Source organism: Polyodon spathula, chromosome 5 (genome assembly GCF_017654505.1).
Source record: "Polyodon spathula isolate WHYD16114869_AA chromosome 5, ASM1765450v1, whole genome shotgun sequence".
Lineage (NCBI taxonomy): Eukaryota > Metazoa > Chordata > Actinopteri > Acipenseriformes > Polyodontidae > Polyodon > Polyodon spathula.
In genome coordinates, this window is record NC_054538.1 from 8431718 (window position 1) to 8561983 (window position 130266).

The following is a 130266-nucleotide window of genomic DNA, read 5'->3' on the forward strand; positions in this document are numbered from 1 at the left end:
AAAGTATACTTGATGTCAATCTACAAAGGTAGGGCCAAAATAATAATAATAATAATAATAATAATAATAATAATAAATAAAAAACATATCATGCCATATTAAGTGCATACAACTATCACCCCCACGATGCGATGGATTTCATTTGGTACATGTGTCTTTGTTGAAGTTGAATAATCCAGTTTCTCTCAGTCAGCCAAACTGTGTCCTGGATACCCGGCTGTAAATAAAATGTATAGCAATATGTGGAACACACTATGGTTTAATAAGATTAATATACTGTTACCATGTGTTATTGTGGATCACCAAACCTGTATGAAACAGTACATCACTGGCTGAGAACAGAAATATTAGTTTTAAAAAACAAGCGTTTCAAGTTTGATTATCATAACGTAGTTAAACTATCGGATGTTTCATCATATTTTATGTTTTTGATATTCTCGTGATGTTAACATCCCGGCAAGGGATGGCAGGTGTTTCATACTTGCATTTTAAATTAAAACGATATTTATTTGCGTAAATGTACAGCTGTTTATAATTTTCAAAGTTTGTATAAAAAATGAGTATAAAAAAAGTGCTAGCATACAAGGAAACAGCATCAACTTTGCCATTCAAATAACTAAACTTGCCAAATAAGTATAAAATACAATCAGATAACCAAGGGATATTCAACAGGGGGCAGTGATAATATTTATAGCGATAATAAGTGACAAGAAAATTGATTTTTATGTCTTGATTAGCACACCTTTTAGTACATATGGCTAAACCCTAACCACGTATAATAACAGCACTGTGCACATTTATTTGTTTGTTTTGTGTGGTTTTTTTTTTTGTTTTTTTTTTTTTTGTTTCTTTTTTTACAAAATAATATCATAAAGGTATTGTATTGTGGGGACAAGGGCTTTATTGCAATATGCTCCAAAATAAATCCAAAATAAAGTGCGATTCCCCAAAAAGTACCAAGGGGATTACGCTAGCTATGCTTCTGTAGGGTTAATGAAGGTTCAAGAAATATTATGAAGCACACTTTGATGAGCACAGCTGTAAGGTATGTTTTTAGCAAGAGAGATGTTCTTCTCAAAACAAGGGCCTGAGTGGGATGTGGGAAGTTGATCGACCTTGGTTGGAACACTGCTGACACAAAGAGAAACTAAGCTGCATGCAACAAGGTTTAGCTTCACACCCACATATAGGTAAGATATAAGACAGGCATTTGAGAAGCATTTCAAGATCCTCCATGAACATATGTCAGAGACATGTTCGATGCCACCCAGAGATTAGGTAACTAAATACTGATTCATTTCTGCTAATAACTAGGGGCCTGTGGCAGGCTGGCGAGTGGATAGAGGTCCAGAGACAGTCTGTAGTTCAAAAAAAATAACTATTTTATTATAAATAAACACAAAAATGAAAGGGGACAAAGGCCAAAATAAAGGGATTTAAACACAAATAAAGCAAGACAAAAAGCAAAAATAACAATTTCCAGGCTGGGCAATGCCGTCTCTGGACTCAAACTTTCAACCATACAAACAAACCACCAACCTGCTTCTTCAGCTCCCTCTTCTTTAATGGGAAGCAGAGGCCTCCTTTTATGTCAGGTGGCTGGGTGCTGATTGATCGTTAATTATACTAATCATCTAATCAACCCCAGCCACCTGAACACAATGAACCCAGGCAGGTAGAGGAATTTAACCCCATCCCTGCCAATTTCTAAAGAGCAGAGCTGTGCTCTGCCACAGGGCCTTATTATTGTGACCAATGATTATGATTATGCTGTAAAAGCGTGACTTTTGATGATTGGAATCAATAAAGGAAACGTGTTAAATTCTGCTTAAAATCTTTGCTGCATGTTTGCTCCTTCACACAGGAACACATGCATAGTGTAGTTTCCTTACACTTTCTTGTGGCTATTATTCCACACCCTGGTGGCTGCAGCCCACTATGCTATCGTCCCCTTAAATAAAATGTATTTTATATACATGAACTTAAAATATATAATAGGTAACTTTGTCCTACCAGCATCACACAAGATCATTTTAAACTAGAGCATGTAATTATTTGTTTTCCTTGCGGATTATATATAAATATTTTCCAACAGGCAGAGATTTATTCCTGGGACAGATCAGAATTGCTTCAGGAGAACTAGTGGACATAACATGCTTAAAGTCTGTGCCTTAATGAACACATTCACTAATAAATCATAACTAAAAATAACATTGCATTGTACTATTTTTATTTGAAAAAGAAAATAGAGGCTTTTGTAACAGAAATGTCCATTGGCGTTGGTACTAAAATGACTTTATTAGGTGGATTTGAGTGGAGCTGCAAATAAAACTTCATGATCCAAGCCCTGTTGATGAAGATGGGTAAGCCTGGTCTTGGGTTGAAAGTATGGTTTTGTGGGCATTAAAATGGTCAAAAGACAGATGAACTGAAATAATCTGTTTTGCAATCAAAAAATATGACAACCAAGTGGTTGGAACCGACGGTCGGTTTGAAATTATTTTCTACACGTTTTGCAGACAGCACTGCCTCCAAATTTGGAAAATGGCATTGCATTTCAAAACTTGCTAGACAGAATTTAATCTTACAATTGCAAGAAAATTACTAATAAGTTTCCATGCACAAAATAAACATCAGTCCTGAACCATCCCCTACTGAAAAAAAAACATCCTAACAAAAGCCAAGTATGTTTTAGATAGGCTTGACATAATTTCTTGCTTTAAATGCTTGCTTTTTTTCAAAACTATTTGCTTGTAAAATGCTCAGTAATATACAATGTTTCTTGTTTTCACAGGGCCTTGTTCAGTAATCTGCGAGTACTCGCCATGAGCAGCCAGTTTCCCTCAGCAGTTTGTTAGCAGTGCAGTCCTGCTACGGCAAGCACTTTCTATGTTATTTATTTTAAGACACAGGTTCCTGGCGAGGGCAAGAAGGGTAACCACATAAAGTGGCTCTTATTAATTTAACATGATTATTAGATTTATTTTAAAAAGACAGATAGAAGGGAATTATAGAACAGAATGTAAAGAGAACGTAACACTGTTGTAATGATATTATATTAATATTAATCAGTGTGACCTGCTGGCTAAATCATTTTAGGGAAAGGTCAATTACCTAGCAGTATGCGTCTCTGTGTGTTGGTACTGTATCGCATCAGGAATAACACTCGAGTGCTGATTCTCACTTGAGCTTTCTCAACAAAAAATAAACATTAACTTGGCACTTAAGTGCACAGTGACACTCATGTCGTTTTTGAATATGGTTTGTGACAATCACTGCACCAACATTCCAAGATTTACTGACCTTTTACTACTGGAATAATAGCAGTTCTACTCAGAACACGATTAGCTAACACTAACTAATGTTTAGTATGTTAAAAAGAGACAGCAGAACTAAGGGTCAGCTCAGTTGTGAGGATGTAGGTGAAAGGAAAGGAAATAAATACCAGGTTTACTCATTTTAATCTGTTGTTTTAATCAGCACTGCCAAGAAACACACGCACACGCACGCACACTGACAAACGATTCTGGAGTACAAATGAAACATTTAGACAAAAAGGTACAAATACCCCTTAAAACAGCTATATGTTATAAATAAAGCATTATTAACCTGAAGTACAAAATAGTGATTAATGCATCAAAGTGTTGACAAAGTGACAATTTCGGAGCACACCACCACCACAACCAAAAATAAAATTTCACTTGTTAAAAAACAAACAAAAACAACAAAGAAATGGCATAGTTAAAAATATTTAAAAAAAATGAAAACAGTAAACCAGCAGGCAGGTGAATCCAGGGAAGGCAAATTTGGTAAGTCTCCATTGTGAAGTTTTTAAACATGTAAACCTGGAAACAAATAACTGCTACCAACCCCTCAGGGCATTTTCAAAGTCACTGCAGGAGCACATCTCTTAATATTCACTGTCACTGATCAATATATCAGTATCCTTTAATCATTAATGACAACCCCCTAGCCATTAAATAAGGTGTACATTTTTATAAGGGTTGGATCAAACAATATATTGACATTTTTTGTTATACAGCACAGCAGAAACAATGACAGCTGTCAATCAGATTATTTTCTGATTGCATCAACACACACTGAACTAATGAGTAGAATACTCTGCAAACATTAAGCACTTTATGTGACATATGTTCTCACTGTGTACCTTTCATTGGTGCAATAAAGTGAGCTTCTGTGAGAATGAAGGAAGGCTGCGTGTGTCTCTGCTTTTAACTGCATCTGGTAAGTTACAGGTCACAGCAGATACTTGTCACAAATTCAAAATTAAATCATGTTTAACATTTCAAGATACCGGTTAAGATCAATCCGCAGGCAAGGACCACAGTATCCTCAATTACTTGGACTTTATTATTACCTGCTAAAAGCAATCATTGTTCAGTTCTCTTTTTATTCTTGTCTTAAATTTGAAAATGTGTGCAGTAAATACAACTAAATAAACGCCTTCGCCTCCATGTTGGTCTGTAGGTATTAGACACTGGCAGAGCTCCATGTGCTGCACCGTTTCCTTTAAAAAGCACATGTTAATTGAAGATGTAGCTAGAAAGTAATGTGTAGAAAACGTGTACAAATTGAATATGAAGAGCTCCACTGCGCACTGATAATGAGGAGCATTTAAAATGGTAATAATAAAAAGAGTATGAAATAGGAAACCCCTCTAAAACTGACTACACATGGCAAACCTGGGGGTTGGGGGGACTATAGAGACCACATTACTGATAAGACCCCTAAGTCAAGTCTAACCATTTGAGCCAAGGGCTTCAAAAACAGAGTATAAGGCAGTTGAAACACGGCCGGTAATATTGAAATTACATACATACATACATATATATATATATATATATATATATATATATATATATATATATATATATATATATATATATATATATATATATATATATATATTCAGCATTATTAGAAAGGGCAAAGCATAATGTAAACTGCTGGTTATTAGGCTACTACCCACAATACCCAAGATTTCCAGCAATATGCTGCAACCATATTATTCTCTATGACTTTACTGAAGCATTTTTGTTGAACCCAAATGGTGTTGTGTATATTAGTTAGGACTTGGTCTTGGAGGTCTATTGTAGTGTAACAGGGAACAACCAATGAAACACGACATATAGATACAATAGTGGCAATTTTCTGGGAGAACGAGAGTTGCATTGAAGTACTACAATATTGAGCTTGGTGATCAGATTTTGAAACTGGGTGTAAACATGCAGCAAATCTTCTGTACCTTATGATGCTGTGAAGCCTCTACGCTGGAAACAGATGGACGGACAGAAAAATCCCTTTTAACAGACAGAGCCCACACGGTATGGCTTTGTAACAAATGATACAGAACAAATACATGAAATGGCAGGATAGTCAAATTGAGAAACACAAGACATCCAACCAGTAAAGCTCACAAATTTACATGTATTATTTTTTGGCAAAACAAAAAAAAAAAAACAATTTTAAACTTGGGGGACGTTGTTTTTGGAATAAGAAAAAAACAACATTCGTTGTTATACTGTAAACCATATTCCCTTTTTTTTTTGTTTTGTACTTATGCCTATATAAATTGTAATAATATATATATATATATTATTATATATATAATATATATATATATATATATATATATATATATTATATTCCGTAAGGTTTCTCATGTCCTTGCACCACTTGGCTAGCAAGTCTATTAACACTGCGTAATATTATTTTACCGAATGTGCAAAAAACTAAGTAAATTGTAATTGAAAATCTATTTCATTAGGTGTTAAAAAAATAGTTTTCTTCTTTGCTGATATTTTTTACTATTAGGTCAGTAAATAAATTATATATTTTTCTCTCAGCTTAGTTTCTTTTCTTTAAACTGGACACACCCTGATTAGACACTTAGTTTGGCACTTTTTACTGAAGGAACTTGCATTGATAAGCTCTTATATCTTGAAGCTGTAACTTGGACATTATCACAACAAACTGCATCTCACATTGGGCCTGCTAAGGTAAGGTCATTATCACCTAGCAACAGCACAGGGAATCTTGGAACCAGTCTAGATGTTCTGAAGCACTACTACTCACTTGCTATACAGATGGTAATTTTTTTTTTTTAAATAATACACAGAAAAAGAAAACAAAAAGTATTTTCAATCGATATTTCAGTACAGCTAAGTAGTAAGGATAACAGTGGACCATCAGAATATTTTACTTGGAAATAAAATGTAATGGTTGTTTCACTCTTTATATTAAGAGGGCCTCAGAAACATTTTTGACCCGTGAGAGGTAAGTTGCCATGTAATATAATTTTCTTAAACAGTGACGCAAATTGCTTGCTTGGGCAACAGTTGAGACCCTCTCACTACTCTACTGGGTAGCTGCCAGTCAACCAAGTCAAAAAGCTTGATTGGAATAAACATGTATTTGTATTTTTTTTTAATTATAAGTGGTTTCTAATAGAGAGATAAAGTATAAATGTTGCTTAGTCTACATTTTCATAGCTGTATGTTTTAATGTATTTCCACCACCCCATCACATCTGATTGAGTCAATTCAGAACATTTAGAACTTTGTGTTACATTAGAAACATATTCCTTCTGTATATGAGCTTAGATGCCAAAAAACGCTTGGACAAATCATTTGCACCAGTGTTCTTAAGGGTTTATTACAGTATCATTTTATCTATCTGGGGAGTATTTGAAGAAAATGATTACTGAAGGTCTCTCATTATAGATATCTGCATTCATTATAGGAATCAGCACGGCTCTGGAACTGCTAGCTGGCACTGTGCCTCATTCAAAAGGAGTATTTGCAGCAGGTCTATTTGCAAATCTCCACTTATCTGGAATAGCACCAACTCTCCATCCCTTAACAGATTTTGTTTCACCATAAAAAAGCATGCAAGTGTTTTTAAAAATGCAAATAAAACCAGCAGTTTATCCTATTTGCAATATAATGTCTCCCTTTTTTGTGGATATTAAAAAAAAAAGAACACCACACTTTTTATGTAACATAAAAACAAACACAAAACAAGTTCATGAAATTGATTGCAGGTTAGTTCAGGAAATGCAATTTCCAATTAGTCTTTGTTTACTCTTCTAGTAAAGAGTGCACAGGGCCACAGATGTTATGAGGGTTATTATTCACTTTGTTTTTATTATAATTACTGTATGTATTTTTAGTAATCACTTAAAGTATATATCAGCATACATTAAATATATTTTTGTTTTTTTCCAAAAACACTGCTTGCCACACAGCTCCAAAAAAAGATAGTGTTTACTGTGTTTTGGATACCTATTCACTGGGAACTGGGTCGAAACAGTCTCAAGTAATTACGGATGATGTAGGACATGTACAAATTAGACTGTAACTGACCTTGTTACCTTGACCCCACTCCCCACTGTATGACACTGAACAACCTATCAAACTGCAACCTCGTTCCCCTGACACGCAACCTTGGGTCAGTCAGCACCTAATCTCATTCGGTCTGAACATTTCAGGAAAGCTACAATGGGAGGAGAAGGCTGCCTTTTGATAGGGTCATGATGGGTTGGTCATGATAAACTCCATTTGCTCCAACGCGTCAGCTAAAATTGTTACAACCAAGGCTTCCGACCGTGAAGAAACCTGCAATGAACTTTAAAACTGAATCTGGGAATAAATGATTACTATATAGATTTAAAAAAAGAATAATGAGCCCTTAAAATGTATGAGCGGAAGGGCTGGCATGAAAACTATACAGTATACTCCTGTGTTTCACACCCATATTTCTAATAACATCCATTTTTGAGGAAACGGAAAAAAAAGAGAAAGACAGACACTACCTATGCTTTAGAACAGAACACGGAGTTAAATCAAAATGGCACGTACATTTGCTAAGACTAAAAATAGGTTTTTTTTTTTTTTGTTTGTTTTTTTTTTTTTTACTGGAGAGGTTTTACTGTATTTTTACACAGACAAAAACCCTCTAAATACTGTTATCTTCCGGAGACGGCTTCCTTTCAGAAAAGACTGCTGCTTGTCTATCTACCTAAAGAGTTCTGCTACTATCGCCATCAAAGGAACCTTATGACACTGTAAATGAATGTCAATCTGTGAACCGGTTAAGTAGATAGAGGGTTTAAGGCGACTGTAAAACATTTTGCATACTGGCTCTTTTGATTAGACCACATTACTATTATTTATTTAATCATTTTATTTATTTATTATTTTAAGTTTGCATTGTTCCACATTGCTCTTTTTTCAGTTATCTGTGTCAGCTTCACTCTGCTATTTGATTTTAAATCATCAAGCAATTACTTTCCCTCTCCATAGTGCTACTTACTGGAAGGGTTTATTACTATAATTTTTTTTTTCTTCTAAATTTCTTTAAAAAAAAACAAATGATTTTCTGCACTTGTCCAGTGTTCTCGTCCCCTGTCGAAAGGGTCCATATCCTCATGTTGCATTCCGTTTCCGGTTGCTGTTGTTATCCATGGCAAAATGGCTATGGTTTGCAACTAGTCCTCCCTGCAGATGCTCCTGGTGCAGGCTGTTCTCTGTCGGTTTGTCTCGTATTTGTCTCGGCTTCAATGATAAAATCGTTATCACCAAGAAACAAATGATGTGCAGGCAGAAGTAACATGACCTGGAATAGAAAATGCACAGTCAAGGGTGTATGTTTTCACATTCCTACCACAAAGCATTCATATTTCAAATGATCCACACCAAATAAATGGATTGCAAGTTTTTCAAATAGTCCAGCATATTATATTAGAATATCCATTAAGCTTGAAGTTTGATGCACAAGAACATTTGAAATGCTAATTTCTTATAAAAGAACCGGAGAATATGCAACACAAAATAATTCAATTGAAACAGCATTTTGGAGGCAAAGGGCAGCTGTCATTGAGGTAGCACTGCAACTGTAAAGAGCGGGAGAGATTCGTCAATCTGCCAAGCGATTTGACAGCAACTGGTCACTAGCTAGGTTAATTTCTGAAGCAAGGTCATTTCTGTTTTGTCCACTCCAGGTGGATCTTTGATGCCAATGATCCCTGTCCTATGTGTCTCTGTTTCTCCATGATCCTGCTGCTGCAGGTTAGTCTGACCACGACAAGAACTGTTACTGACCCACCTGGTATTCAGTGCTGTTTAATGATTCATCCATGGTATCAAAGCACTCAAGCATGCATGCTTAGGAATCAAATTCTCTAGATGAAATAAAGCGATGTACTTACTTGTAGAACTTCAGAGAAGGTGGCACAGAGAGCAGTACAAAGGGTACCACTGTGTAGCTTATAGCAATTTGAGTCCCTGCCCCCGTTATGACATCATAGATTAATTTGTGTGTAGAAGAGCAGAGGAAGTACTGCCTCACGTTGTGTCTTATCTGGAACGGCAAGAGAAAACAACAACTTATTATACGTTTGTAAAAGCACTTACTGTGTTCATTCATACAGCTACAAAAAGAAAAGTTTCAATGATGTACTGTTTTGTTGACTTTAAACTTATCATACACTCTAAACAATTGTGGAAGGGATTTCTGTTTTCTTCTCATTTGGATCGCATCCAGGAAAGAAGAGATTAAAGGCATTTTATATCTAGTGGCTGCATAGGGCAATGTGAAACACTGGAGTGTCACAAAAATACTGAATGGCATGGAGAGTGAACTACCCGATCCCACCCTTAAGCTACGCTTCCAATGTTTCTCAGCTTTCCAAAAGAAGTTTATGATTTTGACCCCTGATGTATTTTCCTGCCATGGCTGCTTACTCAACCTGCCCCAGAATGCTACTGCCTCTAAGAAGTAAATGAACCTGCTGGCAGAGGGATGAGAGGCAATGATTAGAACAGTGTGCTTATCGAGAGTGCGGTTCAGAACGGGCTTCATGGCAGTGAAAACATTAGAAGTAATCCCTTATACTGTCAGGGCAGTGTGGCAAGCTCGGTCCAAACAATAACTCTACAACTGCCCTTTCTGTGCCCGCTCGGTGGCTAAACTGTGCTTTCATTCTTTTACAGTAAAACAGCTGGGCTTTACTCCCTTAACTTTACTCCCTTTTTAAATATGATACAAAAAATCACATGCTAGAGGTGTAGTTTGGAACAAGCCAAATCCAAATTCAAAAAGCAACTCCTTAAAGATGTCCCACTTGTACCCATAAAGGGAATGTATCAGTGGTGCTCTGGTATTTTGTAGGGTGTCAATAACCCTTTTGGATAGACCCAGACGGCTCAAATGCAACGTCTGACTGAGCAGGTCGCATTGGCAGTCTCCACAGTCGGCTGCTCAGGAGCTGCATCAGGGTTGTAAACCAGAGTCTCCTGGGTCAATATGGGGCTATTTGGCCCAGTCCTGCCTGATTTTCTCCAGACACAGCAGGATCAGGGCAAGCGGTGGGAAGGCATATATCAGATACCTCGGCAACTGGTGTGCCAAGACATATATTCCCAGTGGTTCCCCATCTCCCATTATGGAAAACCAGAGGGGACAGTGGGTTGATTCCAGGAAGGCAAAGAGGTCTAGCTCTGCTCTCCCAAACCTCTCACACCTCAGGCCGAAGCCTCTGGGAACTCCCCTTGTGAGGAGGTCCGCCGCCCTGTTTGTCACCCCAAGCAGAAGCATGCAGTGGGAGGAGGTTTGCAAGAGCCCACAGCAAAAGCTTGTAGACCACACAATGGAGTGGTTGTTGTAAGCCACCACTGTTGTGTTGTCTGTATGGACAAGCACATGTCTCCCTCAAACCTCCGGCAAAAAATTCTGCAAGATCAGGTAAATTGCCTGCAGCTCTAAAACACTGATGTGGAGACCCTACCAAGGGTGGTTCCACACACCTTGCACACCCCGGCCATTCCACACAGCACCCCAGCCCAGGCTGGATGTGTCCGTGGTGATGACCTCCCTTCTGGTGACACTGCCCAAAGCTACGTCTAGGCGTAGGTGGGCCAGCTGTTTCCACCAAGAGAGTGTCTTTAGATAGCGGTGGGACACTGTCAATAGGAGGTTACGGTTCAACATGGGCTCAAAAACCCTGCTGTTGAACCAGGCCTGCAGAGGGCGCATGCGCAGCAGATCCAATGCAAAGGTCTGAGAAGCACTGTGTTATGTTCTACTTTTTTTAAAAGCCCTGTTACTTTTTACATATGTTTCATAACACAATATACTGTCTTTATATTACTATTATATAAACTGCAATCCTTTATGTTGCATTGGATTAAGGCATCAGGCAAATACATTAATAATGATAATAAAAAATAACATGCACTAATGTCAGTGTTGATTAATCAATACATTAATGATTGTTGTATGGAAAAGTATTTCAAATGCAGTTGGAATATTTAGTCAAGCGTGTCCATTTGTATTTAGTTTTGGTAGTGGAAGTATTTGGATTTGCATTTAGTTTTTCAATAAAAAGCAAATACAGATTTGAATGTTAATCTATTAAACAATTTTAATGTTAATTTCTTAAACAATTTGTTAATTAGTTTCAGCAGAAATAGAATAATTCAAACTGATTTTCCAGTCATTTTTCTTTTTCTTAAGGGTTTTGAATGAATCTTATGGGTTTGAAAAGTAAAATATACAGGTGACCATCAAAACGAGTATGGTAACCTCGGTCCTGGTTGAGTGACATTACCACCGGGTCATAACCGCGGTCGGTTCTGTACCGGTTTGGTGACTTTAGCACTAGGTCGGTACAGGGACGCCAGTTTTAGCACCAGGTCGGGATCAGAGTGGGTCCGCCTGTTCGAGGTCACTGTGGGCGGCAACGTACAGGGATGCACACCTGTAAAAGCCACTGGCAAAACCATTCAGTTAGTACCCACTTGAGACTGAGGGAAGCCTGCATGTTAGAATGGACTAACTGCCTTCGCAATGGTGATGCTAAAAAGCTGTTATCTAAACGGCATCAAGATGCTGTGGCTGAAATTGCAAGCAACAACGACAACCGAAGAGATTATCTCGGTCCGGCTCAGTGCTGCTGAGCCCAGCAGCTGCTCTTCTGCACATGTGCTTCAGCACCACATTACAGACAGGCCTGCACATGACATCTGTTAAAAAAAACAGAAAAAACACAAAGAGAAAATACTTTCTCAACAAAAAACAGAGCTATGCAGCTAGCTAGCCCTAGCAGATGTGCCCCAAAATCTCTACGGTTTACTTACTGCCCGTGCTGTTTTCGTCATTACGATCCCTGTTAAGAACGTCAGGTAATATCCGGGATACACTCCGTGCCAGATCGCTGACAGCAAGAAGGTTGCTGCTGTTGGGTTGTACGGACATCTCTCATAACAGACTCTGTACGGACAAGAAAGCAATGGTTACACTGCGTGACCTACAGGACTCTTCATCTCATCACTAAACAATGACAGAGATGGATATTGGCGCTTTGTTCACTCTAAAGCACTACTTCAGTTTGCACAGAATTTACAGATTGAAACCCTAAGAAAAAACACAGATTGACATTTGTCACAATTTTATGTGGACATTTACTAATAAGATCAGTAAGTTAAAATCTACCTAACTATTTAACCCCCAACTCATGAAGGATGGCTGTACACAATTGCCAAACTTGAGGGTAAAAGGTCATGAATGACCTTATTTGGAGTCTAGATCTGGTTGTTCAAGTACAGTTTTACTGGCAATTAACTGCATGGGAGCATAGACACCACCAAGGGGCATCAACCTTTAGATGCATTTGATTGTCAGTGTATAAGTGAAACCAACATTGAAGGAATAGATTTCCCAGAGGAACCATTTACAGCAGATAGTAAAAAGGAAAAGATTGTTGTTCAAAGCTTCTCTTGAACAAACTGAATGATTCTTCAACTTGCAGTAGGTTGTCCTAGCTTGTAAAGAGATAAAACGCTGGATTATTTCACAACCACAATTCTCTAGAGAAACCCTAACTGAGTATTCGGTCATATTTTATCAGGACAACCAACATAAAAGACATCAGGAATACTTTTAGGGCTAAACGCAAGTGCTATATGAAATTATTACAGCAGCTATATAAATAAAGCTTGTCAATTTTAAAGTTTTTTTTTTTTTTTTTTTTTTTTTAATTTTGTTTATTCCATACCTTTTAAGCCAGAGTGCTGTCTGTATATTCCAGTTATCAAGGAACATCTTAAAACTTGTGGCAAACTGTAAAAAATAATAAAAAGGTTATTTTTATTGACTTGGCTCTGCAAGTCAGAAGAGATACAAAAGCATGGTAAACACTGTGCACGCCTGTCCAAACCTCAATGTTTGTTATTCTGATGTTTGAAACCAGGTCCCAGCGAGGCGTCCCGTCCTTGTTGTAGCCATTAAAGCCAAATCCTGCTGCATTGTTGATAGCATCCGCTACCAAAAACAAAGACAGACGGCAATGAATCATTGATGGGAATCGATTAAGCACTGAATATTCTGATTAGAAAAATCTTCAGAACATAATGAGACAGTTATATCAGTAAGACACTACACAATCAAGATATCATCACTGGAGACTAACTATGTATTGGGTGCCTAAGAAAAAGGTTGCAAAATACTGCTGATTAATATTCTCTGTCAGAACAAGCAATCATTAAGATCTAAAGCACATTTACTCAGCAATAGGCATATATAGTAATAGACCCATCTGGTAATTGCGGTATGTAATTCAATGGAATCTGTTGTGGAATGTTTATACCCAAATACACATAATTCATTCTTAATTTCCAATTCATCTTAATTGAAATAAAAGCTGTTTGCAAATCCTTTTCTAACCACATGGGGGGACTGTAATGCAGCACTAAATCATTGTTAATATTATTTTTATTTTCTTAACAGACGACCTTATCCAGGATGACTTACAGTTGTTACAAAATATCATTACCAATAAGAGCAGTTATAAAATACAATACAATCAGTAGAACATGAGAAAATTCAAATAAGGGCAAAAGACAGTACAGTAAGTAATTCAGTTTAAGAGCAAATTCGATTAAGAGCAGTTAAACTTGTAGTAAAGGTGTTTGCTTATGAGAGTAAATTCCATAAAGAGCAAATAGTAAGTGCAATAAATGGATAAGAACTATTTTAATTACAAGCAATTACAAAACATGAGAATATGGTTACCATTAAGAGTAAAATCAAGTAGAGCAGTAAAGTCACTGATACAACTGGGTGCCACATAGTCCAGTACAGTCGAGAGTTGTGAGGTTTACAGATGCTATCTGAATGCTATCTACCCACACCACTGCAGAACAGGTAAATCATGCTGTACACAACACCACTGTCTTCTCAGTACAACTACGGCCAAATGTTTTGCATCATCCTATAGAATTAACTAATTTTGCTTCCTACTGAATTAAAAAAAATTAAACAATTCAAAATCTAACATTAAATACTGTACTACTATGGCTTCCGGTAGACTTTTGCAATTTCATTTTGTACTTTCTTTGATTATATGATGTTAAATAAAATAGCTAAATTATGTTCATATAGTTTTTTTTTTTTGTTTTGTTTTTTTTGTTTTTTTAATTAATGTTGCAATCCTACAATTGCAGCAAAACCTTTGGCCATAGCTGTAGTAGTTATTCAGTTACTTACCATGTCAGTCGGGCTTTAAGTTTCTTATGTATATTTTTGCGATACATTAATGCATATTATTATTATTACATAAAAACTGAACTCTACCACAAGGCTGTCATAACAATGTCAAATAAAAAGAGTGTTTGCCTGACGCCATAAATCACACCATGTGCACTCACAAGTGATTAAACTGTGTAACTGGGTAGTAAGTGTTATTTCCTAATTGCTTATGCCTCAAAAGTATAGAACATGGCTATTATTCCCCACAAACTTTGCTTTTGTGACCAGGACAGTGATATTTAAAAATATCACTATTTCCAATCGGAAAATGGGCAAATGTGTGTCTTTTCGTTCACATAAAGTCAGAAAAAAACAACATATGAATCCAAATTAACATGTATTTATACTAAAGTAATACAAAGATGACTACAAAAGATTTAGAAGCGAGTAGTTTTTCGAGATTTACAATTATACTGTAAATAATGGCTATACCATTACCAAGGACACATGCTATTACTGGAACCAGGATTCTAGCAGCCTACTGTAAACACCCTATCCTGCACAGTCACTGGAAGGGGCTGTTTTAAACTGTCTCTTCATAATTGTTTCACTAGGGAATTTCAAATTCCATTGGCACATGCTGAGGTTACAGTGGTACCAAAGTGCTAAATGCAATGGCTTTTACTTCCCTTGTGTTTGGAACAGATTCCCTTGCTGTGACTCGGCTCGCTGGGTAACGCTTTTACAACCCAACTCCACCTAATATAAGCACGACTTTTTGATTTTTGTTAATCCCAAAACCAAATGCTGTAACCCTGGAACAGTCACTTACCTAGTGTCCATGCAAAATAGTACTTGGGTCTGGTGGTCAGCATGGACAAGTACAGGTAGATGACCCGGGTGTAAAACGGCGTTGATGCAATGAAGGCGTCGTCAACATTGCGTTCCACAGAAAAGCTTTTCGAGACAGTCAGGTAAACTAGCAGAGATATCACACAGACGGACAGCTTGTGAATCACCTCCACCTGAAACAGGAAAAATTCTCCATTACAGACTGCCAAGCCAAAACTGTGCCTTGGGATTAACAGAATACAATTTTAACTAACAGAGAAAGCTGATTTCCAGGACAGACATTGATAAGCAAACAGATACAAAGTTAGCAGATGCTTCGGTATCCAATTACGAGTTACAGTTTCAAGTCAAAACGGTGTGACTCTATTGGACATTATGTATATTTATAAACAAAAAACAACAACAAAAAAACCCACACCGAACTATACTGTAGACTTCCACCCCCAAACAGGTAATTAAGTATGAATAGACATGTGGGCCTATACACTATTTACATATACACAGGTTTTGTCCATCCCCTGCATGTTAATTTGAAAGCAAAACAGTCAGCACTCACATATCCAACTATAAACTTTTGAATTCAGTTACGGTTAAACGAGAGCGATGCATATTTGATCATTTCATTTTGGCCCGTTCCAACCCTTGTCTGTTTTTTCAGGGAACACAAAAAGATGTGTATACAATGTGAAAAATACACAGCTGAAAGGACTGTGCTTTAAAAGAAGTAGGCTTCCATTTAGATGTATTGTAGTTGGTTTTGTTGGTACAGTACTATGTTTTCAACAAAACAGTACTTTAATTCTGAACAATATGATCCTGAAAATATAATTTGCCAAAAGAGACGACTGTGCACATGTGGACTGTAATACAGTACATACTTGTTAATCCGGTACGTATTGTAGCAGTATGTAAAAGTCCCCCAACAGCAAAATTAAATCAAAATGTTATCCATGCACATAACTGCATAAAACGTAGAAGGCAATGCAATTTAGCAAAAGATTAAAAAAAACAACACCAGGTTTCCAGAATTAAAACAGTATCCAAAGTCAGTATTCAAAATTGCAGAATATAGTGCTCGATAAGGCCCAAATGTCACAGCTCACTTGCAAATGAAAATGAACAAAAGCACAGAATCTTTTAAAAATGCATCGCAGTATCTAAAACGGTTTAATGATTAACTTTTACATTACCGTAGCTTGTCTAGTTTGCTTTGATTTTGCTGCATTTTTGTCAGGTGAAATTGGAGGAAGCGCTGTGCAACTGCACAATAAAACAGACTGATTTGGCATGCGAGAAAAAAAAACGCAGACTGTGACGGATTAACAAATACATTGTACCACTGAAGAGATGGGCTTTGTATCAGAAAAAAAGAGAAAATGGGAGGCATGCAGCGATTGGATAGAGCGTGGCGCCCAGCTGATCACAGTGAGGAGTTGGAGAGTACAAAGGGGACGCAGCCACGCGAGTACAGCCCCTTACGCTGAAACGTCTTAACAAGCTGGAGCGCTGTGTTTGTTTGTTTGTTGTATTGCAGAGGAGGAGTAGCCAACCGGTGCTGCAGCCACGGAGCCAGCACAAGTCCCTGAACACTACCCTCACGGCACTGCACAAAACACGCACCACATTTGGGTTTGAAGAGCACCATTTCATGGACTGTGGATTACTTGTGTGGGATTGTTGTTTATTATTTGGGACTGAAAACCTGTGTACCCCCCCCCGATACCAGCACTGGTAGAGGGGCGGATTTATTATTTACTTTTGGAAACTTTTAAAACACAGACCTTTATAAATACAGTACTGTTTGGAACTCAGTTATTGTCACCACACCATTCTGTCACACAGCCTCAGTCTGGTAGTTACTGTGTATACCAGCATGCATGATCTGCAGTGTTTCCCAGTGCACAGCTCCATGAGAAGGAGAAGGAGATTCAGGATGGCAGTCAGTCAGTCCTGTTATCAGAGACAGAATTCAGCTTCATGGATCAGTTAAGAAAGCCTTCCTACCTTCGGTGAAGGTTCACTCTGCTTACACTTTCCATTCTCTTTGCCGTTGGTCTCTGAGTATTTTACGTGATATGCTGTGCCTTCAATGAAAGCTATGTAGTCCTTGTAGGAGCTTGTAGGCCCGACCAGGATGCCCATAAAGTTGCAGTTGTAACTGAAATACTCCAGCAAGGTTGGCATCCTCCTGAAATAGAAACCAGGAGATTATACCTCATCCAACAGAAAAAATAAAAAAAATTATAATGAGTGGGTCTACTGTTTGAGAGGCAATATACATAACCTTGCATCACTAGATATAATATACAGTGCCTATAGAAAGTCTACACCCCCCTTTCAAAATGTTCACCTTTTGTTGCCTTATAGCCTGGAATTAAAATGCATTAAATTTTTTTTTTTTTTTTTGCAAGAAAGCTGAAAACGTGAACGGAAGTTCACCTTTCAGCATGACAACGACCTAAATTACACAGTCAAAGCTACACTGGAGTGGCTAAGGAACAAAAAGTTAAATGTCCTTGAGTGACCTAGTCACAGCCCTGACCTAAATCCAATCAAAAATTTGTGGCATGACTTGAAGATTGCTGTCCACCAACGCTCCCCAAGGAACTTGACAGAGCTTGAACAGTTTTGTAAAGAAGAATGGTCAAATATTGCCAAATCTAGGTGTGCAAAGTTGGTAGAGACCTATTCCAACAGACTCACAGCTGTAATTACTGCCAAAGGTGCTTCCACCAAGTATTAGGTCAGAGGGGTTGAGACTTATCCACTTATGATCTTTCAGTTTTGTATTTTTAATATGCAAGTTCTTTCCCCTTAACAGTGTGGAGTATAGTGTGTAGATAAGTGGAAAACAATCCTCATTCAAATGCATGAAACTCTGAGGCACTGACACAACAAAATATGAAAAAAGTTCAAGGGGGTGTAGACTTTCTATAGGCACTGTACATACATATAAACACACACATACATACAAACATACATGCATACATACATACATACATACATACATACATACACACAGTTAAAATAATGAAAAAAAACAAAGAAAGTGATTTCTATAATTTCTAATTGTTTTATTTTATAGACATACAATTGAAGTAGAGATTCAGCTTTATAATAAAATATCAAATTATTTTTTGCTTCTTTACAGCTAACAGTCGTTTTTTTGTATTTTGAAACCAGTTCTTAGCATCTATCTGGAGATATTTTTGCCCATTCTTCAACACATACAGCTTTTAGGTCTGCAATCAACTCTGGCTTCCTTTTTGCAACAGCAGCCTTCAAGTCAATCCACAACATCTCGTTGGGATTCAACTCTGGGGACTGAGATGCCAATGCATAACTGTAGATGTCTTTTTTTTTCAGAAAACAAACTTCCATCCAACAAGCCTTCTAGCACTGGGTAACAAATGAGTGTAACATTTCTTGACTTTTTGCAGCATTCATTGATCCTTCTACAATACAAAAGGGCGCCAGTGCCTGAAGAAGGAAAACAAGCCTATCCCATCACACACCCTCCACCATGTTAACACTGGGCATGATGAACTTTTCTTTAAATTCTTCTTATTTCTTCCTCTAAACATATTGTTGCTTTCTTGGTGAGAAAAAAAGACCATAAAATTTGGTTGAAGAAATCAGGCTTCAAGTATTCGGTACTAAACTCCAATCACTTTCCTTTGTGTAAGGTTTTTAATAAAGGTTTGCATCTTGGTTTTCACCCATGGACATTCAACTTGTTAAGGTATCATTGAATTGTTCACTAGTGAATTTCTTAACTATCTTCTCTCAATTCTTGGGTCAAATATTTTGCAGTAATCTTAGGATTTTGCCGGGCTGCTCGAACGACTCGTTTTCCAGATTTTGCAGATTTTCTTGGTCTTCCACACCTGGAGCTAGTTGCAGTAGTTCCTGCTCTCCTGTGTTTGTCTATAATAGCCCACACAGTGCTTTTCAGTAAACCAAGTCATTCTGCTGTTTTTCTGTTTAGTTGTATCACTGCCATTTTGACACTGTTGCTGTACTCTGTTTTAACCATTTTTGTTGCTTTTTTAAAATCACAAATTACCAATTTATCTGTCAGTACTTGATTATGTATATATTTATTCTATAATTATCATCAATGTTGCTTTTCAATCATGATAATTGTCAATAATTAGCAACAAATGTGTTTCATACAAAATACGTTGATTGCCCAAATACTTTCGTCAAAGTATGAAATTAGTTTTTGCATATTATTTTTCATTTTATGCATGTTACATACTAATTTGTTGTTCTATTATAAAGCTGAATCGCTACTTTAATTTATATCTTTCAATAAATCAATTAGAAATGACAACACTTTCTTCGTCTTTCTTTTGTTTTACTGCACAAATACTTGTGTGCGACTGTAGATATAGAATATACATTCATCAATGACTAGATATAGTTAATGAAGAACAAAAGAAGAAAAGTAATCGATAAACTGAAAAGTCATTATTTTAATAATTAGCTACAAATGTCCAATTTGAAGAATTTCTGAAATGAAGCGTCCCGAACCACATAAAATAAATGCATCAGAAGCAATGTGCATGATCAGTCTTTGCTGTTTTGATTATGCAGTATGTCACTAGAACTTTACTATACAGTGGGTCCTTTTGTAGTTGATTTGGCAACCCCTAGTTGATAAGTTGATTTTGATGGTGGAAATGCCCTAATGCTACAAGATCTCATATACACTGCCACTGTTTTTAGGCTTTTTAAGAAATTCAAAGACTTTATTTATTTATTTATTTATTTATTTATTTTTTTAAATATAGATGAATTAGCTAGATAACCGAAATATAGGACTAAAAAGTGTTTAAGGCAACACTGCAAACCTCTAAAAAGGAAAAACAACTGCACTGAACATACTGGACCAGTTAACCAGTCCAAGACCCTACATACAAACCTGCATGACACTCAAACAGGCTATAATTACATTTGGGTTTTTTTTCCCCCCGCGACTTACCAACGCTGCATAACCTTATTGATTGGCATATTTTGAAATTAGGTTAGTTACATCCAAAAAAATAAACATACCTTCAGAACATACCTTACAGCTAATCTTCTCTGACTTGACGTCAGCTGCTCATCTTTCCGTGCCAGTCCTTTAAACATAACGTAAAAAATAAAAGCGGAAACTTGGCTTTAGAAAGAACAAAGCATGAATTGTTTCCGTCCTTTAGTGTCACTTGTTTTAAAAGACATTTAGACAAGATGTTATCTTAAGCTGATGTATTACATAGAGGAGTCATGTCAGGACTAAGAAAAAATATAACAGCAAGGTAGGCATACTGGCTAGCATGATCAACTTTAACATGCAAATGCGTACGAGTCATCACAATGAACTTTTACAGGAAGGTAATATATAGAAATCTGCTAAATCACAGCCAGTGACAACATTCAAATCATACAGTTTGTATCCTTAACCTTAAATAAGCAAAACTAAACAGAACAGAATACGAAAATGTATTTTTGCAATAGAAACATCACGTTATGGAAGCACAAACAATATCTTCCTAGTAAGTAAAACACTCATGCCAAAACATAAAAATCATCTGTGTTTGTACACATCAACAGAGAGAGATTCAGGAATAATGCAGGGTTTTCTGTTAATCTAGTGAATACAGTAGTGTATGTTGTTTCAGTTTTGAAGGGTGACATATAGTCTCAAGTAAAAGTCCAGTTTCTATGTATAAAAAGTATAGGGATTTAGGACTTAATTCTCTTGGTTACTGGTAATTGGCTGAGATATAAAACTGATCAATAATAATTAATTAACACAACATGTTCATAGTAGATGCATTGAGATCCACAGTTGTGTTAGTGAAGGGTTTAAGATAATTTGTAGCTTGATTTGAGTTTTTCAACACTACAGACCTGTAATGAGGTCTAGAGAAGGAAACCTGCTGTTAAAAGATTGCTCCAGGTTTCAAGAATGCCCCATTATCATTTTGGTGTGATTCCTTCCCCCCCCCCCCCCATATCAGACACAGACTATTTAATTTGTTTTGCTGGGGTTTTTGTTTTCCAAATTTCCCAAATTGCCCACCGGGTTTTTTGGAGAATTCTACAGAACTGGGTAAGTCACTCTGTATTGCACCTACTGTACCTCTCTATGGTTATTCAGGGATTTTAAATGGTAAAGACAAATAAATGGTTGATGCAATCCACGGTGAATCACTTATGCAGTAAAATGATTTAATAAAATTTACCGCAGCTTTGGTGAATTACAGTGGGGTATAGGCTTATCAAATTGACCCCTTAGTGCAACCTGAATCTGGTCAGAACTTGGACAGGGAACCACGCAGAAATCAGTTACTGACACAGGCTTAGAACATGGGAATTCTTTAGGTGGCAATGTGGTGCGATAGCAGCTGGGCAAACAGGGGTCCTGTCTACTGTGTGGTCGTTGAAGATCAGCAGCACTGTTTTCAAGAAGAGCAAAGATGTGTCAAATTAATCCCTTCCCTGTTTACTTCTCAAACAAGTCTTAAACGAGAATGAGGGCTTGACAACACCATAATCAGGATGTTTCATCTGTGGGTCTAGCCAGCATAATTATATTCAAATAATCAGAAACACAGTTGTGGGGCAAAAACTTCACTCTTGACCAATATGTTAGAGTGCCCTGTGCTGAGCCTTGTGCATCTGGTGTTTCACAAAAGTCTCCTATGCAATTCCAAGCATTTATAGGCTGAGGCCTACATATCTTCAGAGGTCCAACTTCAGAATGAACTGCATTGCCAATTTCTCTCTCAACCAATTGCAAGAGACTAGCAGGAGTAAGTCCAAACTGTGATGATGATGGAAAGGCAGAGCTGAACTTTTGTTTGAATCTGTATGTATTTCCCCCCTTTAACACAAAGTTAAGCCTAAAACAAGTAACCAATAGAAATAAGAGATTGGCAGGCTAGTCCTATCTGTCTTCTTTCTTAATGCATTATCAGTCTAAGATGGCTTCCAAACAAGGCTGATCCTGTCAGGTTTTATTTATCCTGGGTAGTGTTGACAAAATGTGTAGCCAGTATGCATTTGGCCTCTTAGTCTTTTATATTTCAATACAAAAAAGGCAAGACTGAAAGGAGAGTTCACAGAAAATGTGTGGCCTCTGGGCTTATTGAACAGGTAACACCTTTTATGGTAAAAGAACATTAGGTTTAATAATAGGGTAAAGAAAGTCAAAGGCCTAGCTACAGTATACTACAAATTCAATTGCATAGAACCAATTATTGCCAGAGACCCTTTTTTGTGTGTCTGTTTCATATCGAGGGGCTAGTATGTACTTTTGAATTATTTTATATATTTTTGCACATCATAAGGGACATTTATCTACATATGATCTGTTTTGAACAATAACTGTTCAAAACAATCTTGTTAAGCTTTAATAACGTCATCTTACAGCAAAAAAGTATATTTAGAGTTGTGACAAGTCCCTAAGCCAATGATGTGAAGGTGTTATCACAATTGTTTTCAATAGCAGCTCTTCTGTAATTATTCCAGGCTTTGACGTTTGATTCATGGTGTGTCTCGAAACACCATCAGTGTTCCTATCATGGGCTGAAAAAAGGGTGCTGCAGGCTACTTAAACATGGGTACTTAGCAACTGACAAACAGCAAAGGAAAGCATATATAATTTCAGATTAGTTTTATGACAGATTAGATTAGAAATCTACTCTGCATATTTTGAAACCTTGTGCAAATATTATATTAATCTTTGAAGATGAGCAGTCATTTATCACATTCCAGTAAATGGAGCCATTTTAACAAATGATTTGCAAGATGTTACCATACAGGAACAAATTCCCATGACTTGAAACATGGAAACAGGAATGTGAATTCTAACCTAGTCACGAATACTCCCATGTGTGTTGTATGTGCGTGCACTGATGGTATAAAAGTTGCCAAAATAACTTAATGCCTTAAAATAAAAACGCGCTGACTCGGTAGCGGTGAAGATGAACATACGCTGTACTCTGAAGCGTGTGCCGTCAGCTGACCACTTCTTTTCACTCTGCAGCCCCATCATGCAGCCACCTCAGAGCTACAGTGTCGGAGAATAACGCAGCTCTGGTCAGCTTACAGGCTTTAATGTTAATGGATTTCGGATATTAGCAACTGCCTGCCGCTCAATGCCAACTTTTTTTTACAATTTCTTTGGCTACAGCACACACACGAACACAGCGTGTGCACGCATCGCAGCATCTACTTATGTATCAGTTTTTATAATGCAGCTGTACATTTATTGAGTCTGACTGTCGTGTGTATACTTTTTTGTTTTACACATCTGTGTAGTATTAGCAAACAGTTGTTTGTTCTGATATTTGGTGTTTTTCATGTTTATTTTTTAACACTGTAATGAAACAAGGTGTGTATTTCAGTGCGCTGTTTCTACAACTATAGTATACATCATTTTTCCATACGCATAAACCTGACAATGTGGCTTTTTGCTTGATAACAACATTCGATTAATAACTTTTTTGCTGGGAACCAAGAGGTTGCTAAAAAGTGTAATCTAATCTGTGTTTTTATATATATATATATATATATATATATATATATATATATATATATATATATATATATATATATATATATATACACACACACAGTACCAGTCAAAAGTTTGAGTACACCTGCTGGAAACTAGTTTTTTTCATAACAGAACGTTTTATGGCGTATACGTTTTGTAAATACTTGAAAATGAAAACACATGTTACAGTATACAAAACAAAACATAAGGAGTATCAAAGCAATGTTCAAGAAAATTGAAAATTGTCTCTAAATCTTGGATTCCTCAAAATAGCCACCCTTTGCCTTAATAACAGCCTTACAAACACGAGGCATTCGGTTAACAAGTTTCAGCAGGAAATCACCCGACATGTCTTCCCAGCTCTTCTGCAGCAATTCCCAGAGATGTAGGGCACTTGTGGGTAGCTTTGCTTTGACTCTTCTGTCCAGTTCATCCCATACACGTTCTATGGGATTGAGGTCTGGAGACTGGGCAGGCCAGGTCATTAGATTGAGTTGTCCTTCACTTTCCTTCTTCGCCAGATAGTTCTTGCACAACTTTGAGGTGCGTTTCAGTTCATTATCTACCTGAAGAATAAGGACTGCCCAACTAGCCGTAATTCTGATGGAATGGCATGCCTCTGAAGTACGCTACGACAGCCATGCTGGTTCAGCTTGCCATGGACTTGGTAAAGATCACCAACTCTGTCACCAGCAAAGCATCCCGAGACCATGACACTGCCTCCTCCATGCTTGACAGTGGGAACCACGCATGCAGAACTCATGCACTCACCCTCTCTGCCTCTTACAAATACTTGGCAGTTGGACCCAAATATTTCAAATTTCGACTCATCGGTCCATAAGACAGACTTCCACTTCTCAAACGCCCAGTTTCTGTGTTTTTTGGCCCAGGCAAGTCTCTTCCTCTTATTCTGCACTCTTAACAATGGTTTCCTTGCAGCAATTCTTCCAGTTAGGTCAGCTTCATGCAATCTCCTCTGAACAGCTGATGTTGAAACATCTGTACTTCTAGTAGCATTTAGCTGAGCTTATATTTTAGGAGCAGTTAATCGCCGGTTTCACAGACTTGTGACTCGAATGAACTTGTTCTCTGATTCTGAGGTCACCCCTGGCCTGCCTGACTTGTTCAGTTCTCATGAGTGCCAGTTTCTTCAAATCGTTTGATGGTCTTAGCTACAGCAGTTACAGACACTTGCAAAGTTCTTGCGATTTGTCTTAAAGATTGACCTTCATTTCTTAAAGTAATTACAGACTGTCTTTTTACTTTGCTTAACTAAGCGTATTTTGCCATTTTCTGCTCCCTTACATTCAGGAATGACAAACTTGTGCCTATGCTACCTATATTTGTAGTAATCATGGACCCTCACCTGTTAACAATAATTGGTGACAAAAGGTTAATTAGGTAACAAGCTAGTTAACTCAGAGAACATCTAACAAAGACACTTTTATACTTAGGCCAGTGTTCTAAAACCATGTTATACACATTTCAGACTTTTAACTGACTTGGGCCTCAGACTGAAATCCCCTTGCTTTGGTTGACCATTTCATTGAAGTTGACAAGGTTTACAGTTTCTTTTAAAAATTTAATTTCTGAATGCAATTCACTTATGATTATCAGCTTATGTAAATATACATATAATCTAATGAAATATTTAGTGTTTATAGACACGTTTATACAGTTAAAAGCATAGATAATCATGAAAAACCTGGTTTCAAGCAGGTGTGCTCAAACTTTTGACTGGTACTGTATATAATTTAAATCTAATGTCTCAAACAAGTTTAAGGTAAAAATGGTCGTAAAATGCTTGGCTGGGAGGACTGAACTATGCAAGTAAAGAGACTGCGTGCAATATTAAAAGAAGCTTCTTGATTACAGCACATCTCACTTTAACACATGCACCAGTGGATAAACAGCAGAATACAGCACACAAACACTCCATGGCTTTGTTTCACCTTGTTTGAAGCTTAATTGTTTACTGCTGAAGAGAGTGTGCCTCTTCACAAAGCAACTTCATAAAGGCTCTCTCCTTTTTTTCTGGAGTACTGCTTGCAGGTGACTGGTGACTGGTGATATGCTGTTGTGTCAGTAGTTATAAAAAAAAAGGGGGGGGTTACAATCTTTATTAAAAACTAAGCACAGAAAATGGAAAGGTTTGACAATTCTTATGTGGTTGTTATCTCCATTGCTAATCTGTATACATGCCTAGAAAAGATCATTCAACTGAAAACTGCAGCAGCTCTAGTTATAGGGGAAAGATAACTTTAGTCAAAATGACAAATCGTTTGCCGTACTTTTCAGGAAATGCGTTGCTATGCAGTTCTGATTTAGGGAAAAAAAAAAAAAAAAAATTGCCCGTACCATTGCAGATTACTCAATTCATAGTCATTTAGGGGAGGGGATATTTAAATGTCTGTGTCTGCTTACTAAGTAGGAGAAGAATGACTCTGAATATCGTGAGGAGAGCTTCATGCATTGCCATGAAGATAAAAACATTTAACAAGAGAAATTAATTCACGTGTTGTCACGCACATTCTGAATTATGCCGCGCATTAGCTACTTGTTTGTCTGGTTACCTTTCCACACACACATACACACGTTTTACTACTTAGAATTTACATTTGTGTGTGTTTATGGAACATCAAAGTTTCATTTCATTAACACTAGAACTGCCTTTTACAATGAAAGTTTTTAATTTGAATATAACCTATATATATTCCATTTTTATATATATATATATATATATATATATACACACACACACACACACACACACACACACACACACACAAGCCTGCTGTTATCTCAAGCTGGATTCTGTGGTGCGAGTGACACATACGCAGGATAAATCTTATGTTACTTTCATTTTAGTTTAAAAACTACTTTTGTTTTTACAGTTTTGTATGTGTGCATATACCTTTTTACACACTTGTTTCTTTTGAAATGTTTACTTTATTATAGTTTTTCATTTTGTACATTTCTGTTTAAGATTCCTAAAGGAAGGAGTGTTTTAAAAATGTTTCCCTATTATGTTTCTGAAAAACATTTACAAGGGTACAGTAGATGTGATAAAGAGGCAAGCAAAACCCCACTTGGTTTCCTTATTATCAGAGGTTCTTTGAAAATTGCACTGCAAGATAAAGAAAGGCTCAAATGTCATAGACCAGACCAGAATCCCTGAGGCCTGGTTACTACACCTGATATCAATAACACTACAGTAAATAACCCACAAAACAGCAGCTGGGAAGATTCTGTTGGAAGCCAGCCTGAAACTGGTAATGCAATGATGAGAAGAGACAGCAGAGTGTAAGTGGGGAGACCATCTTTTGCAATAACTGGACATCAGAGTTAGAACTCCTACTGATTTATAATGACCTTTCCTGTACCTATAAGTAATATCTATGATACTGCATTACTTTTTGCTGGCGGCTCTACAAAGCAGCCTGCACAAACAGCCTTTGATAGATGTTCGCTGTTCTGTATCTGTAAGCACATGTTTTTGTGTGGTATAACTGCATGGTATAAACCTAGAATACAATATTGCAATCTTAAAGATATTTTCAAAGTAAACTTTTACATAAAGCATTGAAGACGAACAAAATACACCATCTTTGCTAGGTCAGCTGGCTAGTTTATACTGATTTCGTAAACAGGCAAACCTGTGACAAATTAGTAATTAGTTAAGCATGCTAATACTCTAAGACATAGTGAACATGTGCTCCAGATAGTTCTTCGTTCTTAGTGTTTTGTCTTTTTTCAAATCTGCCTTACCATCGTGAATTTCAAATGCCAGACTTGTGATCTTCTGTGTAATTATCATCATTGGGCTATAAAAAGAAATAGAATATCCTTAATTCTATCTCCACATGAACAATGAAAACTAGTATAATGCAAATCAATGCACTTTCAAGTTCTAGCCATACAAGATACATATACCTACCTATACACTCCCTGAACAAGTAAGCCATTGAAAACATTTGTAAATTGTACAATTTTACAAAGAAAATAAAAGCACCTGTAAATCATCTTTTTATTTACATACAGAATTGCCTGGCTTTTAAACATGGTCACACATGCCATTCAAGAAGATGATGACCTTTTACACTGAATGGGATCAGTTCTGTGGAAAATGCTAAATTTGACAGAACAGAGACTAAAGCATGCTATTTGTTTGGATAGCACCTTCCTGTAGGTGGTGAGAGACACCCTGCCCAGAATAACAGAGGACGCTACATTTAAGACTTTACTCATTAGCCAGGTTCTTGTCCCAAGTGTTTTGCCAGCATGAGGCCTCAACAATCAAAGCGTGATATGATAACTGGTACATCATTTCTTCTGTTGATTATCTTTTGGATTTATATTTTATTTGGAGGCTACGCCATAGAATTAAAACAAGTTGCTACAACTTCCTGGTACAAAATCACTTCCTGTGTGAACATGAGTTTCATTCCAATGATCTTTTTTCTTTTTAAACCAGGATCAGTATATTCTTAAATAGATGTATAAAAAAAAAGCAAAATTACCAAAAACTATACCAAAAGATGATGTCTAGTTAGCTCTTATTCTGCAGCATCAACAACACAAAAACATTTTTGTTATCAATCTTTTAAAGAAATACATTCAGTTTTCAATATCCCTTGTCTCTTGACTCTTACTTCCTTATTAAAGTGGATTTGCACACAACACAAACTCATGCCATGCTCCACCCTTTTTGTGACAGGAAACTCAAAGTGACAATATGTACAGCAGTTTGAGGTTATTGATTATTACTAGCTTTGTAACACTCCCACTGGAGTTTCCTCTCACAAAAAACGAACTCCACTATGGATTACCTCCAAACCAATGTGTGTAACCTGCCCCCTTTCTCCACCCAAGCATTATAGGATATGATACCTACAAAAATGTAAATGAATCACTTCATCTGCAAATTGACTTTATTTACAAGATGAACCAAGAACAATAATACATTTAGTAGTATGTCTGATGCTGCAAAATCCCAAGCATCCTAATGGTACTCTCATGTAGAACCCAGCACAACTGTTGGGGCACCATGCTGGCATAAGTCTCTGTTGTAATGTTGTAAAGGGAATACACATTTGGCATTTATGGTTCAGCTGCAATATATTTAAAATGCTGGTAACACTGACAAGTACAATTTATTCACACACAGTTCATTATAATAATTATTCTACATGTTTTGCGGTCTGTTATTATCACTGCCATGGGTTCCTGGTTCTATATTTCATTGGAATTTTTAATTAGTGTAACCCTAGCAATCTCCTTCAGTTTCAAGGTTTCTCTGTAACCCCAGTGGTGCTATTATATACTGAGAATCAAAAGAAACGTATCACTTATATTTGAGCATCAAAAGAAACCTATCACATATTTGGATACAATTCACTAGATGTAATCGAAAAATAACAAACTCTGTTTTAGAGCAAATGCAGTGACTTTGTATTGTGTTGATTAACAATTGACATCACGAAGATGCTGCAAAATGATCTGTCAATCTTGGGCAGTTTTGTGACTTTGGTCTCCCAGTTCAAGCCTGTCTTTGACAGAGTGTGTCTGGTTATACTGTCTCGCTAGGTTTGAAACTGCTGGCTGTGAGCACCCAAGACGACGAGCCACAGTACGCTGCCCTAGTCCAGCCTCCAACATGCCGACAGCATGAAGGCGCTGCTCTCTTGACAGACGTGGCATATTGTGTTTTTTTCCTGTGGTTTTCTTTATTGCTTTTATTCAAGGTTGCAATTCAACAGCTGAAATCACTCCATATCCAGTGTCCAATCAACTGTCTCACTAATTAGGTGATTAAGTGCTTGTGCTTTAGTCACTCAAGCGTGTCATGGGCAAGGATGAATGATCGAGCGACTAAAAACAAAACAAAAAATATTTTGTCAATGTCCATCATTTATATACCTTATTTTTTTCGAAAATAAATGTGTTATAATAGTGATAAGTTTCTTATGATGCTCGGTATACAATGAGTCAATGGGGGAAAAAAAGCACAGATTTAACTGGCCCAGGAACTGTGGATGTGGCATTAAACATGCCTGGGGTCCAAAAGTGTAATCTATCTGAAGTACTGTCTCTACTTTAGTAAGGCTATGGTACAAAATGTCAACAGCTTGCATGTATAACTAACTTTGTGTTTTATGAGCCAGTCAACAGAAAAAAAGCGGCATTCAATATGGATAACTTGCATAGGATGCCAGCAGTATTTGATGATTCAAGTACAGTGTAAGAGCTTTCAGTAACTCACAAGAAAGGGTGTTGACCCCAGCCCGAATTAATTATGAAAGCTGTTGGCTTGGGGCTTGTACAGCCCAAATAATAACCAAGAAATTATGATTTCTATTTCTATCTATGCTCTCTAGCTACTGTATGGAGAACTCAACCAGAAATGTAAGATGTAAGGCCAATAATTACAATTTAGTGTGACAAGTCCCCTCCCCCATGTTAACAATACCAGGGAAATGTGTGCCAAAAAAGATAAGCCTGTTTCACATCCAGCTTTGGGTTCATGCTCTCATGCAGTAATGTCGAAGCACACCATGGGACGTCACACAGCAAACCGATTGCAGCCAGGCTTCCTGATTGAACGCAGAATCAGCTAAAGACCTTACCCGGTGAAGTCAGCCGAATACATTCCATAATCAAAGATGTAGACTCGGGTGACCTGGCAAAGACTGAGGTACCCCAGAGCAACCACAAAACAATACCTGCAAATAACAAAGAAAACACACTGTTAGTGATGGTAATTGGTTTATACAGCAGTCACCTCATTACAAAAAGGATATTGCTGCTCTAGAAAGAGAGCAAAGAAGAGCGACCAGAATTATACAGAATATACTATTATTAAATAAAAAGGCATGTCAGATGCAGACAGGCTAAAATAATTGAATCTATTCAGTCTTGAACAAAAAAGACTATGCAGCGACCTGATTCCAGCATTCAAAATTCTAAAAGGTGTTGACAATGTCAACCCAAGGGACTTTTTTTGACCTAAAAAAAGAAACAAGGACCAGGGATCACAAATGGAGATTAGACAAAGGGGCATTTAGAACAGAAAATAGGAGGCATTTTTTTACACAGAAAATTGTGAGGGTCTGGAACCAACTTCCCAGTAATGTTGTTGAAGCTGACACCCTGGGATCCTTCAAGAAGCAGCTTGATGAGATTCAGGGAACAATAAGCTACTAATAAGCAAATGAGCAAGATGGGCCGAATGGCCTCCTCTCATTTATAAACTTTCTTATGTTCCTACAGAGCCTACTTAAAATCACTTACACCCTTTGTTCGCGGCAGTGCCAACCCTCTCAATCCTTGACATTTTCTGGATAGATGTTCACATGTTTTAAAAATGAAAATGCCTTCTTTACTCATTTGTCACAACCCCATAAAAGCAACACATGAGAGTAAACAGAAATCTATTCTTGGGGCGAGGCTGAAGGTGAACACTGAGCTGAATGGGGTGCTATAAAGCGAATGGTAAGTTCTTAAAGGGTATATAATGACATTTTTATTTTATTGCATTACATGTTCCCATGTGTTGCTACATTTTTTAAAACTTTTAAATTGCATTTCCTGCCTCAAGATGGCTTCCCATGTACCCGTATGGACCTCTCAGAACTACATTTCCCATCATCCTCCTGCTCACTGGAAAATCTATCCCAGTTACATATGTGAGCAGGAGGGTGATGGAAAATGTAGTTCTAAGAGGTCCATGCGGTAAAGCCATCTTGAGGCAGGGAATGCAATTTAAGTTTAAAAAAGTGGTCAAAATGTAAAAAAAAAAAAAATTAAAGAAAATTAAAAAACACACACACACACACACACACACACACACACACACACACACACACACACACACACACACACACCTTATTTAAACAGCTGCAGCAAATCATGGGTACATGTAACAGAATAAAATAAAAAGGCCCTCATGTACACTAAGACATATTTACAAAATATTTGTTACTGTTATTTATTGGAACTCTTTAAGCATGATAAGTCTCATTAGATGTTAACTTAAGGTTTTAACTCCTGCCCTTGAAAGTTTACCAAATTTAAATTATATTTAATATTATTGCATTACAAATCATAAAAGGAAGTTGTTGTTTTTTCAATATTAATTCAGAGAACACATAAGTGTAAATTAATAATGTATAGGCTTTAATTTATCAGTACACTTTGATAACCATGTAATTTGTCAACAGAAGGGGATATTTAAAAAAATAATAATAATAATTCATTTCCCATTTGTGGCACAAATTCCTGAACAGTACAGTTAATAGAACAATGTATTGTAAAATCATCTGATAGACATTGTACACATTGTGTAAGCAGGTTTTTTTTTTTATATAATAATAATAAAAAAAATTAATAATAATTGCAAAACGTTTTGTTTCTTTGAAAAAAAAAAAATATATATATATATATATATATATATATATATATATATATATATATATATATATATATATATATATATATATATATATATATATATATATATATATATATATATATATATATATATATATATATATATATATATATATATATATATATATATATATATATATATATATATATATATATAGTTTAGTTTATTCACTTTGTACCCACAGGGTCAGCACAGGTACATCTCAACAAGCAGTACAACTACCAAGAGAAATATTTACATATTTACATAACGCTGACACCTGCATAGCATTTAAAACATTCACAGAAATGTACCAAAAGAACATCCCTAGTGTCAATGTGTGCACAGCTGGGTTTGTTGACCAGAAACACTTGTTATCAATTCCAAAACCCCTTTGTTCAAAAGACTTCGCTTAAGCATTTACAGAAACTAAACTTAATGAAATTGAAACCAACTGCACAGTGTTTAACTTTGGTCATAATATGCTGCTTGTTGTAAAGCCCCTACAGTGTAGGCACCAGGCAGTGACAGGGCTCTTCTTTCTCGGGTAGAGAGTTGGTCAGGCTGGTACTAAAGGCTACCACATTAATTCTCGCCTTACTGTTACTTTGTTTTACTGTAGAGCAGCTAGGCAGGACTTACAGTACCAAACATGTGAATGAGTTTTGCTGATTCTTACAGTAGTAATAAGTAGCAATATCTTGATAACGTAAAATAAAAAATAAAAAAAGCCATTATAAAAGACACAATAAGTTGTTCCTATCCTGGCACTATTGCAATTATTTTTGAAGACTTTAAAGTGGCAACTTGATTATCCGAACAGACTTTACGAACATCTCCCAGTTGAGTACTTGCTTACCTGTCACATGGACATAGAAATATTCCGGCCAGCAGGACACTGTATCGACAGGTTACTAGTAATGGATGCTCTGCCTTGGTTTTATGTTCGTTTATTGGCCTGATCATGTGGGTTACAGGCAATGGATGGGTAATATCAATAAGCAGGGATAGCTAAATAACAGCAGAATCTAAGGAGTGTCCCTTCTTCCAGTATGACTTTGAGAGGAGGAAGCAGCTGCCTTGCCCAACAGACCTGTGTAGATATAGTAGTTAGGACCATTATGAATCAGTCAAATGCATGTTTGCATTTAAACACTGCAAAGGTTTCATTAAACCTGGATAAGTGTTTCCATCTGGCCTCTAAGATAACAGTGCAAAAGCATTTATTTCTTTCTTTATTTGAATTTGAATTTAAAAGTCCGGTCAAAAGTCCCAGCTTTATTGACTTCTGGATATGTTGTTTCATTTGGGAGTATTATTAAAAGTAATTGCAGAACTGATACCCACAGTTTATTAATGGCCTATCTAACTTTTTATAGCACATTTAAACTGCTTTGACGCAACATTACAGCTCTCACCACAGACAACAAAGCTACAGAAACAGACTGTATGGACACACAAACGATATTAAAATCCAGAAGCATTATGTAAAATTAAGTAACTGGTTGATAAATTTGCTGGATCATGCCAGCTGAAGAAAATGTCAACACCACAAACTTCTCAGCCAGAAAGAGACCCATCAAAATGTATCTGGCAACAACCTACAGTGCACCCAACCCAATACGAATATGCAAATACCAGGGTGCCACGTTGAACAATTCGACTATCACAGGGAGCAATCTGTTAACTATTAGACTACTATAGAAGGTCATTCTAAATTCAACAGCTTGCTTGCTTAATTTAACTATAGTATCAACTATAGTCCAGTATCATTATCATTTTTTTTCAACAATTGCAATCCATTATTCTTCCTACCTTCTTGCTACCCAATTTGAAATACTCAATTTAAATGTTGCCTCACTGTAGCCCATAGACTGATTAGGAGGAAGGAGGTCAACGGGTGCGGTCAAGCAAACTGCTCACCGAACCCAAGCAGGACTTGCCAAGACACTGATCCGTGGAGTCAAGGGCCCAGCCTGGCTCGTCTCCAGCTGACTTTGTTGGATGTGAGCACTAGGGGTTGCTGAAGTGTGAGAAGGTAAGCTATCCCCACTCAACTATCCTCCCGAACCCACAGAAGAGAAAAAATCCAGTGAAGTGTTCCCTGTGTTCACAGCTTAGGTTACGGCATGAATGTATTCAAACTACACACACACACACATTGCTCTCAGGGCACACCACATGTTTGTGCTTGCAATGGGTGAGCTACCCCAGGGTACTCTATTCCTTTCATTAAATCCATGTCAGATCCTGATCTCTCATGGTTATTGCATATGGTTCTAAGATTTTTCCAATTTTCACAACTGGTCTTGAAGGTTCTACTGCACTAGTTCACAGGGCTTGAATTTCAGCAAGGGATTGCGGGAATCGCGCATTTTCTAAGTTGCTCCCGCATATCTGCAACTTTCAGTGCGGGAAAATCCCGCAGAGATATTTGAAGACACCAAGCTACTGTATTTTCCATCCAATTTAGAATGCCTGAAACGCTACAACAATCTCTAAGGAAGTGGGTGTCAATGAGGAAAGCACTATAAGCACACTCTGAGTAGTTCTGGTTAAAATAAATAAATAAATAAAAATAGTGCTCGATATTTTAAGTGTCGCAAGACTTTATTCTCTCATACGTGATTTTTGGTTGCTATCTTTAAGGATTATAGAAACTCAGTACACTGCAGTAAGAAAACCGTTTTAAAAAAAAAGACAACATTAATTCTATCTAGGTGTTATGTAAGCGGTGACTTTCTTTAACTCTTAAAACTCAGCCCCATTAATTTAGGGGCGTCAGCACACCGAAGGTTATGCACATTACTCAGGCAACATAAAAGCCACCTAGGGCACCTTGTTTAGAAGTACAGACTTGGGACTTTCCAAAGACGTACTCAGTGTGTGTATGCGGTACTCCTAGCCAGAACTACGACTTCCTGAAGTTAAGCCTCTCATCATGTGACAGAGTTCACAGCTTAGGTTTCGTTTTGATTCTATTGCTCCGTCATTACAGCAGCTAGACTGAAAGGGGCGGTATCATTGGAAAGCTTAGACACTCAGCTTCCTCCCATGTTCACTTCATATTGAGGTTCAATGGAGCAGCGTTTCGAGCCACACACACACACACACACACACATACAACATATATATATACATATATATATATATATATATATATATATATATATATATATATATATATATATATATAGCTGTGACCAAACATTATTTTTTTGGAAAGGCTTTTTTTTTTTGTTTTTTTTACATATATTCTCACCTCTACCACTTATGTATGCCTGATCCTGTTGCAACTTACACAATGAAAGGACATTTTGTGGCCTTTCATTTCATACGTTACATCCATGCAGTAAAAAACATCCAGTAGTTAATAAATATAAACAGTGGAAAACAAGAAGAAATAGGGCTGAGTGTAAAGAATTAAAAAATTAAATGGAGCGCTGGTTAAAAAGAAATACATCTTTTTCTTCTGCTGCATGAAAAACTTCACGTCAGGCAATGGCAAAAGCAATGGAGAGTGCTCTGTCTCACAGGGATGAACAGCTGGTAGGTCTCCTCAAAGCAGCTTATTTTAAAGCAACACCAGTGTGAATGATGATGCAGTAAAATATATAGTTTTCTATATGCAAAAGTGCCCTTTTTTTGCCATTCTCCCCTAAAATGTTGGAATACCCCCCATTGGCTGCAGCATAGAGGGGAAATCCGCCCAGCAACCAAAAATTAAATTCAAGCCCTGAGTTCAAGATGTTCTTAAACTATACAAAACCTTCTCTGCCCTATGTTTAACTCTGATGCATACAATGTAAAAGAAGACTACAGCGTTGCTCATACCAAGACAGAATCACACTGCATTCAAAATAGAAAACTAGAGAGTAGTGGTTAATGTCTGATGAAGAACATGACTTGTACAGACGTCTGGCTTTCTCATGCATTGATGTAGTTAGTTGCCACCCCCAACCCCAGCCCCACCCCCAGTTTTGTCTGTAGCTTGTAAAGCTGCCAAGGGCAGATGGGTTTTAAAATAGCATCATTTTCCTGTGCAGACCGGTTTTAGCTATTGACATACAGCAGCAAGAAGATGCTTTTGGAAATTTCTTCAAGGAGCAATACAATCCCGGCACCCTTACTTAATATTAATTTATTCAAATTACTGAACACAAAACTCCAGGGGGCTTCTGTAGTACACCTCTAAGAAGGATTGTGGCTGAAATACATGAACATTTAAACATAAAATGCCTAATTTTGGTGAATACATTTCACTCTAGAGACTTAAACAGCTATACGAAGCAGCATGAAAGAAGCCATGAAAAGCACAGTTAAGAAACGTCTTTATTCACACACACACAAATTGTTCATTGTAGCATGCATATCCTCTACTTTAAGCATTAACAGCATGCTAATTGACCTTACTGTATCTAACCAATATTTGGGACACCAAAATGTCTCCTCTCTAATCTATCTATCTATCTATCTATCTATCTATCTATCTATCTATCTATCTATCTATCTATCTATCTATATATATATATATATATATATATATATATATATATATATATATATATATATATATATATATATATATATATAATGCCTCCTCTCTTTATTACCTGAATTAAATAATGTGGAGGGGGTTAAGTTTAGGAAAGAGTTCCATTAGCTTGCTCAATGCTGCTGAATTCTATAGTACATGCAATCAAACCTCTATGGGAGTGCTGTGAGAAGTGTCATTTTCTGTGTGCATTGAGATCTGGATACCTAAACACTCATACCAGACAAAGAGTCTAATTCAAATCAAACAGGAGGCAAAACTACATTTTTATACTGTTTCTTCCACTGAGCCCAATTTCTGGTTTTGTTGTGCTTTTACTGTTTTTATATTAGGCTAATGAAATTGTAAGTCTGCTGACACCAAATTAAGCAGACATGGGATAACACTGGCTAAGAAAATAAATACTATGTAAATGCAAAATGTATTTTGTAGCAGCTGGAGAAGGCTGTCACAAGAGCTGACTTTAACCACACCTGTCAGTGAATGCATGCGGCTGTGTGGGAGGAATAATCTATTCACATTTCATTTCAGTCTGTCGATATAAATGTGTGAAATTGCTTTTTTAACAGCACAGAGAAAAATGTCATAGCCCCATGTACTGCCTGACCAATTTAAAATTAAAAATAACGATAACAAGTAAGACATTAAAGTGTCAGATTGTAGTGTCAATACCAGCCTCTGACAACACACTGAGAATGCTGGGGGTTCAGGAATGCTTTCAAAATAAGCACGAGAAGCAACGAAAGCTGGCAGGACCAGAAACCCCGGGTGTAGCAATATCCTGGAACTCTGTCCAGTGAGGCACCTCTAAATCAGGAGTGCTGTTTACACAGGAGATCCTGAGGGATCTGCAATTGTACACAGAGGTGCTGCTTAGAGGAGGAGACAACACAGACCTGTCCATGACGCTAAGAAATTACTGACATAAAACAATTCTTTCAGCCCATCTGTCTTATTGCATCACAGCAGCCCCTGACCAGCCCCTCACCCTGCCAGCAAGCCAGCGCAGCAGCCTTTTAACTGTGACTTTGTAACACGCTGTCAGGACCCCAGGCCCTATGCTCTCAAGCAGCCGGCACCCATTCAACAGGACACTCACATTCCCAGTCTTCTGGAGATATCCGAGGCAACAGATACAGACGTTGTAACACATACACACACACACACACACACACACACACACACACACACACACACACACGTACAGTAGACATATTGTACGGAACTACAGTTAAAATAATCCTTTGTCAATCTGGAATGTGCCTATTTATAGCATGCAATCCATTTACCCATTTACAGACACTACACTGTTGGTATATATTGGGGAGAAGCCACTAAAACTAACAATCCGCCATGACTGTTGGCTACCTGCTTCCATTTAGCAATCCCCCTTAGCAATGTGTGTTAATCCTGAAATACAGGCAGCTTTTTATAGACCTGGGGCACTGTGACACTCAGCACTGGCTCCTTGCCATCAGACTCAGCTGTGGCTGCTTGAAGGAAAGCTTACATCAGTGCATATACCCTGCATTTTAAAATAAACTGGCAATGAATCAATGACTGCTTCATCCTAAAAGACTTATGATGAACTTTACGAAAGCAATTATGTTTATTTGTGGTGCTGTCACTTGTACACTTCTACCGTCACATTTATCTACACACTACATTTAACATATTGTACATGCAGTATTAAACTCTGACCATCCCAGACAATTAATCAGTTAGAGCCAAAGTCTGACTTCATTCAGAAAGGGACCAGCATGCATGTTTGCTTTATAATCAGGAGGTAAGGGTTTGGTTTAGGTTTCTTGTTTGTCACAATAGAACTGAATGTAGATGGGAGCCCTATGGAGAACCAGTTGCTTATATATTCTAGCCTTACATGATAATTTAATATTTTTGGGGTCTGCACATGTATTTAGGGGCAAGACAACTTTTGAACTACTCTGAACAACCACGAGCGTGCCCAGAAATCTTTCACATGGTACGCAAAACTGAACCACATCGACAGCCCATTTCATGCCAATAACGACGCTGCATCACCATGCTGGAAAGTGTTTCAGCCAATCAGAGTGCCACATTTTCTTTCACAAGTTTCACAGCACCTACACTGTCATATTAGAAAACTGCAATCAAATCACTGTTTCCCTTTGGAAAAATGAATGAACACAGCGCACTGCCGTCGAGACACAACAGCAACTACGACGACAGCCACACAGTCACACAACAACAAAGTGTTTCAAATAAATTTATTTGAAATACAGACTTAGGCCCAGACCAAATCAAAACTTTGACAACCTGCTAATTGCACTTAACAAAACTGTATTAATAACGTTTTCTTTTTTTTTGTAAGTATCTTATTTCTTCTACTAATAAAACAAAAACGCTATTTTTGTTAAGTGCAATTAGTGGGTTGTCAAACTAGGAGAAAAACTAGCTCACAAATCTGTTATGCTTGTTCCATTTCTAATCATTACTTTCGCAATCACTACTAATCACTACACAACGAATGCAATCATTACTCACCTCTTAAGCATGCATACACTTTTTTATTTTATTTTATCGAACATGTGACAAAACAGGCAGTTATAAAAATATATCATCAATAATGGCAATTATGTGTTATAGATTAGGACATGTTTTATTCATTTTAATATAAGACACTGATGAAATAAAAATACAAATGAAAGTTGTATCCTGGTAGAGCAGCAGAATTCAGATAATACAGTACTGTACTAACACTCAATGCTGCCAAAGTATCTTCGGCGCTTAAAACTCCACTACTCCAGAAACAGGCGGTTTGTGCTTTTACTTATTTTTTTCAAAGACTAGAAAGTTTTTTGCTCTTTTTTGAAGCTTCAACCAAACTTTTCTGCTTCCGTTTTCTCATTAGTACTACTAAATAAACAGTACAATCCTATAAGCTTAAAATGGCTATTTCTCTTCAACTGATCGCACGACATTATATGCGAGTCCACACTTATGAAGACGAAATTTTGCAAACCAATGGTACACAAGTGCGTAGCGTGTGCGTAACCAATGGTACACAAGTGCGTAGCGTGCATACGGCTGCCAATGTGACAACAATGTATCTGCTGCTTCTTTGAATATTTCTTCTTGCTACTCTTATACAGTTTCCACTGTCCTCAGAGCAGGCGATTACTCCTCTGTAACCCTTGCCTCAGAAGCTTGTATTACGCTTAGTTGAATATCACCATAAAAACAGTTAAAAGCCACCACGTCTTTAAAGCAGCTCCAGTTTAAACCCTTCTTAATTGCTAGCTGTCTGTATAAAACACTGTCAATATTCCTGTTTCTTTAAGGGCACAAAACCCACTCGCAAGCTGTACGTCTATGAGACCAATAGACGAGCTCCAGGCACGGCTACAGCTTAGCTCTGTTACTGCTCAGAAACTGTACTCAAATTGTGTTCTGCTCATGTTACAGGAATCATCAACATGATATTTTCATAATGGGCATACGGTATAATGTAGAACCCTATACATGTCAATATACCATAGAGGACACTTCTGGGTAGAAAAAAAATAAAATAAATGCCTACATTTTATTGTAAGATCAGGGGAGGGATTGAAATCCACATCACCAATTTAACCTTGAGGATGAAGTACAAAATAAAGCAGGAGAACTGTCTGATCCAATCCCTACTTTACCACTGAAAGGGTTGAGTCACCACCCCCATCCCTCTAATAAAATACTACACAAAAAGCATTCTAATTTTGTTGCCCAGATTTGAAAGCAGCATCCCTATTGCTTATCCAACAGTTCATACTGTAGGAACCATGTCAATAAATCATTTAAAAGCAATTCCACGGCAGCCGTTACCACACTATTGAAGTCAGATGCATCTCACTACGGTTTACAGTGAAATTACCTGGTAATTATGTACAGTAATAAGAAGAGTTGTGTTTCTGCAAGGAGGATGACAGGCTGTTGAAAATGCAGCACAGTGAACCTTATTGCATTAGTATATGCTCCTGAAAGTACTTAATAAAACAATGACAAAAAAAAACAAAAATGGTTAGGAAATTAACACAATTAAAGTACAGTAGTATGCGGGCTCCAGAGTGGCACATCGGGCAAAGGCACTCCTCCACCCAGAGTGCAGGATGCGCTCTATAGCTTGGAGACTGCCGGTTCGCATCTAAGTTATGCCACTTTGAATGAACTTGTTAAGACAAAATAGCCTGGTTTCAGGTGAAAAGCACAATGAATGGCAATGCACCTTGTTCTTTCAATCACCAGCTTTGTAATACGCAGAGCTGCTTCAGTGTTTGAGTATGAGCTTCAGTACTGGGTAGATAACATGTTTTCAGATATGCTCATTTGCCATGTTTACTAACTATTCTAGCAAACATTCCTGATTGAAGAACTCCTCCTCAAGGCTGAAGTGAGGAGCACAAGCAGGTCTGTGCTGCAGTTTTCAAAGCTTCACTATAGCTTCAGTGCACAGTACTGGATCTTAGCTCTTAGATACAGTGTTCTGGATAGAACTCAATATAACTTACAAAAGCACAATGTATTTGTAGCATTCTACTAAGTATGCACAAATACTTCAAAGTTGCCTTTTGTATTTATCTACTTTGTTCCGGTTATGGGAAGTTAAAGGGAAACTTCTTGGTTTCAGCATATAGAAAACGCAATCTCTACCTCAAAAGGATCCCACATATATTCAAAATGCATGTGGATTCCTTACTTCACCTGCAGAAGCAAAAATGAAAGGTTTTGAAATGACTTACTTGTGCATGTGTTCCGCTCCTGCTAAGATCATGATGCTGTATGTAATCCCACTTTGAAAAACAAAATGTAAGGCATACCTATGAAGACAGACGAGAAAGAAGAAAAAAAGTTTAAATGTCATGTGGAATACAAAACTGTACAGCAATCTCACGACAAATGTTGATGGCCCACGCCCACAGTGGAGGTGTCCTTATTGCAGAGATCTAGGGGTATAAGGAGACACCGACTCATCAATCTTAACTTACAAGTCACATTCAACATTGTACAAGAGACTCTTTGTTATGAAACTTGGTTAGGACGTTCTTTAGAACGTTGGCAAATTACTGAGGGTGTACTGGGGGGGGGGGGGGGGGGGGGGGGGGGGGGGGGGGGGGGGGGGGGGGGGGGGGGGCGCTACAAAACATATTTGTTGTTAGGTTAACCGAGTGGTACACAACTCTGCTCATGGAGGGCCGGTGTCCTTTCTGGTTTTTGTTCTAAGCATACCCTAAATTAGATAACTGAACCAATTAAGTTTCTAATAAGGTCAAGTAAAGTTATTTAAGGTGCAGTTGGAATAAAAACCTGCAGGGACACCGGCCCACCAGGACCAGACCTCGCAAAATCGCTAGCCCTACGTTCCGGGACAACCAATAAAATCTGTCAGGCAACGTTCTTTTTTTTCTTGGCTGCTTGCCCCACAGTCCAGCCGATTTTTTTTACGCTATAACAAGATAACGTTCTGTGCTTTAATCAAATAGCGGTGTCCCAATCGAGATTCCGCTCACAGGTCATCCTGGTAAAACACGAGAGGGATCAATGTGTTTCATTGGTAATGCTTGAGTGATTTCCGGGGTGACGTAGTACATATTGCAAGTGACCAAATCCTGCGAGGACTGTCCCGTGTAACACCCCTGATAACTCAAGCAAGCATATATAGTTAGCGCGCTGGTATGTCACGTGACAGTGTCTGCTCACTGAAACGAAGGGTAGCACGGACCTACGACAGCCAAAGTATATACTTTTATGTTGAAGGCTATGACTTTTTAAACAAAGTTACAGACCGGAATTATAAGCTACTGTACTCTGCTCTGCTCACCAAGATTCACATATTGTTATCTTATTGTTACCTTTATTAAATAGTTAATGTTATTTATTATACTGTAAATTCAGTATAATTGTAAATCTCGAAAAACAACTCACTTCTAAATCTTTTGTAGTCATCTTTGTATTACTTTAGTATAAATACATGTTAATTTGGATTCATATGTTGTTTTTTTCTGACTTTATGTGAACGAAAAGACACACATTTGCCCATTTTCTCATTGGAAATAGTGATATTTTGAAATATCACTGTCCTGGTCACAAAAGCAAAGTTTGTGGGGAATAATAGCCATGTTCTATACTTCTGAGGCGTAAGCAATTAGGAAATAACACTTACTACCCAGGAACAAAAACTGTGTTACATAGTGTTATCATTATTATTCTGTAATAATAAAGAAAAGCAAAGAATAAAGCAGTACTAATATTATTAATAGTTTAGCCGATGCCTTAATCCAAGGTGACTTCCTTAACTCACTCCAGCAGCTTACATTGTTCGTTGGATTGTCCTTTTACTACAGCGAGCAAAAGGCTTTGGACCCAAACAGGGTTGTTATAGCGAAGGTGCACTGTATTAAGTATTTGACTTGTGTTTAATACACAACACTTGCACATTTTAATATATAATGTGTGCACATTTGTTATTTAATTTTTGTTATTTTTCACCACCCATAGTGTCCAACATTTAACAAAAGCTGCCCGCTTATGTGGATAACTATCAAAAAATTAGTAGAAACTAACTAAAACACAAGTCTGGTATAAACAAATGGAAATCTGGAAAAAAAGTATGGAATTTTGATGCTGAAAAAGTATATAAGAACATAAGAAAGTTTACAAGTGAGAGGCCATTTGGCCCATCTTGCTTGTTTGGTTGTTAGTAGTTTATTGATCCCAGAATCTCATCAAGCTGCTTCTTGAAGGATCCCAGGGTGTCAGCTTCAACAACATTACTGGGGAGTTGGTTCCAGACCCTCACAATTCTCTGTGTAAAAAAGTGCATCCTATTTTCTGTTCTGAATGCCCCTTTGTCTAATCTCCATTTGTGACCCCTGGTCCTTGTTTCTTTTTACAGGTTGAAAAAGTCCCTTGGGTCGACATTGTCAATACCTTTTAGAATTTGGAATGCTTGAATCAGGTCACCGCGTAGTCTTCTTTGTTCAAGACTGAATAGATTCAATTATTTTAGTCTGTCTGCATATGACATGCCTTTTAAACCCAGAAAAATTCTGGTCACTCTTCTTTGCAGTCTTTCTAGAACAGCAATATCCTTTTTGTAGTGAGGTGACCAGAACTGCACACAATATCCAAGATGAGGTCTAACTAATGCATTGTACAGTTTTAACATTACTTCCCTTTTTTATAACTTCCCCACATTGTCTAGATGAAGACATTTCTGAGTCAACAAAAACTCCCAGGCCTTTTTCATAGATTCCTTCAATTTCAGTATTTCCCATATGATATTTGTAGTGCACATTTTTATTGCCTGCATGCAGTTCCCTACACTTTTCACTTTTAAATGTGATTTGCCATGTGTCTGCCCAGTTCTGAATCTTGTCTAAATAAATTTGAATGACCTTTGCTGCTGCAACAGTGTTTGCCACCCCTCCTATTTTTGTGTCGTCTACGAATTTAACAAGTTTGCTTACTATACCAGAATCTAAATCATTAATGTAGATTAGGAATAGCAGAGGACCTAATACTGATCCCTGTTTATCTCTAAATCAGTACTTTCTGTTTTCTGCATGTTAACCACTCCCTAATCCATGTACATGCATTTCCTTGGCATGAGATACCCTGAGATACTGTACCTATGTTGAGTACAGTGTACTTTGTACAAATCACAGTCCATAGGTCAATTATGGGCAACTTGACATTTTTTGACAATGCAAATGTCGACAATAGACTGCCCGAAGGGCAAGTATCATTACCAAAATTTTGCGAGCCCTGCTTAACCCATTCGTGATGAGGAAATACCAGGTAAGATAACAGGTACCATTCACACAGTGCATTTTATATTTTATCAGTCAGGTCTTTTTAAAAAAAACTATTGACTCATTTACTTATACTATAGTTTTTCGACATTTGCTGTACTAATTAGTGCACCTTTATCAAACATATAATAATATTGGCTTAAACTGTTAGATAAGACCCTGTGACTTATCCCTGATGCCCCCTTAATAGCTGAGTAACACCATAGCTGCTACAGTTAATTATAAGCAACGTTGTTCCAATCATTCATACGTGTACAATATACAATGGTTCTCAAAATCTTATCAAATTGTAACAATTACAACCTTAGGTCAAAGATGTTTGCCACTGTAGGCATGACCAGGCAAAGTGCCTGCCTTTTTGTTTGTCTACTTCTTTGCATACCACATTTCCTCATCCTGTCCCTTCATTCCAGTGTGCTCAGATTGAATTGTGGCATCAGCAAACCTCATTCTGGGATTTATTCTGCTTTCAAAACCTAGTGGTGCAGTGTTAACCCTGATTAGATAGTCAACCACAAACTCAGAGCAAGATCTACCTTAGCCGGCAGTCTCAAAAGACAGGAGTTGAAGGGGCTGGAGCCTTTGTTTTGTCTTCAATAAGACTGACACGAACATTCCCCCACATGCCAATTTTGCTTTTAAAGCCTGAATCGCATAGGGATAAAACTGATCATGTAAAAACAACCATGTCTGTGTTCCTGACACCCCTGATAAATGTACCATGTCATGCGAGTTTCTCTGAGACGTTTCACACCACTGCTACTGCTGCTTTTCACAGGACCCCTGATACATTCACAACTCAGTTATTCTGTGATTATTTAATCAGGGAAAGCGCATTGACAAATTTACTTTGAGGAGCTGGGGCTGCTGTGGCTACCTACATGTACTGAACAAGTGCAAGGTAGTTGCACTGCTACTACTAATTATGCACAGATAATGACAGTAATGGTTACTTATGTTAGTTTTAAAACAAACCAGTGTTCAGAATTAGTAATTAAGATGGGATTCCTGACACATTTAGGCATTAAAAACAGATAGTTCCACATTTAAAAAGATTCCGAGTAACTAAAGCTGCCAGCGGCTACATAAGGGGCTGTTTAATCCGCCAACTGAATTTGGGGTAAAGTGGAGCCAATTGAGATAAGCTGTGTCAAGGGTGTTGCCTTGGCAATGTTAGATCTAAAGCTAGAAGCACTGGGTCCTGCTTAGGCACTAAAGGGTTAAAACTGACCCGCAAGCGTGCTATTGTTAGACAAGAAGTGTTGCAGTGAAATGATCTTTAATTAGGGTTATTTAAAAAGGAGATGCAGCAGTGCTGTAAATAGGAGAATAAATAATTAATGCAGTGCAAGGTTTCTATTGGTCTAAATCTGCTGAAGCATCAAGACCAAAAACAAAACAAAAGGGAGGAGGGGGGGGGAGCTAGGAGACATGCCACAATAGAGGCTAGAGAGAAACAGTAAGGGGGGAAAGAGAGAGAGAGAGAGAGAGAGAGCTGGGAGACATGCCACCATAGAGGTTAGAGAGAAAGAGCAAAGGGGGAAAGAGAGAGAGAAAGAAAGCTGGGAGACAAGCCATAACCAGATGCTTAGGAGAAACAGTAAGGGGGGAGAGAGAGAGAGAGAGAGAGAGAAAGGGAGCTGGGAGACATGCCACAATAGAGGCTATAGAGAAACAGTAAGGGGGAGAGAGAGAAAGAGAGAGCTGGGAGACATGCCACTATAGAGGCTATACAGAAACAGTAAGGGGGTCAGGGAGAGAGAAAGAGAGAGATGGGAGACATGGCACAATAGAGGCTATAGAGAAACAGTAAGGGGGTCAGGGAGAGAGAAAGAGAGTGCTGGGAGACATGCCACAGTTAGAGGCTAGAGAGAAACAGTAAAATACCATCAGGGGTGAATGACAGGGAAGATACAGATGCCTGAATATTTACAGTAACACTTCCCAGAGACTCTGCAAGTCACATGAAATCACAAGCTTCGCAAGACAGAACCAAATTACTGCTCCAGCAGAAGACAGATATACATGCGTGCACCAGCGTGAGGAACAGCTCTCTTGCCACTGCCAAAACCTCAATCAAAGCCTCTTGCCACTGCCAGAGATCGGCTCTTTTTTACCCCCTGAACGTATGAAAATGCTTACAGGCAGTCTAGCTGTGTTTCTGGAAACTGTTTTACATGTATCTGTTTATTTGGACTGTTTCAACAACAGGTTTCCTGCTAGCGGATGCTTCTGTAACGCTACACATTGATGGCTGACAGTCAGGAGCATCCCCAAAGACAAATGCACTGTGATCAGAGGGGGCTTGTTCTGGCAACAAGAACAGAAGGGTACAGAAGTCATGCCACAGAACAGCCACTTGCTTTGAATGCCAATCAGTCAAGATAAATATAATGCTATACCGTAGAACCGCACACATTGCTGGATGCACTCATGTGTAGGGGGTGTATATTGTGTTGATGTGAAAATAAAAAGTGAAATCCTCCTTCAATGCTTCAATATGGGATTGTAATACTACTACTACCACAACTTACAGTGCTGCTGTACAGTAATGTGCTGCGATAGACTGATACTTTACTCTCAGTTTTAGATTAGGATATTTACTGTCTGCCGTGGCTCAGTAGCATTTATTGTGAAGAGACTTCCCAAGTCTTCTACAGTATATGTCAGCACATTTGCATTTTTCTAACCTGCACACTTCCTGGTACAGTACATAAGCATGCTTTTAAAGTGTTACAGAACACCCTTCAAAGTTAGCAAGAAAAGCATTATGTTACCCTTGCTGTGTCCCGTGTTGCCAGTATCACACATCGTGGGTCATAAATAAACTGGGCAAAACATTTCTCAGCATTCACTCGGGTGTGTTCCAAGAAAAGACAGTGGGTCTGTCAAGCGATTACAAATGCAAAATCGCAATTAATCTTGCGATTGACACTTTTAACCTGAGTTAATCTTGGTTTTAATTGCCTATTTTAAAAATCAATATAATTACCGCATTCCTCTCATGCAAATTTGTTTTATTATTATTATTATTATTATTATTATTATTATTATTATTATTATTATTATTATTATTATTATTATTATTATCCAAAATACACTACATCATAAAAACCCTGTTTTCTTATTTCTGGATTCACTGTCACACTGAAAGTAGCACAACTATAACAACGTACAAACACATACATACATATACACATACACACATACATATATTCATAGTCATATGATGGACATACATAGTCACAGTCGCAGCATAGACATGTTATTAAAAACTGGGTTTATACAGGAATGTCACTCCCAATGTCAACATAAACTGAATGCCAACATCTAACTGAAATATTTAAGCCGGAGCTACTTTCAGATGGGACACCTTGTACTATGACACAGTCTTGCAGATATCTCGATACTATGCAGGGGCCTAGCCTGCATTGAGGCAGACGATGTTTTAATTTTATTTTTTTTAAAGAATGTGCCCATCTGTATTTTTAAGAGTTTATGCCAGCCGGGGTATTGAAACTTTGCGCCACAGACATGTCAAGGGTCCGATTGTTATCGTTTTTAGCATCTTTAAACAGCTTGTTCAGTAGTAACAAGGCACTGGATACTGAAGTAAACAGCAGCTATGTTTCAGCATGAATGTGACACTGACAGTGCGCCTCATTCAACCTTGACCTCTGTACACCAGAAGCAGTTTTATTGAATAAGTATATTTACACATCAAACAAACAAAAAAAGCCTTGCATTTTTTTTGCCCAGCCACAAACGTAAAACTAAAAATTCTCCGACAGCATTGAAAATTCTTGTTTTTCCGCAGCAGACAGATTCCTATTATCCTTGTTCATGACGTAGAAGGAGTTTAACAGTGCATCCTTTCGATATGTTTGATTGCTCTCGCAGCAGTACAGGTTTAAACAGACTGAATGGCCTTGCCCTGCTATGTACACAGAGAGAAGGAGGTGTCCCAGGAGGAAGTGTTACAGCGTTTCGACAGATCAGGTCATAAAAGGATTGGGAAACTCTATTTAAAGTAAAGCCTTCTAAATCGTGACACAATAGTCCGATCAGTCTTAGCACTAGTATCAGCAATCTTGCCCAGTCCCTGCAGTGTCCACACCAGTCTTACCAGTCCAGCAGTGTTAGCACCAGTCTTGCCAGTCCCAGCAGTATCAGCACCAGTCTTACCAGTTCTAGTTATAGCATCAGTGTCACCAGTCTCAACATTAACTTCAGTAGCAGTGAACCAAACGCATGTTTCAATGAACGTATAAACCCATCTACTTATTCAAATTTATAAGTTATATTCTTGTCCTTTATAATATTACATATTTATGACAGTGTTCATAGGCTAATTTTAGGTTGGTATGTTTTTGTTGGGAGATTTGTCATGAAATATGGGTCACGAAATTTCAAACATCATCCAAGGTGGGTCACTGGGTAAAAAGAGTTAGTCTCCAGACTTTAGAAGATGGTAACTATCACTTTCACAATATAAACAGGATATGCGGGGGGGGGGGGGGGGGGGGGGGTAGACGAAAATAAGGGGGATAGCAAAATAGAAATCTACCCTCCCTATCTGATGGGTTTCATTTGTTATTCTGTTTTTGCTGCTTGTAGAGACTGCTAGATAGTGGATTTTTAGAAGTGAAGGCGTGTTTTCACCACGCAGGTTGTACAGCAGAGATGCATTCTGTGATACTGGAACTTATGGATACAAGTAACAGTCTTTCTATCCAATGAACTGTCAAAGTTAAAAAAAAGTCCTTCACTTTTAGTGCTTTGCTCCATAAAGCAGTTCCGTGACTAACTTTCAAACAATGATGGCACTTACTGCTCTGCATGCACTCCAGTATATTAAAATAGTGCCGCAGGGAATTGTGGTATACTGAAAGGGTCAATTAATGCACGTTTAAATACACCTAAAAAATCAAAGAAGTTAACTGCGATTACTTGACAGCCCTGCTTTTAAGATGTGCTTTATGAATCACTGCAAGAAGAATACTTTATATCATCAACATTTTCCAAATATATACAGTGGCTCTCAAAAGTATTCACCCCCCCCCCCCTTAAACTTTTCCACATTTTATTGTGTTACAACATAGAAGTTTTTGCCACTGATCAACACAAAAAAGTCCACAATGTCAAAGTGAAAAATAAAATCTACAAATTGTTCTAAATTAATTACAAATACAAAACAGAAAATAACTGATTGCATAAGTATTCACCCCCTTGAGTCAATATTTGGTAGAGGCACCTTTGGCAGCAATTATAGCCGTGAGTCAATTTGGATAAGTCTCTACCAGCTTTGCACATCTGGACAATGCAATTTTTGCCCATTCTTCTTTGCAAAATTGCTCAAGCTCCGTCAAGTTGCATGGGGACCTTTGGTGAGCAGCAATTTTCAACTCTTTCCACATATTCTCAATTGGATTGAGGTCCGGGCTTTGACTGGGCCACTCCAGGACACTGACCTTTTTGTTTTTAAGCCACTCCAGTGTGGCTTTGGCTGTATGTTTGGGGTCATTGTCCTGCTGAAAGATGAATCTTCTCCCAAGACCCAGGTCTCTTGCAGACTTCAGCAGGTTTTCCTCCAGGATTTCTCTGTACTTTGCTGCATCCATTTTGCCCTCTATCTTTACAAGCTTTCCAGGCCCTGACGCAGAGAAGCATCCCCATAGCATGATGCTGCCACCACCATGCTTCACGGTAAGGATGGTGTTCTCAGGATGATGTGTGGTGTTAGGCTTGCGCCAAACATAGCGCTTAGCGTTGAGGCCAAAAAGCTCTATTTTGGTCTCATCAGACCATAGAATCTCCCACATGCCTTCTTGTAAACTGAACCCGAGATTTGATGCAAGTTTTTTAAACAATGGCTTTCTTTTTGCCACTCTCCCATAAAAGCCAGTTTTGTGAAGCACACAGGCTACTCCTGCCGTATGCACAGTGTCTCCCAGCTCAGCCGTGGAAGACTAACTCCTATAGAGTTGCCATAGGCTTCTTGGTGGCCTTCCTGACTAGTGCCCTTCTCGCCCGGATACTCAGTTTTTGAGGACGGCCTATTCTAGACAGATTCACAGTTGTGCCATATTCTCTCCATTTCTTAATAATGGACTTTACTGTGCTCCGGGGGATATTCAATGCCTTGGAAATGTTCTTATATCCTACCCCTGATTAGTGCTTTTGAAGAACCTTATTCTGGATTTGCTTTGAATGTTCCTTTGTCTTCATGATGTAGTTTTTGTTAGGAAATGTACTAACCAACTGTGGGACCTCCCAGTGACAGGTGTATTTAACCTGAAATCATGTGATTTCCCTGAAACACCTTAATTGCACACAGGTGGACTCCATTCAACTAATTATGTGACTTCTATAGACAATTGGTTGCACCAGAGCTTATTTAGGTGTGTCATAGCAAAGGGGTGAATACTTATGCAATCTATTTTCTGTTTTATATTTGTAATTAATTTAGAACAATTTGTAGATTTTATTTTTCACTTTGACATTATGGACTTTTTTGTGTTGGCAAAAACTCCTAATTAAATCCATTTTGATTCCATGTTGTAACACAATAAAATGTGGAAAAGTCCAAGGGGGCTGAACACTTTTGAGAAACACTGTAATTCATACACTACCAGTTTAATACCCTATTACAAAATGCACATAATACAATATTGAACATTCTGAAATTAAATATTCTGTAAAGGCAGATGTTATAATAAATAAATAAATACTGTACTTACCAACCAAAGCAAAATAGTGCAAAATAAAACCCCAGAAGAGTTGCCACAAAATGTCTGACAAAAGGGCTGGTTTTGCTTGGATGGAGATAAAGTCGGAACCAAATTGCTGTGAGCAAGGCGATCAGCTGGCAAACTACGAAGTTAACCTGCAAAGGAGACAAAAAACACCCTTCATCAGCAGCGGGTTCTCATCAGGGTACATTCCCATTCATAATGAGGTGGAAGGTCAGCAAGCCTATGTTGAGTTTCCTATGCACAGAGCAGATAATATGGTGAAAGGTCTACTCATCAGATATACAGCAGCCATGGAAAGACTTTCCACAACATAGTTCACTGCACTGTAATTCTGTACAGTTCCTCCTATAAAAAGCCTGAAATATTCAATAAAAGGCTTTCAGACTGCTGAGAGAGAAACCTCTGTTTTCACAAATTAGATTAAAATATGTAAAGGACACAAGAATGCTGTAGTTCAAGCTCAATAATCATAAAGGTAGAGCACAGCTCTGGTGAAAGCTGATTCATCCCAACAGGCAGAGTCACTGTAGCAGTGTGAACAGTGCAGATTGGGCTTGCATTCTAGGATCCGACAGGCAGGATTCAGGGAATACCGCTTCATTTGAGCTGTTTGTGATGTTCCCCTCTTGTGGATTGAGGAACAGCAGAAAACATAAGCTATACAACAGAGCGTGACTATCTGCTAAGCTTTATTTTGGAGTAGTAACTGCAAACCATGAGGATAGCGGTGGCTCACCTCACAGTCCCGGCCAAAATAAAAGGTGGTAGTAAAATACAATTTCCTTGTACAGTGTAATTGTACAAGGCTTGCGGTTTATAGTTTTCACTCCTTCCTTCAAGGACGTATCTGTGGGGGCTAGCAAGGAAAGCATGTGACTTCAGCTGAATATAAAGAACAGAAAAGGAGAAAAAAGAAAGGGACACCACACAAAAGCAAGCCCAATAAATGCTTGGTTATTTGTTTATATATTTTATTTGTGTAGGGGAATTACATCTTGAGAAACAGATGTGGTTATGAAAAAAGGAGGAACTGAAAAAAGGGTAACAAAACCCAATAAGTGGAATATATATAAATAAACATGGCCTTCAGATAAGGCTTGTTTGCCCCTTTTTAAATCAGCAGACCCAGACACAGAACAGTACCTTTTAAGCACTTGCCACAATAATACCTACCTACTTATCTATCTGCTTGTCTGTCTCTATATATTTCAGGCTAGAGATTTGGTTAATGAAATAAAACTTGGGAGTTTTCTTTTCCTTGAACTATGGGGAAAACGGAAACTATGACTATGCCAGGAAGCACAAGATGTTCAGCTAAGTAAAATGGGTGCAAAAGTCTTTAATTTCTCACTTGTATAATGTGGTATTCAGTTTACTTCAGAGTGGAACATTTGATGTCTGGCTCTGCATTTACTCACAACAGCAGAATATTTCAAGAGCAAGAGAAAAATATGCCACGACAACTAAACTTAATTATATAAAATGTGCACCATTGCTATGTATTATTGTGACATGTTACAAACTGCAGAATAAATCCTTGAAATGAATTTCATACAAACAGAGATGACTGTGTGCCTGGGGACTAAAGACAGCAGATTCTGGGTTCAAATTCTCCTTATAGCAATTTTTAAGTGTCACTGCAAACTAAGCTGCTTTTTTTAATCAAAGGCATAGAATTATCATTTGTTTTCATGTGAAATTAGCAGTGTGTCATACCTTATTAAAATGTAAAAGAAGATGTGTTACATATGGTAGCAAGAACAAGAGATCATATTAGGAGGCACATGGCCCTCCCTAAAATTGAATGGTGAAAAACACTTTTATTTTAGTTTTTTGTGCCTTATTCTCTGAACATATGTTACACTTTCACTTCCTGCATGACTTCATCTCAAATACACTCTGGGTCAAAGCATTGTGCCAGTTGAAATTATGTCCGTAAATAGGGGAAGCAGCTGGCTGGTAAACGAAAGGAAAGACGACATTGAGGGGTAAAACACCAAGTGATGTACGACTTGTAAACAGACATTTTTTTAACAAAGTGGCAACACATATATTGACAAACTTTTTGTCATTCCAATTGAATCCCAATGATATAAACCCATACATACTGGTAACCAGCTGCGGTTCAATACCATAAGCATGGTACAGGTTCTGAAAACAATAGGGTTTCTTCAGGGTAATACACTGGTATTATAATGGTATCTATATGATATTTTTCTATAAGGGGTCCCCATGACGTAGCCCGTGCAAAATGTACTGTACTACTCAAATGCAATAACATAAATACAACTAGCTTCAATTATCAATAACAGCTTCAAAACACCAAGAGAGTATGACAATTCAACATGTATATTCAATGCAGCAGTACAAGCTAGAGCTCACAGACTGATGTGGCCGAATGGAGTCCATAAGCAGAAAAAAGGCAATTTTCTACAAGCAATCAAATTAACAAGGCTGGGGACTTGTTTAATAAGAGGGGCCACAGCACTCCTGTGTCTGATGCATTCATTATTCCTTAGCCTGTATTTAAACAAGTCTCTCTTGTCAGTCATTTCACTTGAGCAAAACATCCTAATGATCAGGGCCATTTGTTTCCTGCAAACATTTCTATTCTCACACACAGACCGGGCAGCATTACATACACAGACACAGACAAACACACACACACACACACACACACACACACACACACACACACACACACACAGAGGACAGGGCAACAAATTCTTGAACTGCGCTTTCAAGAATGACAGCAGTTCAATAATTAATTAGACCAGATTTTGAAGCCATGAAAGTGACATGCTGCCCTCTCCAAATTATTTTTATTCTTTGGGGACCAAAGCCAGAGTCTGGAGTGTAAGCAATGGCAGAATTACAGATCAAAGCATATACTTGTGTAAAAAAAAAAAAAAAAAAAAAAAAGCATCTGCAGTAAAATGCATGTCAACAGATCAGACTCCATCTGTTGCTCGGACGTTGTACTGATCACAGGGTTGCTCTGTGTGTTCTCGTTTGTCTCACACACAAACCAGTCTAACAGCCTCACACATTCTTTACCCTGTTTTAATGGGAACAATGCCAGTGTAAGGAATGTACACAGATTCAGAAACAAAATACAGACTGTCTAATGGCTTAGTAACAAAGTTGTTAGATTTTAATAGAAGGTAAACAGAACCACTGGAACAATGGGGAGATATGTTTGCAATGCTCCAGATGGAATTCAAATGTAATTTGTTGTTAAACAGATAAACAACCTTGCAAACTAGTTTAAGCCTATTTTAATAAGATCAGATTTACTTTTTATACAGAAGCATGTGGCCTCAAGGACAATGTATAGGTCCAATTGTATAAACAAATATCCCCTAAGAAATTTTCATTTTCTTGCAGAAAACAGTTTGCTGTTTAACTTCCAGTAAATTACGAGAAAAAAAAAAAAAAATCTATGATATCCTATTTACAAACACGGACGTCTTCTTTATTACACGTTTACGAAAATCAAATGTATGAGCCACAATGGCTGGTCAGAAGTCTGGTACCAGCTGTCAAAATAATTATTGGTGTAGGGTGGAAAGAATATTACACTGCGCTGTACATACTAAATTATTTAAAGAATACAACACACACACCCCTTTCTTTTTTATTTTATTAAAATGTATTACCATACTGCAGTGTATTATATGGAGGATTTTCACAGCCGTGAGCCATACACTGGTGTAACAATCAAAGCTTTACTGTTTAAAACTCTAAAACTTAGAAATTAAATCAAGCCTGCTCAATAAAGAAAGCATGCAAAGAGACTCCTACAGTGCTCAGCAAAGAAAAATAAACCATTTGCCAGTATTACTCCTTGAGTTGCGAGTGACTCGTGCATCTTAGTACAAAGTTTCTCTTTGTTTCACCCACACATTTAAGAGGTTATTCTACCAGCACTAATCCTCGTTAACGCAATTCTGCACGTTCTTTTGTGTTCAAGCTTCCATTAGTGCAGAGTCCTGAAACGAAAACATAATTACCGTTTTCTGAACAATTAGATGTAGCTGAAGCTTGGTAGGGAAAACTGTCTCATTAGCAACAATAGGGGCGAGCCCTTTATAGTTTCACCAGACAGGGCTAAAACCTTTAACTTCCTGCATGAATTAAGCAGTGCATGTTTACAGTGTAATGCTTCCTACAATAGAGCTCAAAAGGTTTCATCTCCATTAGCTGTGAAGAGCACGCCAGTACAGTAGGATCTGTAAGATCTGGCAGATGAGGAATCCCTCATTCTGAAACATGAGGATCTCTGCAATGCTGAGTACTGGGATGGTGTTAAAACAACTTTAATTACATTGAAAAATGAATTACAATAAGACACAGAGCACTAGTGTGTTCTCACATGTTTGAAGGCGGCTCCAGTTTTGTTGAAGCAGTAGGCACAGCCATGGTAATTGATGCAGGCATTGTTTTCCAGCAAAACAATTCCAGAAACAACCCATTCTTCACCTTCTCACTCACTAGAGACACTGCCCAGTGCTGCTTGCTGTCCTACTTGGACTGCAGCAAAGATTATGTGCCTTCCAACCAGGATGGCTATCATTAACAGATTACAGCTATTTCAGTTCCACTGGTTTTCCATAGTTAAAGTGTAATAAAGCATAGTAAAGTCCACAGAGGTATGGTAAAGCATATTTATAAACCTGGCAATCCATGGTAAATGCATAGTAAAACTATGGGAAAATCAACAAAAACTGAAAACATCCTGGTAAACTTGTATAATGGTTTATTCATCCTTGAGGTCTTTAAAGGCTTTTGAATATGTTTTATGCTGAATAAAATGATGTCTAGGAAATACTGTCTGCTCTGTTGGGCATAAGGCTTCAGAAACGAGAGACAAAAACAAGGGTCAATTAGCTTTGACATGTGCTGTTGTTCTGTGGTTTCATTTGATGCTTTTCATAATCAATATTGATATGAAAAGATGAAATAAGGAAACTAGACACCAAGTGCTGATGCGCTGAATGTGACCCATCTGATTTCTTCTTCTCAGCTTTCAATAAACTTCATCCGTAACCTCTTCTAGGTCTCTTTGTTTAATTGAGTTGTAAATGGACCTCAGGACCTAGGAAAAATAAAAAACTGTATTCCCTACAACCATGTCTTCTGCAGGGTTCGTCAGTACAACAATGCTCAAAATCCACTCTAAAATTGGATGGGGAAAAGAGATATTTGTCTTTTATAAGCAAAAGTTTCAAAAGGCTTATCTAAAACTTATACGCCTCAACAATGCCCCTATAATAAACATGACAGGCTGACAAGTGAGGCCTCGATATGTTTCCCAGGACCAGGTTATCAGGTGACATGCACTACAGTAGTGGAAGTGTAACTTTATTAACCGAGGCAGCTAATAAGAACTGCCTTGTCATGCATTTGCTGTAACTCATCATCCCCGTCTCATGTTAACAGCTTTAAATCAGTTGCTTATGGCTGTTTAGACAGAAGGCTGGGTGAAAGCTGATCAAGAAAATCGGTTATAGAAGCTGATGAATAACAAGGCCCAGTAGCTATAACCATGCCAATATCATCCCCAGGCTATGGCAGGAGCTGCTGCGCTGAGCAGCTGCTGTTGCTATTGAATGCATGTAGGATAAGCTACCAACGTGAAACTTGACAGGCTCCAGAGTCACATTTTAAAAATGCTGCCGTTCTTCTTACTGATAAATGTGAAGAGTACGTGTTGGTGTTTGTGGGCACAGTAGATCATTTCTGACCCAGGACTGTTTAGCTGTGTTTCAGGACTGAAGAATTAAATAGGTATTTAATCCCTGAGTGAACAGAACTTTTTCAAATATGTAATGCTGATGGTCTGCAATGTACTTTTTACTTTTATACTTGAAGCACATTTACCTTAGCACCAAACGTTATCAAATTCAACAAACACAAAACACCCTTCATAACTTTACAAGAGGCAATAACACAAGTCAGGCTACAATGGTATGAGCAGTTGAACAGTTTTCAGAACTCTACATTCTAATAGTACTACCACTGTGTGAACCAATACACACTGGTGCCCCTTTGCACTAGTACTGGTGTCTTGCAGTATCAGAACCAGTGCAATATTTTGTTCCAATTGCTGGTGATGCTGTGGGCTGCACATCAGGAAACAGCTCAAAGAGCATTTTGTTGAGAAATTCAGAAGCCAAGCAGAGCAGACATGTCCTCAACAATCATTTTAATTTGATCTGGCATGATGTCACTCATTTCTACAGATGTTGTCTATTCTGGAAGTTGAGCTGAACAACAATTTAGACTGATGGGGCCAGTCAGGATACATAAAGTGTGTTTCTAAATATTAACCCTTGTATAGCCGGTGCATAACTTTTCTTGAGGCATACAGCTTTTTATTGTAATTCCAGACATTCCGAGTTCTGTTTCCATGGTTGCAGATAATGCTCGGCATGAAACTAATATAGGTGATGTCAGTTATTTACATTTGCAGTTTAATACTGAGTACATGTTCTAGATTAAACTGTCATTAACAAATATGTATTCGTATTTTCCATTATAACCAATGACAGCTCAAGTACTAGCGTGAAGACATCTGTTCCTTAGAAAACTGATTCGCAACACTGATGCAAAATTCCGTGTCTAATTCTTTGTTACAGGGGCTATTAAAGATTCATATCAACGATGCTCAGAACAGAAACAGTGGATTCTAGGAGCATCTGTTCAGTATCTGACACTCGAAGCAATCAATAAATAAACAGAGTGAATCAACAAGTTATTCCATGGCTCTGCCTTTGACTCATCACCAGCACTCATCTTCCATTCAGGCAGTGCTATTTTCTAGGCAAATGTGTTGTGAGTAGAAAATACATTGAAGCATGAGCAACTGAAATGTACACAAGCCATTGACCACACTGCAGGGATGAAATCAGATGTAAACCAACCTATCCCAAGGGGGGGGGGGCTATTTTCATGCCTTCAAGGAAACTGTGGCAGATTTAATCAGTACTGTATAAAGGAGTACTTGCTCTCAACCTTTCATTAAGGTTAGTGTTATATCACTCGTCACTCAATCATAGCAGAACTGCAGAGATATGGTTTGATCATAATCTGATCTGAATCACATTTCTATCTAGCTCAAGTCAATGCAGCACAGAAACAGTTAAACGAATGACAGGTCCCTGCGAACAACGAAGCAGTGCAAGAGATCCATTTAAGAGAAAAGGGAGTTAAGACTCATCAGAAAGTACACCTTCAACTTATGATAGCGACAAGTGGTACCAGGCTAAAGAAAGTGACAGAAAATATGTTTTACAGGACAATTTGTTTTTATTATATAATCCCATGTATTCACCAATGTCTCCTTCTAGTAGTCTCAGCTCTTCCCTGCAAGATTTGCTACACTGCCGTGTCTGTAAAGTTTATGTACTCTGCCGGCAGAGTAAAGCCATCCATGCTTTTTTGAAAAGATTGTACAATCATACAACAGCAGGTCAAGCTGGCATGCTTCACTTTCATAATGTTAAAATGTGTTTTCTAATAAAGCAGCATCCTTGTCAGCTGAAGCACAAACAGTTTACATGCCAAGGGAACAGTGAGGTACGCATTTTTACACGCGTCCAGAGAAAGGAATTAAAAGGGCTGAGCAGCTTTAACGTGTTTTGTGATTAGTTCCGTCCTCTCCATTTTCAAATGTCTGCTTCATGCTGTTTGTGAATAACAGATATTAAACACTCCTGCATTCTTTGCTACATGTTCAGTCTACTTTTATCACTTGTATTTGATCACACACACATCTCATCTCACCACACTCAAAAGGGTTTCAGAGCAGCAATGCCTTTCAATAATGAGACTCATATGTGTTACGTGGATTTGCCCAAAATGGTGGTAGCCATCTTTCCTCTGTTTTTCAAATTAACCAATAGCAAAACTCAAAACATACATGAAGTCAACACTAAGCCATTGTCTCCTGTTGGGACATTTTATTTAGATATAAATTAATTTTTGGTCGTAGAATACAGCTCACAGAATGAGTTAAAGATTAAGCCAGATTCTGGTTAAATTCCTACTTAGACAGTAGGAAAAAAGAGAAACTGGATTGCTTTGAAGCTAGGGTTAAGACAAATGAACAATCAACCAAGTGATAATGTCAATGAGAGACTGCATTTAAAACTGAGAATACTGAAACGTTTTTTGTATTGCTCTGATCCGTGCTTGGGAAAAGGATGCCTGCAAACTGTTGTCACCATGTAACCTTTAAGATGTCTGGTTGTAACTTTGCAACTCAGAACTTTCATCTTCAATAAACTATACTTATCAGTAATGAAAAGAAGACAGCGCAATCCCTTTCCTTTCTTCTTTTATGCCTTAAATACAACATCTCCTGTCCTGTAAGATGTTTTTTTCACACTATAAATTGTGGTACATGTGAAATGAAATCTATAACTGGGTAGAGGGGTAAAGCTAAGGAGAAGGAATATTTGCAGGAAAACACAGTGGGGAAACAAGTGACATCATGTCCTGTCATTATTCCCTGTGCTTGCTGAGCTGTCCTGAACAGTAACCACCAATAAATCAACACAGAGAATGTAATACTGTTATATTAAAGTTAACCTTTTGTCCGATCAGCAAAGTTTATTTATTCAGAAAGAAATTTAAGTATTAGAGGGAATGCATAATTGCTTTCCTGCCAAAAAGGATTAAACTACAATAATCCAACAGGAGATTAAGCAGGAACTCGAAAGTGAACTGCTAAAAACTCCTTACTGTGCACCTCAGCTGCCCTGCAAAACACTTACCAGAAAGGTGACAATAAAAAAGACCCGAACTTCTGTTTGAAAGGATAGCCAAACAATGGCAGAAACTAAATTCAGCAAAAGTCACATGAAAAAAACAAAAACAACCCCCCATCCGGTATTCAACAATGTAAACCATTATTTTTGTGTGCGTTACAGAACTGCACCCATTAACTGCACAAGGCATTCACTAGACTTACATTAACCATTATAATAAGAGATGTAGTACAATCTGACCCTGGCTCTAATCCAGCCTATCACAGAGTTGGAAGTTCTTTACATGAACAAGCCTAGCTGGAAACTGATGATATTCTGAACAGCTCTGACACAGATGCAGAATTGACACTCGCAAATGCCAGAGCCTGACATCACTCTAAAAACATTAACAGAACTTAAGTCAACCAGAACATTTTGGAAAAGTGTTTAATTAATGTTCCAACTTTAATCTGTAAACCTCACAAGTCTCGGCTATACTGGACTATATGGCACCCAATTGTATCAGCACTTGCATCATCTTGTACTTGCACTGAGCTGCTCCATACCTTGCCATATTCTACTACTGCTCTTAATTATAACTATTTTCTGTATCTTGTACTTGGTTTTACTCTTAAAGGTATCAGTATTCACATTTTTTGTAACTGCTCTTATTTGAAATCGTTCTCATCCATTTATCGCGCCCTTAATGGAATTTACTCTCATCAGCAAACATCTTGACTACAAGTTTAACTGCTCTTAGTTGATTTCGCTCTTAAATGTAATTTATTGTATTCTTAATTTTGCTCTTATTTTCTACTGATTTTGTTGTACTTTATAAATGCTCTTATCTGTAATGTGACATTCTGTAATGTGATACTTTGTAATGTGATACTTTGTACTGTGATATTTTGTAACAACTGTAAGTTGCCCTGGATAAGTGCGTCTGCTAAGAAATAAATAACAATAAATATTTGTTGTTGTTGTTACAATAACAACAACAACAACAACAACAATAGATCTTCCACAGAAACTCCCAGTCTGATTGAAATGGTAAACGTACTACTCTGTTTACTGTTGGCATCTTGTCCTAATTTAAAATGCAGCTTTTTGACAGTAAACAGGAAATTCTTGAAATATCTTGGTGAACAGCAATTTCCTTGTTTCAGCCCCCACGGAACTCCTTTCCAATCGCTGTGTCTCCTATGAGTTACAAGATTTTCACATGCATGCATCTAACTTCTGAATTATAAGCACAAGCAACAGGACTTTAATACATTTAGTAAATCTTTTTGATTAACCTTTTCAACCTTTATCTTCTGACAAGGTGTCAGAGAGTATTGGCACAGATTACTGTGTGGTAATGAACCCTGCCTTAGAAACCATAAACTTTCTGTCTGTCATCTTTTTATCAACGGTATTGCTGAACACTTGCATCACTCAACTACTTGTTTTTTTTCTTTTCTTGTCACTCAGAGGTGGGCTGGAGAGCCATGTAAGAATCAAAATTACAACACATGGGTTTTATGTAAAGGGTAGATGAGGACATCAAACACTGACACTAAATTATATACAAATGGTAATCAGGGGTCTGCGAATAAGAAGTGTAATCTGTGATGAGGCTTTTCTGGCATGCCCTATGTTCCACCTTAGAGAGTTTTTTCTCAATTGGTTTCTTGTTTTCCAATACACTGGTATAACATATGTAACACCGGTAATGCTGTAGTGTTGACATGTACTGACAAGTCAAACCTGAAGGAATGAAGACAGTTTTATCTGCATTTTTTCTTCACACTTTCTAAATATTATGAGGTAAACAAGCAAGAGACCCTGTGAGAGACAGTAAACACTTTCAATTAATGTTACATTATCAGGGATGCATACTGTATACATGCTGCCCTAAACACTACCGCATCCCATATAATTACATTTATTAGCTGCTGGCTAACTCCATTCATTCACTCAGTCAATCCAATATGCTTCTGGTGCTCTTATTTCAGAAATGGGACACATTGAGACCCCACCTCAAAGTAAAGTGTAGAAAAATGTTTTATCAGATGCAATATACATATATTTCTTTAGCTGTTTCCAATAACATTTAGCAAATATGCATGATTATTTTTATGCAATATTAACATTTAAGGGTGATTTTTTTTTTATAAAAGTGCAGTGTCACCACTCCCAGCTTATACTTTCTCATCGAAACAAATGTATTTTATGGAACCATTTTTAAATATGACTACTTTTTAAAAAGGAATGTTGTATGTTGAATGTCGCAAAATCATGACTTTGAAACTGGCTACGAAACTTCACGCAAAATTAAAATGGATTTACAGCAGGAAGTGGTACACTGTAAAAAGCAACAATGTTGGACAATTTCTTATTTTAAAACTGTGTTCTTCAGAATTGACTGTAAGTCCAACACATTTGTGTATGTTTGCTTTACTCATTGTAAGGACACTTGTACTACATAATTGTGTAGTACTATTTAAGCTTCCCTTTTTTTGTCTGTTTTACACACCCGTGAAGTAATCAGTTCAATGTTTGGGTTTTTCATGTTTCTCATGTTAATTTTTTAAAACTAACATTTAAAAGCATGTATTTAAGTGCCATATTTGTACAACTACAGTATAATATATATCGTTGTATCCATATAAATACACTTGAAAACGGGGGCTTTTCGCTTATTGGCAACTTTCAGTTAATGACAACTTTTTGCTGGGAACAGAGAGGTTGTTAATAAGCGGCACCTACTGTGTGTGTAATATATATATATATATATATATATATATATATATATATATATATATATATATATATATATATATATTATTTGTAAATTTCCTATATGCCTTTCATTGAATTTTAATGAATTACTATACTAACTAGGCCCAAAGCTTATGGCACCTCAGTTGCTAGGAATCCAAATAAGATGCAGTCCACCCATAAAACTGGAAATAGCTATATTGGGTAAAAAGTCAAGTAACTCCACATTATATATAGGATGTCCATGTGCTACTGTCTCACATGATAACTCACTGTTTTAGCAGTAATCAAAAAAACAGGAACACAGTCACAGGACATATTTGTAACCACAAAGATATTTAGCATGTACACAATAACTTCTAGAGAGCAGCTAGACAGAAGCACTGTACAGTGTAGTGGACTTTGCGATATTATGTTATCCATTACTGTTTTATAAGCATTTTTATTTCTTCCAGAAACTGATTCCATAATTTCCGTTATGAAGTTATATTTTATAACAGGCTGTGCTTCCAGTTATTAGGAAGACAACATGAAGCATGTCCTGTCAAGAACACGCAGTACATTTTGTGGGGCACTCTTGTGTTTTTCCAACCTAGCAAAAGAATTTCCAAAATCCAAATAGAAAAAAAAACAAAATAAAAAAAACACATATCTTCCTTTTTGCTGGGATACTCCAAAACACACAGGCAGGGCTAAACTATTTACTGTATTTGCCAGAGTATAACTCTACCTTGTGTAAAAGTCGACCCCCTCCCCCATTGTAACCATTTATTATGTATCCTGACACTGTTTGAGCTGCAGATTTGCTAAAACAACAATTGTATCAGCACTTCTACCTAGAACAGCCAGACGTGTCATTTTTTTGTGTTTTTTTTTTTTTTGTTTGTTTTTTGTATAGCCTTGTGACAGGGTACTCCTGCCCCTGTCCATGTTCTGTATTATTATTTAAAAGCTGTCCACCATTACTGTGCTTATTTGTATTTTTGTACTTTACTTCGAGACTGCATGACTGTCGGCTAGTAATTATTTAATTAGCTGACAGTCACGCAGATTTATTAAACTCATGCAAACTATGGCCGAGGGGTTAACACGATAATTCAGCCAGTTAATCCCTCAGACATAATATAAAAGACCTGCAGCTTTGGCTGCACGGAAGGAGTGTGTACGGGAGGAACGAAGCAGGAGCTGCAGGATACACTATAACCATTGCTACGTATGTTGATTTTGCAACCAGCATACTATTTGTTGCTATTTGTGTTCCGTGTGTGTTTATTTTGGCCCAAGTGTTTTGTTTTGTGTTTAAATGGTTTATTTGTAAATTAAACTTGTGCATCAGCGCTTTCATCACCCCAGTCTGCCGTCTATGTCCACTGTCTTCTGGGTCTGATGTCATCACCCAAGCCATCCTGCCACAAGCTTACAATAGTATTATTTTAGGTGCAAACTCCACCCCCACTTCCTTCCAATCCCACACTGCAGTATGTACTTCAATGTGGAGGGTGGTGTGGTCTGGCTGTAATTCATCTAAACTGTGTCTGTGTTTTAGGTGACAGCTCCTGAATGTTAAAAAAAAAAAAAAAAAAAAAAACTGGGATAATTATTTTATTTTATTTTATTTTTTTATAGACAAAGGTCACAATCGTTTTCGACAAATCTTGAGATGTTTGCGTTTTGATCTGAGAGAAATTAGAAGCATTTGCTCTGGCAACGAGGGCAACAAGGATTTGCCCACAACAATGGAGGTGTTGCTGTTTCTCACAGAGCACTATGCTGCAGGGTCACGCAATAGAAATGTTGTTGTTCTCCTCCATAGGGTTCATGCTGCCCCCGGTCATCGCAATCAGTAAATATAGGCTTTTACTATAAATTACAGATCAGTTCATATGTTTGCTCGTGTATTAGTCAACCCAACCCCCCCCCCAAATTCAGGACTGTGTTTTGGGTTAAAATTTCAACTTATGCTCAAGCAAATACGGTAGCATGAAAACTTTAAGCACTACCATTTCAGGTAAACAATGTTGAAGAGAGCAGCCACTGAAAGTGTACGTTGTCTCACATGGGTCTGCGTCACAGGGGTTTTGCAGCAGAAGTATTCTCAATTTGCTTCCCACTAGTCTTGCTTTGCTTTATGATAAAATGTTCCTTGTGTTTGAAGATACAAAGCCATACCATTCATGCAAAGAAGCACTATGTCTTCCTTGGGCACAGGCTCCAAATTTTCCAGGTTGTAAACATAAAACACAGTGCATGATGAGATACTGTGATATTAAGTCCCACAGTCCATTGCACTCTTAGGAACTGTAACCAGATTATTTTAAAAGTGTGTGTACGCATCAAGTGTGACTGAACATGAAACGGTACTTTAGTGTGGATGCCTTGAGCTAAATTAAATATATCGTTTTTGAGTACGCTTCTTAAGATTGGTTATGTCTTGTGGACAGGGCCTTACAAAGGCTTAAATTCCATTCACCTTAGCCCTAATAGGAGACGCATGACTTGTAAAACAAACAGTCTGCCAATCAGGGAAGAGTAAACTGGAACACTATTGACATGGTGACGGGGAAGGGAAGAGACTTGGTTTCCTATTAGCATTATGACATGACTATTTAAACTGTATTCTAAAAAGATTAAATACATAAGCCAACAAAAAAAGGTAAAAAAAAAAAAGTAAACAAAACAAAAAAATGGTTATTTGTACCGTACATCCACAAAATGATGACAGCATGTATTGTTTAAGACAGTAAGCACACACAGCTTAACACTATTAGTAATATGATGACAGGATGCGATTTAGAATGCAAAATTACAAAGATAACTACATTAATATAACAGCCTTCATCAGCTTATCCACAGAATAAGTGAGCAGCACAGACTGCTGTGACGCTTTTGTTGGAAAACGTGTTTAAAGCTTTATTTATTTTCCCATGCTACGACCCGCCAGAAATGTGTTCGCGACCCATAACATAAGCATATCTGCCACGGGCACCACGTTGAGGACCACTGTGCTAGAAGATAGGTTAGAGGGTACAGTTTTGATTTGGTCACTTGCTGACATTTAATATAGTTAAAAGTGACAGTCTTAGTGTCCCAGTCCCTCCCGTGAGTGACATCCTACTGCTCCATTGCTAATGAGCCTGTATATACGACCCAAGGTGTACAGGGTTTTACATGGGGCTACATTTATTTAATTTACTGTAAAAGTATATATCTCTGGTACTTTACTAAGTTAAAATAAGGCTCAGTTTTCAAGCCTTACTGTCTGTTAGTTTTTATTTGGTAAAAGTTCACATACATTGTTCATAAAAAGAAAACAGAATATTAAGTTCAAAATGTACACAAAAACAAATAGAAAGTATGTCAACCCAATACCCAGGATGACCCAAAAAGTCAACTAGGTCGACTTACTTCCATTGGGGGCCTGTTGAAATGAAAAGGGCAGAAACCATATATAAAAAGAAATGGCATAGTAAAATGATTATGTTATAATATGGGTCACATGGGCATTCAGGAAGACATCGTTTCTTCCAATCCTTGCACTTCACCTGGATAGTTAAATTGTCTTCATACAATAAACACCTTATTTCTTGTCATTACCCAAGCAGCTATATTCATGGACTTGTTTTAAATGACCTAGGAATTGAAAAGAGACACAGACTAGCTGACAGAACAGCAAACAATCTGAGAACTTTGTGGCAGATTTTAATTTGCATTTATTTTCATTTATTTTTTATATGAAGTGGAATGTTTGCATAACAATTTTTTTTCTGCATCATGAATGGAAGTACATGACGGGTAAGATTTAGGGATTTATGTGGTGAGCTACAATCTCTTTCAGGCGATACATAATTGTTTGATTTGCTGGTTGCAACTGGCTGATAAGTCAACAACTCCTTTGTGTGTGTGAGCTGGTATGAGCTTCGAGTTATTATTTTAGCTTAAGCTGTGTAAAATTATACAGCTGGGAGCTGCTGTGTTAAGCTTGTTTTTCTGTTTTTGGAACGTTATTTATTTTTGTCTCTTTTCATATGACAGAATACGCCTACAGTCTTGTAAAAGACACTTGCTTTGCCCTGGCTGTTTATCATTCTCCTCTCAGCCTTGCTGTATACCCTCCTTTTACAGAAACACAGTGACAGACTTCATGCAATAATTCCCTTGATGAGCTGATGATTGAAAACATCTTTAAAATCAGTTTTAAGAGAGTCTTTAACAGGTTTTAAGTAATAGTAAAACATTTTTCTATTAAAAATACATTACCACAATAATCTTTTACACTAGCTGGCCCACGCTTACAGCTGAAAACTGGTGTGCTACTATAGATCAGTTCAAATTAATTCCTGGCAGTTTTACATATTTACACAAACTGATGCAACTGTTTCAAAAGTTACTGTAATGCTTCTCTGGGTTTCCTGTCCACTAAGCTTATTAAAGCTAATCAACAATCTGGTTTCATCTCTGTAAAGGCTGTTACAGAGATGAACCTCCCATGACTTACAGTAAGTACAAACTATAGAACCATAGAATAGAACTCCAATACCGTATTCTCACACACATTGCCACGCAGTAATATGAATGTAAGTCTTCATTCAGTTACAAATATTTCAAAATAAGCTGTTTCAGTGCACCTTCGGAGCCACAGTCCTACAATAACGGCTGCTACTTAGGTTCAATTTAACGTTAATAAACGAACTGTCAAACTAAATTAGCACAGCACCACATGTTACAAAATGCTGCAGCAATATACCAGACATGCACTGTGGCAGAGCAGAGCTCTGCCCTGCATAGATTGGCAGGGATGGGGTTAAATTCCCCATACCTGCCTGGGTTTATTGTGCTCAGGTGGCTGGGGATTGATTGGAGTAATTAACGATCAATCAGCACCCAGCCACCTGACATAAAAGGAGGCCTCAGCTTCCCATTAGGGAGAGGTGGGTGCTGAGGAAGCAAGCTGACGGTTGTGCTTGCTATTTTTGTTTTTGGCTATTTGCTGTTTTGTGTTTTTTGAATTTTCTGGTCCAGTGAAGGCATCGCCCAGCCTGGAAACCTTTATTTTGTAAGTTTTGATTTGTGTTTTGTGTTTAAATCCCTTTGTTTTGGCCCTTGTGTCCTTTTATTTTGTGCTTATTTATAATCAAAGTATTATTTTTTTTAAACTGCAGTCTGTCTCTGGGCCTCTATCCACTCGCCAGCCTGTCACATGCACATTTAACAGAATGGTGAAACAGCTCACCAGAACGGAAAACACAAAATTGCTCTGCGACTTGCGTCTTTTTTTTTTCCAAGGAGATCAAACAATTTACAACTTTGCGTAGCAACAGAAACAGCGGTGCAGTCTGTCGTTTATTTACGTGCCATTTTGTAGCTTCGCCTCGTGACTTAACGCACCCGGGGCATGTGGATATTAGAGTATATCCCACACCCTGTCGTGCTTTATTGCTTACTTAACAGATTTAGCTTATGGAAACAAAAAACAAAACGTGGTGCAGGATTCATTTAAGCTGCCAAGAAATAGTATATTACCTATTTTGCTAAATCTAAAAAAATTGCAGTTCAAGTCAGGCGTGAAGTATGTAGAAAGTCACTTTTCAGAAGAGCACATCTGATGTTAACCCTATATTGACAAGTGTTGGTTTCAGGCAACATTAAATTTTGTTATTCATTTATTTTACTGTAACATGCCCCTTAAGTCTGGTTCTGGCCATCGTTACATTTAGGGGGACAAATAATGTGACGAAGCGGAGGTCCATGAGATCCAATGAGCACAGTTACTAACGATATTGAAATATGACTGCATATTGAAATACGACTGCATATATCCTACTTCTCCATTATCACAAGATTGAGCACTGATCACTTTTTGCCACACTAACTCTAAATGTTATTCACAGTGATCAATACGCAACATTTTTGTGCACATTGCAACATCATTTACAACATAAACTGAGTGAATCCCATAAGGACAAATACCTTAAAGACTCTCCTTCAAATTTGGTTAATTCGCGGTTAGGCCACATTGACAGTGGAGCTGGGCTGGTATAAAATTATAAAATACCGTGGTAACCTTAATATCACGGTATGGCCGAGTGGTTAAGGCCTTGGGACGCATGATCCAATCAGCATACAGTTTATTGCCATCGTTGGTTTGAATCCTACCATCAGAAACCAGTCACTTTTTTATTATTTTACTTTTATGTAATTATTTGTAATACTTAACAATATTGATAATTCAGCACCCCAATACATAAGCCTCAAGAACAGCATTCTCACCACTCCCCAAAGGACTTTTTCATATCATGCCGTTTAATTGGGCTATAGGTTTCCTTACTGAATTAAACAGAAATAGGGTACCAGACCAAGAAAGGCTGAGCTTGTAGAAAATAGGCAAATGGCAGTAAGTAGCAAACCTGGGTGTAGCCAGGGTGTTGACGCCTATTGCAGGTACCGTTTTATTTATTTATTTATTGTTTTTAATTACATCCTTATATATGTACATATCAGTGAATACCAGTGCTTTTGGTATATTAATGCTGACAGTCTATACATTACCGAGACCTGAAAACCTATCAATTCATCTCAACCTGACAAATGCTGTGTCACCAAAACGAATAATATAGTCCTGTATAATAATGTATCCATGTGTTTATACAGTTTTTAACATTGTTTAAATTACATTAAAATACTGAATGCTCATACCTACATATTGATTTATGGATTTGTCAAAGAAAGTGTTCTACAAAAGCCAGCACAACAAAATGAAACAGCAATGCCTATGATCTGTCTAATGACTACTACAATTTTTTATAAAATAATTAGGCTTCCAGGCCCATAGGGCTGGGAAGCCTATTGTTATTTCTGGGATTATTCTTTTTCTTTCTGCCAAAAGTTGCTAAAAAACTCACAAAATTTGGCAGGATGGTAGATGCTTATGGGAAGTTGATAAATGTTAGTTGAACATGTCGTAGGTCACATGGTTTGGCCTCCATATTGTATTGAAAGAAAAACAATGTTGCCTAAATGTAAAAATTGTCTTTCGAAAACCACTTATTGCAGAGTGCTGAAAGTTAGTATACTTGTTGAGGGATAGTCCAAGATTAAATGGTGTTCAGAAGAAGCTGATAGGTGTGTGGTATGGCAGCCACGTTGCATGATGTCATAATCACACGGTACAAAGATTTTCTTCTCCCAAATCGCTAGTCCGATTGAAGCAAAAATTGGCACAAATTATCCTACTGTCGTTTTCTTTAAAAGGTTGTTCAGGATAAGTTGCTACAATAAAAAACATGGCGGCCACGTTGGATGACATCATCAAGATACAAAATTGGCTAACAACTCCTTGTAGAGTGCAGATAGGACCATGGTTACTATGGAACACATATAGTAACCCATGTATGCTCAGTAAAAATATGTCATTGACTGTGAGCTTTGACCTCTCCTAAAGGTCAAATGTAAAACTGACTTATAACTCATTATAGAGTGCACATAGGGTCATGGTTACTATGTAAAAATGGCATTCTGCACTATTTGCTAAAGTGTTTGGTACTGGTTTTACCATGCTGGGTTGTGTTTTGGATAATAAATAATATAATAATAATAAATAATAATAATAATAATAATAATAATAATAATAATAATGACAATACAATATGAATTTCACTTATATATCGCTCTTCATGTAAGGGCGCTTTACAAAATACATATAAAAAAGCCTGTGTATAATATATAAGGCCCTGTGAAAATCACAGAAATTCTTTAAAATTCAAAAAAGTATCGTATTTCACGGAATGTGCACAGAACTATTTTATAAATGTGTATAGATTATTATTTTTATAAATATCAAATATAGAGATAACTGCACTGACATCAATGTCAAAGTTATTCAAGCACTTTACAATAGCTTGTGAAACGGTGTTGTAATTAACAGCCTGTAGATAAAGTGTATCTGCAAGCTGGGTCCTAACCACAGATGACATTCTACCGAGGTACTTTAGCAGAATTTTTACATGAGCATCAGCATTGTGATGCAAAAAAACAACCCAGGACATGACCTCTGTGTCCTCATAGCTAGTTACGGTCATGTCTGTAAGGACAACTTTCAGTTCTAGTACATCAAATGCATGTTCACCATTTAGGTCTTGCAAAACAAATATAATGTATAACCCATACTAATCTTGGGCATCAGTCGACTCACTAGTGACCACTGACAAGCAGCCAGGCTGTTTTACCATTTTCATAATCTCCTGCTTGTGATACTCGGCAACTTTAGGTAAGTATTTACGTTTTAGTTGGGCTGATGAAGGAATCACTCCACCATTTGCACACTCAGTCTGAAGAATGCACTAAATTTTGGTTGTCCAGTTTTTTTAAGATGGATATTTGGGCAAACGAACGCCTCTGTCAGGTCAAAACGTAATGTTTTCGTGCTTCATGGTTTTCACTGGACTTTTGGAATATGGAAGTCATCGTTTTTCGTTTCTTTGCAAGTAAAGCAGTCGTTCTGGTTTTCAGACTTTCTCTTTCGGTGAATACTTGACTCTAAATGCCTGTCACAGCCAATTCTCACTAGTGATCTACAGTAACGTTGCAGGACATATAAAAGAGCTTCCCTCCATCGCTGTGTAAACTCCTGCTGGATACTGATTTACGTGATCTGCTGCAGACATATTTTTAGCCTTTTTAGAGGCATTCATTTGCATATAGTCACATGACAATCATTGCATAGCGCTATGAGCTGTAGTTTTGTTAATGTGATTTTTTTGTATGAAATAGAAATAATAATTATGAAAATGTATTTTCTTAACAATATTGTAAAAATTGCAGTATTGGGCTAATTTAACGATTTCCGCATATAACCCATCTACAAATAAACAGATCCAAACAAATATTTCTTCAAACAGGATTTAAAAGATTCAATTGTGGTAGCACTTCTGATATGAGTTCAGAGCAAGTTTCAAAACAATATATAACTAAATGCTGTGGCTTCGACAGAGTTCAGACGAATTTTAGGGACTGTCAGAAGATTAGCATTTTCCGATCTCAGGGAACGACCAGGGACATATGGGGTCAGCAGATCTTGAAGACAAGAAGGTCCAAGACCATGTAAAGGCATTACAGATAATAAGAAGCACTTTAAAAATGATAAAAATAATAATAACATTAGTAATAAAAAAGCAAATGAGATGGATGCGGCAATTGCATCGATTAAATATACGATTAAAACCAAGATTAACTAAGATTAATTTTTTGAATCGCTTCACAGCCCTATTTTTTTTTTTTTTTTTTTTTTTTTTATTCATACATAATTCTTTCATTGTTTTTTTTGCTCAAGTGTGAGGTCCAGAAAAAAAAAATCTGAACAGAATTTTCAGGACAACTTTAAAATGCAGTGGTCTGATAAAACTGTAGGCCTAATTTTTTAGTGTCTTTAGTAGAATACAGGTAGATGTACTAAGGTGGGCCAGTCGCAGCGCAAAAATACCGCAATATGCATTTTTGATGCAACAATTCGCAAAGTATACATTTTGTCGTATATTCTAAGAGAAAATATATTAATGAAAAGAGCTGCAATATGCTAATTTAAATATTTGTTGCCTCTCAGCAAGATCTCTAGCACATTGTGAGAGTTATGCGACATTGTTCTAATAAATAGATAATAATAGTTGTGGTTTGCTGCAGCAGAGGGTGCCCAAAGGATAATGTCTATACATGCAAGAGTGCAAAAAACAAAATAACATTGTTTTTGTTCAATGTAAACATTAACTGTACAATGCATTCTGTTCAGTCTTCGTCACAAGCACTAGCAAGCACTTTGTGCCCAGTTGTGTGGAATAGAACTTCATGATGTAATGGCATTGGTAGTGTGTATTGTCAATTGGATTCTTGCCGAGCCCTTGTCAACAGCAATGCACGTTGGCTGTCCCGTGGCAAAGTTTTAGCTAGTTTTGCTGCTTGCTTAAAAGAAGTAAAGGCATTCATAGAAATGAAAGGTGATACACATCCTGAACTTTCAGACTGTGACTGGCTTCCAATTTGATGATAAACTCCAAAGGGCAAGGAAACACCGTCCCGTCTCTACAGCAGGCAGTTTTTGCATTTGAATCCAAATTGAATCTGTTCATCAGAGATAGACTGGCAGACTGACCAACACTGAGATGTTGTGAATGTTTCGAGATTCATGCATGGTAGAGAATCAGGCAACAACCTAGATCTTTAGCAGCTTGTGGTGTTTAAATCTGGGTCTGCTTATGTCATTCAAGTCTTGTTTTGTGGACTTTCGCAGACACAGCCCTTAGATAAAGTTTATGATTCATCCTCTTGAAAGTTGTGTGGAAGCACTGGATTTGACAGTGATTCCAGGTATCTGAAATCGGAGATTTGGAGCTGGAAGTTGTCAACTTCAAGGAGTCAGGCATTTGCGTTGAAAAGCTTTGCACTCAATTCAAATCTGGAAAGCATTGCTCTGGAAAGCATTGCTCTGCAAAGCGCAGAACTAGCAAAACTGCACAAATTATTTGAAATGACCAATTTGAAGAAACTGGATTCTGCAAACTTGGAATGAACTTTCACTTACACACAGCCAATGCAGAATGCCAGTTTGGCTCTCTGGATGATGTTTGGCTCCACCTACAGCGCAAACAAGCATTCTCCCACTTGAATCACACAAAAAACAACATGCGCTCGAGATTAACAGAAAAAAGCCTGAATACTTGCATGAAGCTGGACTTGACCAGCTATGAACCGGACTTCAAAGAAATGAGCAAAAGGATGCAGCAGCAGAAGTCACATTAAAAGTGCACTGTAAGTACAATAAATTTAAAGTAAATAAATTGTGTGTTTATGGTGGTCTCTTTGCAGATCACTTGTTTTGGGCCTTATGAAACAATTTGTCAGAGCTCTAGATAAGGAGTCAGCAGCCTTCAAGAACCTTCAAGACTTCTTCCCTAAGCTGTCTGAGGCAAAGGTCAAAGCCGGTGTCTTCGTCGGACCACAGATAAAGAAGATCCTGGAGTGCAATGAATTCCCCAAGACGCTCACTAGTAAGGAGAAAGCGGCTTGGAACAGCTTTGTCGCAGTGGTTCGGGGCTTCCTGGGCAATCACAAGGCCGAAAACTATGTAAAGCTGGTTAAGACTACGGCACAATGGGCTGTAGGATGTCCCTCAAAGTCCATATCCTTGATGCTCTTCTTGATAAATTCAAGGAGAACATCGGAACATACTCAGAGGAGCAAGGCGAGCGCTTCCACCAGGATATACTGGACTTTGAACGCCACTACCAAGAACAGTATAACGAGAACATGATGGGAGACTACATTTGGGGGCTGATTCATGAAAGTGATTTACAGTATAATCGCAAATCTCGAAAAAATACTCACTTCTAAATCTTTTGTAGTCATTTTTGTATTACTTTAGTATAAATACATGTTAATTTGGATTCATATGTTGTTTTTTTCTGACTTTATGTGAACAAAAAGACACATTCGCCTGTTTTCTCATTGGAAATAGGTACATTTCAAAATATCACTGTCCTGGTCACAAAAGCAAAGTCTGTGGGGAATAATAGCCATTTTCTATACTTTTGAGGCATAAGCAATTAGGAAATAACACTTACTACCCAGGAAACAAAACTGTGTTACACAGTGTTATGAGTGCAGTAATGGGAATTGCAGAATTTGGTTTTATATTAAATTTTCTGAACAACCAAAAAGACATCCATCATAATGGTAGGACAAATTGGGAAAGTTGACAGAACGTTAAATACGAAGCCAGCATGTTGCTGACGTGTGTGGATGACAGGAGTTGTACTTTTTATCAGCTTGTCTGCTGACTGGAAACACCGGTCGGCATGTACCAGATAAAACTACTATTCCCAGAAGACACTGCGCGCCCATGTGCCTATTGCATGTTGATACCACTTCCTTTCACTGGGAACAAATCTAGTTGTGAGTGTTGTTTTGTTCTCTGGTTAGTGTTTGCTGGTAGTTGTATTTATATTATTTTAGCCCTTCCCTAGCTGTGTTTGTATAGCAGGTAAACTCTTTCACTTTCTTTTCGCCTTAAGGTATACAATTTTTTCGTTGGTCATTTAAATTTAGCCAATTAAACCTATAGGATGCAGGGTATATGCCACAGTTGAATGCAAGCTGTGCAACTGACTGTTGATGTATCATGGAGGCACAACCAATCTCTGGGTAAAACTTTTTATTTTATTTATTATTATTATTATTATTATTATTATTATTATTATTATTATTATTATTATTTATTATTTTTAGTAGTAGTAAAATGTGACTGTGACTGATAACCTGCTTGGAACAGTGACTGTTAAACAAAGCTTTGTTTTGCCCAAGTACGCTGCAGTTGGTGCTGCTGCAATGTAAGCTTACAGCAGATCAATTACATGTACATAAACAACGTTTATGTATACTGTTGTATATAATCTTTTTAAACTAGATGTGAAAGTTTTATTTAATTTATATGGCTTACCTGTAAAATAATAGGCTTTTCAATCAAATATAAAACTAGGAGCTAAGGCGACATCAGCAGTACATTATGCAAATTAGTACCATCAAAGGTTCGACCCTTCCTTCGGTAACATGTTCAGAAATTTCGAAGGTCAAAAAGCACCTTTCGTTGCATGGTTATGGTGCATGTACAGTAAATGGGAGCGCTCAAAATAACATCCAGTTATATATTAAAAGCATTTTAAAACAAAATGGTATTGACGAAGTTTGTGACTATGACATATTAGAAAATATATAATAAGATGATTGCAAAAAAAAAATCCCACATTGCTTCATTTCACTGGTGAAGCCAAGACTAATTGCACAATCACTGTCCAAGTGTCGGTATGTAATTAATGTTAGACACACCTTTCCTCTCAAAAGAAGCTTTAACATTGACAACTGCAAAACAATAAAATGGTAAAGCAATAGGAAATAGAGGTTAAAAAACAACCAAACATCCCCAAAGTACTGAATAAAAGTCCCACACTATGACCTGTAAATACACAAAATAGACACAGTACCAGAAGCTGATGCAACATGTGTGACAGTCTTGTGTTTCCTGAAGGGTCCCACATGCAAGCAGCACAAGCAAAGGGTGATTTTACATAAATGAAAATCAGGCGAAGTGTACTTCCCCATATCTAAAAAATGACATTTTTTGGGTTGCATGTCATTATCATTTTATTCAGGAGCTGTGTATGGTTATGTAGTGCTGTACTTCTTATTATATTGTATTAGTGTTGAAAGAAAACGTATGTCAAAGTAACCACTACTGAACTCGGGGTGCCTCAGGCTTATTACATTTGGCTAGTTTTTCCAATGGGAGTACAGTACATGGAAAAGGCAAACTTGTACAACCAACAAACACAAGCAATAAGCTGTATATTGATTGGAGCACAACACATTTCACCAGACTTTAAAATATGCCGCCAACTTGTTCCACAGGTGTGAATGGCTGTTGGCCATTAAAAGAAGTGCTGCAGGATTAACAAGTCATAATCAAAACACATGACGAGGTAATACAACGCCTTACCTCTGCTGTAAAATGTCATTTGTTGTGTGTAGTGCGACTCTCACTGTATAAAGGATATCATCTCCTGCTGTATGGGTTCCCCTCTCCTCAAATTATGGAAAATTCTTTCAATAAGCCTACACTCAACAGATGAACTTATTTTAAATCATAAAAACATATACTGTTCTCAGAAGCTACTAATTAATATAAAAAGCACTGTTCTTTCAAATGGTGCTGCATGTTCTATGCATAGGATGACAATCTATTTGACTACAACTCTTTATTATGGTCCTCAGTTGTGTTTTGACAAATCCTAAACGATGATTGGTTGATTAATCACAAAGGATTTAAAGTAGTCCACTGAAAACGGAGGCAATCCACCCCATTGATCATAAACACTGTACAAACTACAGAGCGATACACCAGTTGTTGCCAGGGCAATACAAGGCTTAAATGAACACCCCTAGCGAGCCAGCATCCAAGGAAGAAACCTTACCCTCTTGTTCAGAGTTTAGCATCCTTTTAACCTCATTCATGCTGTAAAACATGTGTTCAGGCACACGCTTCTATAAAGCTGTTAATATTTACTGTGAGGTGCATTACTGAATTCCAATGTGCTTTTCAATCTGCTACTGATAGCTGCAGAGTCCTGTAATCCTATCAATTAATACAGTGCCAAGAAAAAGTTTGTGAACCCCTTAGAATTTTCAGATATTTCACATATTTCAAACCTAAAATGTTTTTAGACCTTAATCTACGTCCTAATAATAGATAAAGATAACCCAATCAAACAGGACACAAAAACATGATACTTTAACATTTATTTATCCACAAATGATTCAACATTCAATATCCACATGTGAAAAAGTATGTGAACCTTTAGATTCAGTAACTGGTGGCACCCCCTTGAGCAGCAATGACTTCAACTAAGCGTTTCCTGTAACTGTTGGTCAGTCTCTCTCTTTTAGCCCATTCCTCCTTAAGGAACTGCTTCAACTCTGTGACATTTGAGGGCTTCCTTGCATAGACAGCTCGCTTCAGCTCCTGCCACAACATTTCGATGGGGTTTAGGTCCGGACTTTGACTAGGCCATTCTAAAACACAAATTTTCTTCTTCTGCAGCTATTCTTTTGTAGATCTGTTTGTATGTTTAGGATCATTGTCTTGCTGCATGACCCACTTTCGGTTCAGCTTCAGCTCAGGGACGGATGGCATGACATTCTCCTCTAGAATCTTCTGATACAATGCAGAATTCATGGTTGTGTCAATGATGGCAAGCTGTCCAGGTCCTAAGGCAGCAAAGCAGCCCCAAACCATCACACTCCCACCACCATGCTCGATAGTTGGGATGAGGTTCTTCTGTTCGAACGCAGTGGTTGGTTTTCGCCGAAAATAATGTTTCTCATTGAGGCCAAAAAGTTCTACCTTTGACTCGTCTGTCCAGAAAACATTGTTCCAGAAGTCTTGTGGATCATCTATGTGCTCTTTGGCAAACTTCAGGCGGGCAGCAATGTCCTTTTAAGATTGCAGTGGTTTCCTCCTGGCTATCCCTTCCATGAACACCATTCTTGTTCAGTCTTTTTCTGATAGTTGAGTCACGAACACTCACATTAGCCAAGGCGAGAGTGGCCTGCAGATCCTTGGATGTTACTATGGGGTTCTTTGTGACTTCCTTGATGATTTTCCGATTTGTTTTTGGAGAGATTTTGGTAGGACAACTACTGGGGTCAGTGACAACTACTGGGGTCAGTGACTGGGGTCTTGAACTTTCTCCATTTGTAGATTATCTGTCTGACAGTGGATTGGTGGAGTAACCCTTTCTAGACTGATGAGTATCAATAACTGTTTTTCTGCTCGTGGCATGATGTGTTTCCACACACCTGTATGGTGAAGACCAAACTCACAAAGTTTGTGATCTTTATATAGGGTGGGGCCTCCCAAACTCACCCCTGAAGATTTATCTAATTATTTAAACACCTGATTCAAATTATCCCCTTAATTGAGCTGATAAAACCAGGGCTTATTTTTTCACATACCCTGAATCTTAATTACTCATTGTTTGCCTAATTCATAAATCATTTTGTTTCAAAAGGCATGGAAGTGGTTAATATAAACCCTATTGGATATTTAAGAAAAAGACTATCATGGTAAAACTGTTGAATTTCCTTAATTATCATTGGGGTTCACAAACTTTTTCCTCGGCACTGTAGGTGTGTGTTTACCTTTAGCCGTTTGTTCACTCTTCCTAAACAAAAACATACTTGAAAACATGTAATATTAGCAAAGTTATCTCCAAGAGACCAAACCGCGTCCCCTCAGTAAATCTACTGCCAACACTTCCCCTGCGAGTCAAACAGACAGGTTACAAAGGACAGCAATTAACAGGCTTTTGATTGATTGCACTTACATTTAAAAGGAAGAAACTGTGGACTAAGGGCTGTATTTTGAATCAAGTACAAAGGTACATTTTCTGAGCCAACACAACTTAGTTTGCCTTTTCCATTGCACTTAATATTTTCAAAAGAAACTTAAACTTTACTGTACTGTACAAACTAAACAAAACAAAACATTGGATTAAAGCAACAACAAAACAACTAAACTTTTACCTGGTTTGCTCAAACAGTCCTTGCATAATCTGCTTTATTTACATATTAAAAGATGTATTTAATTAAGAAATGACTGACCCAGCATGGACCTTGTGGGACTAGAATATCTCATTGGCCAAGGTCATACATGTGACAGGCTGAGTAATGCGACTGCCCTGGAGACTGCTTTTTGATGTCATGATTTCTTTTCCTCAGTGCACTACGACTGGTCACCTTTACAGTAGCTAGAACATGCTTCAGTGCTTACGGCAACATTCAGGGTTTCAGATCTGGAATGTGAGGAACACAGTAATGTTTAAATTAAAACAGATTTGGAATGAAATGCTGTGGCAGGGCTAAGGCCTGTCCCTGTAAATTAATGTATTTTTGGTGGGGTTTTGTGTAAAAAAAAAAAAAAAAAGGTTTTGTTTGGTTTAAAAATAAATGTTAGATTCGTGTAAAAACAAAGTGTGTGTTAGATATGGCAGGACTGGGAGGTTAGGCTTCCCTCCCTGTCTAACTGAAACCTAATGTACAACAAGTGGTCAAGTGTTAAGTGACTAATTGATCAAGTAACTGGCCGCAGACCTTTAAAAGGGGTCTGGAAAGCCAGCCCTTTGTTCTTTTGTTTGTGCTGTTCTCCGTGTACCAGCATGAGGATTCAGGACTGTGTAGATAGCCAGGGAGTTGGAGCTAAACGCATGGCTGAGGACCACAGTGTGTTTATGGGAGGGATTAATTGAGAGGATTTTAATCCCCCCCACATTTATTTTGTTTGTGTAGGGAGAATGTTCCTGGAGCGGGACCTCCCTTTCACTGGGTGCAGTGCTCGGCTCGAGCTTGGCCACCTTTTGTTTTGAGCTGTTTTACCCACCATGTTTTGTATTTATAATTATGTACACCGGCATGTATGTCCTTCTGCACTAGGGCTACCATTGCTGGTACCCTATTGGCGGCCACCAACTACTGCAACTGCCTGTGGTTTAAATAAAATCTGGACGCCTGAACAGCATTTCAATCACAAACCGTCTGTGTCTCTCTTGTCTCTCCGCAGATACCCACACAGTAACAGAGCACCCCGGTTACAAACGCTCTTTACAAAAATGTATTGTCTACTCTTACCAACAACACACCTCCATTAAACATACAAAAAGGCCAGTGTGGTGGTGTTATTATTATTATTATTATTATTATTATTATTGGGAATTCACACATTCTGATCCAGCAACAAACTGCACAAGACAGCCCCAGTGCAAGCCAATCACAAGAAGTGGCACAGAGACTTCAAGCAGAGGGGGAGCTTGTGTGCTTGCACCTGCAAATACCTTTCTTATACATTACCAAACCAGTGTTGTGCATACAGGACTAAACAGACAGCGATGAATCCTACTCTAATATTAAAACACAGACGCTCTAAAGAAATGCACCTGTCTATTTTAATATACTGTATATAGATGTTGGCTATAGGTGGTTCAGTTTTATTATAACTAGTTAGGGAATACTTCTTAACTGGTGACAAAAAAGCTCAAAGCTTTGAAAAATACGTCCTTTATACTGTAGCTGTTAAACTGTGTATGCTCCATACCAAAGAAATCAATTGAACACATACTGTACTTGAGCTGATTATTATCCCACAGCTGTAATATGAAAAACTAACAGTGAAAGTAGCAGTTCAAATCCACGAACCTCTGCTTTTGATAAATGTGCCTAACATAAGCACCTTCTGAAAGCTGTTACAAAATTTTAATGAAAATAAAGGGGAAAAAAAGGAAAAAGCAATTTCACACTGGTCCCAAGTCACATTCTCTTCCCTCGCCCATTTTTGGCACATCTTTACATTTCACTACAGTATAAAAGCACAGCTATTACTGTACTGTAACAAAGCCAGGAGTTTAAGGAAGTGAAGCTAAAGAACTGAATGTAGTATAATCATTCACGCATCATCTTGCAGCTGTGACTGAAATGAAAGCTTTAGATTTAAAGTGACAGTTCCGTATACAATAGGTCTCTTGGACATCTTTGCTTTTCTGCTGAACACACATTTTTTAGAGTACATGCATTGGATGAAAAAAAAACTTCTAAAAATGTGTTGACTTTTTCATTTTTGCTGGGGTTTGCAGTTGCAACAGATCTTTATCAAACTAGATCTTTTCTGTTGCCCTCCTTCGTCCACCACCCATTGTTGTGGCAGCAGAGCAGAAGACTGTCATTTTTCACTAGTAACTTTCAGTTCTTACTTTAGAAATAAACATGCAGACTATGAGAAAACACTTACTTTCATGAGTTGTTTGGAAATGAAAAAACTGACCTTCTCCCTCACTCCCCAAGGCAGTAGACACGGGGGTTGATGCAGGTAGATGCTGCCCGCTCACTATTTCTGGCGAAATGTCATTTTTCACACTGTCTTCGTTGTTATTTATTATTTTTAATAGTGGCTTATTTTATTTCTCTCCCAATACTTCATCGTTTAATGTTCCCAACGCAACTTCTCCTTTTATTACAACTGCATGTGCTCTCCAGCTAAACAGAACAGAAACACTTGCACTGAAATTGACAAGCGGGAACTTAAATTATTGCGGGAACTGGGGTGCGTTGAATAAGCACAGCTTTCCAGAACGTAATGTGGCACTTTCTATTGAATGACATGCGCGCCGACAGCGATTCAGAACAGCAGCGAGTCAAGCTCATTAACTGCCTGGCTGGAGGTCCAAAATGGCCGACCTGCATTATCAGCGCTGTGGCTGCAAACTGATTTTTGACACATGTGCGATAAGTAATTTTTGTTGTCATTTTACCTTTTTAAAATGGATTCTGGTATTTTTTTTTTTAAAGTGATGATTGTATTAGAAAAGGAAACATGCAATATTTATAACTTGACAAATCTGACTCGTTCCTCAAGATGTTAAACCAAAACAAATGTTAGTAGTAGTAAATTACATTTTTAAGAAACACAGACAAAAACTGCAAAACTCAATAAAGCAACTGTTTTAATGCACAATGATTTCTTGCCTGCAACTGTGAAACTGCTCTCTCCAAACTAGTGTATGTTATAGTGCGCCACGAGAGCGCTCTGCTTATTGAACGCACCCCTGGTTTTTTGAGGCCAATTACATGTTTGTTTGTTTTTTTTTTTTAAAGAATGTTATTATAACAACGCATGTTCCTTGATGAAAATAATTTTGAAAGCTTCCAATACAAAGTGAAAGTTGTTTACAAAGTCAATGCAAACCTGTTTTTTCTAGGTTATAACAAAGCCTTCCATTCTTTATTTTGCTGCATAGGCCTACATTTTGTTGCGTTTTTTATTTGTGATCTGCTGTGTTATCTGATGTTTTTTTCTCTTTCTTTTTTCTTTCAATTGTATGAATACAATTTAACACTACGGCTATGTGTTTTATTGTGTGCTGTGCTAGGCCATGGTACAGTTCTCCATATATTTTGGTAGACTCCAGATTTTTTTTTTTTTTTCTGCTGCTTTGAAAAAAGTTATTTTTCAATGTTTATTTTTTGTGTACTGCTTGTTGTCCACTTGTTGTCCACCCTCCCCCCGACCCCTGATTTTTATTAACTGTTTATTTTAAATTTTTTTTTTTTTTTTTGGGGGGGGGGGGGGGGGGGGGGCAGTTAGGAGTCAGGAGTTAGGATTAGGATTGTTTTCCAAATGGTTTTATGTGAGTACACTCTCCATTAACATTTTTGAAAAACCAGTATTGCACCAAATATAATATATCCTTACAGCCAAATAACATTTCACCAGAACAGGCAAGGATAGCCCTCCTAGTTAAGAGAGTGAGAGTCTAAAATTTAAAAAGTTTAAAAAATGGCAAATGAAAAAGAGCTCCATGTGTTCTGTGAGATTAATATTTAAAACAAAAACAAAAAAAACAAAAAAAAACACAGGGTCAACAAAGAAGCTCTTGAGCCTCTATTTAAAAGTTTGATGGCAAAAAGTAAACAAACCAGATTATGCGCACGCATCTATGGAAAGCCACCTGGGTCAAAAAAGCACTGTGCTGCTTTAGAGCGAATGAGAAACTCATGGGATGGAAAAATGGCAAGCACGTCATTCTGAAATGCCTCGCTTAAACAGTGTCCAGCTTGCTGGAAATGGTGTGTAGTGATTTTTATATAGACAGGATTATTAGGATCACTCAGCAAAACAAATAGAAACCCTTCACATTTATATTTATTTGCATTGGCCAAGCTACTTCCTACAAAAATTACTTTTAAAATCATGTCTCTAAGCTGAAACATTTCTGAATCCTTTATTTTACTGAACATTTCATTCAGCAGTTTTAGCCTAAAACAGAGCAGACTGTTAACCCAGACCAAAACACAACAGGCCAAAAGGGTCGTGTATTTCATTACTGTTTAGTTTATTTCCACTCTGACTGCATTTAATACAACCACAATTTGCAATGTTAAATGGTTAATTGGTTAAATGGTTAATTAAATGATATTAGCCGATGAAGAAACAAGCTCAAAGCTATTTTAATAGCTGTACAATCCTTAAAGGAAATTGATCACTTTCCTGTGTAAAGGATGTAATCACTACACTACACACCGTTTGTTTCATAAAGACATTTGGTCTGGAGATATGCCTCTTGTTAAATTTTGCAAACAAGGCAGAATTAGCAAAGAAACAATTGGGAGGATTTATCATGCGTTTCCATTAAAAGGAGCGCTGTTTAAAATGACAGGGCGATACAAGGCAGTGGACCCATGTACCAACAAGTCAGTCAACACACCTTTTTATCAAAGTGTGTTTCATATTTTTCCTGGTTATTGAAATGCCAGTAAAAGGCTAAACTTCATTTGTAGAGTACTATAAATAGGATTGCACTGACATGACATAGCTGGACTGTTAGACTGTTTCATATTTTTTATTGTTATTGTAATGCCAGCATGTCTTTTCAAAACACCTTGTAGACTGAACTACAGTGTTATTGGAAGAATGGAAATACGATTCTCTCACACCAGTGCTGGCCATTTGTTTTCTGAACTGCTGTAATATGATTCCTAGGTTGCTCTTCTTATTGTAATGCCAGCAATGAGCCAAGTGATGTTTATAAACATTACGACATGCAAGTGTCGTCAGGTGCTGCCAGCAATGAGCCAAGTGATGTTTATAAACATTACGACATGCAAGTGTCGTCAGGTGCTTTACTTACTGTTACAGCAACAAGAGTGACTGAAAATCTTGACTTTAATTAAAAAAAAAAAAAAAAACAGTGGTAATATTTATAAAGTTACTCATTTTAACTATCAACATTATATTTATGTTCAAATGCCATGTTCAATAAATTGATAAAAAGTGGGGAAAACGATTTTGGTTATTTTTGAAAAACATAATTTTCTAGTCCCCAGAATGGAAAATCAGTAGCCATTAACTACTTAAGAACATAAGAACATAAGAAAGTTTACAAACGAGAGGAGGCCATTCGGCCCATCTTGCTCGTTTGGTTGTTAGTAGTTTATTGATCCCAGAATCTCATCTAGCAGCTTCTTGAAGGATCCCAGGGTGTCAGCTTCAACAACATTACTGGGGAGTTGATTCCAGACCCTCACAATTCTCTGTGTAAAAAAGTGCATCCTATTTTCTGTTCTGAATGCCCCTTTGTCTAATCTCCATTTGTGACCCCTGGTCCTTGTTTCTTTTTTCAGGTCAAAAAAGTCCCTTGGGTCAACATTGTCAATACCTTTTAGAATTTTGAATGCTTGAATTAGGTCGCCGCGTAGTCTTCTTTGTTCAAGACTGAACAGATTCAATTCTTTTAGCCTGTCTGCATATGACATGCCTTTTAAGCCCGGAATAATTCCGGTCGCTCTTCTTTGCACTCTTTCTAGAGCAGCAATATCTTTTTTACAGCGAGGTGACCAGAACTGAACACAATATTCAAGATGAGGTCTTACTAGTGCATTGTACAGTTTTAACATTACTTCCCTTGATTTAAATTCAACATTTTTCACAATGTATCCAAGCATCTTTTTAGCCTTTTTTATAGCTTCCCCACATTGTCTAGATGAAGACATTTCTGAGTCAACAAAAACTTCTAGGTCTTTTTCATAGATTCCTTCTCCAATTTCAGTATCTAAGGGTATAATCAAAGTCCAAAACAATGTAAGCTTTAAAAGTGTGGGTCAAAATAGCATCTCCAACAGTCTGAGTGAATCGATTCTTAAGTGGAGGTCAACCTTCAAGACGATTTAATAAGGAGATAATTATTATAAGTCATTAACAAAATGTTAAACTTAATGCATGTAACGTTCCTACTGTACAAGTAATTCAACACTGCAGACCTATACATAGGTCTGGGACAGACAACTCCACTCAGAACAGTAAACCAATCTAATATACTAAAAAATTTACACTGAAACTATTTCATTAGTTATCCTAAGATAGTCTTTCTGTAAAGTTACTTGGTACTGATTTCTTTTTTTTTTTCAAATATTTAACAGGGTCCCAGGTCCCAGCCCTAACCAAGGTGAAAATAGGAGTGGAATGCATGAGCGTGTTGTTGGCCCATCCGAAGCTAAACATTAAAGGTTCAACCTACATAAGATGTAGCAATTGCTGTATGTCTGTAATGTATATTTTTGACCCAGCTTTGTGATATACTGATTGAATCAGCACTTTATCACGATTAACACCCAAACCATCTTGCTTGTACAGTTTTAACTATACCAAAGTCAAACAAATATTTGTACATAAGAAGTACCAAGCTGTTCCTGACATAATGGCAGTTTATTTTATTAAACCCCTGTGAACAGGAGAGAATGAATCCAAGCTCTAACGCTATCTCCCAACCTGGAAGGGCACTAAGTAAGGTTGGTGGTACGCTTTCACAGGGATCAGTCGACTCAGTGGTAGGGCAGAACTGGAAGTCTGTCATTTTGGGGAAATGGCGTAGCTGTAAGACTGCTGAACAGCTCTCGTGTGATCAGCTGTGTCGCGTGCACTGATTATATAGAGTGTGGTCCCACATTGATCACAGCGGGTAGAGGGGTCGTAGCTACGGGAGTACGGCCCCTTACGCTGATAAGCCTGAGTGTTGCTTGTTTGTTTTGTGTTTGTATTTTGGCAGGCGGAGACCACGGGAGCTGAAACTACAGACCCAGCACTACCACCTGGAGTGTAACCTGTACCACCTCAACCTGTGCGTGCACCTGTGGATTACACAGTGTGATTATTGTTTATTATTTGGAAACCCTTCTTTTATTTAGGGCTGAAATTCCAATGTCTATCATCCCCAATACCATTGTTGGTAGCGGGATAACATTTGTAAATAAAGACGGTTGTTTTGTAAATACCCCTTATTTGTGGACACTGATTAATTCCTGCACCACCCACATTAATGACACCCCTATTAAGTAATGCATTATAAACATTTGCAGATAACCATAACAGAAATTATTAAATGGAAAATCCCAAACAGCAAATGCACAAAACAGTTAAACACTAAAAAAAAAAACTGCTTGATCACATTCAAGCAAGGAAGAATATTTAACATTGCAGTGGGTAAAATTCCACCACCTATTGGCATTGTGTCCCTTTCAAAATGGAAATCTTTTCTTAAACACAGCCCTTTAAACCCTCTTGTGATAACATTTGAAAGCATTTTAAAAGGTTTTACTTAGCTGTTAAATCCCCCTGCAACTGAATTCCACGTTTCAACATTTATTTAAGGATGGAATTTTATGCATTTACAAAACACTAAATTGTGTTTTTTAAAAACAAAAAAAAGCCTACTTCTATAAACTTCTCAACAGTTTTGAAAACCTAAAAGATATGTCTACAGGCATTATAAAAGTTGTCACGGTTGGTGACATGTGGTTCTTTTGTGCAGGTAGCTTCTCACAGGTTTGCTTAATAAACCCATGACAAAGAATCTTACTCTATAGGGTCTGATAGAGCTGCTGTGGGCTGCAGTATGATAAAATGGACCCATCAATGTTTGTTGGTTTCTGGTACACTGATTGTGAAACAGCAATCCATCAAGCAACAGTCACTACAGTAGGTACTGTAGCCTCTTAACTGGGCTAAAGCAATGGAAATGCAAACAGCTTCTGTTCTCCCAAGGTTCTCATGATTTCCCAGGAGAAGCGGGATCCTGAAATTAATAATCATGCCGGTGTTTACTATCTTGTTACCAGTAAATCTCTAGAGCACAATCAAAAACGAATTACATGCAAGTGTCACACCAGAATTTGAACAACTAATAATTGTTCTTTTTAAATGCAGTCTGTAATGGTGCTGCAATACAGGTGATCATTCAGCTGTGCTCCTCAAAGACATGCATGTTCCCACACTTAAGATAATAGCAGTTTTGGAAACAATGTGTTAGTTCACACTTTGGGTATTCAACATAGCAAGACAAGTTTCAAGGGCTATACTGGGGGTATAACAACCCTAAACAACTTGTTATTCTGAAAGCATTAACCTTTGTACTATATTTAAATAGACAGCAGGAACAAGGCTATCTATATAAACATTAACCCTTGTACTATGATGTCTTACACGATCATTATTAAAAGTTTAAGGTCAAAATCTCAAGTCATAAAATTCAGGAGTGTAGGAAGTGCCCTATAGCCTGGGTGTCGCTGGTTTGAGTCCAGGCTATTCCATTGCCGACCGTGGACGGGAGCTCCCAGGAGGCGGAGCACAATTTTCCAAGCGCCACCCTTGGGGGGGGGGGGGGTGCTTAGGTCGGCCAGGGTGTCCTTGGCTCACTGCACACCAGCGACCCCTGTGGCTTGCCTGTAAGCTACCCAGAGCTATGTTGTCCTCCGACGCTGTAGCTCCGAGGTGGCTGCATGGTGGGCCTGCAGTGTGTAAAGAAGAGGTCGGCTGACGGCACGCACTTTGGAGGACAGCGTGTGTTTGTCTTCGCTGCTCCCGAGTCACCGAAGGGGGTGGTTGCGGTCTAAAAATAACTGGCTTTTCCACATTGAGGAGAAAGTTATAGAAACAATTGGGGACTACTAAATTTACACATAAACAAAAAATCTGTGTTCACCCCAGTATCAGACACAATTAAGAAAAAAAAAATACCATGTCATTTTCATCCCTCCCATTACTTTACCCATATGATTTACCCCCATGACATAAAAGCAATATATTTTTGCCTGTTGGAAGACTTGCCTTTTCTGTCATATAAAATGTGACTTGCTGCTGAATAACACACACATTTAAAGATCAGAGGAATGAAATTGCCTAGATCTAGTGTCATCCTTATTAAATACAGTGACTGTCGGAGGGGTTATTAAAGGTCAAATATAAACCAAACTTTCAAATGGGTGTGCCATAAGAACATGCCATTTAAAGAAACATAAATAGCTCGTGACTTATTTAAAAATGTGCTGTGCCGATTCATTCATGATGAAAATCTGAAATGTGCAGTTTTAAAGAAAAGCAGCTGGTTGGTTAGTAACAGGAGGCGTTAGAGAGAATTTCACTTCAATCCAAGAAGGCACTCAGAAGTCATAAACCACACAAGCTTTCACAGAAGCAAACATCCAAATAGCTAAAATATACACCTAAAGTACATAATTTCATCGCCTCTGTCCGACTTACTAGATCGAACGCGGAATAATTATATATATATATATATATATATATATATTTTTTTTTTTTTTTTTTTTTTACTGAGCATTCAAGTGGAGCATTATAACTTGTTCGTGTGACAATATCTTGTTAAACAAGCACACTGTATAAGCCACTGATGATACTGTACCTTGAGCTCATAAATCATCAATAAATGTACTTATAACCTGGTCAGATTATGTTTCAACTACCCCACCACCCATTTACACGTTATCTGCATTGTACCTAGTAATTAATACCGGCAAAAGCTTACAGTGCAGCTTTATTAGGTGAAGTCACTGAGCTTGCTAAGAAACATCTCATGGGCAGAATTGTGACAAAAGGCTCCGAGAATGAATCTGAAATGAATATGGGCATCTCCACTGAATTACATGACTCAGACAGCAGGGGACTCTGAATGATAACAAGTCCAGACAGCACTGGTCGTGAACACAGCTGCCGATATTAAAAGCTGTGAAGAAATTACTATTTGTCTTTAACAAATCCAAAGCAACCCCTGTATAGCACATGGATTATTGGGTATCAGTATTTTGACATGCTCAGTAACCGTCCTCACTTCCTGGCATGCTGTAAATCCATTATGACAGATATAATTCATGATTTCTTTACTTTCCTGTGGATGTCATGCAGCTCTTGCTGTCTGTACATTGCTCTGAGAACCTGGTTCATTCACGCATAACTTCACAACCTGAACAGTAAACAGGCTGAGCTTAAACAACAGAAGCTAAAGTAGTTACCTTGCTCCATACCCACCACTAATTGCCTGAATAAGGCTGTTTCATTTTGATTTCATAATGGTATTTAAAAAAAAAAAAAAAAAAAAAGTATTGTACAATACTCTGCATAACATGTAGCACGATTCTCAGTGGCGTAGTTCTTATACTGCCACTTTTGAGAATCATGTTGTGTGTTGTGGGAGGATGGCGTGCAGATTTTCTGAATGAAGCTATGTAATGGGTTTAGAATGTGTGGGCTCTGAGGAGAAGGGTGCAGCTGATGGACAATGCATGGACAGCAATAGTGAAACCACATTCAATTTAACAAGCACAGTTGCTGTTCAGATTTCTAAACATTCTAATAAATAGAAAAAGCAACATATCACTTTGAACAGACATGGAGAAAGATTTTCAGTCAAAACATTGGTTTATTTATCATCACGTTACCTGGAAGTTATTTTACACACGATACCCTATCACTTTGCATACTGCTCTTATATTTAAAGAGTATTGCTGTTAGCCATCACAAACACACTTATTCACAACCTCTACAATACAAAAGATTGTAACGGCGCTGTGTAACCAGAGAATGAGCACCCCCTTACTTCAATACAAACGATGTTGGTATGGTAGAGAAGAGGCAGCACAAGTCCAGCTCTGACTGTACACTCCCACCACCTGCGGCTCCAGAAGGTTCTCCATTGTCATAACTGATACTTTAGACTTTTTGATCTTCCCATCAGCATCTCTCAGTAAAAACCCTTTCTAACTAAGCCAGCTTAGGGTATAACATCCTTTCCATCTCAAAAGCTCTTTAAAATACACTGCATTTGAGCGTATAAAAAGTGAATGTCTAACTGAGATTTGGGTATTACTGCCCCAAATCAGCTGACGATGTGCAGTACAATTATGCAGACAGAAAATAAAGTTTCCACATCCTCTTAAGTTTGGAGGTACAGTTACAATGTTTCAATTCGCCATGCCAGCCACAACCACAAATGCAATCATGTTACAATGTAACAATCTGAATCACATTTTCACAATGACCCACATTACAGAGAAGAAACACAGATTTGGACAGGGAGGGGGCTATCTTGCATTCCAGCCCTTCCTCTGTAACACAACACTTCAGAAATCTGTAACTCTGAAGCCCCTTTATTGTATATTCAAAGCCAACTGACAGGGGCGTTTTCACATTAACTTCAGCAGCCGGATTGGTTTTAGAAATTGAAATCTCGAATTCGTTTTCAATGAGACCTACTGAACATACACAGAACCGTTTCCAATAAACAAAGAATAAATTCCCCTGGAAATTTCTGAAATAACCGTTCACATTTAAGGGGGAAAACCCCTAAAAACGTTCCCATCCCGCATTATCAGCATACATTATCAATCCAGCTACGATGCAAATTATAAAAATAAAAAATGAACAACAAAAAATGATTAGCATGCATTGATAGTGCCCTTACATTTCACCGTATACTGAGAGAGTTCGTCGTTGTGTAGGCTATTGCACCCCATCCATAATCTCCGTAACTAAATAGTAAAATATATCTATAATGCCAGTTTACATTTTTTTATTTGTTTTTTTACCTGGTCTATGGGGAGGTTGATGAGATCGCTAATAGGCTGCAGTAGCGTAGAGCCAGTACATGGATTAATTTTTTCTGTAGCCATGATTCGGATAGCTGTGCTTCTGCGCTCGCTCCCCTCCCTTACAGCAGATTCCTGGATTCTCCTGCTGACTGCTGCCGCTCACTTTACAGCAAGGCTACAGCACAGAACAGGAGCCACACAGATTTCACAACAAAGCCTGCGCAGGCGGAGACTGCGGCGACACACAGCCCATCACAGCCAATAGTTGACCGCATCTTCGGACGTCACCAGCAGCTCGCCCGATATAGAAGGATTAGCTAGAACATGACGCCTCTCTGATGTACATTTAGAGACGCCATCTTTCTAGGGTATCTGTAGAAACTGACTTGATTCTTTCATGGATTTTCAAAGAAATCAATCTGTTCTATTAATTACACGCGTCTGTTCTCTTTCCATTGTATAGCGTTTATATTATCCGACATGCCTGTCTCTTGTGTTGTTGTAAATTGTTCAGAACTACGTTAGAGGGGGATTGCTTACACGGGTAACAAAGGAACAGACGCATTTGCGTTATTGAGTTATTTATAAATAGTAGTGCTTGCTTACTGGTATCTGTACGTGTTTTAGGGAATGGAGATCGGTTTAAGCAGTAATACAGTATGTATAGCACACAAACTTTTTTTTTTTTTTTTTTTTTTTAACAATAGACAGTTGAAACATGTGCAAAGCTGTGCCCTATATTAAGTTATGTTAATAGCAAGTTAATATGGGGTGCGATATTTGATTTAAATATATTATTTGTTACTAGCTTTAAACACAAAAAAAGAGAAAGGGTTAAAAACTGCTAAACACCTGTAATGTAGTCAGAGTTAATTGTCTGATTGCTGATTAGCTCTGGCCACATACTATAAAAGCATTCAGAGGCTGTATCTCTGCGCGATTGATATTTTGCAGCATTCATTGATCCTTCTACAATAGAAAGCAGGTCGCCAGTGCCTGAGGAAGAAAAACAAGCCCAGCAAAAAATTTTCAGCATCTGACAGCCAGTGAATCCAGCTTGTTACCTGCTACAGAGCTTCAAGTTTTGGGAAGAAAAAAAAAATCTTAACAGTAACAAAAGGCTTCCCAGCCATTGCCTTGGAAGCCTAATAAACACAAAGTCACCTTGGATAAAGGTGTCTGTCAAATAACTAAATAATAATATGTTCCATTGCCTATGTATCTTACTATTACATTTCTATTAAAATCTACTATAATTTAAAGTGATACGTGGTTACATTTCATTCATAAAATCTCTCTCTGTAACAAATGGGATTTAAGTCGAGTAACTTATTATCAAGCTGCGCAGACAAGGTCCTCCGAGGTGAAGTAGCAGGTCAACACAGCCTAAGATGAGGATGATGAGAAGGGTTTTAAAGATGATAGCCAGCGGTACGACTAGTGTATTTCCACCTTAGCGTTAAGACACTATGTTCCCGTCTTTCCAAATCGTATTAAAATGATCATCTAAATGTTCTAGCAATTTCCTGTTTATTTGTTGCCGTTTGTTTGCAATACAATCTGTAAATGTTTGTCATATAGCTTATTTAAAATTACTCCCTATTAACGTGTGCAGTTTTACATGCAATGTTATGTTCTTTCATCAGAAAAAAAGTAAGGGGGATTAAAGGTGTCAAGGAAAAGTTAGAGCAACAAAAGTTTTAGTTTATGCAAGATAATACTATTTTCATATCATACTTTTCTGTACCTTAAATGTTCTATTAGAATCCAGAATTTGTATGTAAAAATAATTAATTATTCTCCTGTAAGTCGCGTTGATTAAAAGCGCCAACCAAGTCAATAAATTAGTATTATTATTATAAGGTAATAAAACGTCTTACTTTTTGGAAAATTACAACCTTTTTTTATGACCTCTATATATTTCCACCCTTCATCCTGGGTTTCTATTTAACGATCAAAAACACACCTGTTTTGTAAATCAATATTTTCACGTAAAATGTGTGATTTTAATGCTGGAACAAGTCAATTTTTAGACAACAATTAAACGCCTCCCCTCTATCCGCTCCTAGCTGAAGTTCCTTGCCTAGGCAATATGGCCGCCCGGTTTGCAACCTCTGCTTGGAGTTTCCATGGGCGTGTCCGATCTAACGCTTCTGTATCTATGAGCCCGCCCTAGAGAGACTTCATGGGCGTGTCTGATCTAACGCTTCTGTATCTATGAGCCCGCCCTAGAGAGACTTCATGGGTCCGATCTAACGCTTCTGTATCTATGCGCCCGCCCTAGAGAGACTTCATGGGCGTGACCGATCTAACGCTTCTGTATCTATGAGCCCGCCCTAGAGAGACTTCATGGGCGTGTCCGATCTAACGCTTCTGTATCTATGAGCCCGCCCTAGAGAGACTTCATGGGCGTGTCCGATCTAACGCTTCTGTATCTATGAGCCCGCCCTAGAGAGACTTCATGGGCGTGTCTGATCTAACGCTTCTGTATCTATGAGCCCGCCCTAGAGAGACTTCATGGGCGTGTCCGATCTAACGCTTCTGTATCTATGAGCCCGCCCTAGAGAGACTTCATGGGCGTGTCTGATCTAACGCTTCTGTATCTATGAGCCCGCCCTAGAGAGACTTCATGGGCGTGTCCGATCTAACGCTTCTGTATCTATGAGCCCGCCCTAGAGAGACTTCATGGGCGTGTCCGATCTAACGCTTCTGTATCTATGAGCCCGCCCTAGAGAGACTTCATGGGCGTGTCCGATCTAACGCTTCTGTATCTATGAGCCCGCCCTAGAGAGACTTCATGGGCGTGTCCGATCTAACGCTTCTGTATCTATGAGCCCGCCCTAGAGAGACTTCATGGGCGTGTCCGATCTAACCCTTCTGTATCTATGAGCCCGCCCTAGAGAGACTTCATGGGCGTGTCCGATCTAACGCTTCTGTATCTATGAGCCCGCCCTAGAGAGACTTCATGGGCGTGTCCGATCTAACGCTTCTGTATCTATGAGCCCGCCCTAGAGAGACTTCATGGGCGTGTCCGATCTAACGCTTCTGTATCTATGAGCCCGCCCTAGAGAGACTTCATGGGCGTGTCCGATCTAACACTTCTGTATCTATGAGCCCGCCCGAGACTTTAGTCACGGCAGACTCAAAACGAGGCTTGGTGTGCAGCCATCAGCTTCACTCCGCCAGTGTCCAGGTTGAGAGAAATATGGCGGTGCATTGTTGTGTCCCTTGTTGTGTGTCTGATTCTCGATATGATCCCGAGAAAAAAATATCTTTTCATCGCTTTCCCAAAGAAGCAAAGATGAGGAGGGAGTGGGTGGAGAAAATAAGACAAGATATTGGTCCTAATTTTCAGGTAAATAACAAGAGTCATCCAGTTTACCAATGTATCTTCACATAACAATATGAGAAACAACTTCTTGGTGCAGGACACTGTGTAGTTTAACAAACGATTTATTAAATGGGTAATGTTTTATAAATAAATCCAAATACATAATGTATATACAGTAAATTGTACTTTGTAAATTATACAGTATGTGTAACCCTGTAGCTTTATTAACTGTACTACAGTACTGTACAGTAAACAATTTCACAGAATAAAGCTTTTAACAGTTCTCTCTTGACTGTGGCTTGATTTACTTACCGGTAACCCCATGTCCAAGATTACAGATAATACGAGGGTGTGCAGTAACCATTTCAAGAATGTTAACTTCATAAAGACTCTAACGGGAAGACGTACACTAATAGTTGGAACTATGCCAACGATTTTCCAGCGGACTGCTGAAAAAGCTCCAAGGCCCCCCTTGAAAAGGAGACATCGTGCCAGATAAATGTTTATGGTGCTTTAACATGTAAAATCATATTCCTGTTACACAATTCATTAAAAAAAAAAAAAAGTGGACTGCAATTAAAACAATGTTAAAGGGGTTCTTTCCATCTGGGATATTGCCTTAAATAATTTTATTTTAAATAGTGTTTCCAATCAGGATGACCTGGAATACTTAACACCTCAACAGCTCTGGTTTTAAAGTTAACCTGTAAAGATAGTCTGAAGCAATGTGCACAGCTAATCAATTTAAAATGAGGCGCAAGTTTAAAATGAAGAGAAGAAAAAACAAAAAACAATAAGATTAACCACAGCACTGGAAGTTTTATCCATCCATTACAAGTAGCAAATAATTTTTTGTTTGAAAAAAATCACAACAAGCTATATTTTTTATGTAATTAAACACCTGCCATATTACATGTGCAGTACAGCTACCTGAACCCAATAAGGAGACTCATTCTTTCTCATTGACCGGAATGCCTTAGCCATAATGCTACACCCATTCTGTCACTGTACAGGTACAGTACACTTAACTCACACACTCAGAAACACAAAATTGTACCAAAGTTTTCATCCTTGACCACTATTATGTTAAGTTAAAGAAAAAAAATGCGGAAAATAAAAAAAAAATTGAAAATGTTATTTACAAAAATGTAGTAAAACAAAATACAACTGCAACTTGAGTTCACACCACATCCTATGCGACTTACACCTAAACCCTAAACCTTACCCCTAACCCTAAACCTAACCTCTACTCCAACACTCTACCCCTAAACCTAACCATAAACCTAACTGTCACTATCACACGCACTGAATACAAAAACCATGGAAACCAGAACTAGGGATTTTACGGTATCAAAATCTGAGATATGGTAACCGTCAAAAAATATACCACGGTTATCGTCGTACTGTGGTATAATGTCATTTTTTTGTAATGCTTTTTTAAAATGGTTCTTTAAAGAAATACAGTCAAATCAAGCCATTTTTTAACAAGAAGAATAACTTTAAAGTTTAAAAACAAATACAACATACTGGCACTACAGTTCTATCAGGCACTATCTAAACGGAAGTAATGTTCACACCAGCGCACACAGGCTCAGCAAAGTAATGCTGCTTTTTTTATTTTAAATTACTGTGGAGAAACACAAAAATCTCAACATTTTCGGGGCTCAGTCTGGAATGATAGGGGATAAGGATGTGACCACTACAACTGAATACACTCTTCATCTTTCAGTTTGGACGGCATCCTATTAGTTAAGACACGGGTTTCAGTCGGGAGCACGCGTACCCCAGGGTACTTCTAAGGGTCATAGGGGGTAGGCAGGACGACTCAGAAATGCACAAATAAAAGTTAAAGTAAGAGTTTTTATAATGATCTTGAATTTTTTTATGGTATTATATATTCTCTAAACCATGATGTGTACTTATTAAGTCTTTTGTTTAGCAGCTCAAACTGAACAGCTAATGAAAATAAAATAAAAAAAACACAATCCACCTGGCAATTGTGCTTGGAGAGCGGTCTGTGCTGCTCATGCTCTTTGCTGTTTTCAACTTGTATCAGTAAAGCACAGTGTTTCTGTGTTTTTTAGAAGTATAAATGCTCTGGTAAACATACATAGTCATCATACCTTGACGGTTTTGGTTTATTACTGCGGCTGCATTTTATTAACAGCAATAGCGGCTGGTTGAATATGTGTTCGGTGTTTGATACATTTCTTACTTGCAATAGAAAAAAGAAGGAAACCACAAAAGTCAGAAAGTTCAAAAAGACATGAAGTTACAGAGTCCCTTTGGATTATTTATAGTTATTAATTAATTATAGTTTTATCTTGAGGTTAATGTTTTTGACAATGTAAACATTTTTAAAAAAAAAAAGTAAGTTCACTGTGGGTCCATGACATCAAGAAAAGAAAAGGGTATGGCGAATATCATCGGCTGATACAGGAGCTCCGATTTGTTGAAAGCAAATTTCAGACCTACTTAATGCTGTATTATACAACTCTGGAAAACCAGAAATCAGAATCACAGGGTTTTTCTCCATTGTACTTTTTTTTTTTCTTCCTTGTAAAGGAGCCTCCTACTTTCCCCTAATTGGTTGCTGGTAGTTTATGTCACGGGCAGTGCGGCAAAAGTTGAAAATATTTATCTCCGGCGTGCCGCTCTGCAGTGCCACTTCCCGTGACCTCCTTCATTGAAAACAATTGATTTTGCCACACGGCAATGCATTACTGGGCAATTTGGCACTGCTGGCAGTAGCAACGCTGGTGGTGGCGTGGGACCCTCCGGCGCTTTTAGCAGTGCTGGGCACTCTGGTGATGGTGGCAGTACCAATGCTGGCGGTGGCCCTCAGGCGGCAGCTCTGGGCAGTCAGGCTGTGGCGGGGCCGCTGGCGTGTGCCAGTGTCCTGGGGGTGGGACTGGCAGCAGTCACTCCCGCTCCCCACTGGCGCCCTGCTCCTGGCTTTTGCCCTTTGCAGGAGCCCTGGAAAGGGCTGGCGCTTGCAAGGGGACAGGGGGTAGCACTGGCGGCTGTTGCCGCTCCGGCTACCTGCTCACGCCCTTTGCAGTAGCCCTTGAAAGAGCTGGTGCTTGTAGCGGTTCCTCTCTACCTGGCAGCCAGGCCGGCAGCACCTCCATCTCAGGCTCTGGAAACGCCACCAGCTCCCTTCAGAGATGGCTGCCCCTCTTCTGCTTTTGTTTTTGGACAGGTAGCTCTTCTTCCTCTTGGCGGGCACAGTGCCCCACTTCGTGCCCGAACTCCCCGCAGACAAAGCACCAGCCCTGGTCCCCTAGGTCCTCAAAGAGGTCATCCCATCCGCCATCCCACCAGATCCAGGGTGGGTAGGGGTTCCAGCCGCTCCACATATCCATCTCGCTCTCCCACACACGGGATGCGCTCTCTGGCACCCAGGCGGGCAGTACTTCCCTCTCTAACGTTGGAAACAGCACCGGTTCCCTCACTTGCCTGCGAGAATGGCCTCCCCTATTTTGCTTCGGGGCAGGCAGTACCTCCTCATCCCTTGGGGAGGGGAAGCATACCTCCTTGTGCCTGAACTCCCTACAGGCAAGGAACCAGCCTTGATCCTCATGGCCACCAAGGAGGTCTTCCACAACACAACAACAACAACAACAACAACAACACGGCATCGCAGTGCCTCTTATGACCCCAGATCTGCCCCTTTATTCCAAACTTGCACATCTCAGCTGCACACTTCAAGCCAATGAGAACACATTGAACATATAAACACACAGTGACTTGCAGACGGGGATGAATAAAGTGATATGACAGAAACACCCAACAGTGTCTCTGCAGACTGGAAGCTCCAACCATGCAGCTCCAGCCCTGTAGTCATGCATGCGCCGCTCTTAACCACGTCTTCCACGATCATTTCATAAACAAAGAAGTAAACAATAAAACAAATAAATAATTCCAAGGATTGTTTCAAACGCACACTTTTTTATACTATACTATTCTTATTGAAAGCTTAGTATAATAAATTATTTCCATAATTAAATTCTTAATTAAATCTAGATTTCTTAATTAAAAAAAGATTAAATGAGGCGACTCGGCCAATGAGGATTGAAGTAGCAGACCCCAGGTATATGTGGGTGCAGAACATATTATAATACTGTATCGATCATTTGAAAAAACAGGATGCTGACGACTCCCCCATCAAAGCACCAGACCAAGGGCTCCCCAGAAGCAGATCTTTCAATTTATTCCTTTGAGTCATGGCCAGTTACTTTTATTATTTAACAGTATTTGAGTTTGTTGATAAGGACTGGAAGGTCAAGCTGTTGAGCACAAATCTGTAGCAATTTAAAACATTCTATTAACAAACAGGGAAATTAAACAATGTAATTTAAAGTGGAAAACTTTATTTAACATGTTATATACATTTCAAAATTTTAAAACAAAAAAAACAAACGCTGTCATTGAAAATAAAAAGGGAGACATTTTGAAGATGGACTGTGTCCCAGTGTCATGAAAAATAGTGCTCCTGTGAAGTCCTAAATTCACCCTGATTGGTCAGACTGTATGAGTTTCGCAATAGCCATCCAGACACAGGTGACAAAGACTAACTCCGGATAGGGTTGCCACCTGGCCACATAATTCCGGAACACTTTGGGATGGACTGGACAGGGTTTTTAAGTTGCCCATAAACTGAAAGAAATAAACACTTGAATTTAGCACTAAACACTTGCTTATATACTGCTTTTTAATTACCCGAATCACTGCGTTAATACAAATCTTACAAAATAAAAAAGCATCTTGAATAAACATTTGTAGGTATATTCAATACTTTTTTATTTTATAAAATTTGTATTTCAGTTATCAATATGTAAAGGTTGCTATTGATACCCTGTTAATTACACTGACTCTCCCAATTAAAAAATAACACTGATCAGGAGTTCATGCTGTCCGGTATCAGGAATAGTGAAGAGCTGGTCGACCAGGGACTTTGATCTCTCTCTCTCTCTCTCTCTCTCTCTCTCTCTCTCTCTCTCTCTCTCTCTCTCTCTCTCTCTATATATATATATATATATATATATATATTATATATATATATATATATATATAAGATATATCTATAATATTATAATTTAATACATATATGATGATAGTACAGTACTTATTTAATTTGTTAAAAGCTCCATTTTAGCCTTGTATTTTAATTGCGGAATAACGCTGATTTATTTATTTATTTTTGTTTTTTTAATCGGATAATTTCGTTGTATTGCGGAAAACTAGTGCCCCTGTTAATTACTAAACATTCACCTGACATACAAATCAATCATTAATTTTCTTTAGCCACGTAAATTTAGATCACCTTCTAATTTGCAGTAACGCCTTGTACCAGACTGCACCTTTAAGAAAGTGCGTGAGCTGCGAGAAGGAAAAGGCGTCTGCTGTGGGCTGTCAGATTGGCTGCTGAGCTATCACTTGCCGTATTGCGGTTCCGGTTTGTTCCCCAGGATAGCAGCTAACAGACATTTCAGCAAAATCACAGGCGCCGCGCCGGTCCCGTGAGCTGCTCGCCGAGAGAAGTCGTCACCATGGTGCACTGCATGGTTCAGGGCTGCCCCAACAAGTCTTACCTGAAAGCGGGGTTCGCAAACCCACTTCACAAGCGATTTTTCAGCTTCCCAAAAGACGCTAGCCGAGTTAAAGTGTGGCTGGCAGCGTTAAGGGAGACGGAGCGTATTTCTACCATTAGTGATCACTATCGGATTTGCGAGGACCACTTTCTGAAGCACCATATAACGAGGTTTGGGGTCAGCAAAGATGCGATCCCCATCATGCCGCCCTACTTAGACGGGCTGCTGACGGAGAACGAGGGCATAGATACGGAGCTTGACACAGAAGAGCATGTCATATCACCGGTTGACGAGGAGGGAGAAGAGGTAAGAGAGATTTATATATGTCAGTGTGATTACAAAACACAAACTAACGGACACCGTGATGTGCTGCATTTGTTTTTCTTGTATGTATTAATTGCAAAATAATGTTTGCAGTTTACCAGGTCTTCCTTAAAATACCGTTCTGTACTGAACACGCCCAGCTTTCTTTTCGCGCGGGACGTTCATTACGTTAGTCGCCAGATTTTTGCTATTTTTATTAAGAATGTGTTTTTGGTATACAATAGTACATCATGCAGTGTTTTATATAAAACGAGTACAATGTTACAAGTATCTGTGTAGTGGGCGGAGTTGTACCGCATATATGTGCACAGCGGTTTAGTGGGAGTTCTTTTGGAGGTGCTCAATACCGAGTTTCCATAGTCAAGCCAACGAGTGCACCCGGGTTAGACTGAATTTTGCAAAACTCGAGTTGAGGCGCAACGCGAGTTGGTTAAAAAAAGAAAATAGCGTTCCAGGGTTTCCTCAGTTTCTCGAGTTATTACGTGAGCTGGACAAGCGCAATCATGTTATCGCGAACACGGCAATGGCTATTTTTCCAGAAAATCCACTGAAGACTGCCTTGTGATATTGGACTGTGTCCTAAGGTCTCTTCTAATTGTCATAGTAGCAGGATGTTTTGAGATTGTTTATGCTTTTGTTATTGTGTTCCTTAATTTTTATCCCTACATTGGAGCGCATTCATAAGCGCACCTATAGAAGGCAGAACCTGATTTATATTTTGAAACATTTCTTGATTTTGAAAAGATCCTCGAAGCTGACTCAGTGACCCGATCTCGTGCTATCATGTTAATTTTTTTTTTTTTTACGGAGTTAAATAACAGGTAAGCTATCAGGGCTTGTACAAGAGTTGGTTTGACTATCGAAACGATGTATTTGTCTGCTCGCCAGGTGGCTTATGCAGTTAAAACATCTTAACTAGTAGGATCATTTAGAGTTTAAATGTTCCGAAGCCAGTGTGACACAGTTGAACGGTGTGAATATTATATATATACCATTATATATATATATATATATATATAATCACCTTAAATTGTGTGTTCATATGGATACCTTCACAGAGTATACCGAACGAAAAGTTGTCATAAATACCTTTTCAAAAAGGTAAGAACAGCTTAAATTCACAGCTCTAACGCGAACGTTATATTAAAATTGTAACTTTTCAAAAAAAATGCTTAAGTTAGAAGTAGTCTAATTTCCTCAAATATTTGTGGATAGTCATGTTGATGTTTAGGCTATAGTTTTGCTATACTTCTATGGATCATAATCAGGGAGTTGTCATGGTTACACGACAGTTGCACACAAAAGTATTGGCACCCTAACTTAATAGATTATTCAAGACATTAAGGTCGCGTATAAGCCTTTGTGTAAGATGTCTTTCATACACTGCTGTGCCAGATGTTTCTTAGTCCTTAAAGGTGGATTTTTGAAGCTGCTCTAACAATTATACATGCTATAGTTGTAATTTTCCTGGGATGTTGTGGTAAAGTGGCTGGTGATTGTGAACAGGTGCAGAGGTGATGCAGGGCAGGAGTAATCGCAGACAACTGTAATCCGGTTTGGAAAGCATTATTTTTTGAAATCCAGATCTGGTGACCAAAAGAAAATGCACCGGCAATACACAACAATGTGTACTGCGTGGAGCGAAATACCAATGGGTTTACAGTCCCAAACAATAATCCTTATCCTCCCCACAATACTAAAACACAGTCACCAGTCCGGGATGTGTGTATTAGTGCTGTTAGTGGGTGATAACAGATCATTTTAGTGACTTGTGAAGTGCTGTTCCGGCTTTTGCTGGCCCAAAAGCGACAGCTCTGGAACGTGTTTAGCTGTCTGGTGATTAACAAACAAGACCATTACTAACAACACAAACAAACACTAACGAATATTTTTTTCACAACAAACAATTCACAGGCAGTAACTATTGCAGCTCTTGCAGCCCTTCCAGGTCAGTGAACAAAACCCAAGCGAAGGAAAAGATTAACAATTCTCCGCCCCCTTTATGCTATCACGTATGACCCCTTAGTAAACGATTGCAGCTGCTTTTATTGCTTGCAGCTGGTACCTTGTTTACCCTCCAGGTCAATATGTTCTTGCAACAGTGTTGCTGCCTTCCAGGCTGACCGACTTCCTGAACCTGGAAATGAACGGTCAGGCCAGCCTGTCCAAAGACTTTCTCTTTCGCTACTTGGTGCCCTCGCAGGTCGGGAGGGAGATTTCCAACCAGAACACATTTCCGTCACAGACGTCCACGTCTTTCCATTGTTTCAGTTGTTAGTCTTCAAATACTACTTGATTTTATTGTGGATTTTCTTATTAGTTTTTCTTTTTTTCCCCACAACGCTCTTTGTCAATTCCCCTGCTGTAATAGGTACTGTTACGGTTTTCTCTCATCTAGATCCAACTCCTTTGTTTTGACCATGCTGTGCTAAGTGGACAAACTACTTTGCTTTAGTTTATGTGCATGTTTTACAGCTAATGGTATTTTTTTTATATTGCTAAATTGATAAGTAGTGGTTTATTTTAACTAGCTCAATTGAGACTAACCTTAACTTGCACAAATTTTAATTGAGAAGGTGTCAAATTTGTGATCCACAAATTTTATTTACTCCAATAGGGCAGTATGATTAATATAGGTTATACAGTAGCTTCATTGTATGTTGTGAAGTATTTAGGGAATGTCAGATTGAGTTAAAGGAATGAACATGTCAAAAGGTTTGATCTTTAGCAATGTTCATGTGTGGTCTTGCACTGAATCTGCAAATAAATGTCTTTTTAACCATTTAACTTGTCATAAAAACTGCAGTAATATACCCTCATATGTTGACACGTCCTACAGTGTTTGTTAGATAATTGTCTTGGTATGGAGCCTGTAATTTCTCAAAGCAGATTGGTTGTTGTTTCTGATACTTAGCTATAGTATGTTCTTTTATCAGTAATACTATATGTAATAATACATATGTATGAAGCCAAGTTATATCATATGTAATAAAATAAGAATGTTTCTTCCATAACTTTGAACACTCGTACAAATTTGGAAATAAAAGCAATGCGATTAACCACTACATATTGTCCCTGGCTTCTAGTGTGTTTAATTCAGGCTCTTAACTAATTAATCATACAGGATATCAGATTTGTATAAATGCTAGAGAAGAAGTCAGTCTAAATCTGAGCTGTCCAGCCTTGGTGCTGGTGAATCCCTTAACAGAGCACTGCATGGCGAGTAGAAACCTGAACTCCATTATTTTAGGAGTTAGTCAGTAGTCAGAACCAGAAAGGCATTCACAAAGGCACAACATGTTGAAAAATGTAACAAACTTTATTTTCTGTATTCTTCACAATAAAACAAGTCCATTGAGCCAGCCTTCTCATTTCCAGCAGACGGCCAGCTAAATTGCTGTCTACTTTGCCAGATCAGCCACTTAAAATGGTTATTTCAAAAAGAAATATAACTAGTTTTTATAGTGCTCGCTCTTCCAGTACAATAGTGGCAATCTCCACAATTCATTGCTTTTGTAAGTAGAGTTAAAGGGTCAATCAGTTTCAGGCTTGCAAACGATGTTGGTGATGAAGGCCGAACTGTACATTATAAAATGGCTTGGATAAATTTAGTGCTGTGATTGGCTGAACAAGATCACATGACTGTGTGGTAACTGTCTTATCCCCTCTCCCCTATTTGTCGCTAAGAATTACAGAAAAATTGGCAAATATACTGTGTTATTTAGTCATGGAACAGAACAAAACTCCGAGGCAAGCAGTAGCAGTAACCCTATTTAAACGCCATCTGAGAAATCCCCACGCAAATCTTACTCTGCATATACTGTATATATGCAGCAGCGGCATCTACTTATTAAACTAAATAGCGCCTGTGACAGAAATACAGTGAACCTTGGTTGTAAATCTCCCTCCTGATCTGTGAGGGTACTAAGCGAGGATAGAGTTTTTTTTGGACGGGGGCTACCGTGACTTCTTCTAAATTCTTTCCGTATGGGACGGGAAATCGGTCATTCTGGAAAAGGGCGAGACTCCGTTGCAAGAACCTGTTGACCTAGAAGGGAACCATGTCTCGTAAATCAAAGCTTAATGATTTGATAAATTTATACACGTGCGCAACGAAATGTTAGTAAGGCAGTCTTGAACCCCATGCACAGGGGTGACTAGACACTGGACCATGGGCATTGTTCCTTGGGCAGCCAAAAAAACCGGGGTGGGTTTGGCGCCAAACCTCCAGGCCAAGCAGTCAGGACGCTGCCCTTCCTTAGGCCATCAGTCCTTGTTTCGTCTCCTCGAGACAGGCAACTTCATCGTGTCGCTCACCTTGGCGACACTGTAAACTGTAGTGGTACCAGGTGCAGGCTGACAGAAATATTTCAGCACCAGCAAAATAAAAAATCCTTGCTCTGTAAATCTCCCTCCTGATCTGTGAGGGTACTAAGCGAGGATAGAGTTTTTTTTGGACGGGCTGACTTGACAGTTCTTTCCCTGGGACGGGAAGAGATCGAGTCATTCTGGAAAAGGGCGAGACTCCGTTGCAAGAACAAGTCCGCATCTCCCCTGACCTGACTGACCAGGGAAAGGTCAATGTAGCAGCTGCAGATTGAAAAGGTAAACGAATGCAGCTGCCAAGGGGTCATGTGTGATGGCATATAAAGGGGATGGAGAATCATAATCTGTTCCTTCGTTTGGTTATTAGTAAGTGACCTGGAAGGACCTGTATGTGTGTGGTGAATAATCGCGAGTGTTTGTTTTGGTCTGTCTATTGTTGCTTGTGATAACTAGACTGTTGACTCGTTCCAGAGCTGTCGCCATAGGCCAGGACAGAACTTCATTTGTATCACTGTAAACTGTGTATTGTAAACTGTACCACAATCACTAATTCACGCACTAAACTGACTTGTATGTGTTTTGTGTTTAATGTGAGGATACAATAACGGGACTATTGTTTTGGGACCAGCCCAGGGATTATAAATGTAAGTAATACATGCTGCTGTATTACTTACCAGCATTATTATTTGCTGTTTGTTTTGCCGTTAGGCACTGAACATAAGAAAATAAAATAAACCTTTCATCTTGATTACTGCCTGTTCTTTGATCACTTGCACACTATTAACCACTTTGTCACCGCGTGGAATTTAGATAGAAAACCCACAGTGCCTTATAAAAGTGACTAGCGAGTATGCAGTATTTTAAACTCGACACACAGATACAGGAAAGAAAGCCGCCACTACCAGGTTTTAAAGAAACTTCGTCAAACACAACCACCAGAAAAGAAAAAAAAACAACGATTTCAGAAACTTCTATTTAAAACAAAATTACAGGATCTCTCCGTCTTCTCTGCTGACACAACCATTGGGCTTTTAAACCAGGTCAGATTCGGTATAGAAAAGGACTGCGGCACTGCGCAGACTGACACGGAAGTCGTTTTAGTCCACATCATGTAATGCAGGTTTACAATCTAAATTATGCCTGTTACCGGCCATTGGTGTGAAAACAGCCTCAGAAATTATTGGCCAGCTTCTCTTTTAGACTGCAAAGCCTGAATTAGGATAATTTGCCTACAAAAGAAGCCCCTCCCTCTAGTGTCAGTGCAGTATTTGGCTGTTCCATGAATCCTCCCTCAGATGTGGGAAATCAGTCTGTTTTCCATTCGCAAATTTCCTTTCATCTCAAATTACTGTAAATGGCAATGTTCAATGTAATGTTTATGGAAAAAAGAAAAGTACAAAATCTGTTACAAATAAACAGTTTTCAGGGACTTTTTTTCTCAGTGGAAGGATACATAATATATATATTTTTTCCTTCACGCTAGTTTGTGTAATTATTTAAAAAAAAAAAACCTGGTTTAGATTTTTATAAGCAAAATAACCCACTCCAGGGTGTGCGTCAAGGCAGTTCTTACTGCACTTCCTGGGTGGTTGTAGGCCTGCATACCCTGTCGTAGGTTATTTCTTACATCATATACCCGAGTCAGTAACTGTACAGCAGAGTTATGACATTGTATAACATTTAAAAAAAAATAAATCTACGTTTCTATGTAAGATGTGTACAAAATACAGTGAGTATATGTTATAGCATTGTAAAATGTATTGTGCATTGACGAAGACGATCGATCGGAAACCAAGCATATACAATTCAGGAAACTGTATTCGTGTTGCATAACTAATGAATGACTGATTTAATTCTATTTTAAGTGCTTTGTTTTGCAGATTTCCTCTTTTATTAAATGAAAAATATCACTGAGCAACAAGATGTGTACCGGTCAGATCTTTTTCTGCATAATCAGTTGCTGTAAAACTGTGGTCAACTAATATTAATGACAATTAAGCAAACAAATCTGCAGACAAAAGTACAGTGGCAAACACACACACAAAGGTCACACACACACACATTCAGAACAGGGCAGATACATGGCAAATGACATTTAATAGAGAAAAGTGTAAGGTACTGCACGCAGGAAATAAAAATGTACATTATAAATATCATATGGGAGATACTGAAATTGGAGAAGGAATCTATGAAAAAGACCTAGGAGTTTTTTGTTGACTCAGAAATGTCTTCATCTAGGCAATGTGGGGAAGCTATAAAAAAGGCTAACAAGATGCTCGGATACATTGTGAAAAGTGTTGAATTTAAATCAATGGAAGTAATGTTAAAACTGTACAATGCACTAGTAAGACCTCATCTTGAATATTTTGTGCAGTTCTGGTCACCTCGCTGCAAATAGATCGACCATAAATTGCTCTAGAAAGAGTGCAAAGAAAAGCAACCAGAATTATTCCGGGCTTAAAAGGCATAAAACTTTTTTTTTAAAATAATTGAATCTGTTCAGTCTTGAACAAAGAAGACTACGTGGCGACCTAATTCAAGCATTCAAAATTCTAAAAGGTATTGACAGTGTGGACGCAAGGGACTTTTTCAGCCTGAAAAAAGAAACAAGGACCAGGGGTCACAAATGGAGATTAGAAAAAGGGGCATTCAGAACAGAGAATAGGAGACACTTTTTTACACAGAGAATCGTGAGGGTCTGGAATCAAACTTCCTGTAATGTTGTTGAAGCTGACACCTTGTGATCCTTCAAGAAGCTGCTTGATGTGTTTTTGGGATCAATAAGCTACTAACAACCAAACGAGCAAGATGGGCAGAATGGCCTCCTCTCGTTTGTAAACTTTCTTATGTTCTTATAAACTTTTTTTTTTTTTTTTTTTTTTTTAACCTGGGAAAGATACCTGACGCTTGGGTATAGACTCGCTGATGTGACACTGTCTACTGCGCATCAAAACGAATAAATTAATAAAAAGTGATGCGACGTGAAGCGCTGGTGTGTTCAGGCCCTTTTAGAGTGCTAAATGGCATGGTGCAAACATAGATACGCAGTATAAAAATGTAAGCATTAATGAATGGGTTTATTTTTATTATCGTATGTATTTTAATCAACAGTTACCAGAACTAAAAAAAAAAAAAAAAAAAAAAAAATACAACTTACTGTAGAAATCAATTTTGTTTACAGAAAATGCAACAGAAACAAACTTCTGAAAACCATAAAACCAGGTGTGTGAAGTCGCAGTTCTCAAGTGCATTTTAAATGTGTTCATTCATTTATTTTTAAGCTCTTGTGCATTCTCAGACTCCATAGTTTAATGAGAAACTGCAACAGGGCAATATCTATACTCAGAATCTTAAGACTAAAAATAAATGTAAGGACTGGTTGGTTCCATATATATTTTTAGAAACTTGGTGTCTTTTTTTTGTATAAATCAAAGAAAAAATGAAATACATGAAACAATAGAAAACAAAATGCAGCTTATGGCTCATCAATTAATACTGCTTATCTTTTAATTTAGAAATTGCTTTACATTTCTCTCCTGTCTCTGTAATGTGGCTGTTTGTTTTTGTGCTTGAAATATAATTTCTCTGTTTTACTGGTGTCTGGTTCTGTGTGTAATTGTAAAACCAAACTGAGTTTGCTTAAATACGTGGACTTTACTTACTTTGAAATTTATTTTGTGCAAAGACAAGTTTGTGGTTTTAAAATTCTAATACAAGTATATTATTTTTGTAGTTTTACAATTAACTTTTACTTGCTCTTTTAAATCTCAATGCCTAAAATAATAATAATAAAACACATGAACAAAGTTATACACTTATTTTTAATTTTGATCCCTATTAAGCCACATATTTAGGCCCAGGATATGCAGGATTTGGACCTCTGCAAAACCCTGTAATTCATTTTCGGTGGGGGGCATGGCCACTTGCACCCATGCTGGGGGAGGACCCCCATACCCGCTTGCCTTCTACTTGATATTTCTAGCCTCCTACTATTTAAATGAAAATGAAGACTGATGTTTAGATTGCATATTTCTATTGTAAAGTGCTATCCAGGACTTAAAATATGTAAGCAGTGGGGGCGGCCTTCTAGGAACTCCAGCTTCACAAGGTCGTTGTTTGTAACTTCACCCTTCATTGAGAAATTACATTTTTACACAAATACATATGTAGCTAGTTTAATTTAGGAACATGTATATATTTGCACCCTGCTAAACTTTCATCTTGAATGTTTAAAAAAAAAAAAAGAGAGAGAGCGAGAGCGAGAGCGAGAGAGAGAGCGAGAAAAATGTGAACTTAATGTTTCCATGAGTACCTGTAAGGACCAAGCCAGTTCTGTTCCAGCTTGGAGCCTAGGCGTCCAGTCTAACCACTTATTCTTCTACAGAACCTCCATGTCCACTTTGATCCTGAAGCACTTTGTTCCTCTCCTGATCCAACTCCAAAGCAAACAACAAAAAATACACTATGGTCTGCAACACCTCTTCATCCTTTGTAGCCCTGGCCTCCAGATACTCCTGTACCTTTTCTTCAGTCGGGGGATGTGGTGCCTCTGAATCATTGTCATCATTGTTGATATGCAAAAACATATATATACCTAAAATTATCAACAATAAACAGCCACAAACACTGCTTAAGGTTCATCTAAATTGTGTACCTCACATGCCAGCTTTGCTTGTCTGCCGTACATCAGGAAGAATGTTGTCTGCATTGTTGAAGCCTGAATGCTGCTGTTGTGGGCAAACACCATAGCCTCTACGCTGTCCTCCCACCTCAACTGCTTTCTGGCCAGAGTTTTCCCAATAGCTCTCTTGATGGTCTGGTTGGTCCTCTCAAGACCATTCATCCGGGGATGGTATGCAGAGACATATGCCCCAATTCTTAAACAGTCTGGTTAACCTGATAATGGTAGAAATAGTTAGAAATCAAGAAATGTACGAAACACTGAATTTATTTCAGGTTGTAAATGTTGGTAAAAAGGAACTGAAATTAACTCATTTACAAAAGGCAGAGAATTACTTAATCAAGTAAGTTTTTTGTAGAAGTTTGGTCAGGTCCACACAATTTTTCTCCCAAAAACTGTCTGTGTGTTTTTAATAATAACAAAAATAACAAAAATAATAACAACACAAATAAGTCCACCCCTTTTCCAGCTCTCTTAATTGAAATAAAAAGTAAACAAACGGGACTTTGTCCGTCCCCACGTTCTCCGTGCACGCAGTGCTCTCGGTCCTGAGAAGCGTGGTGCCGTGAGTGGTGCGGTGTGGTGCTGTGCAGGGACGTGCTCTGTATTTTGCCGGTCCGCGGTTCACTCCTCCTCTGCAACACAAAACACACGTAAAACCCAAACAAACAAATCAGTACAGGCTCCGGCCGTATGTTTTCATTCTCGGCGCAAGCCGGAGGTTTTGACGTAGCTGCTCCCCGCAGTCACCGCGTTACCGTGGTTTCCCTAATAGCTGGCTGCCCCACAGCTGACTGCAATGGAATCGTCCTGAGTACTTACAGCTACGCGCCCCTCCTAATATGGTCACCTTCCGGTTTCCACCTACCACTGAGGTGGCAGCTCTAGGAGGCAGCTTACCTTCCACCTTACACAGCACCCTTTCTAATCGGGAGGGAGATTTACAGCATCGATCCTTTCTCTCTCTATCACAAGAAGAAAATATAATATTGTACACATCAGCTGTTTGACATATTCATAATAACCAGTTTTTAAATATAGACTTTGATATTTTCATTGCCTTGTTCTAAAATTCCCCACCCTGGTCTGTCAAGACAATCTCCGGTGCTCCATGGCGGTAGAACAGGGTTGCAAGAGCTGATGCAGTGCAAGCAGCTGACTTGTGATAGCCTAGGTCCACTTTGTGAAGAAATCAGTAGCCATCAAGCAGTAGTTGTTTCCTCCCTTCAATGGCTGGAATGGTTCAATGAGATCAACACCTAAAACAAATTAAAATTATATCAGCAATTAAGGAGGATTAGCTCAGTAGTATGGGGGGAGCCTACAGTTTTCTGCGCTGTGGGTGGGTGTTTGGAGGAGAGAGCAAGCAAGAGAGAGGAAAAGAAAAGTAAAAAAGGACCAGCGATGGCCACTGCCCAGTCTGACCTTAGGTCTGTTTTGTTTAGTGTTTTTGTTTTAAACATTTATTTTCGCTCTGAGGAGTTGTGTGTTTTTTTTTTTTTTTTTTTGTGAAACCTTTATTTTTGTATTAATAAAAATAGTGCTGGAGTACACTTTGCACCCGAAATACTGTGCCTTGTCTACAGTTCCTGTTTCTGTCGATGTCACCACTCCGCCACCCCTGTCACACGTGGAAGTGGTTTATTTTGTCTTTTCTTAGTCATTCCAAAACTGGGGACATCAGTGATGACAGGAACGGGCATAATGTGAAAGCAAGACATTTAAAACGCTTGTCTGTTGTGAAGATGGTATTTACTGTAGCCTAATACAAGATATGTGAAGGTAAATCCTTCACAGATTAAGGTACTGCATTGTAGGTGTAAGAAAGTACAAGAACACAGATCATGTACATTCACAGCATATAAAACAGCATCTTCTAACAGATGCGCAGGCTAGTTCCATTAAAACCATACACGTTTCCTAAGATACAGAGTTCAACAGCTGTAACAGCCAGGTGACCTGTATTGGTCACTGGGATCTCTATTCGCAGTATGTGAAAGTAACAAACACCTGTGCAGTGTCTCAACATTTGGGAAAGTGGTTCTGAAGGTCTTAATTCATCAAAAGCTGTGACCGATTGGAGAAAGATGTCACACCACTGATATACATGTAGTTTATGGCTTATTAGGTCAAGCTTGCAAAAGACAGACACAATCATGGCAAGCTGAAGAATGCCCATACCGAGTTTTGTAAAAATGTGATATGCTGTTACTTGTTTTCTTAACAACAAAGAACAAATATCTGCCCCAAGAGACCAGAGTTGCCCATCCCTGCTTTACTGGAATTGAATGAAAAAGGGTTCAATCCTCAGACACTGTATTAAGCAGGGAATAAGATGCCCAGAATCCCATCGCAGAGGAGAGGGTAGCTGTAGAGTGCTGTACCTTCACAGATTTGGCAGAATTACAGAAACCTAAAATTGACGGTTTAAAATTTTGTAGAAAATCAAAACCGTGTTTGCTCATTAATTTTTTATTTATTTTTTATGTAATGCTGACAATGCAGGATAAAATGATGGCTAAAGTATCCAGTGGAAACAGCACGGAGAAAGACAGTGTGCCATTGACATTCAGCTGGGAAATTGATCCTGAACTTCCAGGCACATCTAACCAGGAGTTCACTGAGTGAGTGTCATGTGTCTGTTGCTGTGTTTTAACACTGATAGACGATTACTTGTTAAAACATTCAATAATAGGTCCTGTCCACACTACGTAACCAATCTTGAATCGTACTGCAGCATTTTAAGTAATCCAGCACAAAGCATCCACAGTAAAGTACTGTTTCATGTTTAATGCGTACAAATTAAAATAGTCCGGTTACAGTTCCTAGCAGCTCAATGGATTAATATGATATTATGAACATCTGGCTTTGTTTCTTAAATGTAGCATAATGTATGTGTGTGTTATTTTGAACTTGGTTGTCTTTGACAGATTTTTTTCATCGTTCCAGATATTAATGTGCCTTAATTTCGTTATCTGATCACATTGTTGCGTGATCCACCATTTTATAACAAACCTCAGAAATTGTATACAGTACAGCAGTATTGATAAACATTCTCAACTCGTTCAAGCTTCTGTTCTGAGTGCTGTGTTTGTAATGTCCACGTGCCAAAACATATCAAAGCATTTTGAGATATTGGAGGATACACAAAAAATGTAGTTCGGTATTACAGCGTCCACACTTTTGACAAACTGCACTACCCCTGAGGTAGTCTTGAGTCCGCTTCTCTAGTACGGTTTCAAGTGGTGCGTAGTGTAGATGCTAACCGTTTTTAGCACTTTTAAGCAGGTTTAAAGACAACTAATACAGTTTAAAAGCACAATGTGGACAGGTTTTGGAGGTGTTAACCTGATCTTATTTTAGTACATTGTTACTAATAATAATGCAGTTAAAGATGTTTGTTTTTTGTACTGCACTCATTGAGGGGGAGTAAAACAAAATGTTTACGCTTTGATACTGAGGAAATGGTAAACGTGAGGTGGCCGATAATACAATGTATATAATGCATTTTTAAATATTTATTTTGTGAAATTTGAGGTCTTCAGTGATACGGTAGATAGTGCAGCTTAGCAACATCTCTCGCTTTTTGGTAAAAACATGAAAACGAATGGGGGTCCACCTAGCGGGATACCTGAGAACACCAATAAACAAACAGACTGAAGAAGTGGAGTGGTAATGTAGCTTGTGCCGAAGACAACATTTCAAACAATTTAACATCTCCTTGCTGAATGGAGTGTCAAGACTGCCTCGACTCACAAACCACCAAATATCAGTATTTAAATGACGTGTGCGCACAACCAGACTGAACTTGACACACAACCGAAATGGACTCCCTTGTAACTGATTTGAGTTACGGCACGCACACAGGTGCCACGACCACGCCTCCTTCCCCTGCTGCTATGCTGTCTCTGCCTGCGTTTAGAGCAATATATAATGGCTTTTATTACTACTTGAAAAACGAATGAATATCCGAGCGAATATCCGAATGTGAAAATCCTGTGTTCGGCCCAGCACTAATATATACACAAATATCTTTAGACATTATCCCTTACTACAATACACTATGTTGGCTTCTAACCATCGTGAGCTAGTTTACCAAGCCCTTTGCGCTCCTACTACCAGATGCAGTTTGTGCTTCAGCATCTCTTAATAAACATTGTCAACACCTCTCTGAATTCTGTGCTTTCATAACTCTTGGGCTACAGACAGTTATTAACCCCCATGCTTCTGTCAGTGTTGCACCATAGACTTGCTGCACAGTAACATCAGTGCATGTCCGGTATATTTTATACAGGCTCTTTTAATTCCTGGTTACATCTTGTTTGTGGTGATACTCGTTTTATTTTTATTTTTTTTTAATTGTTCCATTAATGCAAATTTATTTCAACTTTTTTCGCGATACAGTAGTATTTACGTCATTTGTTGAATAGTACAATGAGTTTTTTTACTTCAGGTTCAACGTCATGATCTGTAAAACTTCAGAAATGAGAAGCAGCAGCTCGGAGCATTGCCGTGTCCCACTGTGTTTAGCTTTGGCGCGTTTTTAGGTTTTAGCTACTTCTCTAGAGACTGCTTCACAGCTACCAGAAACACTAAAGTTTGCAGCAGACATTTTTATTCAGTGATCTGATTTGAAGCAATATATGGAGGGTGGTATCAGGTGCTTAAGGGTGTGGTTCTTTTTCTGTTTCAGCACACTTGGAAAACACAAACCATATAAGAAAACAATAGTGTTGGTGTGTTTAGTAAAACATTTCTGTGTGTTATGCAGGGCAGAGCGAGTTAAAATGTTCCCTGCCAAAACACATGTGGGAATGTGTCTGGAACCGTCAGTTGAATAAATGAATAATTAAGGCTACAGTCACAGATGTGTAGATAGGGTGATCACGTGTGTTGAAATGGTTAGTGTTGATTGTGTCTGTGGAGGTGTCCTGTTTTACGCTTCATGAATTTTTTTTTGTGTAGCCTTTTGTTTTGGCCCTTGTGCCATTTTTATGTTGTCAAGTGTTTATTAAATGTGTGCATTGGTGCTTAAACTTGCCTTCTCTGCCTCCTTGGTCCTCTTCCTGGTAATAACAGCCACGCTAGCGACGTCATCTTTGTCATATACCGTTATTGGTAAAAAGTGTAATGAAATTTGAAATGGTATGGAACTGTAACTCAGAACTTGAACCACAACTCTTTTAATTGCGCAACTTCTCATTTTTCATCGATTTTACCTTGTCTTTGTTTGACACTGGTATGACAACTGATTTTTATTACATGAGTAGCCGTTATTTCTTGCTAATATTGGACCCATGAGATAGCAGTGGTGGGAACTTTTCCTTCGCCAGGTAATGTGGATTTCCTATTGGCCCAGTGATGATGGCCCAAGGAGTCAACTTTATTTTCCTTAGCCATCCATACCTTTTTCATTGATGTTAACTTCCTCCAGCACCTCTCTTTTTTTGAGGCCCCCAATTGGCCTCATCACTCCTCAGCCAGAGCCAGTTGCTATTTCTCTCTGCCTCCTCGGATAGAACCTTCACTGTACTCCAAAACATCTGTCCACTGAATCCAGTACCTCCTGAGAAGCCAGGTCATGGAGTGCGCGATTAATCCCCCAGTAACCCACCTCCTGGTGGGTAAACCCAGACTCTCCACCCTTACTGTTCCATCTCGGCGGCTAACTCTGCATAAGTTTCTTTCTCTCATATGCCTCCTCCACTGAATCTTCTGTCATGCAGGCATGCAGAGACTGACCACAGGACAATGTCAGGTCAAAGGGTAGTAGCAATCTCAGGTGGCCTCAAACCAACCCCTTGGTACTGACAGCATTTCATTGTTGCACAGGTGCCAATGCTTCACATATGGATGTATTTAGGCTGCCAAACAAGGTTTGTCTGCTGAAGGCTACATTTCTTACAATCCACAATTGCAACTTTGAAAGTCAGCAGTCACTGCAATAAACAGCTTATTCACTTAATGAAACAGTGTGGGACTGTTGTGGGTTTTTTTTAATTTTTTTTTTGTTTTTTTAAATCAAGGCATTTACACCAAAGTACAATTTGCACTTTATTTTTAATTTTTTGTTGAAATAAATGTTACAAAACTGGTAATTAATACTTTAAGTTATGGATTTGTCTCTTTTTAAATGAGTTGCTTGCTACTAATTTTGGTTAAAGACATGCATTTTCCAGTTTAAACACAGTTAAAGACTTGTGATGTCATGGCCACTGCAATAAGTCTAATAGGATACTGTAACAAGGGGGTGTTTGTTACACATGTGGGTCATCCTTGAACAATACGGAGGCAGACACAGAGCATTGGGTGTTGACATGCCGCACAGATATGCAGATTTAATAAACATAAGTGCTGACACTAGGGTAGCAGCGACTCCTGCCTCTTCATACAGCCTCGGCTGGGCGTTTCCTTCACTTGCAGTTGAAGGGTTCCTGTAGTAGATAATCCTGCCGAGCGGACGCTCTCCTGGGTTGTGGTCATGTGCAGGGTTAGTGCTGGCTCCATAGCTTCAGCTTTCGGGTTGATACAAGTCTGCAACACAACAAACAAAATGCTGCAATTTTCTCTCAGCGCCAGTCTGTATGGCTGTGGCTCTGCAGAAGCCTCGAGCTGTACCAAAGATGCTTTTTGAGCTCCGCGTAGCTTGTCTGGCTATTCAAGTTTTAATAGGTATTAGGAAATTAAGAAAACGTATTGGGAAGCACAGGCATGTTGACTGTTGATTCTGTTCCTAGTTCATGTGTTTTTATTTATTTTTAAGTGTTGTTTCAGTTGTGGATGATGACCCCATGGATGGCTCATATCTGGATCATAGTAAGTTTCTAATACTTAAGGCTCAATGTATCATTTAACAATAGCCTGTGGTCTTTGCATTTTTGGGATACATTCTTAACCTTTATAACCAGGTCTACAATAGAAATGGATTTCTCAGGGAAAAAAAAAATCATCCTGCATCATGACATTAGTACATAAATATATGTTACATAAAGTTAATTCACCAGTCTGCAGTTTTATCCAAGCATTGTATCTTTTTATTAATAACGAAAGTGATCCCCTTGGTAGACTTGCTTTACTCCTCTACAATTAACAGCAGAAAAGCTGTATAACAACGGCATATAAAACTGTTGTATGACAAAAACAGATCAAAATATTACATTTAACTTAGGAACAGAAAGCTACTGCAATATGCATTTAGGGAAGTACAGATTATTTTCACAATTTATCTTAATCTAATCTAACCAAATTAGCTTCTAACTATTGTTAGAAAACATCTGTGATTGTGGTTTGTGCAACTGATCCAATGTTAACTTGCAGGGAAACCTTTTTTTTTTTTTTTCTGAAATATGAGCCCCCTTTTATTAGAGGTTAATGGTGTCTGTTATTTGCTGACCAGTTATAAAAGTTTTGTTTTTTTCCCCCAGGAATAGACAAAACCTCAAAGGGACGATTTGATGCATCTCTTGTCCATCTGACCAAGAGGTTTATGGATATGTTGCGGGCTGCTCCACAAGGCATTTTAGATTTAAATAATGTAGCCCGAACTTTGGGAGTACGGAAGAGAAGACTCTATGATATCACCAATGTATTGGATGGAATTGAGCTTGTTCAGAAACGAACAAAAAATCAAATACAATGGGTGTAAGTCAAAGTTGTTGGTTTTTTGTTTATTTTTAAATTGCATCAAACTAAACCTTGTTTATTGTTGTGTTGTTGCAGTGGTTCAAGTCTCAGCAGTGGTCTAAAATGTGAAATGAAAAAGCGTGAGCTACAAAATGAGCTGATGGACTTAACTGCAATGGAAGAAGCTCTAGATGAAGTCATCAAAGACTGTGCTCATCAGTTATTTCAATTAACGGATCAAAATGAAAATGCTGAATATCCTTTTTTTGTGTGAAGTCTTTGCTAAAGCTTCAGGTTATTAAATGCAATCATTTTGAAGCCTGTATGCGTGATGCCTCTGATTAGTTGGCTGATAAAGGCTATTGGGGAAGGGCTATGGGTGGGATACCTGTGCAGCACGGTCTGCAATGCAGAAAGATTGAATTATGCAGTTAAGGTGGTTCTGTGAGGGCTGTGGTATCTATTGGTGTCCATTGAGAGGCAGCACATACCCGCAAATAATTTCTTTTAACACCTCTTGATTATGAAAGTGCATTTTGCTCCTTCACATTTCAATTCATTCTATTTTAAGAGTTCTTGTAATATGGGGAGTCCTGAGTTCTGCATTTCTATTCCTTTACAATTCAGTACAGCTGCTTATGTAACATATCAGGATATCCACAGAGTTCAAGCCTTCGAAGAGCAGATTGTAATTGTAATCAGGTCTCCCAAGGAAACGAAATTGGAGGTCCCCTGTCCTAAAGAGGTCTGGTATACATTTTTATAATAATAGTAATAATCTGTGCAAGATATTTCATACATGGCTTATTTAATATTTTAATATTTCAACCATTATGAAGATTTTCAACAGAAGTTTTAACTAAGTTTTTTAAAAGGGATTATAGTTAATTATCCTGGAAGTCTTCCGTGTCAGGGACTTCCATTCACTCTCTGACCTTGCATGCACTTTCAGAGTACAATATTGAATGTTACCTCACTAGCACGCCTTTCTGGTAGCCTGCTACTGTTTCACATACTAGGTCACCTAACCTCAGCAGTGTCTTCTGGGTCAAAGCATCTCTATTAAGGGAAGAAGCTGGTTAGCTAATAACTTTTTTTCAGGTGAAATGATCTAGGAAGTGTAAGACTACCCTCAGTTATGCAGGCCAAGCTTGAATTGGCTTCTGGTACCAGATAACATGTTTAAAATGACAATGCATGTTTGCTTTAACATGTTTCTTTTTAAAACTAATCATGCAAGACCTGAACAGAGAGGGGTGCCCAGTGAAAAACTAATAAATACAATTTTCTAAATGTAGTTATTTGCTGTTCATTTTGATTTTAGGACAACATTCAGATTCACATAAAAAGTTCCAAGGGTCCCATTGATCTGTTCCTGTGTGAGGTAGACAAGAGAGATGAGTCCCAGCAGAATAACTCTGATGCCAGGAGCTCGGGGACCTTTTTAACACTAGAGAGCAGCACACACACACTGCCTGCTGATAAAGGTAACTTGGGATCCTAATCCTAAGCATAATAGTGGAAAAGCTTGTTTTATTTGTTTTCATTTTTTCACTTTGAATTATTCTTCATTTATTCATATTAAAAATACATTTTTTGAAGATCCCCTGCTTGTTACCAGTATAGCCAGTATATTACTGTGGAGCAGTGGCTGAGTGGGGAAAAATGAGCAGTGCACCATTATATTTCTAACTAATTTACTTGAACAGCTGAGTTAGCCTGTACATTTCAGCTGAGGTTTGGACCGTGACTTTTGAAAACCAGGATCTGTTTGTTTATTTTATGGTTGCAGGAATGGTTCAAACTTCTGAGTTACTGTGTGTGATAATGAAAACGGACAATGACAGAGTGAATCTAAACCACTTTAGATAACTAGCTCTATTTCATATCCATACCTTTAGAGATTGGGCTAATGTTTTTACAAATTGTCTTTTTGTTTTTTTTAGTATGTGAGCACCAGTGTCATAAATTTGCTAATGTTACTACTAATAGATGTAAAATCTGTTAAGTTGCTGTAGATGTATTGGAACATGAGTGATCTTGAAAGAATCTTCAGTTAATCTAGATCCTGTTGATACTATCTTCAATAAACTAACAGACAAAGCAAGTGTGGTTTTAAAGAAAACATTTTTTTAGTAAATCATGTTATCCCCTCCTTGTGTAAGAATGGCTGTGGTTATGGAATTATGGAGCTGGAGATTGGATAAAATATTAAGCCACAAACATGGTCTTTTGATTGATCTTTTGGGCTGCTGAGAACCTGAAAGAAACTATAATAGCTGGAGCAAGGAGATACATTCTAATAGCCAATGAAGACTCTTAATACTCAAGTATTTTGGAAATAAATTATTTGTTTCCAGATTTCATTTACGCGATTACCAACATGTGGTTTCTTTTAATTTGAAAATGCTATCATAGGTTTTCAGGAGTATTGGAGCCCAGTGAATTTTTTTTTTCTAATTTTGTTTTATTTTTCACATTTTGGTTTTAATTTTCAAATGTTATGTTTTATTACAGGAACACTAATTAAACAACTGAAATAAATGTATATCAATAATAGTATAGTATACATGTTTTAACTTCGTAAATATTTTTTAAACATCCTTTTTTTCTTACATTTTGACAAACAGACCTTGCACAGAAAAGTAATTTAGTTAACGTTTTTCATTAGCGGCAGTACAGTCCCCCACTTTTTTAATGAACTGCCTAGTTACAGTAAACACTGCCCATGCCCTCTATGAAAATACAATACGATAAAATACATAAATATTTACACTGCTGTACTACTGTGGGGCTGTCATAGTAATTGCACATACAGCAACCTACCCATTAAATAAACCGATAGGAATTGTATTTCAGTCCCATGGCGCCAGTATACAACAAGCTTGGAGTTTCTTGGTGTTTTGCTAAGCAAAGCAAATTCATTCATTCAAAACCAAAAGGCAGCATTTGCTTCAGTGCAAAGTTTGCACCACTTGAAATAAAACAAACAATTGGCATACTAATACAAAATATAAGCAGAAAACCCAAATTTTTCCGAAAAGGAATAAACAGCTAATGCTTTAACGATATCTTTCGACACCCATTCCAGCGAGCAGCTGCAAATTCTGCACAAATTTATTTTGTCACAGTCAGCTGCATACATCCCCTCATGTTCAAATTATTATGTGCGATTTTAGAAACAAACATCTCTTCTCTTCCATCACAATTTGAATTCCCAAACGACTCGCTCCAAATTATACATCTGCGCAAGTGCTAGTCAGAGCTTCCATTTCCCTTCAGACCGTGTCTGATAACGACTGAACCTTGACAACTGCGATTTGCAAATATTTATTTAAAGTATTTTCTGTGTTAACCTCCCAATTTAAAAATGTCATTGTTTTGCTTTATAGTCATTTTTTGTTATGTTGCATTTAGTTTTTTCGTATTTGCAACAAACACGGGGCTCTAAGTATTAATATTCTCTTGATTTCAGAATTCCAGAGTATAAATTTACGCAGTCTTTTTTTCTCTCTTAGATCTGCCAACGAGTGTAAAACGTGTAAAACGAGTGTGCTTGGAAAATTCAGAGTAAATTGTTTTCATCTTGCAAATGTTTACACGTGGGTCCAAGAAGAACCAGAAGAAGACTAGAAAGACTACTGGACCTTGCGAATGTTGCCACTAAAATTAACAATGGAAATCAATTAAATTTGGGTTTTGTAATTTTTTTTTTTTTCATGATCTTGAAATAAAACCACAAGGACCTTACGAAAAGGCAGTTTATTTGTAATATTGCAATAGTTTCAAAATAAGCATCCCCAAACTTGTGAACCTAAATGTATTTTTTCTTGAATAACACATTGTATATATTATATTAGAAAAGTTATGGGACAGTTAATAATAATAATACAAATAAATTAGTCACCTGAAAGCAGTAAATCAGGTTTCTGTCATTTGATTTTGATTACTTTCAGCCTGTCATTTTGCATCGTGGGTGTTAGGCAGACATGGCAAATTCGCCAATAAGGTCATGTGGGGGGGCCACGGCGACAAAAATTCACGGAAAGGCCATCAAATAATGTAGGTTTAGCTACATCAACATACACACTTTTAAATAGTACACCAAAACCAGTAATATAAAGACTATTGCTTTTGACTGCTGGTAAGTTTAAATGTACAAAACTTACACTGAACAAAAATATAAACACAACATGCAACAATTTCAAAGATTTTACTGAGTTACAGTTCATATATAAGGAAATCAGTCAATTGAAATAAATTCATTAGGCCCTAATCTATGGATTTCACATAACTGGGAACACAGATATGTATCTGGTCACAGATACCTTTTTAAAAAAAAAAAGGTAGGGGCGTGGATCAGAAAACCAGTCAGTATCTGGTGTGACCACCATTTGCCTCATGCAGCGCGACACATCTCTTTCTCATAGAGTTGATCAGGCTGTTGATTGTGGCCTGTGGAATGTTGTCCCGCTCCTCTTCAATGGCTGTGCGAAGTTGCTGGATATTGGCAGGAACTGGAACACGCTGTTGTGCACGTCGATCCAGAGCATCCCAAACATGCTCAATGGGTGACATGTCTGAGTATGCAGGCCATGGAAGAACTGGGACATCTGTGTACCGATCCTTGTGACATGGGGCCATGCATTACCATGCTGATGATGGCGGTTGATGAATGGCACGACAATGGGCCTCAGGATTTCGTCAATCTCTGTGCATTCAAATTACTATTGATAAAATGCAATTGTGTTCGTTGTCTGTAGCTTATGCCTGCCCAAACCATAACCCCACCGCCACCATGGGGTGCTCTGTTCACAACATTGACATCAGCAAACTGCTCGCCCACACGACACCATACACACTGTCTGCCATCTGCCCGGTACAGTTAAAACCAGGATTCATCCATGAAGAGCACACTTCTCCAGCGTGCCAGTGGCCATCGAAGGTGAGCATTTGCCCACTGAAGTCGGTTACGATGTCAAACTGCAGTCAGGTCAAGACCCTGGTGAGGACGACAAGCATGCAGATGAGCTTCCCTGAGACGGTTTCTGACAGTTTGTGCAGAAATTCTTCGGTTTTGCAAACCCACAGTTTCATCAGCTGTCCGAGTGGCTGGTCTCGGACGATCCCGCAGGTGAAGAAGCCGGATGTGGAGGTCCTGGGCTGGCGTGGTTACGTGTGGTCTGCTGTTGTGAGGCCGGTTGACGTACTACCAAATTCTCTAAAACGACGTTGGAGACGGCTTATGGTAGAGAAATGAACATTCAATGCTCACTAGCAGGGATGTAAATCCACTATACAACAACAAAACAGACCAAGTAAAGCATTTTTATAGTCATTGGGGAACGGGTGGCCCACTGCTCTCTGCCGTTTACAATGCAATGCTCCATTGCTGCACAGCATTGTTCCCCCTTGTGTGCCAAGACGGTTTCTTTGGATGGCAACTGATCTGAAATACCTGCTGTGCAAAAAAAACAAGTGTGTGTGGGTGGGAAAAAACCCTGCTGGAAGCAAAAGTGTAAAGCAGCATTTCTTCTCCTGTGACCAGTGAGTCACAGCCAAGAACTGGGGAGTTTTTTTTTTAATTGTTTAGTTCAGGCCAACCATTTGTAGTCGGTCCATGGAGAATAAATGTAGTCATGCATAGTTATATTTTTTAAAATTATTATTCACAAGTCCAGAAATTGTAATAAATAGTTATTTAAGAATACATGTCATGGAATAGAGATTTTTTTTTTTTTTAATAATTGTCTATTATGCAGATTCAGGAGTTACAACGTATTTTACAAAAACAGATGTCGCAATTACAGCAATCCATCTTTGCATTTAGTGGCTGATTAAAAGCAGGTGGTTTCTACAGAATTTGTACAGAATTTACTATTTCCTGAAGGCTTACACTAGCTAGTGGAGGGATCAGAATGTGATGTCTTGATGTCAATTATAGTACCTTTCCACTAGGTACATTTCATTAGGTTTTCTGTACAGACATCCAATGAATTTACAGAAGGACCAAGAAAATAGGCTGGCATTTAAAACTACCTGCTAACAGGGTGGTTGGAATACGTAGACCTCTATGTGTGAGTTGAAGCTGAGCAGATGTCGGCTTGTGTCGCCACTGCTGTTCCAACGTCTTACTTGTGGCAGTAGCATGGAGTGTGGCAGCCAGCAGGAAAGGTTATGAGATGATTAGCCTCTGACTGCCTCTACATCTGCTCCACAAGGCTGGGATGAATGGTAATGACTAATGGGATGAAATTATTACTCATTCGCAGCTTTCGGTTAGAGGGCAGGCATCCACAGGTAAAACCTCAGATCTTTTCATATTTAAAGCAGACTGGCCATAATCCCAGCAGCGCTTAAAATCTCAAAACTTACTGTGACCGTGATGTCTAATAGGATCACGAGCCAATACATAATTATCACTGTGTAGCTTATTGAAATCTGCTGGGCTAACTGCACTAAAGACTGAAGCCCACAATTTACCCATAGTACAGATACAAGCTCAACAGGGCTGTGTAATTTTACCTGCCCACTTTTCTGTCCAAAATATACACTTTCAATTGTACAAAAATATACCCACTGTGACATCCTGGATAGCTGTTCCAAGAGATGTTGTGTGTTTATTTTTTATTTATTTTTTTTTTTTTTTAAACACCAAAAACAGCCTGCATTTAGTGCAAATTGTAAGTGTTTTGTGGATACAGTTTCACAAAAATGTTGAAACCACCAGAATTATAGGTAGCAACCAGCAACAGCGTCAAAATATCCTGTTTTATGTATCATCGGTCCACTTGCTCATGTACTCGGAACAATCTCAAAAACTGGATATCCCTGGAACGGAGTCCTAAATGGATACTGCTATGAAACAAATTCATACAACAATCCCAGCATGTAACAATGTAAACTGAGCCACCCACCCCAATACCTAAAAATTGTTAAGTACACTGTATATTTAAGCAAAAACTTCAGGGTGCATTGAATGTATGAGATGAGTATTCTGGGTGGAGGAAGCTGAGATGCAGTCAATGAGGCCCTCTAGCTATAGCTGTTTTAGTCAGTGCTATTTATGTAGTAGTCAGTTTAGTGCCTCTTCAACTGAATCAGTCACTTGTAGATGGGTTGTTCTGCTGTGCTTTCAGTGGAAACTTTTTTATGCCCTGTGCATCAACAGTGGACATGGTCCAGCATATCACTGGATACACAGATTTGGAATCCTAATAAGTCAATGGCAATGGGATAGTACTTGCTAATCTGAAAAACTATTTAAACCAAAAAGAAACAATGTGTGTTGCCAGGTATTTTACTGTAATACAGTAAGAAAACTCGGCACGTTTTGGTTATTCTTGACCATTGTACTAAAAAAAAAAATGCAGACGAGAATTTTAATTACTGGTATGCTGGCTAACGATTACTCATGCTATAATGCAATGTTTTGCTGTTGCTGCACACAAATTTCTATTTAACTGCTAAGAATTAGGAATTCTACTAGCGTTATTGAATATATTCACTCTGTCAAATGATTTTTATGACTTGGAACTTTTATTATGAGGACTATAAAGATGGATGGTAGTGTTTCATAGCAGAACTAGAATGGTAATCATAGCGCTTTGCCAAATTCCTCTAGCCAGGGATAAGGGGGTGTAAAGGATTTATCATTTGTAAAGGTATTTGAATGAATGAACAAAGTGACACTCGTAGGTGGCAAGGTAGAATGCCAGTCACTAGAGGGTGTTCTTAACTAATGCATTAATTTACAGGAAACTCGGCACATTCTGTAATGGTATACACTCTAGCTTTGCAGGTTTGTATAGCTTAGTGTTCACAATTTTCAGCAGCGGCATATAGGGGTTAAACATTTGACAGCAGAGAAATAAAAATAAATAAAAACAGAGATTCCAATACTAACTGTTTTGTATTAAATATAGTAATACAAGACCGAACCACTGTCACAGGACATTTCATTGTAAGGCATGTCCTTTGAGGAAATGAAGGGAATGTGTGACAGTTAGCTGGGACAGGTTTTAAAGAGCAAAGTGGTATTAGCCTGCAAAGTCATACCTTAATGAATGTGATAACTGAAGCAGAACATTATGTACAAAGTGATTTGTAAACAACAAGATATTCTAGACTGATCCTAGACTAACTGATATTCTCGAGCCATACTAAGTTACTCTTGAATTAAGGCTGAATTATGGGCCAGTATTTGAATTTGACCAGCACACTTCTTTGAAAGTGCAATGCAATCCTTGGGATGTCCTCAGTTTAACCTCACAAAAGTGATATACGTGCCCACCACAGTAAAAGGCAATACAATTTTAAAGCAAGAGGTTTTAATAAATTATCCATGTGGTAGCTGGACACTGGTGCATTCATGTATGACTTTGCTGTTGGTATGCTAGAAGCGACAGATTACTGAACAACCAATTATGTATCCAGTCAGCAGCAAGTATTGCTGTCACCATAGCAACCTGCCTCCAGCTGCTCAGCTAACTCCATCAATGCAGTTTAATGTTTTTAATCCCGCCCACTGCAACAAAGAAAGAAGCCGTCCTCAAGAAAGACAAAGACCATCCAGCATTAAAATGATTAACATCTCGGTGCGACCACGAGAGCCTTTCCATACAATAACCTGATTGTATTATTCAAACTGCTATAATGTACTCAATGCAAATGAGCAGTTGCGAGTTAGCTGCAGCAGTACCTTTAACTCAAGGGGGTGGGATTTTTAGCAGTTGCAGCTGCTATTCTCCTGTGCAGTTAGGATGACCTCATTTTTTGTGCTCCCCCAGCTGATAGTAGTTTTCTGTACAGTATTTTAAAAGCACTGACAGGAGCTAGATAAACAAGAAATCTCATCAAATTATAATAGTTCTCGGTTCTATGCTTTCCCTTCATTGCCCCTTGCTCACTAAAAATCCTCTTCTACATTCTCAGACAGAGTATACATTCCTTGTCAGTATGTGCTAGATATGGTCTCATACAGTTAAAAAATCTCTACCTTTGCAAGACAAAATTGGCCAGAATCTATCTTGCTTGAAGTCCCTGTAGATGCTGACCCCCTTATGGCACTTTTTGGTGCGTCTCCAGATAATGCCGCTCTAACCAAGCTGCAGTCAGACATTCTGTCTTTTTCAACTTTATTGGCAAGATGGCTAATCTTATTGAAGTGGAGGAAGGCTGCCCCACCCTCCCTAATGCAATGGATTAGAGATAAGATGTATTTCCTTAAACTGGAGAAGTGCAGAGAAGTTTAACAAAGTTAGCAACCTTTGTTAAAAATCTCAGACTGACTTCAATCCCATAGTCTTCATGGCAACCAACTCCCTTTTTTTAAAGTTATTATTAATTTAGTACTGTCCTTTTTTAAAAAAAAATTTGTTCTACTTTAATATACCTCAATTTATTATATTAACTACCTTTTTAGAGGATCCTTCTACACAAATGTATTACTATTGCTTTCTATACTGTGTCTTTTCAGAGATGGGCATTTTCAATGGCTGCCTACCTATTGCCAATCAAGAATGACAAGTTTATTTTTTTGAGTGGAATTTAATTATTTAGCTTTTATGCAACAAGACATGGAGAGTAGGCTGTGGGGAGGTTTATATAGATTGTGAGCCCATCTTAAAAAAAAAAAAAAAAAAAAAAAAAAGTTTGTGTTTTAAAGACAGTGTTTGGTTACAGTGTCGAAAGAAAATCTACTTCAGAAATTGCAGATGGCTGTTAAATACAATCCCAGTGGCACTGGAACAATTAAGTGGGGGTGCTGAAAGCCACTGAACAAAACTGTACCCCCTGTGTATGATTGAAGCCATGCAAAGCCAGGGGGTGCTGCCACATCCTCTGACCAAGCCCATTTTAACATGACAAGGTGACACTCTGACTATTGATAGTTAATTGTTTTAATTTGCTGCCTTTCCCCTCAAGCCTTGTTGTCAAATAAAAATAGATTTCTACTGTTCAAAACATAAACTGAAGCCTCCCCACACACACACACATTATTAGGAAACAATGTATTTGATTATCATGTTTTGGATATGACATGTCCTTAGGCTGGAAAGAGGGCTTTGATTTGGGAGGGTTTGCAGTAGTAGCATCTTTCCATCACAACTGCAATAGCACTCTCCTTTTGTTACATACAATCAGGTTTTGCATTGTTATTAGAGAATCATTGATGCCTTGTTTCTGAACTCCCGTCTGCTCACTCTGAAGTGGCTCACCTTTCCAGCAGCTGTCCTATAAAACCGTGGGTGTGTAGTGACATAGGAGATGTGGTAACACATTCCAGGACCAAAAAGAGGGCAGTCAGCAGTGTGTAATTATTACAGCTTTTACAGTCGACTGTGCTCATCAGACAAATGCTTGTAATTTCTCTTGATCTTTTTTGTGTCTCTGAGGATAGAGAAATATTGCTGAATGCCAGTTACACAGTGCAAATGAAATCCTATCCCAGCTACAACACGTGACTTTCTACTTCTCTCGGGTATAGACACAATCCGAGCTAAGATTCTCATGTTGAACAATGTACCACAATTATGGCACTTGCAGACCAAACAGTAGGTGTTGGACAGAAACTTGGACAGTGCTGTAGAATTTTTTTCATATGGGGTGTTGTGTGGACTTAGCAGGGAAGTAAATAAGCATGCCAGCAGCTTGTGGCACCAAAACTGGCATTCTGCACTTTCTCTATCCTGGTCCATAGTGCAAGCTCATTGACCTACTTGGATTGCTGACACACAGTTTCCCACCTTTCATCCAATGAATACCACTGCAAAACCAGTCACCTGTTAGATTTTAGTAAAGGCTGGGATTACATTTTAAAGTTTTTGTCTTTCTATTTGGTACATAATTGTATTTTGTGTTTTTCACATTGTTGTCCAGTAAAAATAGATTTGTTTAAAGTTATTAAGTGGTATGATATTTTGTATATGAAATGTCTTTAGGGGATCAAAGACTGGCTGCAGTTACACCATGCCCTGTTATCACAGCAGCAATATGCCAGCCTCTAAATACACTGGTCTATTTTAATTCAAACTTGTTAATCTTTATACGAACGAGTGCAGTCAGCACTCCAGATAAGGTTTTGGGTCTGGGAGTAACACCCTCTAATATGAACACTGAAAGAGTAAAATGTATTTTCAGGGGGTAAAATGCAACATAATCTCAATAAATACTGTACAATATTTAATGGTAATGGGGTAGGCATTAAAAAAAAGAGCCTTCCATTTTAACTGCAGTGTTGGAACTACTGTACAACCACACGTGTGTTCTACAAGGTTCTTTATCGGCTTACCGTGTTTTTTTTCAAGGTATTGCACTGACTTCAAATTAATTACGGTACTTATATTTTAATATGAAATTCTTAAACTCTGTGAATGTTAACTTCAATATAAAGCCATACAGATAAATAAAATAAGGAAATTCATTAAGTTATAAAACAGTTTGTTTAATATTGTAGGCACTTTTTTTTTTTTTTTGCAGTTGCTGTTTGTTACTTTAGGGTGACTTTCTAGCCTGTGTAGCTTTGAATGTTTCTTATTCTTACTGTGATTGGCTGCAAAGACAACAGGACTAACCAGATATTGGATAATGTTTGTTGGGTTGTTTTTTCTTGTGTACGGTTGCCAAGTAACTGAAAACATTGTCTTCTGGGAGATGTAGTTGTTAGTGGAAGCTTTAGGGGAGAAATTGCTTACATTTTTATGCATTAAATTTAAATTGAGTGCGCATTTCAGATTTTTTAATGCATAAAAATGGCAGGTACACAGCTTATCTGGACCGCTGAGTGCAGTAGATGCAGGAGACTGCAGACGGATGACCTTCTATTGATGGTTTTCATTCTTGACAGACCTGTCAGAAGTGGTTGTGGCTGAAGGGTTAATGAGAGGGTACACATTTTGTCAGTTTTTGACTTCTTAACTGTGTTCCTGTCAAAACTCCCACACATTCTTCTCCTCAGTCAGACCAACGAAGGCAGGGTTTTTTAAGGTTATGGGTGGTTCCTCCCTCTACTTCTGACAGTTTATATATGAATTCACATACGTACAACCCGGTAGAGCTGTGCTGTACTTTGACCACCGCGTTACCCCAAAGCTGGAAAGACTCAACATGACAACATGGGAAAAAATTATTCTGGGAGCTGCTGAAACTGGGGTTGTCTCACAGGATGACAAACATTTAAGAGGTATTTTTGGCCTTTCAACCAACAGCATTGAAAAGCCCACGTATTCTATATTAGAAGCACTGCTACACATAGCTGGGAAACTGGAAAAAAAAAAAAAGATTTTCTAGTGAAATGTATTTCTCCACTAACTGGGGGATGCAAACCCTAGTTCTTGTTGTGGATAGTACTGTAGTAAAAATGTATATGGGGGGCTGCGTTGTTCATCTGATTAGCAGGGAAATGCATAGCCATGGCAACAGAAAATCATGGAATTAAGGAATACCAGGAGTTATTTAACCAGTTCCTCAGCCATGTAGTAATAATGTGTGGTGCTTCCATTTCTATTGGTTGATCGGGTGGCTTTTGCTGAAAGAACAGTGAACTCAGACAGAAACAAGATAAAGATGTAGGTCATTTTTTGGCTACTGCAGGCTGGCGATAATTTGATGTAGGGCAAGTCAGATAGAAAAGCACATCAAACCATTTCATTACCAAAATTCCATCATTTGCGATGTCCCTTGTGTGAACTTGCTATGTTGGCTTATTTTCTTAACCTGCTCTATATTTATTGAATGTGTACCTTTTTCTCTTCTATACGTTTGATCCAACAGCAGCTATGTGCTTGTCAGTGTGGTCTCAAGGCACAATATAATCATACTGGAAGTTCCCACCAGAACACTCAAATCTCTGCACTCTACACAGTGTGAACTGGCCGGTTTCTTTTTGCTATGAAATTCATACATTTTAGGACAAGGGTTTGTACCCCATGATGACTGTAACTATCTTATGTGTGGATCCTCCCACTTATACCTCCCATGTGTCCCTTAGATTATAAGTACCATCTCTTAGTGAAGGAGTTGGTAAGATCAGAATCAGAAAATCAATCATTAATTTTGACCTCTTAGCACTAACAAGATGCATTGATCATTAAACACTTTAATTTGTGCATGGGTAAACAAAAATTGATGCTGATCTTGTCAGAAGCCAGTCTCTGCTTATATTACATTGTCATTCCTTTTGTCTGTTTTGCTCTTTTAACCTGCATTCATTTTTCCCTTAAATCTTTCACAATTCAGAGTGACTGTTGGTGCTCACCCTGAATCACATTGATGATGTGGTCAACCACTTGAAACACAAAGGTAAAGGATGCCAACAGGAATGTGACGGAATACACCTG

At 38.2% G+C, this 130266-nt stretch overlaps 2 protein-coding genes across 2 annotated transcripts; one reads left to right on the plus strand and one right to left on the minus strand.

Annotated features, from left to right (window-relative positions):
• Positions 1-5671: 5671 nt before the first annotated feature.
• On the minus strand, positions 5672-91266 carry LOC121315509 (lysophospholipid acyltransferase 2-like). Its single transcript, XM_041249655.1, has 13 exons — positions 91045-91266; positions 51503-51648; positions 41691-41768; positions 30577-30672; positions 27719-27774; positions 20471-20525; positions 17404-17587; positions 15380-15572; positions 13238-13341; positions 13076-13140; positions 12159-12291; positions 9230-9381; positions 5672-8637 (listed from the first exon to the last, which is right to left on the minus strand). The coding sequence occupies exons 1-13, from the start codon at positions 91126-91128 to the stop codon at positions 8448-8450; spliced, it is 1536 nt and encodes a 511-aa protein (XP_041105589.1). The 5' UTR covers positions 91129-91266; the 3' UTR covers positions 5672-8447.
• Positions 91267-115704: 24438 nt separating this feature from the next.
• LOC121315364 (transcription factor E2F6-like) lies at positions 115705-120731 on the plus strand. Its single transcript, XM_041249390.1, has 6 exons — positions 115705-116119; positions 116728-116944; positions 117023-117196; positions 117554-117671; positions 118251-118413; positions 120445-120731. Exons 1-6 carry the CDS (start codon positions 116044-116046, stop codon positions 120498-120500), a joined length of 804 nt encoding a protein of 267 aa, XP_041105324.1. The 5' UTR covers positions 115705-116043; the 3' UTR covers positions 120501-120731.
• The last annotated feature ends 9535 nt before the right edge of the window (positions 120732-130266 follow it).

What these genes read in the sequence shown, in the direction of transcription:
- LOC121315509 (XM_041249655.1), bottom strand. Translation starts at nt 91,128, where the DNA reads ATGGCTACAGAAAAAATTAATCCATGTACTGGCTCTACGCTACTGCAG. An exon ending in GGCATTTGAAATTCACGATG is followed by an intron (nt 20,526 to 27,718) that starts GTAAGGCAGATT and finishes TTATGTTTAAAG; the next exon opens with GACTGGCACGGAAAGATGAG. An exon ending in TCAGAATAACAAACATTGAG is followed by an intron (nt 13,141 to 13,237) that starts GTTTGGACAGGC and finishes TATTTTTTACAG; the next exon opens with TTTGCCACAAGTTTTAAGAT.
- LOC121315364 (XM_041249390.1), top strand. Translation starts at nt 116,044, where the DNA reads ATGTGTTTTTATTTATTTTTAAGTGTTGTTTCAGTTGTGGATGATGAC. An exon ending in TGGCTCATATCTGGATCATA is followed by an intron (nt 116,120 to 116,727) that starts GTAAGTTTCTAA and finishes TTTTTCCCCCAG; the next exon opens with GAATAGACAAAACCTCAAAG. An exon ending in AGGTCCCCTGTCCTAAAGAG is followed by an intron (nt 117,672 to 118,250) that starts GTCTGGTATACA and finishes TTTTGATTTTAG; the next exon opens with GACAACATTCAGATTCACAT.